The sequence below is a fragment of the Furipterus horrens genome, unplaced genomic scaffold (genome assembly GCF_987537825.1).
Source record: "Furipterus horrens unplaced genomic scaffold, mFurHor1.1.pri manual_scaffold_5, whole genome shotgun sequence".
NCBI lineage: Eukaryota > Metazoa > Chordata > Mammalia > Chiroptera > Furipteridae > Furipterus > Furipterus horrens.
Genome location: NW_028327175.1, coordinates 96,040,733 through 96,162,628, shown reverse-complemented (window position 1 = coordinate 96,162,628; position 121,896 = coordinate 96,040,733). Strand labels below are relative to the sequence as shown.

Below are 121,896 nucleotides of genomic sequence, written 5' to 3'. Positions count from 1 at the left end.
CCAGGGAAGGTAAAGATGGAGGACACGGGGCTCATAAGAGGATCCGAGGGCAGTGTGGGTGTTGTGGGAAAGACTGGGCAGCTTACCTGCTGATGGGAACACACAACTGTGGGGTGGGTGGTAGGGGCAAGGCAGAGCTGACAGGGGCGTGGAGGGCAGCCTGGGAGAGGGGTGTGCAGCACAGGGGAGGCACCCAGGCTGCCCTGCCAGGGAGTCAGGCTCCAGCCCTGAGACGTGTCAGAAAACCCTGGGGTGTACAAGTGCAGGAAGACTGACTGGCTCCAAGGTTTCCAATTAACTCTCTTGAAACAGCTCCCCACAGAAGGGAGCTGGTTTCAAGGGAACCCAAATCCAAATGTACAAGCATTTTATTATTAGGTAAATACAAAAAGAATTACTCTGGCTCTAGAAAGCCACCCAGTAACCCCTCTTGCTTATCCAACTGGTCTTAATGAATAGCTGTCCCTCACTCTACCTCCTGACTTTACAAGTTTATTTGAATTCACACAATTAAATTTATACTGGATCTTGCAAGGACAAGGAAGTATTTTATTTATTTAAAACAAAAACATTTGTAACACAATTCTACCTCTTCAAAACAGAGAACCCTATAAAATACACACAGCAATCTCTATTTGTATTTACCCAGGGTCATTAAGCAGCTGGAAGGAGGGTTGGGACTGGGAGAAAAGCCAAGGACTAATTCCATTAAAAAAATAAAAAGAAAAGAAACTGCTTTAAAAGGAATAGCATTTTTCTACTTGTCAGTAGTGACACTTTCCCCTACTACATGTATGAAAATGTGAAACAGAAAACAGCACCTGTGAAAACACATTCAGCAGCGTCAGAGATGAGGCAATGAGGCTCTGAAATTCCAGCCCCTCTTCCAAGCAGGCCACTGTGACACAGTGTGCTCTGGGGAGTTCTTTCTCCCAGCAACTCCCACCAATACCAATGGAGAATGCCAGCAGACTCACTTCTCTTACTTGTAGTTAGCTGAAGAATCTAGGAATCAAACATGGCAGTTAGAAACACAATGAGACTCAGTCATCCCAAAGTGGAGCAAGTGCAATCTGAATGGGCTGCCTGCGACCATAGCCATGCGTTAGAGGGAGCCAAAGCCAGTCCTGGGTCTGTAGTGAGAACACTAGAAGGGAACCTGGGACAGATGCCATCATTGTACAGCCCTTGCTGGATGGGTTTTGGGAAATTGTTACCAATTAATATGGTGGCTTTGAAATGTCAACTCAAGAACATAGGACACAGCTGCAGAAAGTCACAACAGAAAGGACCCTAAAATCATCCCATTCAATTTCATTTTTCAGATGAGGCCCTGAAATAAGCGACTAATTTCTGAATACAGATAGAGCTTTCTTTATCAGTCTTTCTCAAATGTTCCACAAGGCATGACTTTCTTAACCATTTAAAGATGTAAAAAACACCCCCAAGGAGCCAAACATGTAAGCAGCTGCTTTTCAATGGGCTACTACAAACACCTGTAACAAACACTGGGGTAGCACAAGCCACTCAGGATGTAACCAGGTGAGAAGCCTGGAAAACCTTTCATGGGCAGCTCCATATACAGCTGGCATCTTACCACACAGACAGACAATACATCCATGTTGATGGCAGAGACAGTGTAGTAATTTATCTAGAACTAAAGACCTGGATCTCCCAGGCCCCACTATGTCCTGTTGTGTGATGTTGGCTGAGTCACACATCCTTTGTTTCTCCATCTATAAAATGTGCATGACGGGTACTTCACAAAGCTGTTACAAGACCAGTGTGACAGTTATCTGAAGAAGGGTACATAATGAAAGCTATTATAACAACCTGCTAATAGTTCTGCAGTTATTGTCTGCTTAGCACCCCTCCTGCCCAATTCCTCTGGAGCCCTGTGCTGGCCACAGAGCCATGTAAGATACCGGCACACCAAGGGTGCTGGCTGATGAGCCTTCCCGGCACTGGGGGGCCGGTGTGGGCAGCTGTCTGAGCCATCCTGGGGGCTGCGTGTCTAAGTAAGAATACTTCCTTCATTCCCTTCAGGAAGAATAGCAGTTTCAAGGTAAGGAGAGAATCTTGCCCTGTGAGACTCCCCTTTCTACACCCCTTGGGCAGCAGCAGCAGGAGGGCACGGGCACAGTGCAGGGCAGGAGGCGTAGGCCAGTGCTGCCTTCTCAGTTGTCCATTGTGCTTCTTATTAAAATCTAGTGTGAAGAGTGCTTTTCTTTTTTCTATTTTCCTTTTCTTTTTTTGTGCCTATCAATACACTGGCATTCTGCTGATGAAGCTTTTTTGGCTGGCCTTTATAACAAGTTATAGAAAAACATGGTATTAGTGAAATTCAACTTACAAATCTCAAAGTCACCACCCTTATGGAACTCTTTTTAGTGGGATAAAGAGATGAATAAACAATAAAAATACACATGCTATAAAGAAAAATAAGGAGGTTACGGGGACACATAATGACATTTTTCTGTTTCACATAAAGTGACTGGAAAGACCTCTCTGAGGAGACATTTAAGTAGATTGAGCTCTGTGAATAATCAGAAGGGCTTCCCAGGCTGTAGAAATACTGAGGCAAAGGCCAAGAGTCAGGAACACAATCAGAGTGTGTGAGAAACAACCAGGAAGCCCAGGTGGCTGAAATGGGCTGGGAAGAAAGGTAGGAAATGACACTGGAGCAACAGCAAGAGGTCAAGTCACACAGGGCCAGAGAGGCATCAAGAAGGAGTTTAGGTTATACTCAGAGTGCAGTGGAAGCCCCTGGAGGTTCTGAACAGAGAGATGACTTTTTTTAAAAAATATGCTTTATTGTTTATGCTATTATAGTTCTCCCAATTTCTTTTCCCTTTGTTTCCCTCCACTCAGTGATCCCCCTCCCTCTAGTTGTCCCCCCCCTTAGTCCATGCCCATTGGTTGTGCATATATTCTCAACATCTTCCTATCCACTCCCTCCTATTATGCTTCTTAATTCCTGCACCATCTCCCTCCATTTTCCCCCTTCCCCCTCCCCACTGACCTCTCCCTAATATGTTCCCCATACCTATAATTCTCTTCCCACTCTTTAGTCTGTCTTTGTTTCAATTCCCTAGCTTCTGTTGTTGGTTGTTGTGATACAGTTTTCATTTTAATGTTCATAGTTTTGATCCTCCTTCTCCTAAACAAGTCCTTTTAACATTTCATGTAACAGTGGTTTGGATCTGATGAACTCCTTCAGTTTTACTTTGTCCTGGAAGCACTTTCTCTGCCCTTCTATTCTGAATGATAGCTTTGCTGGATAGAGTAATTGTGGTTGTAGGTTTTTGCTTTTCATTACTTTGAATATTTCTTGCCAGTCCCTTCTTGCCTACAGAGTTTCTTTTGAGAAATCAGCTGATAGTCTTATTGGGACCCCTTTGTATGTAATTCTCTTCTGCTCTCTTGCTGCTTTTAAGATTCTCTCTTTATCCTTAATTTTTGACATTTTGATTATAATGTGTCTTGGTGTGGTTCTCCCTCAGTCCAGTTTATTTGGAAAACTCTGTGCTTCCTGGACCTGTAAGTCTATTTCCTTCCCCAAGTTAGTGAAGTTCTGCTTCATTATTTTTTCACATAATTTTTCAATTTCTAGTTCTTCTTCTTCACCTTCTGGCAGCCCTATGATTCGGATGTTGGCCTGCTTATAGCTGTCCAATAAGTTTCTGAGCCTCTCCTCATTTTCCTCACTTCTCATTTCCTCTTTCTCCACTGGTTGACTGTTTGTTCCTTCCGTATGTTCGATTTGTTGATTTGATCCCTGGTCTTCTTGCCCTCACCACTAGTTTCATATGTGTTTTTGTTCATTTCAGCAGGACTAGCCTTCATTCCTTCCCTGTCTTGTTTAAGATCTGCTGTTAGGTCTGTAAGCATTTTTATAACCAAAGCTCTGAACTGAGCCTCAGAAAGATTTCCTATCTGCTGCTTTGTTAGATTAGATATTTGCTGTCTGGTCAGCTGTGTCACCGGGATCTCTATCATGATCTGTGCCATCCTGACAATTTTGTGTTTACTTTTGCTTCTTGGGCGGGACTGTCACACCTCCTACACTATAGGGGGCAGAGCCCTGTGTACTCGTCACAACCAGGTGTCCCACCTCACCACGCTGTGGCGTTTTCTGTCTGGACGAGCACCACTTCTTTATAACTTCATATGTTGGACTTCCATTTATTTTCTGGAACTTCTGGTTATTTCTGGTTTTACGGTAGTTGTATTCCTTCTTAGTTGTGGAGGGAGACGGTGCATGTCAGCCTAGGCCATCATCTTGGCTGGAAGTCTCCTGTGTTTGCTTGTTTCCATGTCCCAGGGAGAGCTGTTGCTCCTACTACGTTATAAGGGGCAGAGCCTTAGGGATTCGTCTGTAACAGGCGACCTGTTTCACCACATTGTGGTGCTGTATGCGGGGGAGGGGTCTGAGAAGGAACAATGCCGCTTGCCCAGCACTCGCCCCTTTTCCAGGCTCTTCCCCCACTTCCACACTGGACTGGCGCCATTCTAGCTGCTGCCCTGTCGTTTCCAGAGGGGTGGGTCTGCGGGTGTTCTAGGACCATGGGGGCCCTTTAAACAAGCGGACTCTGCTTAGAGACCAGCAGTTTCTGCCTCCGTCCCAACCCCCACTGGTTTGCACAGTCAGAAGCAATGAGGATTGATTTTCCCCGGTGCTGGGACAGTGAGCTGTTCGGTCTGGTGAGGTACGCTCCCCAGGTGTCCCCTCCTGACTTTCTAAATGTGTAACTGCGCTTTCACTGACCTGCCACTGCCGCCGCTGCCGCCGCCACCACACCGCATCCTCTCTGCCCCAGCTCCGCCCATCCTACCTGTCTGGATGAGTATTTCTTCTTTATATCTTTGTTCGCTGGACTTCCACGCACTTTGATTTTCTGGAACTTCTGGTTGTCTCTAGTTTTGAGGCAGTTGTATTCCTCCTTAGTTGTGGAGGGAGATGCAGCATGTCTGTCTACGCCTCCATCTTGGCCAGAAGTCGAGAAATGACTTTTTAAAACAAGATTTTTTCTGACTGCTTTGTGAAGAAGAGACTGCAGGAGCATAAGAACAGCAGCAGCAAAAGCAGCCCTTTAACCTGGGCAGATCCATAGACTGCTCTGCTCCAAACACTAAGTCGTGATGCTGTGCCAGCTTCCAGGTCCAGGCTTTCAGACACTGGCTCCTCCCTTTTCATTTTGTAGCACCTCACTTCCATTGTCTACAAACCCAAGATGCCATGCAAGTTCAACTATTCTAAGACCTTCACACTGGAGAGGCCATCTGTGGGTCCCAGTAGATAGTCCATTCACATGCCTGACTAGAATGAGGGCCACCCAGTCACTGAAGTGGGAAGCATTTGCTGTCCTCTGTTGGGCATACAGAAGAGAAGGGGACAAGGGCATGACCACACAGACTGCATGAGGGTAGAAATGTCAGAAACACCTTCCTGCCCAACCCCAAGCAAACTCATGGAGAAACAATGTGCTGGCAATAATCTCATGATGATATGTGATGCAATCATACTGAGAAATGTCCAGCCTTGGGGTCATAGCCGACTGGACATTCCCTCTGAGCCCTGAAACTGCTGTCCAGCAAGAGTTCCAGCAGGACTTGCAGTGTTCATGCCCAAGACGTACTGGTGAACCAAGACAGTGCTCAAGCCACAGAGTCGGTAATGGGAGGAGGGGGTGTGGGATAATCATGCTATTACTGATGGGACTCAATTATTCCACTACTCAGGCCAACTTTTTGTTACACAAACATGCAATGCTCATTCTGTCATTGAAGTGAAGAATGAATTAATTTACCCTATATAATTTGAACCCTTTGTTCAGGATATTATATGTGTTAACTCAGTAAACAGAAGGTTTGGGTACAACTGTTTAGACATTTGAATGAAAGTTAGATCCCTACTTCAAATTAAAAATGTAATAAACTGCTGATAGCTTAAAAATCTAAACATAAAAGAATAAAACTATGAAAGTATTAGAAGGAAACAAGGCATTATTTTCAGTTGAGAAGGAGAAATGCAAATCGCTGGGAGGTCCTTCCCACCAGCATGATGCTTGTAGTCTGGCCCTCCTGCCCCTCCTCATGGAGCTCTTGGGCTCTCTTCCTTTGCTCTCCTCCCAAGTCGAAAAGTCCCCCCAAACTCTTCCCTCTCAAGCATCAAGCAGCCTGAGGAAAATAAAAAAATTCCTGTTAACCTATGATGAAGAACAAATTTGGTTCCCTTTTGCCTCAAATTTTCCTACTCAGTTTAAAGGTCTTTCATTACAAAATGTGCCATCAACACATTTCCTCAGGGAAGGAACTGTTCTTTTGTGTAAGAGGAACTCTGCTGCTCTCCCAAAGCAACCAATTAAAGATGCACACTATTTCTATCCCTGCCACATCAAAGAGTGGATATTATCAACCATAATGATGGGTCAAGGGTTAAAAATAAAAGTTTGTCTTTGTGACAGGTAACCATCTGGTAACAATCATTCCTGATAAAAGGCTTCAGTAAAAAAATTTCCTTAACATGATAAAAAAGAATATATCTCAATCAAAAGCCAGCATCATGCTTAACAGTGTAACAGTGGCAGTTCCATTACAGTCATGAAAAGTGCAGGTGCTCGGTCATCATCACTGTTCTGGGAGCACAAGCCCACATGATTAGATGCGCTCTGAGTAAAGTAAGAGATGTTAAACGGTGAAAAGAAGATAAATTTACCATTACTTGTGTATTATAACCATGCGTCTAGACTATCCAGGAAAGCAACTAACATCACTAATGTAACCTCACTGACATAACTATCAAAAACTAAAGCATTCAGAAAGGTGTTTTGTTAGAGAGAAGCAAACAGGCAATTTACAGAAAGAACACCTGACTCTGTCAGGGTGTGAAAAGATGACTGATCAGGAACTTGGTAATTCTAATAATGAGATTCCATTTCAGAAACACCAAACGGGCAAAGACTAGAAGTCTAACAGTACAATGATGGCAGAGCATGGAACAAAATCTCTGACACTGCCAAAGGAGACATAAATCAGTATAGCCACTTGTGAGATCAACTTAGCAATACCTAGTTCAGTTGAAGATATATACGTATCACTGCCCAGTGATACATTTAAATAAACACCACAGAAAATTTATGTGTTGCAATAATAACTATATTACCTCCTAGCTATAAATGACTGTTAAGAATGCACATTATAATGCCCGCCTAGGATGGACTGCTACTCAATCATTTTTTTAAAATGAGGTAGTTCTCTGTATACTGACTTAGAAAATACCCCAAATGCATTAAAAACGTTATTATAGTACAAAATGTATAATTTCATTTATGGTTAAGATTACATATATACTCACATTCTCAAATATTCACCAAAAAAAAAAAAAAAAAAGAAAAAGAAAAACCCTTCAGGAAGGGCACATATGAAATGTCAACAGTGGCTGTTACCTCAGGAAGTGGGCTTAGGACTGGGAGCATTTACTTTTAACTTTCTTGTTTAAATTATAAGTGTGTAGCATTTTGCTTTTTAAGAAACTTTGTACATAGCAATTTTATAGTTTAAATTTAAATACTGACAAAAGGTTGCAGGGTGGGGAAGAGGAAACAGCAGCAGAATGCTGATAATTGTCAAAGATGGGTAATGAGTACAATGGCAGATCGTCATGCCTTTAAATAGGTTTAAAAATGCCCATATTAAAAAGTTTAATAATAGCCAGTGAGAAAAGAAAAACTTTCAATCTAGTCTGTGTCCTATGAAATGACTTCAGAAATAAACCCTGTAATCAATACTCATTCAGCTTGAACATGTTGCCAGGAAGGCAGATGGGCAGAGATACCCTCCAAGATCAGACAATTAAATTTTATGAGGGTCAGTTAGTTGAATTTTCAAATTGAAACCAGTAAAAAGAAATACATTAGCATAAGTGAAAATGTATCAAAACAGAAAAGGTTTACACTTCATTTTGAAAATCCAACAATCTTAGCACATTGAAGTGCAAAGTCAGAAAAAAAAAAGCTGTCATGTATCCACAGCTCAAGGAAAGAAAAGCCCGAAGACCTACAAAGACAAAAGCAGTCAGACTTAGGAGGGAATACAGACAAAGGTCCAGCAGGGCAGATGCCAGCTGAATATATTAATACTAAACAAGCTGCTTCCAATGAGAGCAAACCCCAGGCCTGGGGAAAAGGCACAGTCAATGTGAAATAGAAACTCAAGCAATGATATGATCAATGTCCACAATAATGAGCAGTAATCAAAGAAGAGTGTGAAAATGTAACAGAGAAAACAGAGAAGTGATGTAATCCTGGAACCATGAGCCGGAGGCAGCAGAGCCCAGGATGTTTATGTTGGAAACCCGAGGACAAAGAACTGAGAATCAGGGCAGGGTAGGCAGAGTTCCCACGGCGTCGTGTACCAGCCCTGCCCTGTCTTGCAGCCCTGTCCTACAGCCCTTTTCTCCAGTCCTACCAAAGTGAACCACAGTGAACTCTCAGATCTGCTCCAGGAACAGTGGGTATTAATCTTTTATGGTCATACAGCCCTTTGAAAAAACTGATGAAACCTATGGATCCCTCTTCCAAATCCCAGAAAATGCACAAACATTGTACATTAAGGCAAAGATTCATTGATCCTCCTCAAAGCATTTAACTGGTTCCCTTTCCCAAAATGCATTATTCATTCAGAAGAACCTACTCTGAGTATTTTGCATAATTCCAACTGAGGGAGAATTCTAGAAGGAGCCCTCACCTATTTGCACTCTATGATGTGATGCTCTGGCCACCCCACCAGTCAGCTGCATCCTCTGGCTGATCTGGTCCTCCATCCTGTTCCTCCCACTCCTGCCAGGCCGCTGTTCAAAGCTGACTCTTACTGGCAAGTCTCTTCCTTCACCTGCTTCTCTTCATCTAGGCCCTGGTTCTCTGGTGGCCTGCTCCACACTGACCCAGCCTCCCTGCAACCTGTTCCTCCCCTGGCTTCATCCCTCTACCTCTTCCCACTGTTGGCATGGGTCAGGCATCACACGGTGGTGTTCCCTACCTGCCAGGAACATACATCAAGCTGAGTGGTCTCCTGAAACTACCTCTTTCTAGGCTGAAAGTGGACAAGAGAGCACTCCAGGCCTCTATCCCTACTAGGGGGTAGGGATGACTCACAGCACAGTGTGTCTGCACTTCCTCTGATGACAACTGTCAACTTATGATCATCAGCTGCCACAGTACCACAGTCAAGGCACCAGGAAATGTATATGGTCAATGAGGGGTTAAAAGTGCCCCCCACCAGACACCCTATGTCAAAACAAGGTTTACATTACTTAATATATTTCTAGTTATATCCAACTATGTCTCTTCTTCTCATGAAAACATCCTGATAAAGTAGCCTACATTATTTTGGCCCACAGATTAGCTATGTCTGTATCATCTGAGAGCTTATTAGAAATATAAATTCTTGGGCTCCTGCTGAATCTGAATCTCTGGGGACAGCCCCCTAGAACCTGTGTCCTGACAAACCCTCCAGGAGGTTCTGATGAGGCTAAGAGCCCAGCAGCACTGCCTTCCCCTTCCTACTTTGTTACTTCCTGCTCACTACTCACCTAGGACACTCTTGTCTTTGTCCCCACCGCTCTACTGCTGCCACAGGTCACCATGAAAGGCACATTGGCAAGTCCAATGAATACTATTCAGACCTTATCTTTCAAATCCTTGGTGCTGCTGGATTTGACACTACTGGTTATCTTTGCGATCCAACCCTCTAGAGGTTCTTTACCTCTTCTGGTGTCAGAGACCCCACTTGGGAAGTTGATAGCAGCCATGGAATCTATTCAGGGGTTCATGGATATCTGACACCCACCATGGACCACAAAGGGGTTTGTTTACATTTATACCTATTAATTCAACTCACCAATATATCATGATGTCAAAAAGAACTACAAAGGCCTGCATCAATATCTCACAGCCTTTTCTGTGTGAACTATGACAATGACCATTGTAGATGCTGTCACAATAACAGGGTTGACCAGTCATCCTTGTAAATATACAGTTGTCCTCTGTGCCAGAGACAACTTTTGTTCACACCTATTTGCTCTCTTTGCCTAAGAAATTGAAAACCCTTCTCTGGGTTCTTGAAACTCTTGGGCTTGTCACAGTTCATTTCAGCTTCATCCTAGGTCTGTGCATTCTCTGGCAGAACCATACTAAGTGTAGCCAGGAAAACCAGGCTAAGACTCCTTCTCTTTTCCCTCATGTGTCAAGGCTCTAACGCACTCACCTGACGTTAATTACTCATTGCTTAGGCTCACTTCCTTCACCATTTGCCTGGTCCCTGTTTACCTAACTCATTGTCTGGGATTATATATGCTTGGAGGCAGGGTTTATGCACCTAATTATGAACTCAAGAAATTAAAAACAGACTAAAAGAACATGTGATGGAACCTAAGGAAGTGCACAGCAACCTTAAAGATTTGATCACTTCATTCTTCAGATGATGAAATGGAAGCCCAAAGGGGTCAAATGACTTGGCTAAAGTCACAGCTAGAGAGCTCAGACTGGGAAGACAGGTTTCCCATATTTCAACCTTGTAATAAACGGTAAAAGGCACTTCAATAATCACTGATTTTGAAATTTAGGAAAAGGAACCTAGTTATCTCCTGAAATTTAATTAAGTAACCCTCACTGATAGCTCACCCACAAAGAACACAGAATCCACTAACGTAAAACTTAGTAGGAAGCAAGTTGGAGGCTCATTATGGCTATCAAGTGAGAATCCAGAGAGAGGTGAAGGGGCCAAAGAAACTCTACCAGGGGAAATGATTCCCCAGGAAGGGGTATAATGAAAAAGTGCCAACCTAAAGTACAGTTATTTATAGTCACACAACAAAGGGATGACTTCAATGACACCTCCTGAGCTGGGAGAAAAGGCATTTCACAGATATCCAGATCAAGAGACTGTGTTAAAAGTTTCCCTGGAAAACAACATGGCCCTCATCTCATCTGACAACAAGAGAATGCCTGCCTGGCCTACTTACCCTTGAGAAAATACAACTCCTTTTTGAGTAAGAAAAAAAAGTGAAGACACAGGGGGAAAAATCAGAAGAATTAATAATATATAAAATTTAAAAAATACAGTTAAACAAGTTGTTATTTGTTCAGGACTCAGATGAGTGTAACTAGAGGCATAAAATATCTTTATAGACTCAATAGTCAATCTAAGAGTTTCTTCTTTATGTCTTTGTGAAGGAGAAGATCAAATAGATTCTACATCTAGATCCAGTCATACACAATAAGAGGTGATGATCTGCTTCCCTAGAGTTTCCTGGCAACTGACCAGTTGGGCCCAGAAACAGGAAGGCTGTTTTGGAACACAGGAACTCCTGACCCCAGAGGACATCTCCAGCCTTAGCACTGGCACCAGCCTCTGTGGGGCCTGCTGCTCCAGTGTTCACTTCGTGCCAACTCTCTGAACCAAGACTAAACCCCAGAATCTCAACTATAGGAGTGCACTCTCCACAGCCTGGCCTTTATTTCCCCCTAAGCCTCCTGGGAGCTGCTTTGACTTCCCAGAAAACAGTTTTTAAAAGTCTGTTAAGATACTCTTTCCCTGAGGCTGGCCAAGCAATATGGCTCAATCCTCTTAATTTTATAGTCCAAAGGCTTCAGCTTCTCTTAGTTTGGAAAGCAGAGAAGAGGGAGTAAATTCCAAGATATCTAAGAGAGGGATAAAAACCCATGGCCACCCAAGGGGTAACACTCTGACTGAAGAAAGAAGCTGTATATATTTAAAGCTTCAGATATCATCTGGGGTTTACATTTCAAACCAAATGAAAATGATTAGTTGTTTATACAAAGGTATAAGTACCTCCACAGTAAAAGGGTCTAATTCTCTGAGCTTTCTATTCCTTCCCCCAATCTGTAAAAAATTCTCCTTCAAAGGAATATTAGGGAGATTAAACAGCTTTATGGACATCACGAAGCATTCACTACGGACATGGAATGATGCTGAGACTCTAAAAGAACTGTTAAGAAACCCTGTACCCTTGAGCACTCCTGTGCACGCATTAGAGACCACCTGTTTACTCCCATAGATAGGTCAAATGTAATCATAACGTGAATTCCAGAAACCATACACAAAAGAGTGACATGTGTAACTATATAAATACTCAAAACAAAACAACTGGAAGAAAAAATTTAAGCTTACATAACAGACATTTAATTTACCTTCACATAGAAAAGGGTTCTTACAAATCAAAAAAAAAAACCCAATACAAGAGTGAGCAACGGATATCAATAGGCAATTTGCATAAAGAATATAGATGGGCAACAAATATATGAAAAGATGCTCAACTTCACTACAAATTGGGGAAGTACAGATTGAAATGATATAGCACTTGTTTCCACTATTTTAGAGAAAAGGAATCCACCTAAGGAAAATTTTGAAAGCTGGTGTAAGAGTTGGTACTCAATGCAAAGCCCTTTCTTTCCGGAATGTAAGGATCCCCAAGTACTTTGGATAGTCGCCACTTGCTCAACCCTTTTAGTCTTAAATGTGAATAGGCAACCAAGAAACACCAACCACTGTGGAAGTCTGCAACATGTAAAAGAGAAAGGTCAAAGCAAATAAAGCAAAAAATACACATTTCAGGGAATGAATGCAAATGTGTAAGAATGGTCCTTTCTTTTAGAGATATATAGGGAAATACTTGTAGATGAAATGTTATACTAACTGGGATTTGCTTCGAATTAATCCAGCAGTGCTGGGGGTGGGGAGGAAATGGTGGGATCACAGATGAAAACACTAGTTTTATGTTGCTAATTGTTAAAGCTAAAAATTGAGTACACAAGGGAATCATTACACTATCCTCTATTTGTATAAGTGTGAGATTTTAAAAAAATTATACAAAGAGGGGGAAAGAGTAGGATATTATGAAAAAGGGAGCACTCATCGATTCAAATATTTGATTGCTGCAATGAAATACGCCAATGGAAGAGTTAAAAAATAAGTACATTTCCAGGGATTGGGGTTGGGGGAGAGAAAATTTTCAAGAGACATAAAGAATATACAAGATCCCTGCAGGAGGTCCAACATCTAACCAATAGGAGGTCCCAGAACAAGAGGACAGGGAAAAAAGAAAGGGAAAGTGTCATTAAAGGAATATTACAGAAGAATTTGTTAGCTCTTAAGAACCTGAGCCTCTAGAATTGAGGTGCCTATCTAAAGGACTTGAGTATCTGGGGGTACCCTGATATGTTACTACAAAATTTCAGATGAATCAAGAATAAAGATATATCAGCCCTGGCTGGTGTGGCTCAGTGCATTGAGCGCCAGCCTGTGAACCGAAAGGTCACCTGGTTCAATCCCTCGTCTGGGCACATGCCTGGGTTGCAGGCCATGTTCCCAGTTGGGGGCGTGCGAGAGGCAACCTATAGTTGTTTCTCTCACATATCGAGGTTTCTCTTCCTCTCTTACTCCTTCTCTTTCCCTCTTCTAAAAAATAAATAAAGATATATTAAAAAACTCCAGACAGAAAGGAAAAAAAAAAGATTTCTCAGAAGTGACCATCCAAGAAACAGTTTGTCCTCAGACCTTTAACTAGCATCTGGAGTTGACAATGATAAGTTCTAAAAGGGGCAGAAGTACTGATGGGAGAGGGGAGTTCTGATGGGGGAGCAGAGTGTGAGCAGGGAGGTAAAAGGTCTAAAGGGGAAGCAAGATCTGAATGGGGTAAAGATCTTTTAAGAGTGGGGGACAGGTCCTAACAGGTGGACAGCTTTTAACTAGGGGATAGGTTCTAAGAAGGGAGAAGGTTCTTTTCATTCATATATTTATATATGTGTGTATATATATATAAATAAAACCTATATATTCTTAATCAAATGTGACTTGAACATATAAGGAGTTGGAAATAAACCAATAAAAGGGATCCAGGAAATAGTGGATTCAACACAGAAGATAAAAGAAAAGAAGACCCAGAATGGCAGCTGTACATCGGGCCTGTAGGACAATCTGTGCAGACTGTTACACAAATATGAGAAGTTCCAAGAGGGAGGACCCAAGAAGAAAGATTCAGACTATACAGAACCATAGCATTTTTAAAAGGATAAAGGTGAAAAGGTAAAGAAAAAAGAAATGCAATTAGAAATTAAAGGAAAAAAATAAAAGCACAAAATAATGAAAAAAAAAGCATAGCATTGGCTTTTCAGTTAGTAATATTCTCATTACATTGTACAAAGTGGAGTATAGAAAATACTGTTTATAGCTTATGAAATCAGAAACATTAATATGAGTGTAACTTCATTACAATAATCTAATAGAGGGTCTAAAAGTAGTAATAGAACTTTATAAAGGGAGGAAAGAGATAGTACTGGATCATATCACAGCAGGAAGTCAGTAGATACATGTCCAAAACTGATAAAAACCAAGTAATGACAATACAACAGAATATTTGGCTATATGGAATATGAGATATCTAGCTACATGGAAGAATCCCCAAAAGATGCAGAAGTTAAAACTGATTTCTTCTGATGATTCCTTTTGTACTGATTGTTTTTCCAACTCAGTGGCTCTGGGCCAGACTGCCAGGGTTGGAATCCCTGGCTCTCTCACTTACTAGCTTTGTAACCTTGGCAAGTTACTTAGCTTCTTCATGTCTAATTCATCATCAATAAAGTGGAGATAATATCTATATCATAGAGATATTATATTAAAAACGATCCACATAAAACATGTAAAAGACTGCCTGGCATATATTAATAAAATAAGTTTAATAAATATTTGGATCAAAATTAATAAAAAATACATTAAAAATTAAATGAATAAATGGTAAGCAATGCTATCAAATAACCTAAAAGAACATAAAATATGACAAACCAAGAGCAAAATCATTAAAACTCTGCCTAGGGAAGATGACCATATGTGGGTGAGTCCCTTACCATTTAGCTTTGTGAATTCACTCAAGTTCTGCCTTCTCCTCCAGGAAGATTTCCCTATCACTCCTGGTGCACAGTAATCATCCCTGACTCCTTATTCTGTATAGTTTCCACTCCAAGCCACTTCTTTTCATTAGCACAGGACTAATACACACCACTTAATTAAAGCTTCTCTTCTCCAGAATAAATAGCTTCAGTTCCTTCCCCCATTGCCCAAGGGTCACCTTGTACACCCATGGGCATTATGGTCAGCCTCTATCAGCTAAGTTCTTCTCATGTGCCACTTGAATTATTTGACTGAAAGCACCCTTCATCCATTCCAGATGGCAGGTCTCACGCTCCTGTCTCCTTTCTGTTTCTGCTGGTGTGTTTACCTTCAGGCTGTCATAACCTCTCAGACACCTTCTACCTGCCAGGCTTGGCACTCCAATGTGCCCTCCACCATGCCCCTTGGCCCCTTCTTGCACGAGCCAGCAGATTACCTCTGCTCCAATCACATCTTTCCCCTCCTCTGATGCCTACAGAACACAGCCCACACTCCAAAGACTGAAAGGCCAGGGCAACACCTGGTCCACAACTGACCTCAGTGCTGAATTCATTGTCTTCTCTGTTCACCCCCCTCCCCACTCCTCCCTCCCTGTGCCCAGTGCTGCCCTTTGAAGCTTCAGAACTACCTCAGCAAAGCTTTTCTCTGATCAGGATGTTTTCCTCATGGCACTCTTCTGTGTCCTCCGTGATTCAGCTGATTGTCCCGTCCTCCCTATTAGAGCACCACCCCTGCAGACCAGCACTGCAGCAGCAGGATGGGATTTCTCTTCACGTGCCACACAGCACCTACCACAGCACCTAAAACCATCAGCTCTCAAAAGGTGCTTGGGGAAGGGGTGAGTACTGCAGAGGGGCTGTAGGTGGGAGTGTGGTGGAACCCTCCTCCCCCTCATTCAGAGTGCTGCTTTCTTTGGCAGCCATGCCTAATGTTTGGTACATTTTGAACCAGTAGGCAACAACATTTTTGCTCTTGAACAGAACCAGGTCTCTCCCACTTCCTGTTTTTGTGTGGTTTTTTGATACTGAGTGCAGGAGTTCGTACTCCACCTCCACTGGAAATGCTTTAAAGATGGAAGCTGTCAGCTTCTGCAAGTTTGCAAGCGCCTGATAGTAAAACGTTAGAACTAGAAGGCCCGGAAAGGTCATCGAATTCCACGAGTCTCTTTTTCACCTCCAAGGGGCCCTCTGGGTCTGCACAGACAGACCCTAACGGGAAATGCACCAGCTCCCAAGACAAATCACACCGTAGAAAAGCTCGGCCTGGGAGTAGACGCTCCCCACAAGGCCATTTTCAAAGAGCAGTCAAAAGTGACACTTTTCTGTGTGCTGTCCCCATGTTGGAAGAGCTTAATGTCACTTATGGTAGGACAATTAGTAAATCTTTCATTTCAAGCCAAGTTTTATCTTCCTATTATGTTCACTTGCTGGTCCTGCTCTTTGGAAACCACAGAATAAATTCACCTATCGTATGTTAACCATTTAAATAGTTATGGCAAGGGCCTCAAATACTAGTGTGTTAGGATAAGAAGGACATAACTCAAACTAACCAAAGAATACAATGAGTAGTACAGAAACAGAAATAGGAAAAATGTTAGAACACTATTTTAAATGTTTCCAACCATGATGGCATCTGTTATAAAAGCCCTTTGGTACCCCAGGTAAAATCGCTACTACTGTGGATGGAGCTATGTGAGAGCTTAACCAAGCAGGTAGTTAGAAAATGTCCGTTTATGGAAGTTTGAATGTAGTATACGCAAACACAGAAATACTGCTTCTACGGCATTGCAAACCACAGGGAAAGCAGTTTCAAAGCAGCTTGTCAAATACTAGCTTGGGGTTTGCTATAAGCCTTTAGGTCTTCTGATGTACATGAGTGAAAACACTCACCTCCATTTTGACTTTTCAGGTTGTCCCCAAGAATACGCTCATCCAGAGGTATGTGTTCCTGCCATGCCCTCTGAAAATCCAGACTAAAGAAAAAGATGGTGGGGCAGAACTATGGGTGTATCTGCTTTTTCCACCTTTGAGCTTCCCAGCAGCAGGAGCTGCAAGAGATTCCTAATTCACCAAATTAGCAAATGAACCACTGCTTTGTTATAACAAGACTAAAGGTCACAACTCAGCAGAACAGCTAGTGGTAGCAACAGCTAATAATCTTGGATAGGCCTCTTCCCGTTTGCCCATTGTCTCCATTCTCTTGCTTTTGAGGAACAACATCCTTCTTACTTCGCACAGTCACTACTCCTCTTGTTCCTGATATGTGGTGCTGGGCAGGGGTGCCGCTCATGGGATTCCACACACCCCAAATCAGGCCAGAGTCCTGTCTTAGAATTTTTCCAACAGGAGCTATGGTTGGTGCAGGAAGAGGGAGATGTGGGCTAAGAAAGAGCCCTCTCTCAAATAGAAAGGCTGTGCACATGGGTGCCTGGGCCCTCCTTACAGTGGGAGAGTTACAAAGCAGAGGTGAGACCGAGACCCCCAGGCCGTCAAGAGCTGCAGGTACCTGAGTAGTGGTTGTTCAGCTTCTCCTTGGATTCAGTGAGCTGCCCCAGGATCCCTCCTGTAAATCTCTATTTTAGCTGATGTTAGATAAAGATGGGTTTCTGTCACTGGCACTAACAACAGTCCTGACAGCCAATACAAGAGCCAGCCCAGAGAGTATGGTTTCAAAGAGACTGGTCTAGCATTTCGGCTATTTTACACTTGATCCAACCAACATTTACTGAGCGCTAATCATGTGCCAGGCATGGTTCCAGATGCCAGAAAATACAAAGATGAAAAAGGCATGGACTTTGATCTCAAAGAATTCAATCTCCTACAGTCAGAGGCTTAGAACACTCATCCCACCAGAAGTAAGTGTCTAACATCTTAGAAGGCAAGAAGAAGACAAGTCAGGAGTATCTAACATCTGAAAAGAATACATTTTAAATGGTCCTACTTAGTCAAAACTAGGTTGTCAAAAGAATCTAAAAACCTGGACATTTTAAGTGAGTAAGTCAGCACAAGTACAACAGAAGAAAAGGGGAGCAGTGAGAACACCAAGGATACAAAAGTCAAAATATGTTACAACCACAACAGCACAGGAGTATGACAATCATGGCCACTTCAGACCCCAATAGAGTCATTGCTGTTCATAAGACAAACATCAAGATTTAGAAATGATGGGAAACCATCTAAAACTCATTAGGCTCCAAAAAATCTGATAGATTGAAAAAGCTGAGAGGTAAAGATGATGGAAAAAGAACTTCTTGTCCTGCTGGGTTTTCAAAGATCTGTTTCTAGGGCAGACTCTGGAAGAACTGAATATTCATTAAATGGCAGGATTTACCAGGTCACAGTCTAAAATGTCTGGCAAAAAGCCACCAGGCCTCCAATTGTACTGGACATTAACAGCGGCCAAGTAAGTCCTCTGGCTTACATATTAGTTCAAATACTCCAATGTCCCTGGAAGACCTGAAGGCCAGGGTCACAGGGTCAGAGTCAGTGATGAAGGCAACATTTACTTTGGATACTGACAGGCTGTTTCTGACAGGGCAGACAGCAGCAGTTTGGAGGTCACCTGTGAAAATGTCTGGGATGAATAGGCCTTTTCACTGCCTTCTTCTCTCAAGCGTCTTTTGTAGAGGGATGTAGGTAGCAACAAAGGAGAGATTTATCACCAGGAGCCCGTTGGGCAGCTGTTTTCTTGTTGTCCCTTGTTTAACTTCCCTCAAGAGAGCAGAGTTATCTACCCAGCTAAGCAGGTGTTTAAGGCAGGTGATTTTGTTTCCATTAATTTTCTTAAGTAATAGTAAACCAGACTAGAGGGTTATCTCATGTACTCATGGGAAACCTTAACCCTGTGCCTGCTAAATCACAAGGTGTATGTTGTGGTAGGAATGTTAGCTTCTGCTCTCTGTTGGTTCTAAAGTCTTCAAATTTATAATTCTAATAGTAAGCAAAACTTGAGAGTCACTGCCCATCTGTACCCCTTGACATCTGAATTTTGTCTTCTTTAATAACATGTTAAGTATAAAGTGAATTTGGAGGCCTTCAGGAAAAACCAGGTATGAGAAGCATCACTAATCATTTCAAAGCTCAGCTAAACCATCACACTGATGATAACCACAGCTTCATGTTCCAAGCCACTGTAAGGGAGAGGTTAATATGAAATACAAAAAAAATGTGCTTTCATTTTAAAGCCTAAGGCTTTGTGAACCTATAAATTTATCCAGCAGCTCTGGATGGACTTTCCAACCTTTTCTATGACCTTCTTTATGAGAAGGCCCACAGAGTGCATTCTGCACTAGGCTTGTGGCATTAGCTTCAATATGGATTTCCCTACTCTGCCCCTCCATCCTCAGCTGTAGAGAGGTGCTACCCACTGGTGGTCCAAGGAGAACCCCCACATTTTTATATATGCTTGACAAAGTCCTGAAGCCTTTTATGCTTTAGTTCTTTGATTACCTTTAATTTTCTCCTACTGTAGAGTCATTATCATAAGGAGCAAACATTCGGTGGCACATTTCTTTCTCTTTATCCGTGTAGTCCCTGTAATAGCGATAAAGGGAAATACACAGTAGTTAGAGAAGGTCTGTCTTTGTAGGAGGTGACATTTAGTGGCTGGAATTCTCTACTCAGGTCCAGAAACACTGGATCAGGAGGGGGTGGAAGCAATGCTGGAGAAGTAGGGGACATGGTGGAGGTTCCCAAGAGCTGCAGAGGAAGCCCTTGGACAAAAAGCCCGTTTCTGAAGAGATGGCTGCCTGAAGGTTAGGGGCCACTGTCAGTGACGCTGCCAGGCGGAGTCTTGCCAAATGACTCCTCACACTCAGTAGTCACTATCTTATCTTGAGATTTTCTTGCTAAAGAATGGTTAGATGCCAAAATTTCTACATCTAACCTGACAGGATACTTATAAATAAAAGGCCCAATATGCAACAATTGGATCCATAAATAAGTGGTGCACCTACCCCAGACTTTTTTTAATGTCAAGAAAGCTTTGACTAAGCAATTTGGATTAAATGTTTAATGTTAACAGGAGTAGAGAAATTCACCAACACAGCATAAAATAAAAAAAAAAAACTCCCTAAAACAGTGAATGTATTATGAAATGATGAAATTATGGGTGGTTTCTATTTACATGTTGATATTTTGAAAGTTTTCTACAATGAACATGAAACTTCTATAATCATAAAAAGTTATATTTCTGAAAGACTGGTATAAATATGTATATCACTTGGGTAATGATAAAGTCACCCTATGGGTATGAATCAGACCTCAAAGATCAATTTCAGATCAAACCGGGGTCTATAAGGCACCTTTCTGAGGTTAGTTGAGAACAGTGGTTCTTTATTGGTAGCAAGTAGAAACAGTATCTGAAGGACAATTCCTTTTAAAAAATTATATTAGCCCTTGCTTATTTTCAGGGGGGTGGTGAAATAGGGAGGCAGGAAATGATTCAGACAGATATACTTTGAAGGTTTGGGCTACTTCCCCATGGGAACTGCTGGTTTAGGGTACTGAGTCCTTCACAAAATTAGCTCTAGGGGGCGCTGCCTCATAACACATGCTGGAAAAACATACCCAGGTGGAGAGACCAGACTGGCCAGTTTCTTCAGCTCGTTATTGATGTTGTGATTGAAGGGCTGTTGCTTCTGGGCTCGGACTAGGAAATCCCGGGCCTTCTGATACTCAGTCATAAGGAGACAGGCCTGTCAAAGGACAAAATTTTAAAAGCATACTTAGAAAAGAGCAGTTTTGCAGTGCCCAAGTTCAACACCACTGCCATGTTTTCTTAGGTGTTTCTTCCCAAGTCACTGTCCACCAACTCACCTGTCCACACCGGAAGAGGGCTTTGGCATTCTTTTGATCAATAATCAGAGCCTGCTCTCCATAGTGCAGGGCCCTGGTAGGTTTTTCCAGCTTCAGGTACGTAAAGGAGAGGTTAAGGAGAACAAGAAGCTTGGCAGCTTCCACCAGGTGCTGCTCTTCAGCGGGTGCTGAGCGCTGGCAGAGAAGCAACAAGGCCTGTGGAGAAGAAAAACAGGTGGTCAAGAGGAGTGACATTATCTTATATACAGAAAACCCTAAGAATACACACACACCCCTAGAGCTAAAATATTAGTTCAGCAAAGTTTCAGTTCACGAGATCAATATACGAGTTAGCTATATTTCTATATTCTAGCAATAAACAATCCAAAAGTGAAATGAAGATAACTCCACTTATAGTATGTATCATCAAGAAATAAAATAAGTAGCAATAACTTAAAAGTATAAGTCTTGTACAATGGAAACTACAAATCATTGTTGGAAGAAATTAAAGACTTAAAGAAATAAAAAGGCAACTCATATTCATGGATCAGAAGACTTAATGTTGGTTAGATGGCAATATTCCCAAATTGATCTGCAGATTTAATGCAACCATACCAAAATTTCAGCAGGGGTTTTTTTTTTGTTTGTTTTTTGCAGCAATGGCCAAGCTGATCTAAAAATTCACGTAACAATTAGAGGGACCCTGAATAGCAAAACAATATTAAAAAGAGAAAGTAGGAGACTCATATTTTTTTAAATTTCAAAATGTATTACAAAGCTATAGAAACCGAGCCAGTGTGGTACTAGCATAAGACATAGAGATCAATGGAATAAAACTGACAGTGCAGACTGAAAGTCAAAAAAAACAAACCTATACATCTATAATCAACTGACTTTCAACAAGGTGCCAGCACCATTCAATGGAGAAAAGAGTAGCCTTTTCAATAAATGGTGCTGAGATGACTGGATAACATATAAAAGAATGAAGGTGGAGTCCTACTTCACTTGTACAAAAATTAACTCAAAATGGATCACAGACCTAAATGTAGGAACTATACTGTAAGACTCTTAGAAGAAAATATAGATGTAAATCTTTATAACCTTAGATTAGAAAATGGTTTCTTAGATATGACACCAAAAGAATAACCAAAGAACATATAAATTGGACTTAATCAAAATTAAAAACTTTTGTGCTTCCAAGGACACGATCAAAAAAGTGAATGAGGAAAATGAAGAGGCTGGCTGATATTTAAGAAAAATCACTATAATCATCAGTTACTGGTTTAAGCTGACAACATATAATGGTGGAATGCTGTTATTATTTATGCCTGCAAGTAATTTATTTTGTATTTTTGAATAAAAAGACAGTTATACATTTCCAAAAAGATAAAGAGTAAAATAACCCACAGATTTGGAGAAAATATCTGCAAATCATATTTGATAAAATATTAGTATCCAAGATATATCAAGAATTTTTACAACTCAACAATAAAAAGCCAACCCAAATAAAAAATGGGCAAAGGACTGAATAAACATTTCTCCAAAGAAGATATACAAATGGCCAATAAGCACATGAAAGATGTTCAACACCATTAGTCATCAGGGAAATGCAAAATCAAAATCACAATGAGATGCTTCTTCACACCCTCTAGGAAAGATATATATATATATATATATTTAATAATGAAAAGTCACAATTTTGCTATTTAGTGTCACACATTATGCTTTGAGTCATATTTCTTCCAAGCTAATCAAAGAGTGTGAGGAGACCCACTAGGGCACTGCACAAATATGGAATGCTTCATGAATTTATGGGTCATCCTTGTGCAGGGGCCATGCTAATCTTCTGTGTATTGTTCCAATTTTAGTATATGTACTGCTGCAACGAGCACAGGAGGGCTATAATTTAAAAAATGTAAAGTAAGTGTTGATGAGAAATCCTTGTATTGCTGGTCAGAATGTGAAATGTAGCCACTAATGAAACTAGTATGGCAGTTTTTCAAAAAGTTAAACACAGAATTGCCATATGACCCAGCAACTGTACTCCTAGGTAAATATCCAAGAAAAATGAAACCATAAATCTACACAAAAACCTGTAGGCAAATGTTCATAGCAACATTATTCGTAAAAACCAAAAAGTGGGAACAACCCAAATGTCTACCAACTAATGAATGGATAAACAAAAGGTGGTAGTGTTTATGCAATAGAATATTCAGCCTTAAAAAGAAATGAAGTTTGTCATATATGCTACAACATCAACGAACCTTGAAAATATGTTAAGGAAAAGAAGCCAGTCACAAAAGAACAAATATTGTATGATTCTACTTATGAGTATCTATAATAGGTAAATTCAATAGAGACCTAAAGTAGAATAGAGGTTACCAGGGGCTTAGGCAAATGGGGAATGGGAGTTATTACTTAATGGGTAGAGAATTTCCATTTGGGATGATGAAAAAGTTTCAGAAATGGATAGTGTAGATGGTTGTATAACTTTGTGAATGAACTTAATGTCCTTGGATTGTACACCTAAAAATGATTAAATTGGTAAATGCATTAAAATGGTAAAGTATGCACATTTTTACTAAAACCTACTTCTCAAATTAAAAAGTGAAATTATTTTTAAAAGGAATAAAGTACTCATACATGGTACAACACAGTCGAATCTTTTTTTAATCATTTTTTATTGTCGTTCTATTACAGTTGTCCCATCACAGATGAATCTTGAAAACATTTTGCTAAGTGAAAAAAGCCAGACACAAAGGACAATATATTTAATGGTTCTATTTATATGTAATATATAGAATAGGCAAATCCATAGATACAGAAAGTAAAATGAGGTTACCAAGGGGTGTGGGGAGAATGGTTAACTGCTAATGGGTATGGGGTTTCTTTTTGGGGTGATGGCACATTCTAGAATTAGTGGTGATAGTTGTACAACCTTGTGAATATATTTAAAATCAATGAACTATACAGTTTACAAGTGTAAAGTGAATGGTATGTGAATTATATCACAACAACAGTAAAGAAAAAGTGATGAAGGCAAAACCTGAGCAGTGTCAGTGTGACTAACCAAGAAATTCCAGTGGCACATGCTAGCAGAATGAAGAACTGGATTATATGTCATAGAAGATGGTATTTTAGGTAGAAAGCCACAAGCCTTCCTTTGCCTTCTATTTTCTAAGTCCTGGTCATTTATTACACAAGTTTTTGTCCACTGCCCTCATACCTTCTAAATTGATTCAGGTTTTATATCACCAACTTGGATCTCTCCTCTGAACTCTGGTCCCATACTGACATTTGTCACCTGAAAACAGTTTCCTACAGGCCATCTTTACCTGGCTGTTCTCATTAGTAATCAAAACTGAAGTTAACAAATCTCTTCTTCCCCAGTTGTTCTTGTTTTAAATATTTCTCGGATCAGAAAGCTAGAAGTAATAACACTCTTCATTTCCTTCATCATTTCAATATAAAACTTCAAGTTTAATAATTCATTTTGTGAAAGTACAATATTTCCAGAACTTTATCTTTATTTGTACAACTTGCACCTCATTAAACATATTCTTGGGTCCCTGTTCCAGGATTAAGCTGCAAAATGTATAGTACAGTGCCTAACATGGAACAGACAGATATTCATTAATGGAAGTCTATCCCTTCAATATGTGCTTCATAGAGTAAGTGGTGTGCTGGGAAGTGTTTAACAACCAGTTCATGCGGCAGGAGAAGCCCTCTAGTGTTTACCTATTCCTGTGGTATAATTATTCCCACCATGGCTGATTCAAGCTTGCAAAAATTCCTGAAAATTTTATAATTGGCTCTTGTGAGCTCCAGCACACCACCACCTGCGTACCATTAACCATTATTTCTTCCCCAAATATCACTTTTATCAACTCACTCTTCCCCAGCGGGTCCCTTCCATTCTCCTCTTTGTCTATACACATCTATATATATTTAAACATTTTCCTGAATCTGACTGCCTTGTCTCTATTTCCCCACTATTTTTCAAATGTAGTCTGTGTTTTGGACTAGGTGTCCGCCAAATGACTCTGAACAGTCTCTATTCACTTCTGTATCTTTGCTCATTCTTTTCTCTTGTCCATAATCTCTTCCCCTCTATTTTCTCTACATTTCACCCCTCTAGACTCAGCTAAAGTGCCATTTCCTCCAAGAAACCAATACCAGATGTTCTAGCCTACAAAAATATTCCTCTTCTCTGAAAAGCTACAGTACTAGGTACCAGAGCTAGATAAAATGCTTTGAGAGCAAGGACCCTGCCTGATACTTCTGTGTGTCCCACACAAGTCTGAGCAAAAGGCTGAAAACAGTGGTGCTCAATAAATTTCGATCTGCTGTTCTAAAGACAAGAGATTTCTAAGAGAACCAGGCATGCCAAGCTTCTGGCTGAGCGAGGATGACTTCACACATCATTTACTCTCCTGCCCTAAGAAGCAGAAAGGCATAGTCCAACAAGAACAAAGAACAGGAAGAGGATCAGTGACAAACCCAATGTGTCAGGAATGGATAACAGTGCTGTGACTGACTTGGCAGAGAGGAGTACCAATATACAAGGGGCTGGTCTGCAGCTCAGAGCCCTGAGAACCCTGGGAACTAGCAGCACTAGGAATCAGAGCCATCAGAGGGTAGAAGTGGGGCTGGATGAAGGAGGACACACTGGCCATTTCCTCCCACTCCCTGTCCCTATGGATCCAGATGCCCACTCCTTCCCTCTACCTCAGGAATCAGGAGTGTCTATTTTCTAGATAAATGGAACCAAAAAGGCTCTCGATTCAGAGACAGCATACAGAGCAGAGGGCAGGAAGAGGATATACTGATAACAGGAGTACTGTATTAGAGGATAGTCTCAATAACAGCCAGTGAGACCTTACTGCCCTGCTTCTCTGTTCAGCTCTCAGGACACTGGTAGCTAGGCATTTACACTGGGCAGGAGGTAGAGAACTGAATGTCCCCAGAGAAAACACCTGCACACTGATATGTGGGAGTCTATCGGACCACAATGCAATCTGCCCTGCCAATGAGTTGGAGTATCAAATCAGCTTCCAATGCCTCTTTCAAATCCTAACAGACAGCCAAAGATCACCAAATATTTTAGGGAAAGCCTCTGAGGGAGGTGGGGGGCCTCTTGTCTCCCAGGAGCTGTTCCCCCTTCTTCCATGGTAATAGGAATTTTTGTCAGGAACATGTACAACCAAAATATAGATATTTGCTAGCCTTCCTTATATCTGGTTATGGCCTGGAGAATAGGTCCTGGAAAACATAATTCAGTACAAATGTCATAGGTTACGTGCCCTCGGTCCTCTTTTCCCTCCTACTGCCTAGAACTTAGAGATCACCATCCTGGGCCACAAGGCCCAGAGCCCCACCCTAGAAATGGGCACACAGCAAGACGGAAGAAGCCTGGGAACCTGAGAACACTGTGGAGCACAGCTGCTAAGAAGCCCTCCTTTCACACAAGACATATCTATCTTTTGGTCACTTATTATGAGTCTCTGTGACTTGCAGCTAAACCTAATACAGATGGACATTCTCCGATGGACAGAAAACCCAACAAACAGAAAAAGAACTGAGATTTTAAGAAAAATTCAGATGCAACAGAAAATGAAAAAAGAAAACTTGAAAATTACAATCAATAGTCTAAAGAGATGAGAAGATAATGTATGCATGAAATAAGAACAAATGCTGGAAAAATGAAAGCAGAACAAAGAGCTCTTGAAAGTTAAAAAAATGAAGAACTTACTAGAAGAAATGGCAAATAAAGTCAAGAAAAGCTCCCAGATAGTGGAATCAAAAGAGAAAAGTCAGAAATTGAGAGAAAGAAAATAAAAAAGAAAATTTAGAAGCTCAATCTAGGAGTCTGATAGTCAATTAATGAGAAGTTCCAGGAAAAGGGAGAAGATAGAAACAAGAGTAAATTATTAAAGCAAGAGCTCGAAGGTTTCCCAGAGCTGAGGACAAATTTCCTGAGTAAAATGATACATCAAAAGCTTAATATAACAAATTTAAAAATACAAACACAGGAACATCACTGTAAAATTTTAAAATAACACAGGAAAAAAGATACTTAAGTCTCTACAAGAAAAACAAATTAGTTGCATAAAAGGAATAGGAACTTAACTGATATCAGACAATTCTAAAAGGTTGGAATGATATTCTTCAAAATCTGAGGAATGGTGACTTGAATTCTGCATCCTAGAATTCTGTACTCAGTTACACTGCCTGTTATGTATGAAGTATAAAGTATACAAGGTCTGTCTAGAAGAAGTCCAGCTATTGTTAATGTAATGAGAATGGTTTGCATGACATCAATGTAACCTGGCAGCCAAGGAGAGTGGACTGGAATGCACATGCGTGAACAATGACCACTTCACTGTACTAGTCAGTGGGGGTGGTAGACACCTGTGAGTGAGCATGTGTACTGTGTGGCTGTCGCATTCAAAGCAACTGAGTACAGCAATGACTCTGCATCACATTTTGTGTTAGGCTTAAACATTCCCCCGCAGAAACTATTGGGATGACTCAGAAGGCCGCAGCTACGGGCAACTGGTGATGGGTAGCTTCATCACAACAACGTGCCTGCTCACGCATCACGTCTTGTGCAGAGTATTTTGGCAAAACACCAAATCACCCAGGTGACTCAGCTCCCCTACAGCCCAGATTTGACGCCCTGCAACTTCTGGCTTTTCCCAAAACTAAAATCACCTTTGAAAGGGAAGAGATTTCTGGCTGTTGAAGAGATTCAGGAAAATATGATGGGGCAGCTGATGGTGATGGGGAGAACTGTGTGAGATCCCAAGGTGCCTTCTTTGAAGGCAACTGAGATGTCACTGACCTATGTACAATGTTTCTTGTATCTTATATCTTCTTCAATAAATGTCTCTATTTTTCATAGTACATGGCTGATGCCTTCTGGACAGACCTGGTAAGAATATTTTTAGACATGCAAAGATGTACTCTATTGAAACAAGGGAGTAAACTGAGAAAAACAACAGGAGATCCACCAATCACAGGGCAGCCCTGGGACGTGAGCTGTGCAGCAGGCCCAAAGAGCTTCCGTTTGATTTGGAGTTCCAGTGGGGACGTCCTGAGAAAATATGGAACTGCTGGAGAGTGAGAGGCATGATCACATGGAAAGTAGTGTTGGAAGAGGCTTTCTGTTGCTGTGAGAATGTTTAGGAAAAAAGTGATAGGTGTAGAGAAACCTAGGTAAAAAAGAGGTAATTTAGGGGAAGAAGGGGGCTGCTGCACAAGTAAGCATGGTGAAGAGCATGGCTCAGCAGGTATAATATTATATAACCTCAATTATGTTAGACTGAATACTGATTTTTAAAATTATGACAATACTGGGAAAGCAGAAGTGAGAACTAAAACCTCACCTGCTGTAATAAGAAATCAAAAATGTCAAAAAGAGCAACTAAAGCATGCCATTTATAAATTGAGAATACCAGAAAGACAGCAGATATAATTAAAAAGTGACACCTCAGGGAATTAGACCTGGGAAATAAGTGATGGAAGAAGTAGTCTGTTTTTTATGAGGAAAATTGTTTTCAAGTGAGCAGGTTCTCAAGAAACTTTACAAATAGCATCCATGATTCAGCCTAATTGTGAGCCAAATCTGTACTATCCAAGTTTAAGAACCTGATTTTATCAGCATGCTCTCCTCTTTTCTCTGAAACATATTCACATAAGCCAAATGTGGTAGATACTGTTAGCTTCTAACCCAATATCTATTCCCCTCCTAACCACTTCCATTCCATTCAAAGAAGCAATGTACTAATTTAAAAAGTGCATTTCCCAGCTTCCTATACAGTTAAGGGTGTATATTTAATACCATCAATGAAATATAAAGGGAAGTAATAAACACACCAAACTCTTCTCCCCTCTCTTCTTTCTGCCCATATGATCATGTGATTCTACAAGTTGAATGACCATCCATCATGGAGAGAGAAAAACAGGGACATGTTCAAGAGCAGAAAGAAGGAACCTGGATCCCTGGTGGCTTCACGGAACTGCTATACAGCCTTGGACTGCCTCCCTTTTATTATGAGGACAAATTAAATATCTAGTTTACTTAAAGACCAGTTTTTCAGGATTCTGCTGCTTGCAGCTCAGTACAAATCATAAATAATTTAGGCTCAGTATGCAAATGAGATGTAAAATCAGACTACCCCAAGACTCTAAACTCTGTCCTGTTTATGTCTAGAACTTACAGCACGGGGTCTGGCACATAAAGTGCTCAAAATATTTATTGAGTTACAGAGCACAGTGAATTCCTGTCAGCATAGCCTACACAAAAAGCCAAATCACAATTAAAAGCTTGGTGAGAAGGGAGTCATCTCTGAGAGTTAGATGACTCTCTACTGTCAGACAGGAAATGAAGATGGCAAACTTCAGTTAGTAGAGGAGCTAATGCTAAGATGAGAATTTTAAACACCTTTTTAAAATACATAAGTACAAAAATAAGTGTACAGCTCAGTGAATTTTTACAACCTGAACACACCCATGTAATTAGCATCAAGTACCAGACACAGAACACCAGGCTCCCCGCAATTACCTGTCCCCTCTCCCAGCTATCTAGCATGAGGCTTAATGAGATTTTTCTTCATGGCTGCATATAAAGAGTAGGGAAAGAGAAAAGGTCTTTCAAACAAGGAGTATTTCAGGGTCTACACATACTTCTAAAGCATTCTTACCTGTTTATATCTCACTCTGGCAACATAGAAACGATTTTGGCGGAAAAGGTAGTTGCCAAACTCTCGTTCAGTAGCTGCAACTTTTAAAACCTTCTGCAGTGGAAATTGATTTTGTTGCTCCTAAGGATCAAAGACAAAGACACTCAGCAAGAAAACTGAAAGCTACAATACCACAATGCAAGTGTAGTTACACCTGTTCTTTCCCCTGAACTTTTGTTTATTGATGTATGTGTGCCAAGCACTGGGCTACATGCCTCTGCAGAGGTAATCTCTGTGAATTCCAACACAAGCCATGGCAGTTGGATGTTATCAGTGCCCCCACTTTATAGCCAAGAGCCAAAGGGAGATTTACGTCTACAGTTCCCTCAGAGATGCTTGCTAAAGCAGCAGTTTCCATGGAATTAGAAACTGATGAAACATGTCAAGCACAGAAATCAGGACCATTTATTCACCAGAATTTAAGAAGTCTTGGTCCGCCCAGGGCCCTACTGGTCTTTATAGCCACAATGAGCTACCTTGGATACATATCAAAATCACCCATAGAACCTGGCTGGTATGGCTCAATTGACTGGGCATCATCCTGCAAACTGGAAGGTCACAGGTTCAATTCCCACTCAGGGCACATGCCTGGGTTGTGGGTTCAGTCCCCAGTCAGGGCGCCTGCAAGACGTAACCAATTGATGTTTTTCTCCCTCTCTCTCCTCCTCCCTTCCCCTCTCTCTAGAATTAAGAAGAAAAAAGAAAAACAAAAAGAAAACACTCAAAAAGCCTCTTTCTAAACACATATGCCCTGTCCTCCACCCCTCCCTGATCTCAGAGATTCTAAATCAGTACATTGGACGTGGGACCCAGGTATCTGCAAGAACCTCTGTTTAATGTAAAGATGAAAAAAGGTAAGATTCTTCTCTTAGGGTGCTGACAGTTTAGCTGGGTAAACATCATACACAGATGTAAACCTGGGGTATACTTCAAAGGTCACATATACAGTCAGAGAGAGAGAGAATGACAGAGTGCATACTAATGAGATTAGGAGCCCTACCACTATAGGAAGGGTTAAGTAAAGGCAACAAAGAAATGGCAACACTTAAATTATGAGAAGAGAGGTCATAAGTCCCACTTTGCCTGGGATTATCCCAGTTTACACCTGATGTCCTGGTATCCTATCCAGTTAATAGTTCCTTTCACTCAAATGTGTCTTGGGTTGGACAACAAATTATACGGTCACCCTCATTATGACTTGCTGGAAACCAAACTTAACATTGAGAAGGAAATGTTCACTGTCTTGCAGAGAAGTAGGCAAAGGATGACTAAAAGCTTAGCTCAGACTGCTGGTGTCCACAATAAACCCATGGCCTGACTTTGGCCTTGCACAGTTACCCACACACAAGAGCCAATAAGAAGACAGACACTACTGGGAAGTGGGGCACCACCACCACCATCACACAAGAGTCTCGGGGGTGGAACCTGGGCCAGAGAACCAGCAGCAAAGCATGATAATGACCAAAAAACACAAACCCAACACTCTTTCTGTGAAGTGTTGACATTTGTGCTCCAGAACTTACAGCTGACAGGGCACAAAATTTATCTGATTCAGCAGAATCCAGGAAGTCAAGTAGCTCAATCTCAAACAAGACGGTGCTGTTTGGGGGGATCAAGGGTGGGCAGCCCAGTGTCCCATAGGCATAGGTTGGTTTGAACAGAAACCTGGCCAGCTCTCCCCTCCGCATGCTCAGAATGCCCAGCTCCATGCCCCGAAGTGTAATATCTGGAAGAAGGGGCAAAAAACTTGGTTAAGCTTTTAGGCACTGTTCCAATGCCACCAATTTCTTCTCTCTTTATGTCCAAATATCTCCACATATTCTAAGCCTTCTGCATTGTGGTCATAACTCACTTTTCAGTGTTGTTTCCCACTACCACCACCATTCCAACTCTAACTGCTCTGGGTTTTGCAGCATTCTAGCCTCTGCATTTTTGTTCACACAGTTCTTTCTTCCGGCAACATCTTCCTCCCCCACCCCCACGCCCAGCTTCTGCCCTGATTCAAATCTTATTCGAACATCAGGGCTCATTTCAAATGCATCCTCTTCCATGAAGCCTTCCCTCATCTTCCCAACTGGAATTAACAGTGCCTTCAGTAAGTACTCCTACAACACTGCTTATGCTTCCCAGTAATGTTTCTGGTTCTACCAGGTTGGTTATCTGAACGTCAATCTTCCCCACCACACTGGCAGAGATGTTCTAATCATCTGGGTACAACCTCTCTTTTCATCAAGCATTGTGGGTAGTAAGCATTCAATAGATGTTTACTCAACAAACAAAAACACAATGCCTGATGGTTAAGTAGGGATGCAGAGACAACCATCCACCTCTCAAATACCTAGTTGTCAAGGAGGGAACTGGCTGGTTTAGCACAACCCAGCCTCAGAAAAACCAACTCAAAGAATCTATTCCCTCGACAGGTTTCCAGTCCTAAGGCATTGTCCCTCATTGATTTCCCTGAACAGCCCCTTCTTTTCCAGCTTTTAACATGAACTTACCTTCTCCAAGCTTCTTGAGCCGAGGAGTCTTCCTAAAGCAATTAGAATCAAAAGGCTTGTCCATGTGCTCCAGGTATCCAGAATATTTCACTAGGACAGAGGAAACAGACACAGAAAAATGGACCAATACCCTCACCTCTATAACGTCACATCTCTTTAATTATCACACAAAAACAACAGAATTCGATGCCCTTCAACTGCCCCACACCCTGATAGGAACAAATCTTTGCTTAACGTTTGGATGCCTGCCCTTTGGCTCTAAGGTTCAGAAAATTGGCTGGTGAGCCTCGGAATGTCCTTTGTTCACAGTGGGAGACATGTGGTCCCCTCACTGTCCTTTAAATATTCAAATTCAAACAAAGTATGTTCTACTGGATAAAATGCTAACATTTTTGAAAAACGTGCCCCCCCCCCCCCAAAGTGTCATGAAGCCACCATTCCTCTTGTATTGCCAGCTTCTTGAAGCCAGAGGGCACCGGGACCCCAGGCCATACCTAGCACTGAAGCATCCTGTGTCACCAGCTCGCCAGCACCCTCTCGGATGATGTCCTTCAGCACACCCCGGTCCCCGGAAATGTCCAGCATCCACTGACTTAATCTCTGGTAAGGAGACTTGTGGGGAACAAAACACAGACTTCAGAGCGCTCAGACTGCACCCCAACTCCAGTGCCCTGGCCCCTGCCTTGCCTGTGCCGGGGCCCTCGCCTGACTCCTGGAGTCCGGGCCTTCCCCCACCATGGCCACGCGGACGAGCCCAGCCACCCGCCCTGTGCTGGTGACTCCAGGACATTCCCGAGCGCTGCAACCCAGCGGTCCCTGTATACCTGATCTTCTGCTCGGGACCCCGACATTCCGTTCGGCGGCCGTGAGGAGGAGCTCATGGCTTCTCCCCAACTGCGGCAAACGGCCCTCGGGCCAGAGAGGGCGTGGCAGGGCACGTGATAGGTGCGCGCAAAGCACGATGGGCCACGCGCGTGGGTGGTGGCCCGAAGCCTTATGGGGCGCAGGGTGGGGGCTTGCAGGACGCTGTCCCTCACATGGTGAGGGCGAGTGATGGGGGAGGGGACACTCAGCGGGTCACGTGGCTGGAGCGCCTGGTGCGCGCGAGGCCCCAGAAATGGCCTACGGTAGTGGGTTATTTCCGTCTTCCTTCTCATTTTTTTTGTTCACCCCTCTTAAGTGTAGCCACTTTCCGCTGCTCCATGCCACGGAGACTGCTCTTGTTGCCAAATTCGTCAGACACCTTTTGTCCTCAGATCCCTGGACTCTTGTCAGCCTTTGATGAAGTTGACTTCTCTGACCTTTACACACCCTTTTCTCTTGCTGTCTGCATTTGTTTTCTACCACTGTCCTAACAAATTGCCACAAACCTAGCTGTTTAAAGCAACATGTATACATTTTCTCATAGTTCTGTGGGTTAGAAGTCTGACATCAGTCTCTATGGACTCAAATCAAGGCATTAGCCTGCCTGGAGGCTTTGGGGAAGAATCCACTTCAAAACTCATTCAAGTTGTTGGCAAATCCAGATCCTTAAAGCTCTAATCCTGAGGACCCCTGTCCTTTCTGGCGTCAGCAGCAAGCTACCCTTAGCTCTTAGAGGCTTCTCTCCCATCCTTGCATAGGAGCCCCAATGTCAGAGTCAGCAATAGTGCTGAATGCTTTTCATGCACGGAATCCTCTTGCTTCCTCTTCTGTAGCATCTGTCTCTGACTCCAGCCAGAGCAAGTTCTCTGATGTGAAGGGGACATATGATTAAATTGGGCCCACCTGGATAATTCAGGACTGTGACTGTAATTACATCTTCGAAGTCCCTTCTGCCATGTAAGAAGCCTATTCACGGAGTCCCCGAATTAGGGCTGCCTCCCACAGCTTCCTATCACCATACTCCCCTGATGTTCCTCTTACCTCACTGATTGTCCCTTCTCAGTCATCTTCCACTTCCTGACCTCTGAATGTTAGCTGCCTAGGGCTATCCTTGGACCTCTGCTCTTCTCTGTTTTCAATCCCTGAGAAACCCCAACCATTCCCACAGATTTAAATATGTTATATAAACAGGCGCCAGAGCTCCAGGTGACTGCGTCCAATTGCCTTTTTCAGTGGTTCTCAAAGGGTAGTCAGCCCCTAGACCAGCAGCATCGGTGCTTGTTACAAATGCAAATTCTTGAGCCCATCCATGTACTCCTGAATCAGAAACTCTGGGACCAGGGCCTAGAGATTTGTGTTTTAACAAGGCGCCTGGGTGATTCTGTTGTTTGCTGATGTCTGCAGACCAGCTGGGCTACTCAGTTCCTCCACCTGGATGTCCTCGGGATTCTGACTCTGGATCCCCCTTTTACTTTGTTGACATCCTTCTCTGTATCAGTCATTTGGCTCCACCACCCATCCACTCAAGTGCTCACACTACTGTGATCCATTATCTCCACAGCAGCCAGAATGATAGTTAAAAAATATGAATGAAATGATATTCCCTTGCTTTAAGACCCTCCAATAGCTCCTACTGCCTTTGAAATGAAATCCAAACCTTTGCCCTCATCTATACAGCTCTCCTTGCCAAGCTCTTTGGCCTTGTCTTCTGATGTTTCCTCTCCTTTACTACATTCCAACTACCCAGGTCTCCTCTCTAGTGCTTTCCAGCCCCAGGGCCTTTGCACTCACTGACCCAATGTCTGGTCAACCCTCCTGAATCCTTTCAGATGGCTGGCTCCTGTGTATCCTTCATATCTCAGGTCAGCCATCCCTCCTCAAAGACATTGCCCTGCTCCTTGCTAAAGTGTACCTCATACGACCTGTCATCCCATTCTCCTTTCTCACCACACTGTTTACTTCCTGCATAGCATTTAACACTATTATAATAACTTGTTTATTTATGACCTTACACCACTCCTACCCCCATACTCCAAAAGCACAGAAACCTTGTCTGTCTTGTTCTTTAATATCTTCCTAATGCCCAGCTTAATGTTTGACACATAGCAGGTTCTCAAATATTTTTTGAATTAACAAATAAAATTAGCTTTCTATCTGTCTATACCAGACCTTGGTCTTGCTGGTCACTGGGGTGGAGACCTCCCCTGCTGGCAGACATGGGTGCTTATGTTACAGAACCCCTGGGCTGCTCCAATTGAAAACAAACCCACAGGCTCTTTAGTTAGGGGCCCGATTGCCCGCCGCCAAAATTATAACTCTCAATACCAGAGTTTAGTGAAAAGAAAAAGAATTGTTTATTTAACAGTTATATAGATTTAGTTATTTGTGGATTTCTGTTGTTAAGTCTTATGTTCTTTAAAACACCCATAAACACATATCCTTGCCTCCCCCCTACCAAACCAGGCTAGTTTTAGAAAAGTCAGAGAAACCCTTTCCCTACTTTCCAAACACAGTTCAGCTTTACCAGTAGCTGCCAATCATTCAATTCTGATTGGGGAGACCTCGCCTGTGTTATCGGGTCCACCAGCTTTTAATCCGGAACCTCATGGATTCTCAGCCTCCTTGTAAACTGCATAGTTAGTCCTTTTGTAATCCACATGGTCAGACTGTTTCCAGTCAAATCCGCACAGTCAGCCTCAGCCTCAGTCAAATCCACATAGTCAGCCTGGCTAAAATGTCTGCCGCTTAGTTTTAAATCCCTGACTACGTCCTCTGATGCAGTGGGTGCGGTAACCAGTTCTGACCATTCACAGAACCTCACACAGGCTCTGTGTGCTTTCTCCATACCATCCCCTGGTCCAAGTCCCCTCCCATCTATCTGAGGCTTTGGATGCATTAAAGCCATTTTGCATAAAAAAGACACTAGCCACCAGTCTCAGGCAAGTGGAGGCATTCTAAAAGCTGCTTCCTTCTCCCCATCCCCCAGCTGCAAACTCTGGGGTTTTTTGGAACACCCCTGTTTCTGTAACACTTAGACCTGTGGGAGTTAGGACCTGCTGTTCTAGAGCTTACCCTTCCTTCCTCCCTCCCTGCCTCCTTCCCTGCCTTTCTTTCTTCCTTCCTTCCTTTTCAGATGAGTTGGTTTAATTCCAGGCAGTACAGAATTCAGGACAGAACAAAGACTGAAGAATAAAGGCCTCTAGGTGATTCTGTTGTTTGGCAGGATTCTGGGCTCGGTTTACTCTGACCTCACAACTAAGATTGAAATGGCTGAGTGAGAAGAAATAAGAAATGAGCCACTGCATGATGATGATGATGATGATGATGATGATGGTGATGATAATGATGATGGTGATGATGATTTACAAAAGTTAATTCTTAAATGTACCAACAGGCTCCAAGACAACACTTCATTCTAGCTATAGATGGCAACAGATGGTATGACAGGGAATCCAGATCTTAAAACAAGAATGGAATTAAGGATCATGATTGCCCCAGACACAAGGAACAACTTACTTTTTGCCAGATTTGTTAATTCCTCCTGTGGCCAGGGGGTCATCCTTACCCACAGCCTTCATTTTTAGTTCCTTGAGTTTCTTTTGCTCCTCTTTTTGCTTTTTCTTGATGCCTTATCTTCCTTGTACATCTCCTTCACCTGCTTCTTGAGCCTTTGCCACCCTCTTGCCACCTTTGAAGTGGGACATGGCGCCTGCTGCCCCTTCCTCACACCCTGCCACCAGAAGCTCTAGAACTCCTTATTTCTTAACACTCCCAGAGAGCCTCTCCATCCTGTCCTTTCCAATCAATAATTTCCCACCACACCCCTGGGATAGGTATAGTACCTTATGACCTGTGTATTACATATCCACATATATAATAATTATTAACTGTATAATAAAATGTCAATGGACTTCTAAATCTTTGAAAGACTTCATGTAAAAAGTTTTTAATGCAATACTATTAAATAAAGAAGTTAGACAAAAAAGAGTACACATTACATGACTCTGTTCATTTGAAAGTCAAAACCAGACATCATTAACCTACAATGATATGAGTCATGAGAGTGGCTATTCTTGTTAGTTCTGACTGGAGGCAGCATGAGGGAGGCTTCTAGGTACTGGAAATGTTCTGTACATTGATCTTGAGAGTGATTGTAAATAAAGTACAGTAAGTGCATGTTTAAGATTTGTGCACTTTTTAGAAGATATACCCCAATTTAAAAATCTAAATAAGTAAATAAAAATATCTTTTTTTTTTTCATTCTTGGGCTCTTCTTTTTTAATTACTGTTTATTCTATTACAGTTTTCCCAATTTTTCTCCTTTTGCCCTCCTCTGCCCAGCCCAGCCCTTACTCCCACAGTCAATGCCACATCATTGTTCATGTCCATGGGTCATTCATACATGTTCTCAAAGATATCTTTAAAAAAGAGAGATTCAGAAAGGTTGTGTCGCAGTACAAATCCGTTCTGTTTGGGATCTGTAAGGTGTGAATGGGTACCCAGTTTCTCTGTCTCCACCCCTTCCCCTTGCCTGGCCAAAGCAAGCACCTGAATGTTACAGTTATCAGAGCTCACCCAGTAGAGGCTGCCTCCTCAGTCCCATGACGTGGCCCAGTTTCCACCTGATTCTAGGTGACCTTGGGGATATGGGGTGTTGCGGAGAAGGGGGAGGAGGAAAAGGGCAGAGACTAGGTGCTGGAGCAGGCATCCAGCTGCAATCCCCCGGTCTCCACTCCTGATATTCCATCCTAGGGAGAAGAGGCCAAACCAATCAGGTCAGTAATGTTGTTTTGAGGCCCCGGTGGGAGGCTCAGTGGATTGTGAGAAGCCAGATAGCTCCATATGGGGGTCCTTCCTGGGTCTGCTGCCAACTTCCAGCTCTGTGCTTTTCCTCTCTTGGAGCCAATCAGTTTTCGAAGGGGAATGGGTGGGAAATTAAGATACAGCTCTTCTAAGTCCCAGGCTCTTCAGAACTATTTTGTTCTAAGACAACTCTGCTTTAGAATGATCTGCAAGTGTCGATGGTAAATGTAGATTTCTGAGTCTCACTGGAGATGTGTGAAGGGATGACTCAGGAACCTCTGTTGTAACTATGACTCCAACAGTTCCTCGTCAGTCTGAACACTTACCTAGAAGGTGGGCCGGGCCTTTGCTTGTTTTTGCTGTCCAGTTCTAGGTCGGGACACCTGCTGAGGCTGGAGCTTGCATTATTTGTGTTACAACAAATGACTCTGCAGAGGGTCCCCTTCATGTTTACCCTCAAATCCGAATTAAAAAACACAAATGTAGAATCATATATCTCAAAGTGACCTTTTGTTTTTTTCTTTTCCTTCAATTTAAGCCCTTTGTTTTAAAGGTGGAAAAGAGACCCAAAATCTTAGGGGGTCAGGTCTGGAATCCAGGACTGGAGTCTGTAAGGCCCTCTAATTTTCAGAGGCCCTTTCCAGGGGGTTGTGGCCAGAGGGTGTGGCGGAAGCAGGTTCAGGAAGGCGCCTTGTGTTACAGCCTGCAACGTGCATGGCGGCTGGGCAGGTGAGCATGGCCGAGCTGGAGGACCGCCTTCAGTGCCCCATCTGCCTTGAGGTCTTCAAGGAACCCCTAATGCTGCAGTGCGGCCACTCCTACTGCAAAGGTTGTCTGGTGTCCCTGTCCTGTCACTTGGACTCTGAGCTGCGTTGCCCAGTGTGCCGGCAGAAGGTGGATGGCAGCAGCTCCCCGCCCAACGTCTCCCTGGCGCGGGTGATCGAAGCCCTGCGGCTTCCCCGGGACTCGGAGCCTAATATCTGCGCGCACCACCGGAACCCGCTCAGCCTCTTCTGCGAAAAGGACCAGGAGCTCATCTGCGGCCTCTGCGGCCTCCTGGGCTCCCACCAGCAGCACCGGGTCACTCCCGTCTCCACGGTCTACAGCCGCATGAAGGTGGGCAGCGAGGCTGCTGCGGGGCAGGGAGCCAGGCCGCCAGCGTCGAAGCTGGGGGGGCGGGGGAGCACGCAGCCCAGCCCCTGCGCTCTCTGGCGCCATCACCTGGCAAATAAGAGTCGACTAGGGTTCTCTCCAGCCTTGTCCTGGAGCGAAACGGAGGAGCATTCATTCACCCCTGAAGTTGTGAGCAGGTGCTGGGGATTACTGCACTAGGCGAGCTGGAGGGCGCCCTGCGTCACGTGCTAGCCCTTCCCCGGCCTTTTCTTTGAACACTCCTGGGACTGCACTCTCAGGCACGTTAGGGCAGGGACTTTGCTTTGTTCCCAGGGGTATTTTTGTGTCTGGAGCTGTGCCTGGAATACTAATTACTCAAAATATATTTGTGGAACCAATGGATTCCTGGACCTTTGCCTCAGTTCTAGCAAATCATCATTTAAGATAAATAATAATAAAAATACCATCTCAGGTTAATATGTTGATCTAAGGTTTAAGAAGGGTGGGGTATTTATTGTATTTTACAAGTGAGGAAACTGAGGCTTAGATAAGTGTCTTACCCAAGGCCACACAGCTTGTCAGTGTCAGAGCTAGGACTCAAACCAAAGCCAGTTTTCTTTCCATGGCCAACAGATCGAGAAAGGGCAGGAAGGGCTCTTAAAAGTGAATTATTATAGTGTATGTGGCCTAATATTTGAGGGAAAGGCGGCATAGAGGTGAGGAATGAAAAAATACAAGCGAGGCAGCCAGGAAGAGAAAGAACATGGAGATCTGCAGGCTGTTACAGAAACTTCCTGGCTGAGTGCTCTGGGCAGCATTTCTTTGTTCCTTCCTTCAGCCCTGGAAGACAAGTAGGAAACAAGTATGGAGCCAGCAAGGTCATCCACCTGCCTATCCTCCCCACAGACATTTATTGGGCGTCTAAGCTGTGCTAGGTGCTGTGCTAGTGCCATAGTTTAGTAGTGAGCAAGAGGTCACCCTGTCCTGGGGGAGCTTACAGTCTGGTGGTCTAACAGAGAGTCCCATGTGTTGGGTGCTGCTGTCAAAGTTAAATAGTCTCCAGGTGAGACTACCTGGAACATGGCTCCTGCATGGTCTCAGGTGGTCAGAGAAGGCTTCCTGTAGGAAGTAGACTGCTAAGCCAAGACTTGAACCACAAGGAGAACTTGATAGGAAAAAAAGGGGAGAAAAGGCATTCCAAGTGTAAAGACAGTACGTGCAAAAGACCAGGAGGCAAACAGCATGGCACATTTGAGGAATTATAAGTTATTCCATTAAGCTCAAGGGATAGTGAGGTGGGAGCCAGATGGGGCAGGTGAGGGAAGCAGGGGCCGGGTCATGAAGAGATCTATGTGACATGTTTTGAGATTTGTAGTTTGTTCAGAGAGCCATGGTGGCACAGGGGTGGGCTCTGGAGGTTTTTAAGCAGAGTTGTGATGTACATAGTCCTATCCCTCTGCTGAAGGGGTAGATTGGAGAGTGAAGCTGAGGATAAGAGATTGAGAGTAAGAGTCTGCAGAGTGGTAAGAGAAGACCCTGACAATGCCCCAAGGAGCACCAGGGTTTAAGGTTTGGGTAGAGAGAGAATCCCAAAAACAGGATGGAAAGAATGAACAAGAGCAGGAATATGGCCTCCTGGACGTCAGAGGAAGAGAACATTTTACCAAGAACAACATCACTTGTGTGAAATGTCTGCTGAGGATTGAAAAGAGTCTGCTTTAGCAGTAAGAATTGATTACCTTTGCAAGAGCAGTTTTAGGGGAGTGTGGAAGGAGGAAGCCCAACTTCAGTGCAATGAAATTGAGCCCACCTTTTATTAGCAGACAGTTGCCCAGGGGAGAAGGAAACACTTGGGAGCTTGCTCATCATTTCTGGCAAGGAGCCAGGGCCCAGCTTCGGCCTGGTTTTGGATGTGTTTTTTTGTGATCCCAAGGCTCTTCTGTGTGACATGACTAATTTATGTTTCTTTACCAAATCCCTGTCATGCATTGCTGTTTTCTCCTGTTGATTGAGAACTTGAGACACGTTATTTTCATAATTGAGTTTCCTCTCACTGTGGCCCAGTGCTGAGAAAGAACTAGTCCCAGCTCTCTCTGCCTCCCAGCTCTCTCTGCCTCACAAGGGTTACCATTGGAATGCCCTTTCTTGAGCTGCTGTGAGATCTGATGCCTCCTTATCCAGAGCAAGGACTCTATGTCCATTTATTCTTTACCCAGCTCCCTTTCTGAAAGGCTCTTGCATGTGACTTCTCCTTAGGAACTTTGTAAGCCAGAGTCTACACTTCACGGGCATAAACCTGCAGGGCCCCAGGCAAGGAATGCAGCCAGATGGTGGTCTAGGTGGTCCTGCTTGGACCCCTAAGGATAGGTCAGATTTGGGGCTAGGGCAACCCAGAAGTGAGTTTACTTCATCCTTGGGAACCCCTAAATCTAGGCTGGACCTAAGCCTGCCGGAGGTGGACTCAGGTCTTTATAGGGTGTGGGGACTTACCAAGTGTATCCTGGGCCACCACATACACTACTGGCCTCGCTTGGGGACAGCCCTTTTGTAACAACCCGGTCCAATGCCCACTAATTCTGGACCTCCTGGTGCCTGGAGTTTACCTGGCAGGTATCCTCCAGGCAGCATTCCATGCAGTGAGTACTGGCTTCAGACTGGCAATCACCTATCTCGGGTGCTGTAAGGTGAAACAACGTTTAGCAACCCCCTCCATGTCTTGGAAGAGGGATGACTTGGAGTTTCTCTTCTGCCTGGGCAGTTCCTACCATCCCTGTGGAAGATTCTTGAATAATCTTAACTGTTTTGAGGTCAAGGGCACCTGGGTAGCTCTGGTGCCTATCCTGCTTCCACTGGGAGTCCCAGTGACCATTGGGATGCTCCCTAGAAGGGTGAGGCCCTACGAGCTAAGATGGTAAAGGGGTCAGCCACTCATGGGGCCATGGCACATTGCCTCCAGGAGGAGCTTGCGACCCTCATCTCTGACCTGAAGCAGGAACAGAAGAAGGTGGATGAGTATATTGCCAAGCTGGTGAACAACAGGACCCGGATTGTCGTGAGTGCCTTTTCCCTCTGCCCCTCTGCTGGGTGGGACCAGCCACCTTCCCTTTCCTGCAGAGCCCAGGGCTAATTTGTCCTACACAGGAATCCGTGCCTTCCATATAAAGCCAGCATTCAAAGCATTCCAGGGCAGGGTGGGGAAGGTGCAAATCTTCTCAGGGGAATTCAACCCAGTTGTCAGGACTGTCTCTAAGTTGGCTTGTGTCCCCCATGTCCTTGAGACTGAGATAACCCAGAACCTAAGCCCCAGAAGTAAACAGCCCAAAGTGTGGGCATGACTCGCCAGCCCTCGTCTCATGTGTCTGCTTGACCTTGACAGTCTGTGTGGTGGCTACTCAGTGCCTTGTCACACAGGCATGGAAAGGCTGACGCTCCCCTTGGCTGTCTGCTTTTCCTCAGTGAGGGGCACACGGGGGCTAGGAGGGTGTGGATCTTAGGCCCTGCAGGTGATTGTGAAATGGCAGCAATAGCCCCTGAGTCCCCCTCACCCTTGAGAGGGAGTGTGCATTACCCAACTCAGTGGAGACAGAACTCGAGGCCACATGGGAATCCTGGTTCTATCAATTTCAAGTCTGTTCTCCTGGGGTCTTTCAGAGTTTTTTCAGTTGTGGAACCTTGTGATAAGGCAAAGTCTTACTTGCATACTTAATAGTTAAGACAAGTAAAAGCAGAGCCACTGCTTTGAAGTGGGAACTGGGGGCCCAGCCTCTGCCCTGCCACTGTTGCCTACTCCCAAGGTACCCCGTGGGACCTCGAGGCACAGTGTGAACACCTGGACAGGAGTCAACCCTGGGACTCAGGTACCAGGACCAGCCCAGTCAACTGCCAGGCTCTGGAGACTTGGAGGTCAGTCATCACTACTCCAATGCGGCTCTGGCCAAAACAGGCCCTCTCTGTCCTAGAATGAGTCTGATGTCTTCAGCTGGGTGATCCGCCATGAGTTCCAGGAGCTGCACCACCTTGTGGATGAGGAGAAGGCCCGCTGCTTGGAAGGGGTGGAAGGTCACACCCGTGGCCTTGTAGCCTCCCTGGACATGCAGCTGGAGCAGGCCCAAGGCACACGAGAGCGGCTGGTCCAAGCTAAGTGTGCGCTGGAGCAGTTTGGTAATGAGAATCACAATGAGTTCATCCGGGTGAGTGGACAAGGGAGTGTCCCGTGGGGGCCTCAGGAGCCTCCTCCTCCTAAAGGCTTTTGCATAGTCTCTGCTGTGCCCTAACCTACCTCTCTTTTGTCTTCCAGAAGTACCACTCCATGGCCTCAAGGTAATACCTTGGGAGGGAGCCCTCAGCATGGGTCTGGTGGCTATGGGCACAGGCATCTCTTCTCTACTAGTTCCTCCTTTCGGTTTCACCAGTGCCTCAGGAGCAGCTGCCCACATCTGGCTCTGTACTGAGGCCAGGAAAAAGAGAGATGTGCCTGCCTTCAGGGGTCTTGCAGACTGGTGGGAAGCAGAGAGAGAACTATGGCTACATCACTGTGGGTACCTAGAACAATAGAAGCTGCAGAAGTAACAGAGAGGAGGAGGTGACTGGGGGGAGATTGGCAAAGACGGCGTATGGGTGGGATAATTGAGAAAGGAGAGAACAGGAGTCTGCCAGGCAAGCAGAGTAATGTGAAAGGGCAAAGTAGTATGTGGGCTTGGGAGTATTATGAGAAGTTCAGTGTGGCTGGGCTTTGAAGTATGACACAGGAAATAAGGGGGAAGAGGTGGGTAATGGCTAGAATGAGAGGCCTTGATACCTGCACCTTTGGAAAGAGATTGGACCCATGTTCTAATCCCAAGAAATGAATAATCCAAGAGGCAGTTCCTGAGCCTTCCTCAGACCCATTTATTAGTCTCCTTATTTTCTCAAATTTTCTTTTACTTTTTAAAATTCATTGATTTTTTTAGAGAGAGTAAGGGAGAGAAAGAAACATCTGTTGTTTCACTTATTTATGCACTCATTGGTTGATTCTTGTATGTTTCCTGACTGGGGATCCAACTTATAACCTTGGCGTATTAGGATGATGATCTAACCAACTGAGCTACCTGGGCAGGGCCTCATATTTTCTTTAGTCTCAGGGACAATTTGATCAGGATCATTGGTTTAAATAAATGGACAGAGAATCTGATTGCCTCTGTACCAGGGTCACCCAGTACAAAGAAGTGGTCCTGAAATGTTGGCGTGCATCAGAATCACCTGGGGGGCTCATTGACACACATCACTGGGTCCCAGTGATCAGTTTCTGATTCCACAGGTTTGGAATGGGACCTGAGAAAATTTGCATTTCTAGCAAGTTTCCAGGGAATGCTATTGGTCTAGGACCTGCGCTTGGAGGACCACTAATGTAGACTATTTCCCCTCCCAGGAAGGAGGCAGGTCCTCTGAGAGGTGGGTGGAGGGGAGGAAATGATGGGCATTTTTAGTGCAGCCTTCTGAGCTGTGATTGTCTGACTGGACTTGCCATGGGTAAGGCAGCTCCACCACCAGTGCAAACTGTTGTCTCCAGAGCAGAGCTCCAGCAGGCCCGACCTTTGGAAAGCATGTTCAGCCCCATCTCTTTCAAGCCAGGCCTCCACCAGGCCGACATCAAGCTGACTGTGTGGAAAAGGCTCTTCCGCAAGGTTCTGCCAGGTGAGACCCTAACCCTACCCTTCCTAGTTCTCAAGGGTTGCCGGTGTAAGGTACAGAGAACTGGGAGGGAGGCTTGCAGAGGCTAGTGGTGAGAGCACAAGAATGGGGTTCCATCAAACAGCTTGAGTCAAGCTCAGCTCCAGGGCAAGTTGTGTAATTTCTGAGCCTTTGTTTCCTCATCTGTAGACAGGGGCTATTAATGCCCACCTTGCTAGGCTGCATATATGTGTGTGTGTGTGCACACATACACACACACACACACATGTTCCTGAGCCTTCCTCAGACCCTGTTTATGAGTCTTTATTTTCCCCAATTTTTTTTTAAAATTTATTGATTTATTTAGAGTAAGGGAGAGAGACATCTGTTGTTTCACTTATTTATGCACTCATTGGTTGATTCTTATATGTGCCCTGACTGGGGATGCAACCTACAACTATATATATAGTTTAGTGATTAATAAATGTGGCTGTTACTCTGTTGAAGAATACTCAAAGGCATCTAATTAACTCCATTATTGGTATATAAGGGAGATCAATCAATAGGCTGATTTCATCCAGCAAAGACAAAAACAGGGTTTATATAATAGAAAAAGGGGGAGAGAAAAACCATATTCTGTGCACTGTGTTGTTTGCACATTTTTGGTGTAAACTGATCAGGTGGCAGCTAGCAAAGAGGTCAGCTGGGAGTTTGTCCTTGAATAGGCTGCTACCCTAGCAAAGAAAACAACTGAAATTGTTACAGATTCTCCAGAAAACCTGGGGAGTTTAGCTGTGGAGCACATGTGGCAGGCTGCCTGCGAGGTCCTTATGTCAGCACCTCTGCCTTAGGCAGGCCTGCACCATGTCCCTTACCAGAAGGCCTCAGCTCACAGATGTTTATCTTTTCCACCCTTCAGGCATCATTCATTCATCCAGCAAATATCCTTAGGGGTGCCTACTCTGTGCCTGGTCCCTTCTAAGCCCCGAGCATACAGAGATAAGCAGTTCCTCTTCTGAGGAGCTCAGGGCCGCCAATCAGCAGGGTCTGCTGCCTTCTGTGTGGCTTGAAAACATGCCTTCTCTGATCTCTCCTAGTCCTGGAGTCTCTCAAGCTGGATCCTGCCACAGCCCATCCTCTCCTGGAGCTCTCTAAGGGCAACACAGTGGTGCAGTGTGGACTCCTGCCCCAGCGGCATGCCAGCCAGCCTGAGCGCTTCGACTATAGTACTTGTGTCCTGGCCAGCCGGGGCTTCTCCTGTGGCCGCCACTACTGGGAGGTGGTGGTGGGCAGCAAGAGCGACTGGTGCCTGGGGGTCATCAAAGGCACAGCCAGTCGCAAGGGCAAGCTGAGCAAGTCCCCAGAGCACGGCATGTGGCTCATTGGCTTGAAGGAGGGCCGGGTGTATGAGGCCTTTGGCTGCCCAAGGGTGCCCCTGCCCGTGGCTGGACACCCCCACCGCATCGGCATCTACTTGCACTATGAGCAGGGAGAGCTCACCTTCTTCGATGCTGACCGCCCGGATGACCTGCGGCCACTCTACACATTCCAGGCTGACTTCCAGGGCAAGCTGTACCCCATCCTGGACACATGCTGGCATGAGAGGGGCAGCAACTCACTGCCCATGGTGTTGCCCCCGCCCAGTGGGCCCAGCCACCTCACCCCTCCACAGCCCACTAAGCTGTAGGGGGTGCTCATGGGGCTGCCTGCTCATAGGCTCTTCCCACCTGGGCATGGGGGCTTGAGGGGTTCTGCTGGGTCCAGCAGGCAGAGGTTATGTTTTTCCTGTTTGGGAAGGTCTTCATGCCTGTATTTCCCTATAAATATTTAGTGGTAAGGAGAAAAGGATCACAGTCTCTTCCCCATCAGCAAAGGGCATGTTTGTTAATCTATTGTCAGGTTATTAACCTGCTTCTTAACCAGCAGAACTAGACCTTGGTCCCTCCTAACCATGCTCATGGTTTACTCTTCCAACTGGGGTGGAAACATTCCCATACATAATTTTCCATTATCATTGTGAACTTAAAATAACTTCAGGACAATAAATTTGATTCTTTCTCTTTAAATGATTTGCAAATATTAATTTCTGTACAGAACCACTTTATGCTCTGGTCTCCAACCTCTGGTGGGGCTTGAGCTTGCTTCCACCCACTGCCCATTGGTCTGCGGTTAGTCACATAAACCACTCCATCACTGCTCTGTCCTTACAGACCTCTCTTGACTCCCCTCTCCCTGAGATGAGATGGAAGTGACACTGCTTTAAAGCAGAAGCAAGTAGGGGCCAGACAGGGGTGCAGCCCATCCCTGAAAGCTGCCATGCACATGGAGGGGGGCCCATGTCTGTTCATGGTGAGCCTGCCCCTGGCCACAGATGATGGTGTCCATCCCGACCAAGGCTGAGACAGCTGAATTCTGTCTGAAGAATCTGAAAACTGGAAGACAGAGAATGGTAGCGGCCCAATTACCTGAGACCTGGGGCTTTAGAGAGCTCCCCAGCCTTGAGCAACTGAAGTCTGTGAAGCCCCCTGAGAGCCTTCCATGGGGAAGAGCTCCAGTATGGTGCCCTTGCATGCATCAACATAAGCCACGTGGGCAAAGGCCTGACCAACAGCTTGAGTGATCCTCCAGCAAAAGGAGAAGATAGGAGATGGGGGAGGTCCTACCTCAAGGCCATGTCCACCTACCTCCTTATCTCACGGGAGACTGTCAGGAGACATCACCTCCCAGGCTCTGATGAAGAATGAGCCTTTCTGCTTCACCCCCCTCCAAGCAGAGCTGCAGGCTATAAAACAGCTTAGCTGAGTCTAGAATTGGCTCCTCAGGAACAGGACATCCCACAACTCATGTTGCAGTCATCAGCCCTTTGATTTCCACACCATCCTTTTCTGACTTGTGCAACAAGGACCACCTTTGGCTGATCTTCCATCTGCTGTCTATGTAAGTAGTAAACCGTCTTAGTCAAATGGTGCTTGTGATATCTTTACTGACTGAATTTGTCAGGCTTTGGCCTTGGTTGCTGTGTGCTTGACACCTTTCAGCTCTGATTTTTGGTTATGCAGCAATTCCTTAAATCCCAGGGCTGGGCTGAAGAGTGTTGCTTCTTTATATCCACTCTCCACCCTCTTCATCCTGCTCTGTGCCCTGGGCAGCTGGCCCCGATGGAACGCAAAACTGGCTTCCTGTTGGCAGGAGATCCAAGGGCAGGAGAGGGAGTTTGAGGTATTTATTTTCCTGGTTTCCTGCCTGCTGGGGCTATGGTTGGCAGCTTCCTTCTACTTAAGACTCCTGGCAGGTGGCCCTCTCTTTCTGTTACTCCTCCCTTGTTCCTCAGGCCGGATGGTGAGTAGTGCTGCTGCTAGCCCTGGGTACTGATTCCACCATCCCTGTAAGTTTCCCTTAACTCTGATCAGTCCATTCTTTAAAATGTCATTAACTACTCTTTTGTGTGCACATTTCTGCCTCCAGCCAGACCCTGACAGACACAATGGTATACTTCTGCACTGACTTAATAAATTGTTTGGCTAGCCAGAGTTTGTGTTTGCAACCAGAAGATTTTTTTTTTTTTTTGAAAAATTGAAAGAAATTAAAAAAAATAAAAAACATTCTCTTATATAACAATGCAAATGTGTCAAAATCAGGAAATGCACATTGATAAAACACTGCTCTCCAACCCCTAGACAGTATTCACATCTCACCCTTTGTCCTACTTGTCCTCTGTAGTCAGAATATTTTGGGTTCAGGATCCAAGATCACCTGTTGCATTTCAGTTGTCATGTCTCTTCAGCCTTCCTTCATCTGGATCAGTCCTAGTCTTTCTTTGTCCTCTCAACTTTGACATTTTGAGGAGATGAAGCCAGTTATTTTGCAGACTGTCCCTCGATTTGGGCTTGTCCGATGCTTCATTAGCTTCAGGTTGTGCAGAGATGGTAGGATACCCCAGGTGCTATGTTCTCATTGATCCTATCAGGTGGCAGGAGATTGTGACCTTTCCCATACTGGTGATGTTAACTTTGATCACCAAGTCTTGGACATGCTCTCCAAGTTTCTCTACTATAAAGTTACTATTTTTCCCTTTGTTTTAAATAACTAACCTGTGGGGAGATTATTTGAAGTTATGTGAATATCCTGTACCTTAGAGTAATAGATAGCTCTTGACTGAATCAAATTACTATAATGGTTGTCAGATAGTGATTTTTAAACTATCATTCCTTTTGCATTTATTACTAAACATCTTACTGTAAGGGTCTTTCCTCCTCCCTTATTTACTTCTGTCTATACAGATCCATGGATTCTGGTTTTATTCAATTGGTTATAATCCATTACTATCATGACATATTTTGATGCTCAGATTGTCTCAGATTTGGCCACTGGGAGCGCTTTCAAGCCGACTTCTGTGCCTGTCATTCTTTGAGCACATTCTTAATTCTGGCACAAGACAGTCCAGGCTTACTTTCCCAGCCCCAGCCTAGGACTCAGCTAAGGACCTCCTGGTTCTTTTTAGTGGGGAGAACCCAGAGGTGGATTAAGGTCAGTTGAGGCCCCAGGTGCAGAAGAAAATATTGGGCCCCTTAAAAGAAAGAGAGACAGGGAAAATAAAAATACATGTTAACCATATTTTTAAATAAATACAAAATATTATGTACTATTAAGGTTTTATTTCCAATAAAATTTGAATATATGTATAATATAATTAATAATAGCATAATAATAATCACAAAGTTTTGATGTTTCATTTTTCTAGCTACCAATGAAAAGAAAAATATAAAATTTAATAGTCTGAATGATTAGAATACTAGAGAAGATTTTTCGTTATAGTGCAAAAAATTAATGATTAAAATTCAAAAATTATTCAAAAACTATGAAAATCCAGGTGCTGATGTAACAACAGGAATTAATTTTATCTTAATATAATTTCAACAATAGGAATTTGATTTTAATATAACTTCAACTTACCTTAATATTTATTTATACACACAGAAAACTATTTTTAAAACCGTAAGTGAAACAAGTTCATATCCACAAACTAATTTACATCCCTGCGTATTTGCATATATTGTAAGTCTGCACCACAGGAGAACCTCTGTAAGTACAAAGTATTATAGCAAATATGGTTTTATTGCTCCAATGAGTGGTAGCGCAGCCACGTGAGTCCTATGCAGCGTAGTATGTGTATAGTATGCAGTGTAGTAATTAAATAATGAAAATAAGCGAATATAAACATACTATCAGGTTTTACCGCCAACTGTAAACTTGCACGTAATTAAAATTGCACATATGAAGCTAAACTTGGTGTCATTAGAAAAAAGTGTAAAGCTGGGGTTTTGCGGAGCCCTTCAAAAGTTGGGGCCTAGGGCGCGTGCCCAGTGCACCTGCCATTAAATTAGTCTCTGGGAGAATCCCAGATCTGTAAGCTAGGTGTACTTACTGCCACTGAGGTGTCATTGCTCATGTCCTTTCAGTGGATACACTGAGGAAAGTTGCCATTTCATATCATTTTTACCTTTCACCAATTTATATTTGTAGCTTCTTGCTCTCACCCAAGAAGACTGGCTTCCAACAAAATCAATATGTTTACTCCTTTACTCAATTCTACAATACATATACATAAACTTGTTTCAGAATCATGATGCCCACACCACTATTAATAAACCTACTAACATATTAAGTCAAATTTAAGTTTTCTTTGCAGTTCTTCTGGTCCTTTTATCTTCAGACTAGGAGAAGTGGAAATACTGTAGCTAAGTTACTTGGATTCTCTTTTCCACTTTTCTTTAATATATTTGTTACCCATTTGATATATAGTTAAGTCTGTTTCTGTTTGTTTCCAACTTTGAAGTAAAAAAAAAACCCTTGTTAATTTAACTTTAGGCATTTCAATTATGATGTGTCTTGCTGTGGATCTCTTTGGGTTCATCTTGTGTGGGACACTCTGTGCTTGCTGGACCTGGACATCTGTTTCCTTCTCTAGGTTGGGGAATTTTCAGCCATTATTTCTTTAAATAGGTTTTTTATCTCTTTCTCTCTCTCTCTTCTCCTTATTGGCCCCTTATGATTTCAATGTTGTTGTTACTCTTGATATTGTTCCAGAGGTCCCTTAAACTATTCTGATTTTTTTAAAATTCCTTTTTACTTTTTGCTGTTCCAGTTGGGTATTTTCTGCTACCTTCCAAAATCATTGATTGGATCCTCTGCTTCATCTAGTCTGCTGTTGAGTCCAGCTAATATATTCTTCATTTCAGTTATTATATTATTCATTTATGACTGGTTCTTTTTTATGTTTCCTATCTCTTTGTTCTCTCTGAGATCATTGAGCATACTTGTAACCAGTGTTTTGAACTATTTATCTGATAGATTGCTTGTCTCTGTTTCATTTAGTTCTTTTTATGGGTTTTTTTTCCTGGTCTTCTGTTTGGAACATATTTTTTCTGTCTGGTCATTTTGGCTGTTCCTCTGTGTTTGTTACTATGAATTAGGTGAAACAGCAACCTCTCCTTGTCTTGAAGGAGTTACCTTGTGTAGGAACTACCTCTTTGCAGACTATTTGTGCCAGGTGTCTTTGGCAGGCCAGCTGGAGTGTGCATGGGCCACAAGGAGTCGTGGGGCAGAGGATAGGAGAGAGGACAGCCAAGGCTTACCACGGCCTGGAGCTATAGCTGGTATGGGCCCAGGCCTCAGGTAGTCCCAGGTGCAAGCCACACTGGGACCAAAAGCAGAAGCTGGAGCAGGTGCAAGCTGTAGTGATTCCCAGACGTAAGCTGCTAGGGGTATAGCTGAAAAGGAGATTTGGTCTGCAGGAAGTCCAGGCGACAACCCACACCTGGGTGGGAGCTGTAGCTAGGGTGGTGTGAGCTGAGGGGAATCCTGGGGGCAAGTCACTCAGCTGGAAGCTAGAGCTGAAGCAGACTTTAGGGAGACCTGATTCTGTGTTGTTTCTCTCTCTTGTTTGTTATGCAGAAGCTTTTAAGTCAGCCCTCAGTTCTGCTTCAGGGGTAATTGCTCTGTCTGTATGTGTAAATTCAATGTGTTCCTGGGAGGAAGTGAGTTCAGGGTCTTCTTATGCCATCTTGGATTGGAAGCCTGCAACCAAAAGATCTTAACTGATACACATCCAATTTGGGGAAGGCAGAAGAAAAGGCAGTTAATTCTTCATGTGGAGTTAGCATTTGAGCAGAAAGAAGTGGAATGTAATCAGAGAGGAAGAGCCTTTAGGGTTTCAGTGCCCAGAGGTATGCTGGAGCTGGAGCTAGACCCGGTGGGTAGGGGCTGGACCAGGGAGAGCTATCAGTGCTACTTCAGTGTATATTAACTTTGTTCTGTAGTAGTGACAGTGCTGGGGTTGGTGAATCTGCCCAGGGAGGATATGTCAGAATGATGGAAAGGAGGTAAGAAGATCGAATACCAGAATCTAAGGAGCAGCTTAGAGAAGGCTTCCAAGGAGACTTTGAAATGGTCAGAGAAATGGAAGGGTATGCCAGGAGGAGAGGTCATGGAAGCCAAAGCTTTACAACAAAGACAGTGTGTGCAGCAGTGCCATGAAACCTCAGATTCGGTGGCAAAGACCTGAGGAATATTGGGAAATTCTTGGTGGCCTTGGAGAGGGTCACCTCAGTGTAGTGGGGTGGAAGACATATTGCAGGGAGTTAAGTAACAGCATGTGATGAGGAATTAAAGGCAATGACTGCTGATTCTCCTTTTTAAAAGTTTGATGGTGAAGGAAGGGACTGGGTCATGAGTCTGAGAGAAGGTGGGATTAAGAGAAGGTATTTTTAGGTTAGAGGAGATGCTAAAACAGTGCTACCAACAGCAATATATGAAGCACACATGTTAGTTTGAGTTTTCTAATTGTCACAATTAAAAACATTAAAAGAAACAGGTCACCTTATGCCCAGATCCTGGTTTCTAATACTATTCTCTAAAAGGAACTAAGGCTTCTTGGGGAAATGGTTGATTCTAGGACTAGATCAGGGAATACACAAGATGAGCTTTATTTTATTTTATTTTTTAAAATGAGCTTTGAGTATCTTGTAGTGCCAGAAGGCAAGAAGTTCTCAAAAACAAATAAACATACAAAAAATCTTACAATAATAGGAGCCTATCAGTGGGACATAGGAGCCAACTGAAAGCACTCCAGGTGGCCAAAATGGGAACAATTTGAGCAACAAAATAAAGTGGTATTCGATTAGAACTCAAAGTATAAAATAAATATCCATGAATCCATACTGATATAAAAATGAGTGATTAATTAAATAAATGAGGCAGAAGAGACAAATCTGTGCAGAATTCCAAAGAGTTTATGTAGCTACTCCATCCTGAAGGAGTGGGAGCATGACCCCCCACCACCCCACCCCACTCCTTAAGTGTGGGCTGTGCACAGTGACTTCTTTCCAGGGAGGACAAAGGTATAAGTAGCTTCACAGTGGAGAAACCTGACAAACACTACCCAGCCAGATGATCAAGGTCAACATCAACAATAATGTCACATTGATACTATGTGCCCTTGATATGATGTGATAAGAATGGCACTTTTACATGTGGTCTTTCTCCCAAAAACTCATAACCCTTGTCTAATCATGAGAAAAACATCAAATTCCATTAGAGGGATAGTCTACAAAACACTGACCAGGATTCCTCAGAACAATCATGGTCATCAATAACAAGGTCTGAGAAACTGTCACAGCCAAGAGGAGCCTAAGGAGATATGACAACTGAATGTAATGTAGTATCTTAGATGAGATTCTGGGACAGAAAAAAGACATTGGACCCTGGCCTGTGTGGCTTAGTTGCTTGGAGCTTTGTCACGTAGCCGAAAAGTTGAAGGTTCAATCCCTGGTCAGGGCTCATACCTAGCTTGCAGGTTTGATCCCCTGTAGGGGTGTGCACAGGAGGCAACCAGTCAACGTTCCTCTCTCACATTGATGTCTCTCTCTCCCTTCCCCTTCCTCTCTCTCTCAAAGCAATGAAAAAAATGTCCTCATCTTGATAAATTATGGATTTGTATCTATATTAATGCACCTGTTACCATTCACCTGAAGGAAGGGGGATTGTTTTAGGATGGGTCAACTGCAGCACAACTGGCTAGCTCTACATTAATTTATGCCCCATTCATTCATTCCTTCACTCACTCAGCATATATTTATTAGGTCCTTATTGTGACAAACATTGGTCTAGGAGGTAAAGATAGATGAGTGCTCAGACAGACAAGGGTTTGTCCTTATGGAGCTAGCTGGGGAGAGAGAATAAATCACAATCATATATGTAATAGGTGCTATGAAGAAAATAAAAAATAGATGACGTGATTTCAATGTGAAGAGGTGAGGAGGGGTTCCACTAAAAGAGCACATATGGCCTTGGCTGGCTGTCTCTATTAATTGGAGTGTTGTCCTGTGCACCAAAATGGGGTGAGTTTGATTCCCGGTCAGGGCACATACCTAGGTTACGGATTCGATCACTGGTTGGGGTGCCTACAGGAGGCAACCCATCAATGTTTCTCTCTCACATTGATGTTTGCCTCTCTTTCTCTCTCTAAAAAAAAAAAAAAAAAAAATTAATAAACATATCCTTGGGTGAGGTTTAAGAAAAAATAAAGGATCACTTATGAACTAATCTATAGCTATAGGAGTTGGTTAAATCTTAAAACAAGTCAGCAATTTTTTAAAAGATTTTATTTTTAGAGAGAGGAAGGGAGGGAGAAAGAGAGGGAGAGAAAGATCAATGCGGGTTGCCTCTCGAGCGCCCCCAACCGGGTACCTGGCCCACAACCCAGGCATGCATCCCAACTGAACAGATGTCTGTTCCTTTGGTTTGAAGGCCGGAACTCAATTCACTGAGCCACAACAGCCAGGGCCAAACAAGTCAGTAATTTTAAGGTAGACTGGAGTCAACCCTCTTATAAAATGCTGACAATATGCTGTTAGCATTAAACTATACGGACTGAAATACTCCATTGCACAGAGGCCTGTCTGCTTGAATTCTTGAGATACATATGGGTTTATTCAATCAACCTATTATGTACCAGCAATCACATGGGTGCTGCTGACACCGAGACAAATACTATACTACCTCTGTTCTCCCAGGAATCAGGTTGGAGAAATGCTCCTATAAATGAGTCATTACCATGAATACAAGAAAGGCTCGTCATTGGAAACAAAGTTAGAGCCTTCCTCACATCATGTGCCAAAATGAACTATAAACAGATTATAAAGATTTAAGTGTGAAAAAAAGAAGTCATAGTGATTTCTATATTGTAGAAGTGTGAAGGGGTTTCCAAACATGACTCCAAAAGCAGAAATCATTAAAGATTAAAAAATGAAAACACCATGCTCTCCAATGCAACTATTAACCACATTAAAAAGCAACAATAAGCACTGGCTGCTGTGGTTCAGTGGATTGAGCATTGGCCTGTGAGCCAAGTGTCGCTGGTTTGATTCCCAGTCAGGGCTCATGACTAGGTTGCAGGTCAGGTCCCCAGTTGGGGGCACGAGGCAACCACACAGTGATGTTTCTCTCCCTCTCTTTCTCCTTTCCCCCTCTATAAAAATAAATAAACAATAATTAAAAAAAAGCAACAATAAATGGGGGAAGATGGCAATACTTACGACAAGAGTATATAATGTTAGTATGTAAAGAATACTAAGAGAAAGATGGTAAAGAGTGAGAGAAAAACATTAACATGTTATAACAGAAATACAGATTACCAGTAAACATATGAAGATACTCAATCTCAATAACATACGAAATTAAAACAGCATTAAAATCCCATTGTTTGCCTCTCAGGTGGGCAAAAATTGAAAGAAAAAAGCTAAGACTTACCAAGAAGTGGAGAAATGTATTCCTAGCCCCTCCCTCCGCCTTAGTGTGAATTGACACGTGCCTTGGGAGACTCGGATGGGCACCGGGACTTCCGGGTTCCGCACCTCCGTGCCTTTTGACCCCGGAAGTCTGGGCAGGCGGCGGCGCAAAGCAGGGCGCGCGTCGCGACAGAGCCGAGAAGAGGCGCGGGTGCGGGGAATGGCGCTGTACGCGGCGGCAGCGGCCGTGCTGGCAGGCGTTGAGAGCCGCCAGGGCTCCATCAAGGGGCTGGTGTACGGCAGCAGTTTCCAGGTAGCAGGGCTCGGGGTTCGGGACGGGTGTGGGGCTAGTCTGGGCCGGGCCCCCGCCTCAGCTTGTGTCCCTTTGGCCGCGCGCAGAACGTGAAGCAGCTGTACGCGCTGGTGTGCGAGGCGCAGCGCTACTCCGCCGTGCTGGACACCGTGATCGCCAGCGCCGGCCTCCTCCGCGCCGAAAAGAAGCTGCGGCCGCACCTAGCCAAGGTGACCCGTGGGGTGGGGTTGCGCGGGGCCCGGCAGTGAGCCCCAGCTAATCTGGTCCCTGCTACGTACTACAGTGTAACTTAAGTCGCTCCTTTGAAATGAGGATGCTCAGCTCCTTTCTGAGTTATGAATTGAGGTGGGATGAAAATGCTTTAATTTCGAGCCGTTTGTGAAAGATTAAATAAGAACAAAAGTAGCAATGGCAGGGAGCCGTTAGGTAAGACAAAAGGGTGATGTTGACGAGGAGGAGGGTTGGGACCTTGAACTCTGCTGGTGGGGAGGGTTCGGGACTGGGGAAGCGAGACATTGGGTTCAAATCCTGTATCTGCCCTTAACTTTGTGTGCTCTTGGACAAGATACCGCACTTTTATCTGTTACTCTCTGGACAGGTGGTCTGTTGATCTGTTTATCCCTTGCAGTTCCAACACTATAGAGTTTGAAGGCATTTATGCTTATTTTTTTTTAAGTTTAGTTTCTTTTTTTCCCTCTTTGTCTCTCCATCTCCAGGTGCTAGTGTATGAGTTGTTGCTGGGAAGAGGCTTTAGAGGGCAGGGCGGCAGATGGAAACCTCTGCTGGACCGTCACCAGGCAAGGCTGAAGGCTGAATTGGCCCGGCTGAAGGTTCGTCGAGGTGTGAGCCGGAATGAGGATTTGTTGGAAGTGGGAAGTGGACCTGGCCCAGGTGAGCTGAGTTGTAGGGAGTGGGGCGGGGGGGAAATAGCCATCAGGCCCTCAAGGGAGAGGGCCGTGTTCCCGCCCACTCACAGCTGATTGCTTCCTAGCCTCCCAGGTGCCTCGATTTGTGCGGGTGAACACTCTCAAGACCTGCTCTGATGATGCAATTGATTATTTCAAGAGACAAGGTTTCTCTTACCAGGGTCGGGCTTCCAGGTGAGCGGAGAGCTCTGCCCAGGTGCCCTAATCTAGGGATGTGCTTGGGGGCTGGGGAAATGGATAGGAAGAGATGTGAGGCGGGGTGGTTGTGACTGCACTCTGCCCTGATACTTCCCCCACCTCTACCCTGGACTCACTCCTTCCTCCTGTTCTGTCCTTTGACAGCTCTGGGAAGCCACCTCTGCCTTCTTCCCCCGCCGCTATCTGTTTTCGATGTTTCCCCTTTGGCCTCTAGCATGTTGCTTAGAGACCAGGGTGGTAGAGAATGGCTGTTAGGGGTTTGAATTCCACCTCTGCTACTTGATAGCTTTCTGAACTGAGACATTATTCTCTAGGCCTGTTTCTATGTGGGTCAGGTAGAGTGGACAGTGCTCCTTTACAGTTTAGTGAATGTAGTTTTCATCCCAGCTCCTATGTTACTAACTCATCTATCAGGAGTCAGCTCATCTCCCCTGCACTGCCCCTTCACTGGCCAGTTCCCCCCAAAGTAACCTCTCCTTGAGGTTGTTTTAGCAGTAATGGCTAACATTCATTGAGTTCCTAATTTGTACTATATAGTTTTCTGAGTATTGTGCATGTATTAACTCATTTAATCCACACGGGTACCATTTTCTAGAAGTGCAAACAGGCTGAGCTAAAGGTACTTGCTCATGCTTCCACTGCTGGTAAATGGCTGAGGTGGGATCCTGAAACCAGAGTCTGATCTGAGAACCCAGACTTTTTTTTTCTGCCTCTAAAGTTTTTTTTTAAGTATCGGTCGGTCGGTCGGTCGGTCGGCAGCCGTCCGTCTCGAGAGACGATGGTGTAGCTTCTTAAGAGTCTATCTGCACCGCCGAGAATGGCTGTGCAGTCCAACTCGGGAGTGACACGGTATCTGTCTCCTCCCGTGTTGAATCGACATCTTGTGATGACGCTGGAGTGTCCTCTCCAGTGAAGCTGAAGCTACAGAGCCTGGGCAGGGTGATATGGAGGGTCTGATGTTGCCCATGCAGCAGACCCCCCCTCTCTTCGCAGCTAAAGGGTCCAAGGGAAAGACGGAGTCAATACAGCTTGGCTTCAGGTGCGCTGCAGGAGTTGCCGGTGTTGACTACAACGTCAAACCGCCTTAGGGACTCCGGCTCCGGATTTTCTGTCGGGGTTTACTCCCTTAGCCTTTCCCCTGAAGAGGTATGCCGCAAGGCAGCGGAGGTTTTTTGGAGTCAGAGTTTTCCTTCTCTGATGTGCCCTGACTGGAAGATCGAACCAGCGACACTTAGCTCGCAGGCCGACGCTCAATCCACTGAGCCAAACCAGCCAGGGACTTTTTAAGTATATTTTATTGATTATGCTGTTACAGTTGTTCCCATTTCTTTTCCCTTTGCTCCCCTCTGCCCAGTACCCTCCTCCCCTCCAGCAATCCCACCCCCCTCTTAGTTCATGTACATGGGTCATGCATATAAGTTCTTTGCCTTCACCCTTTCTTATATTATTCTTAACTTCTCACTGTCTATTTTGTACCTACTGGTAATGCTTCTTAATCCCTGCACCATCTCCCTATTCTTCCTCCTACCCTTCCAAGATGATAATCCTCCAAATGAGCACCGTACCTATGACTCTGTTCCAATTCTGGTTGTTTGCTTAATTTATTTGTTTCTGTTGTTGATAGTTTTGAGTTTGTTGTCATTTTAATGTTCATAGTTTTGATCATCTTTTTCTTAAATAATTCCTTTAACATGTCATAAGTAAGGGCTTGGTGATGATGAACTCCTTTAGCTTTACCTTGTCTGGGAAGCATTTTAACTGCCCTTCCATTCTAAATGATAGCTTTGCTGGATAGAGTAATCTTGGTTGTAGGTCTTTGCTTTTCATCACTTTGAATACGTCTTGCCAGCCTTTCTTGCCTGCAAAGTTTCTTTTGAAAATCAGCCGATAGTCTTACAGGAATCCCTTTGTAGGTAACTCTCTTTTTCGCTCTTGCTGCTTTTAAGATTTCTCTCTATCTTTAACCTTTGGCATTTTAATTATGTCTTGGTATGGTCCTTTTTGGGTCTAGCTTGTTTGGGACTCTATGCTTCCTGGACTTGTATGTCTATTTCCTTCACCAAATTTGGGAAGTTTTTCTTCATTATTTTTTCACATAGGTTTTTAATTTCTTGCTCTTCCTCTTCTCCTTCTGGCACCCCTATGATTCAGATGTTGGCATGTTTAAAGTTGTCCCAGAGGTTCCTAAGCCCTTTTTTTCCTTCAATTCTTGTTTCCTCATTCTGTACTGGTTGACTGTTTATTTCTTCCTTATGTTCCAAATCATTGACTTGAATCTCTTTCCTTCCCTTCACCACTGGTTTCATGTGGATTTCCCGTTTCACTTAGCATAGCTTTCACTTCTTCACTTCTGCATTTGCCATACTCAAACATATCTGTCAAGTCTGTGAGCATCTTTATCACCAGTGTTTTGAACTCTGCATCTGTTAGATTCGCTATCTCCTTGTAACTTAATTCTCCCAGTGGAACCTTGATCTGTTCCTTCTTTTGGGCCAAACTTCTCTTGTCTCCTCAATTCGACAGGCTCTTGTGTTTGTTTGTCTCTGTGTCTTAGGTAGAGCTGTCGCACCTGTTATGTTGTGAGGGGTATTCGTCAGTACAGGGTGACCCATTTCACCAGTTGTGGGGGTGGGGTCTGAGAGGGAACAGTGCTGCTTGCTCAGCCCTCGCCACTTTTCCAGGCACTTCTCCCACTTCCGTATGGGACTGGTGCCTCTCTAGCTGTTGCCCTGGTTGTGGTTTCAGGAGTGGTGGGTCGGCAGACATTCTGGGACGTGAGGGTCCTCTAAACAAGTGGACTCTGCTGAGACCAGCAATTTCTTCCTCTACCCCAGCCCCAGCTGGTTTTCACAGTCAGAAGCAATGAGATTTTATTTTCCCTGGCGCTGGAACCATGAACTGTGAAGTCTGGTCTGTCTGGTGCTAGTGTTCCCCAGGTGTCCCTCCCTACTATTTTTAATGTGTGACTGCGCTTTCCCTTGGCTGGCCACAGCTGCTGTCGCCACTGCTGCCACCACTGCCTCCACACTGTACCCTCTCCTCCCCGGCCTCACCCCTCCTACCTGTCTGGATGAGTATTTCTTCTTTATATCTTTGTTTGCTGGACTTCCATGCAGCTTGATTTTCTGTAACTTCTGGTTGTCTCTAGTTTTGAGGTAGTTGTATTCCTCCTTAGTGGTGGAGGGAGAGGCAGCATGTCTACCTATGCCTCCATCTTGGCCAGAACTCCCAGACTGTCTTACCACTGTTTATTTCTTCATAGCAGTCTTAAACATTTGTTGCATGAATGAATAGTTAACATGTGAGGTAATATGTAAAATGCTAGCCTGGCATGAAAAAATTCAGAAAATGTTGAATGAATGATTCTTATTCCCTGGCAGCTTGGAGGACCTAAGGGCTCTCAAAGGGAGGTGTTTTCTTCTGGATCCCTTGTTGCCAGAGCTGCTTGTGTTTCCTGCCCAGACAGATCTGCATGAACATCCTCTATACCATGCTGGTCACCTCATCTTACAAGACAAGGTAAGTAAGGTGGGTGAAGAAGGGAAGAATGGGTGGGAGTGACCAACTTGGGGAGTCTGTTCACCCAACTGCTGTGCTCTGCCCTGCCAGGCTAGCTGTCTCCCAGCCATGCTGCTGGCTCCGCCCCCGGGTTCCCATGTCATTGATGCATGTGCTGCTCCAGGCAATAAGACGAGTCACCTGGCTGCTATTCTTAAGAACCAAGGGTGAGTGCCATGGTTAGAGGAAGGGAATGGGGTCCAGTCCTATAGCTGGTGAAAAGAAATAAGGAATTTGTTTTTATGTTAGGAGGTCTCAAGGCTGAAAGGAAGATTTTGATTTAAATATTTCCTTCTGGACCTAGGACAGTTCCTCATAAAACCCCAAGCTAAGCTTCCCAGTGGGTTGCAGGTGTGAGATGTGCATTCCTTAGTCCTTGCAGGCCGTTTAAACATTACCTTCTGCATAGTCAATTAACCTCAACTCTGACCCTAGGAAGATCTTTGCCTTCGACCTGGATGCCAAGCGGTTGGCGTCTATGGCTACTCTGCTGGCCCGGGCTGGAGTCTCTTGCTGCCAGCTAGCTGAGGAGGACTTCCTGGCAGTGTCACCCTCAGACCAGCGTTATCGTCAGGTCCAGTACATTTTACTGGATCCTTCTTGTAGTGGCTCTGGTGAGATGGGGAGAAATAGTGGCCTAGACAGCTATAGATTCAGAGCAGCCTTAAGAGTGTAAGGGGTAGTTCATTTGGGTCTTGGGTTTAGTTCTGATTCAAATTGTCTTTGTGACCCTGGGCAAATACTTATAAAGTGATTTCAGTATGAAATAAAGCAGTTTGTAATTAAGTCTTTTCCTAGGTATGTTGACCAGACAGCTGGAGGAACCTGGGACAGGTACACCTAGCAAGGAACGCTTACGTGCTCTGGCAGCATTCCAGCAGCGAGCTTTGTGCCATGCACTCACTTTCCCCTCCCTGCAGCGCTTGGTCTACTCCACGTGTTCCCTTTGTCAAGAGGAGAATGAAGATGTGGTACAGGATGCTCTGCAGCAGAGCTCAGGAACCTTCAGGTAGTTGGTTTCCACCAGGGTCTTGGAGTGGGGGCAGGGGGGAGGGGTGGCGCTGTTCTTTTATCTAGAAGTCTGCTATTTATTCTCTGCAGGCTAGCTCCTGTCCTACCCTCCTGGCCCCACCGAGGCCTTAACACTTTTCCAGGGGCTGAACACTGCCTCCGGGCCTCCCCTGAGACCACGCTCACTGGTGGCTTCTTCATTGCTGTACTTGAACGGGTAGAAGTGCCAAGGTGAGCAGGAGGCCTGCTGGGAAGATGCTGGAAGGTTGGGACACATCTTACTTGTACTTTTCTTCTAGCTCAGTCTCACAGGCCAAAGTGTCAGCACCAGAACTTATAACCAGCTCTGCTCCAAAGAGAAGGAAGAGGCGGCGAAAAGCGGGAGCTGCTCCTAGCGTGCTACCTGACACATAGGAGGTGCTCAGAGCTTTTGACTTCTTGGGAGGAACAAAAAGAAGACACTGGTTCTCCTCTCAGCCCTAGGCAGCAGTTTTATTTTTGAAAGGTTTTTGTTTCTATTGCTACAGGAAGGAAACGGATAGCCCTCTTTCTCCAGCTGGAAAGGAGTAGACTTCCTTTTCCTTTGAGTCCCTTCCCTGGGCCATGTTCTTGCTGGTGAGAGAAGAGTGACTCACAAAAATAAAAGGCAGGACATGGTCTACGATAGATCACAGTTTATTTTTCATGACACAAGCAAGGGGAAAAACCTCACATTCATACTAAAAATTCCAACTAGACTCACAGGAGTTAAAGTCTTTATTTGTAATGGAAAGTCCCAGTGCACATACATGTACATACACACACTCACACTCACACTCAGGCTGTGCCAGGACACCCTCTTCAGGGGGTTCCTGGACCAACTGCCCTGCCTGTGGAACTGAGGTAAACTAGCTTCGAGTACTAAAACTAAGAGGGTCTACCTTACATAAGGTATAGGTAGAAGCTTGATTTCTAGGCCTGTGCCCCACCCCACCCTTCCAATTCTAGTAGGTACTTGGAACTTGAGGTTCAGGCTCCCTCCTCAGCTCCACAGACAGTTAAATGGTAACAGAGCTCTTCTTGGGGGTGGGAGGAACAGTCAGTCCCCTGCCACAAAACATTCAAAACTCACTCACAAAGGGGGAGGGGGACTAGTTACATCTAAGTCACATTATTTATAAAATAAGAATTACATTTTACATAATGTGTCCAGAAAGAGCTCTAGTCCCTCAGGAAAGATGCCTGGGACAGCACTGGAGCCTCTTCTTCACACAGGCATAACTTAACTATACAGCTAATTCCTAGTCAACAGCATTTATACTTAACCACCTCAATGAACCAAGCTTGAAGGAATTTAAAAGGCAATTTAGCTTAAATACAAAAATAAATTTTTATTTTGTTAAAAAATGTTTAAATATTTTTTTCTTTTAATTTAGACACACACATTCATACTTCTCCCAAAGAGGATGGGCATGGCAGCAAGGCTCTTAGGCCTGGGGTATGTGGTTTTGAAACAAAGGAAGAAAAGGTTGTTTGAAGGCCCTGTTTGGGTTGGGGAGGACTAAGAATTTAAAATGTGGCTCATTCATTTAGGTTTTTCTAACATACACTGGGTGATGTAACCTCTGCGGTCAGGTGGGTAGGAGAGAGAAACAGCAGAAGGACGAGGTCTTTTCTCCCCTTTGGCCCTATCCTCTTGGGCTGCCAGCCCATAAAGTCAAAACACCATCTGAAAATCCAGGAGTTGGCACTTGTAGCCATAAAGTGGTGCTACTTTTCACACTCAATTAGCTAAGTCCCAGAAACTTTTAAACAGTTAAGTCCGGCACTACCAACATGCCGCCACTCATACAATTCAATTCTTCCTCCAAACTCGATTCAAAGAGCAATAGACATGAGCATCAGACAAAGTAACACAGGACAAGGCTTTAAACATACAATCCCGGAGAGGCAGACGTGCCCAATGAGGTCAGCGGGGATGGTGAGCGAGGAGGCAGCTGAAAGCAGCGGTGGGCATCCTGCCTGCTCCAAGAGCTTCCCTCCCTGGAGGGATCACCCCTGGATCTGCCAGGCTAACAGTCTTGAGCCACCAAGCTTTTAGGGGCCAAACTGGCAGATAGGGCTGGGACAAAACACTGACTCAGACTTGGCAGGAGGAAGTGAAACAGCAGGAGCAGCATCCACTGGGGTCTTCAAGGCAAAGCTTGATTCAAGATCATTTAAAAAGCAATAGATCCTGCAAGGAACCAGTCAAAAGGACAAAGCAGCAAGAAATAGGGAAACAGTCCCCTAAAGGGAGAACCATATTTTATAGCCAAGCCAAGCAAGGTAAAGCTTTAGGGATAGTCCATTTCCCCCAATCCCATCAAATGCATACCAGAGAGGCAGGTGGGCAGCCTACCTGCTACCCTTCAGCAAAGACTGCTCTCTGGGGAAAAGGCGGGAAGGGAGGCCGCCTGACTACGCTTATACACTAAATGAGTCAGGGAAGTAAGTGAACAATATGTACAGATGTTTCTTTAGTTCTCTCCAGCCTCACCAGTGGAATTGTTCAAGTAAAGGTATCTGGCTTCTGCCCTGCCACCCCTCCCCCAAGAGGTCTGAGGCTTCTGCCTCCTCTAAGAGAGGGAAATGGCCCCCAGGGCTGCTACTACCTCCCTGGTAGCTGAAGCCAGATGTCTGGGGTAGGTTTGCTTTATGGAACTATGGGTTAGAGGCTCTTCCTAGCAAGGTGCCAAGGTCCAGATCTGGGTAAGGGGTCAGGGGAATGGAGGCAAGGGACAAAGTCTATTTCTTGCGGGTGTGCTGCCTTCGGGCCTGCAGTCGCTGTCGAGCCCCTGGTGTCTTGGATCCTGCACCAATTGAAAATGAAGGGGCCGCCGATCCTGGAAAGATTCAACAAAATCTGATCAGGGCAGCTGCTACCTGAGAACACTCCTTTGGGTGCCCTAATCTCTGGAAGGTTAGGCCAACAAACTCTGGGTATTTAAATAGGGCATCCCAAGCTGTATCAACTCCTTTGAGGAAGGGGTCTACTAAAAAGGCAAAACCCCAGAATCACAGATAAGTCTGGGAGAGGTCCAAGGAGGCATTTTTACCCAGCTTTCCAGTGATCTGCAACATTCTGCCCCAAAAGGCTCCTCTGCTCCCTGCTGCCAACTCCAAACCTGGGCTGTGCTAGACTCAGCCTGGCCACACTTTTCTGATGCTAATGAGCATGATCTTCCCAAGAAGGCCTCAAGAGAGTCAGGAGCCGCCCAGCCCAGCCCTCTTTCAGAGACAAATAAGCATGTCATGCTGGCAACAAATTTGCCACGCTTACCAAAAGGTCCAACTCCAACAAAGCCTTGGGTAGGTGTTGAGGATGCCCCAAAGGAGAGGCTGGTGCCTGATGTGCCCACTACAGGGGCAGGGGTGTTCTGACCAAAGGTGGGCGTGGAGGTGCCTAGAGAGAAGAGAGAACTGTAGAGACTAAGACAGCAGAGGGCATCAAAGCAGATAGTAGTGAACCTTGCAAGGAGAGATCTGGTCTCTGAAGGGACACTCCCCAGAGGCCACCTTAGCCTTGAACCACTGTTCTTGTTCATCCACCAAAAGGCATTGCACAGGATTAGTCTTAACACATTACGTACGGGTGGCAAGAATTCTCGTTATTTCTAAAAGGCATTTAAATCCCTCAGTACACAATGTGTTAACACCTGATGAGGCTGCCTGTCTCCCAGCCACCTAACCAGTCCTGCAGCAGAGAAAGTCCCTCAGTGTTGCCTTCTGGCCACTAATTAGTAGAGCCTCTGCCCTCACCAAAGCATAGCAGAGGGGACACTCAGTGGACTCCCATCCATTTTCTAGCTTGACTCATCTTTACCAGGATTAATCATGTTACGCCTCTTCTCCCTGTTTACCTGTTCCCCCCCCTCCAGAAACCCAAGTCTTCCGCCAAATTCACTACTCCAATCTATCCTCTACATCCCCTAATGTGCCCGTGGGGGCCCATGAGAACTCAGCCATCAACAAACTCTCACCGAATCCTGATACCCAATACTGATGATGCTTTCTCTATAGCCCCTCTCGGAAAGCTGCATTCTCTCACATGTGCACTTGTCTCAGCCTGATGAGGTATAGGTATCATTCCTGTCCTCCTGAGGCCCTGCCCATGCCACCGCAATTTATTCCTCTACCCAGCCTCCACAACACACTTCTATGGTCACACCTTGTCATCACCAGGAACTGCTCTAGCTCCCAAATCTGAACTACAACTACTGCATTCTTTCTTCCAGCTCACTATTTTAGTAGGTCTGCATTTCCTTAATCTCACCAAGACCTCCAAATCCACTGCCCCTCCTGCTGTACTTGCTTGAGTTTCAATAGGTTGGATTTTACCAGTTTTCCACTTATTTTAGATCTATACCTCAACAACTGAATGTTGCTGGGGAAAAACGACAGGGCTACCTGGCCTTACTTTAATAACCACAATTTTCCAGCCCTCAAAACTGTCTTGCACTCCTATTACACTTATTATGTTCTGTTTCCACGCTCCAAAATGACTATTAAAAGGCCCTCCTCTGTACACAGTTCACCCTAATCCATTCCCCAAAAGTTCTCATTTAATGAAGAAAATAGAAGCTATCAAGATCAAAACTTCTTCTAATTCATCTTTTTCACATGGCAAGTAAGATCACTTTAATTGTCTGCTTGAAATTCTCCAGTGATCTCCCTTAGTACTTAAAATCCAAACATTTAACCCTGGCCATGAATGATCTTCAAGTCCACCTGCCTCTCAACCTTTTTATACCATTTACATTTTTAAACTTCTACCCACACCTTACTTTTCACACCAGCTTGTTTCTGCCTATAAGCCTTTGTGCTAGCCATCTCCTGTGCTCTCTCACATGCACCCACCTGTCTTCAAAACCTTTTTGTCACAAATACAGCCTTGGCTTAAATTTATTTCCCTCAGAAAGGTCTTCCTTGATTATCTAAGTAGCTGCTGCATGGTTATTAATTACACTTTTCATTTTATCAAGACGTTTCTTGCTACCTGACATAGTATATATATTTAATGCCTGTCTGTCTCTTCACAATAACATAAAACTTTTTAAGAGTGGAGACTATGCTGGCACTTAAAACAGTGCCTGGCACAGCAGACCAAACCAATTCCCAATCTCACCTCCAAACACAGGCTTGCTCTCAGGTGTGCTGGCCACATTGAAGGCAAAAGGTGTGCTCTGGCTGGGTGCGCCCAATGTATTCTGACTCAGGCCTCCCCCAAAGGGGGCTGTGTTGCCAGTGGTCCCACTTTGTCCTCCTCCAAAGCTGAATGCTCCAGAGGTAGAGCTGGTGCCTGGGGTAGCCACATTGATCCCAAAACCTCCGCTACCAGCCGGGGCTGCCAAGCTCCCAAACGTGAAGGGTGACGGTGCTGTGCTGCCAAACATTGAGCTACTGGTCCCACTGCTGGTGGTCTGGGTTGTAGCTCCAAAGCCAGAACTGGTGGCTGCACCAAAGGAGAAAACAGCTGTGCTGCTGCCAAAGGCTGGTTGGGTGCTGGCAGGGGTGCCAAAGACAGAGGCTGTGGGTTTCAAACCACCAAAAGCTGATTGCGCAGTATTGCCAAAGGCTGTCTGGGTAGGAGTTGGTGCTGGAGTTGCAGCTGGAGCTGGTGCTGCAGAGTTTCCAAAAGTGAAAGAGTTGCCAAAGCTGGGGGCGAGGGCTGGCTTGGTAGCCCCCTGTTGCTGAGTATCAGTGGCCCCAAATGCAGGCTGGGGGTTGGCTCCTGGATATGACGGGAGAGGGGCCCTGGTGCTTGAGACAAAGGGAATGTTGAATGCTGGGGTGGTAGTGTTACTGAATGTCAGGGTAGGCTGGCTGGTGGTAGCTGGGGCAGAGGTTGTAAGGGTGCTGCCAAAACCACTAAAACTGGAGGTGCTGCTGCTGGCAGCTGTCTGCGCAACACTGGACAGGGACTGGCTAAAGGTTGTCGTGGTGGTGGTGGATGTCATCGTTGTTGTTGTTGAAATAGGAAGCTTGTTAAATTGGAAGATGGAGCCCATGGCTGGGGTAAAGCTGGCACCTGAGGCAGGGGGATTCCCAAAGAGGAAAGGCTGGGAGGTGGAAGCGGTGGTGCTAGTCATGCTGCTCATGCTGCTGGTCACATTGCTCACACCAAAGCCAAAGGCAGGTTTCGAAGCAGAGTCTGCGGAGGTGCTGGCTGTGGTCACACAAGCCACCGCTGAGGGGGCACCAGCCTGGCCAGTGAAGAGAGGGGTGCTTGTGGTTGTGGCTGGAGTAGTTGCTTGAGTGAAGAAGGGAGTTGACAAGGGCACAGCTGTAGATGGCCCTGGGCTCCTAAAAATAGGCTTGAAAGAGAGAGGTGAGGTGCTGGTAGACGTGGGGAGGGCAGAGCTGGAAGATGCTGTGGTTGTGACCTTGGAAGAGCTAGATGGCAAGGGGCCCTCATTCTCGCTTTTAGGTGAGACCTCAAAAATGGGTTTGAACATGGGAGATGCTGAAGACACAGCAGGAGCTGCAGAGGCAGACAGATTAGCAGGTGGAGTGCTCGGCATTCCAAACAGCATACTTTGCTTAGGGGTTGGGGATGGGGCAGACAGGGCTTGGGATGTGGCAGATGTCTCAGTCTGAGGGGACAGAGGTGACTTGGTGTCAGTGACTGGCATCGTGGAAGAAGTAGGGGTCATCTCCAAGAAAGTAACCGTTGGTTTGGAGTCTGAGGTGGGGCTTGGAAAGGGTGCTGACTGTGAAGAGCCAAGAGGACCAAGAAGGCTGGGTGTCTTCGGAGGCGAATGGGCCATAGTGGTTGCCACTCCAGCTGAATCATCTGAAAAGAGTAGAGAAAGTGAATTCTGAATACCTCAAACATGATGATATTCAGTGGTTTTGTATCCTCCCTGTGCCCAGCACAACGCTGGGGATTTATGAGTCAGTCAACCAATAGGACTAAATTTACACCTCTAGTCCTTAATGGATTCATTCTTTAAAATCAACAAGTGTTCATTATTTCTACCATTCACAGATCATAAGGAAAATAAAAGGGAATAAAACTTGGCCTAATTTGGGGCCCTGGCTGCTGTGGCTCAGTGGATTGAGCGTCAGCCTGCAAACCAAGTGTCACTGGTTTGATTCCCAGTCAGGGCACATGACTAGGTTGCACGTCAGGTCCCCAGTTGGGGGCGCGAGTGAGAAGCAACCACACAGTGATGTTTCTCTCCCTCTCTTTCTCCTTTCCCCTCTCTCTGAAAATAAATGAATAAACAAATAAATAATTTAAAAAAATAAAAATAAAAAGAACCTTGGCCTAATTGGAATTAAATGTGTAAAAACTAAGGAAAACCCAACCACCTGAAATCAAGTCCAGTTAATAACCTAGGTACACCTTACTCACCTAATAATGTTACTATAGTTGCCTACCATGTGCTAAGTGCAGAGCATATAACCATTAATGAGACAGTCTCTGCCCTTGAACCCTGGGACAGGCTAATAGTTAACATATACCATTACACGATAAAGTGCAGTAATAGGTGCGTGTATGTATGCAGTGCCATGAAGGTAAGGGGTTGGAACAATTAACAGACCCTTGGAATTCTAGAGGGAAAAGTAACTAATATTATCTTTGCCTGTAGTCTAATAAGCAGGTGACAGCTTAACCATGTAATCATTTTCACTTCAGCGATACTTCATGAAGTAAGCATTATTCTCATTTTGTAGATGACAGCAAGGCTCACTCACAGTAGCTAAGGAACTGGGTTTCAAATCAAGAGCCACCTGACTACCAAAACTAAGCTTCTTTTCCCAGCTTTAAGTGTTCCAGCTGCCCACTTCCTTGAAATTTCCTGATTACAGAATCCTGAAGCTCTTAAACTTGCACTAGCTCAGGTCTGGTGAGCCAGAACAGGTTCAATCCTTACAATTCCTAGCGACCAACAGGCATGATGTTTCTACCTCAACAAAGGCTGATGTCATTATATGCTCTAAGGCACCTGTTCTCAACCTGTGGGTTGCGACCCCTTTGGGGGTTGAATGACCCTTTCACAGGGGTCGCCTAAGACCATTGGAAAACACATATGTAATTACATATTGTTTTTGTGATTAATCACTATGCTTTATGTTCAATTTGTAACAATGAAAATACATCCTGCATATCAGATATTTACATTATGATTCATAACAGTAGCAAAATTACAGTTATGAAATAACAACAAAAATAATTTTATGGTTGAGGGTCACAACATGAGGAACTGTATTAAAGGGTCGCAGCATTATGAAGGCTGAGAACCACTGCTCTAAGGGAAGCTCTCCCACTCACCTGGGAAGGATGGTAGGCCCGGGGAATTCTGCATCTTATTTAAGCTCTCCAACAGTGGGTTAGTGCTTGAGGCTGGGAGAGAGGTTGGGGAGGGAGTAGTCCCGGCAGCAGACAGAGTAAAAGTAAAAGAAGCCTGAGTGGTAGGTGGGTTCTCAGTGACAGAGCTCGAGGCAGCATCTAAGGAAGGAAGAGAAGATTCAATTGTCCTCCTTGGTTTGGGAATTCTTTCTAGTGGTGTATCATAGAGAATGGGGATGCTCAGAGTCTCAGTATAACTCATTTAGAAATGCTTCCCCTCAACCTCAGTGGCTCACTGTTCTCCAGATTCTACTGAGGACCCAAAGGATTTCTCAGATAAGAAAATAAACCAAGAAACAAAAAACAAACAACAACAAAAAAATAACAAGTCCTCTCTGTAGTGTGAAAGATCTCTATTCCTTACCAGTCTTATCTTCCAAGACCTTGTTAAACCATCGCAATGAAGCCTTTTTTTCCAAGTCTAGGTCCTCAGCAGTAATTGAATAACCAAGCTGGGGAGGTGGAGGCTACCCAAAAGAAAAAGGAGAAGTCAAGTCAATCAGAAGAAACTGGAAGAAACCTGTGTATAGCCTTATTAAGACTCAGAAGAGCAAAGCCAGGGTGGAAAGGGGTAGATGGACAAGACCATACCAAGGTCAACTGGTCCCCTCGCCTGGAGGGCAGCAGCTGAATCTTCCGTTTACGCTGCCCAGAGCTGCCAGGTGTAGATGGGGAATTCTCCAAGTTCTGTTTCTTCCATGCAGTTGTATCTATTACTAAAAAAGGAAATAGTCTTTTTTCAGAAATAGACTTTATTTATTTTTAGAGAGAGGGGAAGGGAGAGAGACAGGAAGGAAGAGAAACATTGATGTGTGAGAGAAACATCAACTGGTTGCCTCTCGCATGCAGCCAACTGAGGACCTGGCCCGCAACCCAGGCACGTGCCCTGACTGGGAATCGAACCAGCTGCCTTTTGGTTTGTGTGATGACACCCAACCCACTGAGCCATGCTGGTCAGGGCAGAAATACAGTCTTGTTTTCTTCCTCCCCTCTTCCAGAAATTGATAGGTGTATTTATCCACCTAGTTTTTAATACTGAATTTTCACTGGGTAGCTCTGAAAGACTTTATCCTTCATGGTCTAGGCTCTTAGATAGTGTTTTTACAAGATTACTTCTAATAGTCAAGGGGCTATATAAAAAGAGAATTAATCCAGATGCATGCATACAATTGGTGGACAATAATTCCTGGATGGTCCACAGATAATTCAATCTAAGCTTACCTCTGTCCCACAGTTACCCTGGGTCATACTGTATTTGTTTATGTCACTTTTCTCCTTTACCAGACTACAAACCTCTGAAAGACAGGAACTTCTGTCTCTGTATATACCAGGCCCTCTACACAGCAATGCTGAAAGCGTGTTTGGAATAGGTAGTAGTCTATACATCCTTCATAAACACTTCTACCACCACAAGTCACTCCTGCATGTTTATAAACTTACCCTTTTCTCCCTGGGACTCCTTGTCAATTACTAATGGAGTTGAAGAACTAGAATGATGAGAAATTTCTTCTTCTCTGTAGGAGAAAAACATGATATTAAGTTTAGAAAGTCTTCTTGACAATAAATACTGAGTAACTTATGCCCTAACTACCAAATGGCCAAAGCCTAGAACAACTGTGATTTGAGATCTCAGTATTTCGGAGGGTGGGGTGGGGCGGGACTCAAAAGAGAATTCCCACAGAAACAAAGGGAGTTAGCTAATGGAAACCACAGAGAAGCCACTGAGAAGCACAAAACAATTACTATCTTCAAAACCTAACTATAATCTGCCATGTTACTGAGAGTTCTAGTCACAGATCTAACCCCTAAGAGTGGCATTCTGGTTGAGAGTAGGTAGACCTGGAGGGTCACTTGGAGTCAAGAACAAGAAGTCTACGGCCCGCTGACATTATTCACTCTATTCTACTCTTACACCCAGTCACTCATGCAGAAGAGAACCAGTGGCCCCTACAGTCAATGTGTAAAGAACTGTAAAAAAGAGCAATTCTAGTGGGTACTTCACTGTCCTTCTAAATGTTAATTTTTATGATTCTCCAAATAAGAGTTACAGAAAGCCTAAATACTAAGAAAATTTCTCTCTTTTCCTGACCAATAATCCACACAGCAACTAATAACTGATTACCTTATTTTCTTTGCTGGTCTCTCTGGTGTCTGGGAGCGGGATGAGGCTGGGCTGGAAAAGGGTGATGAACTGGCACCACTTCTCTTCCACAGCTAAAAATCAAACAAACATAACATGACTGACACTAGTTGGTAGTTCAGCACCCGATCTTCAATACAATTTTGTGATCCTATTCATACTGTATACAAAGTCTCCTTGTTAAGTGACTAAAAAATATTTCAGTGAAGAAGGGCTCCTGAAAAGTAAGTCAATTTCCAATATTAACCATGGGATTAAAAAATGTGAAAAGTAATGAAATGCTAACTAATAAACGCAGAAGGAATAAATGTATTTTTTGCATATATTAAAAAGTGGAGCCCTGGCTGGTGTGGCTCAGTGGATTGAGCACCGGCCTGTGAGCCAGGGGGTCACTGGATCGATTTCCAGCTGGGGCTCATGCCTGGGTTGTGGGCCGGGTCCCCAGTCTGGGGCACATAAGAGGTAACCACACATTAGTGTTTCTCTCCCTCTCTTTCTCCCTCCCTTCTACTCTTTATAAAAATAAATAAATAATCTTAAGTTATTAAAAGAAAGTGGAACGTTACATTCAATAATGGTTTAGAGCTATATTTACTGTATTACTATGGAAATGATCAAAGTAAATTAAGACACTGTTCCAGTGAAGATAAGCCCGTAAACTAATTTAGCCTTGCTTTCATTAAATTTTGTTTTACTTTACCAACTTCATATTTAAAAATATGCTGTCATAACATTTATAAATTTTACAACACCTGTGGTATTTATCGTAATATAATTATCCATACATCTCTCTTCTACCAGGCAGAGTCCCTTGATAATAAAGATGGTCTGTTTTCATCTCTGCCTCCTTCAAAGGGGCCTAACAGCAAAGTAACTAACAGCAAGCATTCTGCAAATAAGTGTCTTTAGCCTAATTACAAAGATACTAAATCACCACAAAGCTTCTAGTGATTTCTTACTCTTTAACAGTTGCATGATATAAGCATAAATAGCGGGACAACAGTGCTCAGTAAAGGGAAGAAAAGAAGAATTTAAAAATCAAAGGTGGTAAAACGGCACAACAGTTCTGTAAGACTAATATTAGGGAACCCAAGGCTCAGAATGAGCTTGAAAAAAATGCTAAAATCAATGTTTTCTTTAGTATTACTTTCAGGTAAAGAACAAGAAAGGACAGTCATTTAAAACAGAACAAAACAAAAAAACCTTGGGTCTCTCACACCTTTTAACAAAGTGCCAAAGGTGATTCTAACATTTTGGCAGGACTGACGAAAACCTGGTTCAACACTTCGGGGAAAATTTTGTATCTCTTATCTCACAAACTGTACATAAACACATAATCCAGCTGTAATAACGATTTACATGTAAAAAGTGTAACAAAAAAAACCTTAAAAAATAGATGAGTTGTTAAATAATATGGGGTAGAAAAACACTTTCTATGCCAAAAACAAAAGAAAGAAAACTGAGGCTTCCGGTCAAGATGCGAAGGCATGGCTTGCAACTTCGCACAACATCAAAATTATGACTATAATATAGAACCACCATCACTCAGAACCGTCAGGAATTGAGTTGAATGGAAGTCTGACAACTATGGAATTAAAGAAACTATATCCATCCAGACTGGTAGGAGGGGCTCAGACATGTAACGAGCTGGTCCCACATCCACGTGTGGTGGATAAAAATTAGGGAGGGATATCTTAGCAGCAAGGAGTCCCAGCCCCACACTGGGCCTCCCAGCCTAGGGTTCTAGTGCCGGGAACATAAGTCCCAACAACTCCTGGCTGCAAAAACCAGCAGGAATTGAGTTGATGAAAGAAACTGCTGGAGCCCCAAGCAGTTCCTCTTAAAGAGCCCACACACAAACTTACTCAGGCTCACACCCTGAGCTCCAGCACTGGGGTAGCAGCTCGAAAGGCACCGATAGCATACAGGGAGAAATTGAAGTGTCTGGCATCAAGGTGAGCAGAGGCCACTGTCCCTTTTCTAAACCCTCCACCAACAGAGCCAGCAAGCAGGAGCTATATCTGAGACTCCAACAACCTTGAAGTTTGACCCACCTTGGAGATCCCCAGAGACTCCACCCTACCCAAACTGCTTTTCCATATGAATGGCTGGTCATGGCTCCTGCTTCACAACTTCCTAAATACTATCAGAGTGACAGATGGCCTTAGTGAGCCCCAGGCCTGGCACTAGCAGCAGCCAACCTAGATTCACAGCTTGGCTTTGCCTAGGAATCTCCAACCCCAACTCAAGTAGCAGCCATCTCAGATTGCTTTATACCTCAGGCAGGGTGGCCCTGGGCAAAATACAGGTGGGGGCTGACCTTGGCCTGCACCACCCAGAAAACCCCAGGGCCAGTGCACCCAGTGGACCAATACAGACTACGTTAGAGCACCACCACCCTGCCCCTGCACAGCTGATCCTCCAAGGAGGATAGAGGTTGGTGGACAGTGTCCACAGCCAGTCCTTGCAGCTGACTGGCCTGGGTCAATTCCTCCCAGAGAACTGCCAAGAGCAACCACGGCTCCACTATAACAGGAGGGTGTAGAAGGGCGCACTTCAATTACTCAGCTTGGGTGACAGGGGAGGCTGTGCCACTGGACCCTACAGGACACCTACTACATCAGGCCACACTACCAAGACAGGGAGTCATAGCAGCTCTACCTAATATGTAGAAACAAAAACAGGGAGGCTGCCAAAACGAGGAGACAAAGAAACATGGCTCAAATGAAAAGACAGAACAAAACTCCAGAAAAAAAGCTAAACAAAATGGAGAAAAGCAATTTATCAGATGCAGAGTTCTAAACATGGTTATAAGGATGCTCAAGGAACTTAGAACCTCAACAGCATAAAAAAGATCCAGTCAGAAATGAAGGATACACTAATTGAAATAAAGAACAATTTACAGGGAAACAATAGAAGAGTGCACGAAGCCAAGAATGAAATCAATGATATGGAACATAAGGAAGCAAAGAACAACCAATCAGAACAAGAAGAAAAAAGAATTAAAAAAACGAGGATAGTATAGCAGCCTCTGGGACAACTTCAAGAGGTTCAACATTTACATCAGAGGGCTGACAGAAGGAGAAGAGAAAGAGCAAGAAATCAGAACTCTATTTGAAAAAATGAAAGAAAACTTCAGCACTGAGTCCCAAACAAGATGTAGGCAGGAAACAACAAAAAATTCCAAATAAAACAAAAACAAACCATAAACAAAACTAAAAAGCAAATATTTTCAATTAAAGTGATGAGTTAATATCCTTAACATACTGAAATGGAAAGTTTGCATTCCATATAAAGATAATGAACATATAAAATAACTGTGCAAAAGGTATAAAAAGGCAAGTCACAAAGAGAAATAGTTGACTTTGAAACTGAATTTTTTACTAAGTTCCTATTTCATAAAGGTACTATAACTTTCTATTTTACAAATAATGCAAAGATAAGCAAGACCATGCCAATCAAGAAATTTACAATGAGGGAAAGAGATAGGATCGTACATAAATTGACTATAAAGAAGTCTCTAAAAATTAGAGCCCAAGAAGAGATAATGCTGAGTCTGGTTAGAACAATCAGTAAGAAAAGAAGGTGACATTTGAGATGATTCATAATTTGATAAAAAAATACTTATTTCAGATGGAGAACAGAACAAGGAAAAGGAAGGAAGCAGGAAAGCTCTTAGAAGATAATAAATGTTTTAGTGTGGCTTAAATATAGGGTATAAACAAAGAAATAATATAGGACAGGGTCAGAAATGCAAGATACAAGTATAAAATTTTGGAATCTAGGGTAAATATGCCTACTTTGAAAAATGAGAAGTCTTGTAAGACACATGGAAGTATCAATACCACGCACAAAGAGGAAGGAGAACAGTTGACTTTCTCCTATTGGTACAGGTTAAATTCGTTAATGATTTGATACTACCAAAGCTCTAACTTCTAGTTTGGATAGCTATAGATTTAGGTATTTACTAGTGTTCCTCTGGAAAAATATAATTAAGTCAAATATCTATACTACCGCTTGCACTAAATCTATATTGAGTACTGGGGATATTTACTACTTCAGTACACATTATTTTTCAAAGTCAAGCTTCAACATAAAGAACTTTCATATTACTTTAAACTCCCCCTCTTAAGACCTGCTTCTGAGAGCTTATATATATTCAAATATCACACATCAACAGGGGACTGACTGGTAATACCTAAGAACTATTAGTGTCAGTGAACACTAATAGTTGCAGGATCCACCAGGAGTTAAGGGTGCTTTAAAACAAAATCTGACTATGTTTAAACAATGACTGACTATGTTGTTTTAGACAAAACCTCCTGCTGAGGACAAGAAGAAAATGCTGAATATGAAATACACCTGTATGAAGGTATGGCAATAAGAAGAGCTACCAAGGCAGTGAGACATTGCAGAGATAAGACAGAGAAGAGGTGCCAAGAGGTGAGACCCACACCTGGGTCTAAGTTTTCCCCATGACTGCCAATTCTAAAGTAAAAGCTGCCGCTGGAGAGGCTGAGAAAAACTTCTGGCAGTCTCTTAGTCCTGGAAAGACAAAAACTGGAATTCAGGACTTTCCAATTTAGAGGGGCCCTTAATAAACACCTCAGGATTTTGAATGGTATCCCAAAGGCTACATACTGGGATACAGGACAAATCAGAAAAAGAAATCCCCAGTCCTCATAAGAACTGATAGCCAACTCTGAATCATGTTAATTCCAACTTGAGAGAGGTAATCTGCCTCTATCCTAGCTGCCGCCAAAGGCAAAAGTAAAACCTCTCTGGAGGAAGATACCATCATGTAGAGTGTCAAGTCACAGTTACATCCTCCCACCTCAATCTCTGACAGAGAAATAAACAAACAAACAAATCAAGTACATAAGAAGATAAATTTACCTAAAAAGAAAAAAAGCAGACATCAGAAACAGAACACAGGATTCAAATACTGGCGTTAAAGAACAAGACTTTAAGGAACTATTATAAGAATTTAAATGACAATATAAAGAACCTTGGCAGACAAATAGTCACTATAAAAAAAATTCAATAACTAAAATTAATCCAATGGATGGATCCTCTGCTAGTGATGTCAGCATCATGGCAGAGTAAGAAGACCTCTTGGTTTCTCCTCTTCAAGTTAAAAGTCAGAAACTATGTAATTCAGCAAAGGATTCTCTGCTCAATATACAAACATGTCTGAGAGATCCATGCACTGAGACATATGAGGGTAGGTGTACTGGAATGAGGAGGGGAGCAGAGGCAGGGTGCGGGGAAGGACAGAGACAGGAATGCAGATGCAGTCCGACACTCGCCATGGCCCCAGCTGACTTGGTAGTCAGGGAATGAGTAGTGTAGCGGCCCTCACAGGGCAGCACACAGGGCTAGTGGGGCAAGCAATATTCTGGCCTGAGTGGCTGGTGCCCACTGTTGCTAAACACAGTGAAAGAGGTGAAGACGGGGCACAGACGTATGGCAGCTTCCAGTAACAGGAAGAGAGCAAAGGCCCAGGGCCAGAAACCCACCTCCTCCCACATACCCCTCCCACACCCATCCTGGCAATACCCAGTTGTGGCAGCTGGACCCTGAGTACAGAGCAGCTGACAACCTCTGGTTACAAGGAGGCAGTGCCAGGAACTCACAGGCCCAGAGCCCCTCCTCAGGGGTGGTACCCTGAAACTGAGGGTCACCAAGGGCATGTACACCTCCTGGGGAATACGGGGCATTTTCCACAGCTAAGGCAAAACAAACAAACAAACAAACAAAAAACAAACAAAAAAACAAAAACAAAAAGACAAAGACAGAAGTAGGAAATTGTAATCTTGGTCAGAACAGGGTATTAAACACTTAATTAGAATATAAAGATTAAAGGAGGGAAAACCATTTAAAAAAAACTATTTTCTGCAATTTAGAAATGAACACACAGAATAAAAAGGGATAATTTTTGACAACAAAAACACAAAAAGGGAGGGGAAAAGGAATGAATAAAGATAAGATGCAATCAGAATAAAAAGGACTATTGTATGTTTGAAACTTTTACATAAACCTAATGGAAACCACAAAACAAAAATCTACAGGTAAGACATGTAACAACAAAAGAGTAAACAAGAGAAAAAAATCACAGAAAACCACGAAACTAAAACAGCAGACATACACAAGGGAAAAGAAACAACGGAGATACAGAGCAACCAAGAAAACAAAAGATAAAATGACTGTAGTCAGTCCTCATATAAGGGCTATCATCCTAAATGTAAATGGCTCAACTCACCAACCAAAGGCCCAGAGTAGCAGAATGGATTAAAGACAAAACCCAACTACATGTTGCCTTCAGGAGACCCACCTCAGCTACACAAAAAAAAATATAGGCTCAAAGTAAAGAGGTGGAAGATGATACTCCAAGTAAATGGCATTCAGAGAAAAGCAGGTGTGGCCATACTTACATCAGACAAAACAGATTTCAAGATAGAAAAAGGTAACAAGAGACAAAGATGAATATTTTATAATGAAAAATGAAAAAGGTGACAATTCATCAAGAAGACATAATACTTATCAATATGTATGCACCCAACCTGGGAGCACCAAAATAGGTAAAGCAATTACTAATGAACCTAAAAGGGAGAAACTGACAAAAATACAATTATAGTAGAGAACCTGAATACCCCATTGACAGCAATAGACAGATCATCCTAACAGAAAGTCATTAAGGAAATATTGGTCTTAAATGGCACATCAGACCAAAAAAACATAATATTCACAGAGCTTTCTATCCCAAAACAAAATATACATTCGTCTCAACTATATACATAACATTCTCAAGGAGACCATATTTTGGGGCACAAAAGTACGCTCAATAAATTTAAGAAGACTGAAATCAGCCCTGACCTTGTGACTCAGTAGGTATCTTGCTATTACTTTGTGTCTTCTTCAGCTTCAACAATGTTTTGTAGTTTTCAGTATATAAAAGCTTTCATTTCCTTTGTTAAATTTATTCTAGGTATTTTAATCTTTTTTTTTTTTTGTAACTATAAATGAGATTGTTTTGTTCACGTATAGGAAAATTTAACTTTGTAAATGACCATATTACCTAAAGGAATATATTGATTTAATGCAATTAATATCATAATCCCAATGGCATTTTCCACAGAGATAGAACAAAAAATCCTCAAATGTGTACAAAACTGGAGAAGGCCCCAAACGGCCAAAGCAATCCTGAGGACAAAACAAAGTCGGAGGTATCACATTCACTGACTTCAAACTTCAAACTACAATAATCAAAACAACATGGTATTGGCAGAAAAAAAGAGACACAGACCAGTGGGACAGAACTGAGATCCTAGAAATAAACCCACACATATATGGGCAACTAATTTTCGACAAAGGAGCCAAAAAATACAAACGTACAACAAAAAAGGAAAGTCTCTTCAATAAATGGTGTTGGGGAAATTGGAAAGTCACATGCGAAAGAATGAAACTAGATTGTTGTATGACACCATACACAAAAATTAACTCAAAATATGTATTAAAGACTTGAAAATAAGACCTGAAACAAAATACACAGAAGAAACCATAGGTACTAAACTTATTGACCTTGGTCTCAAAGAGGTTTTTCTGAACTTGATTCCGAAGGCAAGGGAAGTAAAATAAAAAATAAATGAATGGGGCTGTACCAAGCTAAAAAGCTTCTGCACAGTAAAAGAAAATATTGACAAAACAAAAACAAAAAGGCAACCCACTGAATGGGAGAAGATATTTGCAAACGATACCTGCTGTAGGGGTTGATACCCAAAATACATAAAAAAAAAAATAAAGCTCAACAACAACAACAAAAAAATTCAATTTTAAAAATGGGCAGAGGACCTGAACAGACATTTTTCGCCAAGAAGACACAGATGAATAAAAAGATGTTCAATTTCACTAGCTAAAAAGGAAATGCAAGTCGATACCACCTCACCTCTGTTAGAATGGCCATTATCAATAAGACAAGCAGTAAAAAGTGCTGGAGGAGATGTGGAGGAAAGGGAACTCTTGTACACTGCTGGTGGGAATAACTATTGGTGAAGTCTCTATGGAAAACAGGATGGAGGTTCCTCAAAAGTTAACAGAGCTACCATATAACCCAGCAATCCCACTTCAAATATGAAAACATTTATTTGTAACAATATATGTACCCCTATGTTCCCTGCAGCATTATTCACAATAGCAAAATTGTGGAAACAATCTAGATAAAGATGTGGCACATGGGTATAAAAAAAAAATACTACTATTGAGCCATGAAAAGGATGAAATATTGCCATTTGAGACAATATAGATGGATCTGGAGTATCATGTGAATGAATCAGACAAAAGAGGACAAGAATCACACGATTTCACTCACAAGTGGGATGTAAAACAAAAAGCAACAAAAGAACAAAACAAACTCATAAGTCACAGACAACAGTATGGTGGTTACCTAAATGGAAAGGGAGTAGGGGGCAGAATGAAGAGGGTGAAAAAAGGAAACGACTTCGGATGGTGAGTACAGAATGGAATATACAGATGTATTATGAAGTGGTACACCTGAAACTTACAGAATGCTATTAACCAATGTTACCCCAATAAATTTAATTAAAAAAACAATGCAATGGATGGGGTAAACAGCTGAAGGAAATGAGTAAACTAGAAAACAGAAGAACTGAAGTTTGGGGAGACAAGATGATGAAAAGCACAAGACTAGCTACATGTGGGACACAACGAAAAGGTCTAACATGTCCAGGAATACTAGAGAGGTGAAAAAATAGGGCAGAACAGTATCTAAATTTATAATGTCTGAGTTTTTCAAAACCATCAAAAAGACATCAAGCCACACAACAAACTCCAAGGAAGATAAACTACAACTGAGTATTTCATAATAAAAATTCTTTTCAATTGAAGATGAAACACTTATCAAAACTAAACATGTGCTGGGCCATAGAGCAAATTTCAAAACATTTCAGAGGTTGATATGAGTGTATGATCCTGTGACCGAGTAATTAAACTAAAAACCAGCAACAAAAAGATAACTTGAGCATTCCCAGCTGTTTAGAAATTAAGCAATGCACCTCTAAAGAACCTATGAGTCAAAGAACTCACAATGGAAATTAGAAAATATTATGAATCAAACACACCTATTACAAAAGCTGTGGGATGCAACTAAAGTTGAATTTACAGGAAATGTATAACTTTAAAAAGCATATATTAAAAAAGAGAAAAGGCTGGGAAAAAAAAGACTCCAGTGATCTAAGAATCTATATGTAAAGTCAGAAAGAAACCCTAGCAAATCAAACACGAAGAAAGAAGGAAATAATATCTATGGCACAAATTAAAGAAAAAACAGAACAGATACTGGAGTGGCTCCCAAAATTGGTTCAACGATATAACCTTACAAAAGAAACTTCCTTAATCCAATAAAGAAAAGCTACAAAAAACCTATATTGAATGTCATATGTAACATGAAACATGAAATTAGGGAAAATAAGATGAGGATGTTTGCTATCACTTCTATTCAACATTATACTGGATGTAAGGACTTGGGGGAGAAGGGGGGACTGTAATTATTGTAGACATCATGATGTCCATACAAAAATCCTGAAGACTAGAGATGAATATTCAGAATTAAGCAAATTTTCTGAAAAAATACCAGTTATATTTCTATATATTGGCAATGAAAGTTTTAATATACTCTTTAAAATAGCATTAAAAACATACACCTAGAAATTAATTTAAAAGGGATATGTAAAACCACTACATAGAGAAGTTAAAGATGATGTAAATAAATGAAGGATATACCAAGTTCATGGATTGAAAGATCCAATATTGTAAAAATGCAATTCTCTCCAAAATAATTGGTACATTAAACGTATTCCCAATTAAAAAATAGCAAGTTTTTTTTTTTTTGGTGGAAATTGACAAGTTGATTCTAAAATTATACAGAAATGCAGAGGGCCAAGATCCAATTCTGAAGAAGAATGAGAGAAATGACAAAGTTGGATGACTCATTTTAGTAGATATCAAAACTTAAGAGACTGTGTAGAACTGGGGGTAAAAAACAGGCAGAGTAGAAAAACAGACCAATGGAACAGAATGGAATCTAGAAATGGGCCCATGGATACAAATTATGACGAAGGTGGTGCTGCAGAGCAACAGGGAAAGGATGGCCCTTTCAGTAAATGTTGCCAAGTCAAATGGGTATTTATGGAAAAATATTAACTTTAACACCAAGTTCATACTGTACACAAAAATTAATTTCAAGTGGATTACAGATACAAGTGTGAAAGGAAAAATAATAAAGCTTCTAGAAGGTAGCCTAAGAGAATATCATCATGACCTCAGGTAGGCAAAAATTTCCTAAATAGTACATAAAATATACTAACCAGTAAGTGAAAAAAGGCTGTAAGAAAGTGAATGGGTCACCATAGGACACTTATTTGTTGTAACATATAGAATTCACAGACAGCTTATATCTAGAAAACATAAAAAACTTATTATATAAATAAGAAAAAAAACAACCAAATGGGAGAGAGCCAAGAAACTTGAACAGGCACTTCATAAAAAAAGATGTACAAATGGCCAATGAATAGTTCATACCTCTATCTCATTAGTAACCAGGGAAACAAAATTAAATTCATAATGAAAAACCTTCACACCCCCCAGAATGAGTAACTAAAAAGCAACACCAAGTGTTAGTGAGGATGTATAACTACAGAAACAAAATCCCATACTGCACTGGTAGAAATAGCAACTGAAACACCACTTTAAAAAACTGTTCAACAACACGTACTGCAACTGAACATACATATACTTCACATATATATACCAAAAGACACAATAGTGTCCACAGCAGCATTATAGTGCCAAACTAGAAACCAATGGTAAAATGGATAAAATAATTGTGGTATATACATTTAATGGGACAATATACAGCAATGAAAACAAAAGACCTATTGTGACATGCAACATGGATGAATCTCACAAAATATTGAAAGACTAACCAAAAAAAGCATATTCTATATTTATATAATAAAGTTCAAAAACAGAAAAGATACAAATAGTACTAATATTCAGGAAGAAAGGAGGGAAGGAGTAATGACTGGGAATAGGTATGCGAGGGGCTTCTGGGTATAGAAAATCATTTATTACTTGATGTGGATGGTGGTTGCATGGAGCTGTACATATTTATTTTCCAGCACATTATACTCTAATAAAAAAATCCATTAAAAAAGTGAAATAGATTACATGGCATGAAGTTTATGTAATATATAATTATTTTAAAAGATGTAAAAAAGCACATATTCTATGACCCCATTTGTGTAAAACAGTCCCAAAGTTCTGTGTATTACCTATGTTTGCACACACAGGAGGAATGTTAATAATGGGCATGGGGATGGGATAAAGACCAGAATAGCCAGGACAGGGGAATTTTACTTTTTACCTAACAGTTATCTATACCTAAAACATTTTTTGAAAACAGGAAAGGTAATACCTGTAGAACATGTTACAAACTCCAACAAATAATAGTACACAGCAAAAGGTAATTTTTCCTTCTATCTCAGTTAAGTTATTAATACAAGTGGTGACCCTCAGAAAAAACAAATTATCTTCTGGAGGGTGGGCCCTGGCTTCCCCTGCTCGGTAAGTATTCTAGGAACCCATCTGTATCAGTGTACCAGTTGGTGGTGGTGTTGTGAGAGGCTGAGTTTGGCTTAAGTGAATTTTATTTGAAGACTTTTGCTTTTGTGCCCATTTCATGATGGGGGTTTATGAGCACACCTGCCCCCACTGCACTGAGTGTTCAACAGTTTTGGAACAAAAACGGCATGACCCCCACCCCCCATGTCCCACCCTCCCTATTCAACTGATCTCGCTCTGATGAAAAAAGTCCTCAAAGGGAAACAACCTTTTGCTGATGTGGAAGAGGTGAAACAAACGGTAGAAGCGCTAAAAGGCATCAAAACTGATGAGTTCAAAAACTGTTTCAAGCAGCAGAAAAAAACATCTCGATAGGTGTATTGTATCAAATGGAGTATACTCTGAAGGTGACTGAAGTTTAAACATGTAAAAATATACATTTTTTTAATAAACTCCATTTTTTGGGGGGGTCTCCCTTCATATATCCTGTCAGATTATTCTACGGATGTTAAAAAGACTAAAGAAACAGCAGCAGAAATGATAGAGGACACTATTACACAGAGCTCTGCATCTTGCTTTTTTAAAAAAAATATATTTTTAGATGATTTACATCAGTGCCTATTAGGCTGTCTTATTCTTTTAAATAGTTACACGGTACTAAAACTTATGGAAATACTGTAAATTATTCAACCAGCAGCCTGAAACGGTACACATACATTGTTTCCAAGCTTCTGGTATTAAAACAATGCTAAAATCAACATCCTTGTCTTTGAGTAGGATTAATTCCTAAAAGTAAACCTGCTGGATCAAAGGGCATGTGCTTCTCTAATGTTGATAATTACAGCTACACTGCCCTCTAGAGAACTACCAACTGACACTCCCACCAGCAATGTGTGAGAAGCCTGGTTTTGCAAATACTTTTACAGTTTCTATTTACATTTATATCTTTAGTTTACTTAGAATATGTTTCTCTAATATATGAAAACCTGCTCAAACTTACTCACCAGAGACACAAATCTTAAATAATATTCCTCACCTGGAGAAAAGAAAATCCCTAAAATATGAAAACACAACAAACAAATGAACTTACTACAGCTGACCCTTGAACAGCACTAAAGTTTGAATTGTGCAGATCCACTCATGTTTTTTTTTCTTCGTCAATAAATGTAGATACAGTCAGCCCTCCATATCTGAGGGTTTGCATCTGCAGATTCAACCAACCACAGATTGAAGATAGTATATTTTCTGCAGATGTGGAGGGCTGACTGAAGTTATATGTACATTTGCCTGTGTAGGGGTCTGCATTCCTAACCCTTGAATCATTATATTTTTAAAATTATTTATTTATTTATTTTATTTTTAGAGAGAGGGGAAAGGCGAAAGAGAGGGAGAGAAGCATCACTGTGTGGTTGCCTCTCACTCGCGCCCCAACTGGGGACCTGCCGTGCAACCTAGTCATGTGCCCTGACTGGGAATCGAACCAGCGACACTTGGCTCACAGGACAACGCTCAATCACTGAGCTACAGCAGCCAGGGCTTAAACCTTGTATTGTTTAAGGGTCAACTCTCTCTCTCTCTCTCTCTCTCTATGTATATATATATATATAGTTGGTGGTGTAACAGAATAATTACAGTAGTTCATGTTACTTCAAAACACATTATTTTAACTGTAAATTGCCAGTTTCCATTGAGTGGTATATACTAATGATAAAATGAACCACAAATTAATTCTTAAGCTGATTACATACATCTTACTGTTAATAATGACATTGGCCCTGACCAGTGTGGCTCAACTGGTTGGGTGTCATCCCTCAAAGTGAAAGGTTGCTGGTTCAATTCCCAGTTAGGGCACTCCCTGGGTTGTGGGTTTGGTCCTGGGGTGAAAGGCAACCAATCGATGTTTCTTTCTCACATTGATGTTTCTTTTCCTCTTTCTCCCTCTCCTCCCCTCTCTCTAAATCAATAAAACCTTTAAAAATAACACTGATAGTTATTTTGAAATTGAGAGTATGAGGATTAATCAATTATAAACCAATTTTTTTGTGTAAAAATACAAAACCCAAAAAATTATGTAATCCTAAATGTGAATTTGAAGTATTAAAACCAAGAGTACTTGAAGAATAGCCAACTTCAAGCTGGGCTGGACATGTACAAGATGGATTTGTTTTTGTCAAAAAGAGTGAAGCTATGTATCAAAGACTACTGGGGTCAAAATAAAAGTATACAAAACCAGTTTGAAAGGGTTCCCACTGGTCAAAGTTGGAAAATTTTGTGCGCCAAAAGGAGTAACTACAATGTGTTAAGGATCATAAAATCCTTATAAAAATTCAGAAGTTCATAAAGACAATCGACAACAGCAAAAACATCACTCGTCGACATTGGGGTTACTACAGCATCAAATGTCTTATTATCCTGTCATTCCTATAGTTAGGACATGTTCTTCTACACAGATTCTCAGTTAGTAAATGTAGAGGGAAAGATAAAATATCACCATTTTACAACATAAAATGAACCTAGGCAAAACAATGAATGGCTGCTAAAATTTTCAGATGAAAAGCTCACACAAAAATTAAAATGAAGTATCACACTTAACAACATTTGAACCCAGTGATCAATATTAACATCACAAAAGCGAGGCAATCAGACACCATGTGCTTCTGAAATGATGCAACAGGCAGTCACAGCATCATCTATGCAATATTCTGCCAAAACTGATCTTGAATATAACCAAGCCTCAGGACCCAACTAACTACTCATTTACAAGGAAAACAGGGGAAAGAGCATGTTAAAATAAACTGACACAGTGACAATGCAAACTAATTACAGAATGTGGGAAATTCTATATAACAGAATGATCTAGTTTTTTCAAAAGCATTAAAAAAAAGAAAAAGAAAAAGTGGTAGCAGCATTATAAATTAAAAGAGCCTAAGAGACATATGAACCAAATGTAATGAATTGATTTTGGTCCCTGATACAAAGTAATAAAGACAGTTTGGGGTAATAAGGGCAATTTGAACATGAAGTGAAAATAACTAATATTAAACAATTATTTTTTAAGAGGAATAATGGTATCATGGTTATTAATGTTAAAACAATTTAAAAACACACTGAGGTATTCTACAGGTGAAATGACGTGTTTACAATTTACTTTTAAAACACAGAGCAAAATACTGTTAACTACTGAAGCTAAATGGAGGCTTACCATATTTTCTGTGTGTGTACATTTGAAATTTAACATAAAAAGATTTTTAAAATAGGGGTAAGGGCTATGTACTTAATGGGCACATTTTGATGATTAAAATGAAGAAATGCACATAAAATGCTTAGGATAGGGTCTAGCCTAGAATAAATAATCAAAGTAAAGGTTATTATGATTATTCTCCTCTTTGCATTCCCACAACTGCTCTGGCTTAGGCCTTCATCTTGCATTCATGTTACTATAGGAGCCTTTTTGATTAACTTATCTCAATTTTTTCCCCCTTGAAAATCTTCCTCCGCACATACTTTATTATTATTTTTTCTAGTACTATGTAATTGGGTGCCCACTTATTGATAGCAACTGTAATGAATACTTTTCAAACATTACCTTCCATCTTTACAACAATCCTTCAGAGATGAGAAAAAGAATTTAAATGATTTAACAACCCAAGGGCCTAGAGCCACTAAGTGTCAGAGCCAAAATGAACCCAAGTCTATCTGGTAGCAAAGTCTGCTCTGTTCACTTTTATACAACATCTACTTTCTAAAAAAAGAATTACAACCACTTCTCATTTTTAAAACTCTACTAAATCCGCAACCTAGGACAATTTCTTTTATGACCCAATACAATCCAGACTCAATCTACCTTCTCAATTCAATTAACACCATTTATCGAATTATTCATCCTTTGTCCATCTATGTGCAATAATTGCTCTGTTTTGTATCAGGTTTACAAATATACACTGGTTTACTTTCTTGGCTTTCTATCCTGTTCCATTGGTCTATATTTATTATTCAAGGATTTGGATGTTCTGTTAACTCAGAGGTAATCCCAATATCTGACTGATAGAAGGTGATTAGTAAACACTGACCAATCAATTAAAGCTGGGAACCCATTTTGCCCATGCCACCCACAAGAAAATGTACCTGAGAGAAACCTCGAGTAGAACTGTAAGAACTGGTAATGGCATTGCGGCTGGAGCTAGGAATGCCACCTGTGTATGTGCTTGTCATGGAGCTCACAGAAGAGGTGCGGGATCTCTTACTCAAGTAGTCATCTGAGCTCTGGGAATTGAGACCTCTTTTCAGAGACCCAGGCCTAATAAAAGAGAAATGATAGTTAGATGTGCCATTGAAGGCAACATTCTTTTAAGGTTTCATCCATGGTCACAAAACCTTTCTTAAATAAACTTTTAAAAGGATAATGCTCTTAATTTTATTGTTAACAATTAATTGTATCTGACAAAGTCAAGAAGGGAAAGCCAAATATTTAGAAAATTAAATTATAATTTCACTTAAATAATATTCTACAAAATGCACACTAATCTCTAACAACAGAAAGCAGATACTGAATGCCTGGGAATGGAGGCAGGACTGGTAGGAGATATTACTAAGGGATACCGGAAAACTTTTGGAGGTTAAGGTTATGTTCATTATCCTGACCATGGTGATAGTTTCACAGATGTATCATGTCAAAATTTATCAAATTGTACATTTTAAACAGATACAGCTTATTACATGTCAATTACCCCTCAATAAAACTATTTAAAAAAATCAGTTAAGAGAAACCCACCATTTTTTCTAAATTTCCAACTGGAACAAAAATTCCCCTGTACAACCTTCCTATAGAACAGTCAGTCATCCAACCTCTGTTACAATGTCCAATGGTCCCAACCTTTTTGGCACCAGGGACCAGTTTTGCGGAAGAAAATTTTTCCACAGACGGGGGATAGAGGTGGTTTCAGGATGATTTAAGAGCATTACATTCAAGCTCACCTCTGCTGTGTGGCCTGGAGGCTGGGGAACCCTGAATACAACTCACAATCTCCTGGAGTGATGAATGTCAAACATGGACCAGTTTATCCATATATTGGATAAAAACATATTTCCTTTAACTTTCACCCATAGATCCTATTTGGTGCCATACTGAGCAAGTTGTTTTCCTTCTTTCATTTTATAGTCCTTCACTTATTTAGAGACCATTATCACTCCCTCCCTCACTTCCTTATTGGTGCTGAGACTTTTCTCCTCTGTGCTAGTACTTATATACCTTCAAAATCTCCTCATGCCCTGCTGGTGTGGCTCAGTGAATTGAGTGCTGGCCTGCAAACCAAAGGGTCACCAGGTCAATTCCCAGTCAGGGCACATGCCTGGGTTGCAGCTAGGTCCCCAGTTGGGGGCGTGCAAGAGGCAACCACACATTGATGCTTCTCTTCCTCCCTTTCCTGCTCTCTAAAAATAAATAAAATCTTAAAAAAAAAAATTCCCTTCACCCAACACCACCCTTTAACATACTAGTTGCTTCACTCGAAATGAATTTGTTTGTGTATATCCTCTTTTACACTATAGCATACCAGAACCACCACAGCACTCCCTGGACTATGTGAGCAGAACAAGGAAAGCAAGACTATCACTCACCTGCCTCTGTTCTGTTGACACAGAATAGGAGCAACTGGCTTTTTTGGCAGCCATATTAAGCATGGAAGTTACCCCAAGCCTTTTCACACATATTTCTGAGCCATTTTCCCTCCCATCCATTTCTTTCTCAAATATATTTAAAATCAAGTGTAGAAAATTATCACTTATCTTAAACTTCAGTGTTGCATTTTATCCACTGTACAAACTTTGTGCTATGTTTGGTTCCATACTTGGTTATTATATATTTATAAACTCTCTAACCCTTAACATATTTTGCCCATATTAATGAAAAATATTAAAAAGAATTATAAGAGTTATTATGGCAAGTTACTCAAATGTTCCTCTCTAATTTCGAAGATTTGAACCTGTAAAATAAAGCAATGCAAAAAGCAAAGAGGAAAATCTATAGGACAATAACTTTGACAATGCCCTTTTCCTAAATAGTGTATATCTCAATCAGATGGATTCTCACATACTTAGGCACAAAAGAAGCAGGGACTCCATTGGCCACCAGGGGTTCAAACGCTGAATGTCCACTCCCACTGCTATCATGGCGCCTGTGACAAATCAAAACAACTCTCAATTAAATGAAATCAATTTTTTCCCCTTAAGGCATATTCTCATATTCCCGGGACCTATACTATTTCTATGAAGCACACATTCCATGCTAGACAAGAAAAACACTGCTTCAAATCCCAGATTCCAAAAGGTAAATTTATTCTAAGTTTGTCTTGGCAACAAGTATAAAAACACAGCAGATTCTGAATAACATCATTTCATTTAATGTTTCACTTATAATGCTGAAGAAATGCCACAGGAACTTAACTGTTGTTTCTAACAATTAGCCTATGGGAAAATTGATTTCATTATATGTTGTCATAGTTTCCAGGAACTTAATGACTTACACAATGGAGTACTACGCAGCAGAAAGAAAGAACTCCTGCCATTTGCGAAAACATGGATGGAACTAGAGAGAATTATGCTTAGCAAAATAAGCCAGGCAACGAAAGAAAAATACCATATATCACCTGATACAGGAGACTAATGATCACCACAAACAAATGAACAAAACTGAACAAGGAAAAGAGTAACAGTTATCAGGGTGGAGGAGAGGAGGGAGAGAAAGAGGGTAAGTAGGGGAAGGGTTTAGTAAAGAAACTAGTATAAGTAACCTATGGACAGATAACGGGTTGGGGAATGACTGTGGGAGGAGTGGGCTGGGTAGGGGGGAGCAATGGGGGAAAAATCGGACAACTGTAATAGAAAAACAATTAAAAGAAAACTTAATGACAATGTTAAGTGATGACTTATTCTACATCAAGACCTTCTGAACTGTTCAGTGTATCAATTATGATAATCACAAATTTAACACCCTACCATCCATAAATTAAAAAAAAAAACCACACACATCCCATAGTGCTCTACAAGTTGATATCACAAGTGTGTTAGGGAAAAATGTTACAGCTCACATATAAGGCCCTATGCATAGTGCACATAATCACTGGCTATTCCAATTATGGGAGAGTAATACAGAATCCTCAACTATAGGCTCACTAGTGTCACGTGAAACTACCACCCTGAAGATCATGAATAATCTACTTTGAACACAAAAATAGTTATTTCCTTTCTCACCTCCACACACCCTGCCTCCTGCCACTCCTACTTAGTTTGCTGACATTAACTCAAATTGCTCATTTGTAAATCAATTTCTAGTCACCATAACCTAACCTCCCTATGCTATATAAAATACACCTGCATTAATACATCCTTAATTTTGTTATCTAAAGTATCAAAGATGGCCAACCTAGAACCTGTAGGATATGAACAATCTGATTTAAATAACAGGGGCAATGATTTTATTTTTCAAGTGTGGGGTTCACTGATTCCTTGGAGAGCACGTCCTTGACCACCTCATATAAAGACACCCCCTTTTCATTACCCTCTATTACTGTTTTTTTTGTTTTTTTTTTTTAATTACTGTATACTTACAATCTAAACCTTGCTTTAACATCCTCCACCTTTTTGTTTCTTTCCCTCCAAGTCCCATGAGGACTCTGTCTTGTTCACTGCTCTATCCCCAGTACCCGGAATACTCCGGCACACTGTGGTTGCTCAATTTGTTGTATTAAAAAAATGAGTGGAATCCTTAAGTCGTCGGCAGCCGTCCGTCTCGAGAGATGATGGTGTAGCTTCTTAAGAGTCTATCTGCACCGCCGAGAATGGCTGTGCAGTCCGACTCGGGAGTGACACGGTATCTGTCTCCTCCCGTGTTGAATCGACATCTTGCGATGACGCTGGAGTGTTCTCTCCAGTGAAGCTGAAGCTACAGAGCCTGGGCAGGGTGATATGGAGGGTCTGCTGTTGCCCATGCAGCAGACCCCCCTCTCTTCGCAGCTGAAGGGTCCAAGGGAAAGACGGAGTCAATACAGCTTGGCTTCAGGTGCGCCGCAGGAGTTGCCGGTGTTGACTACAACGTCAAACCGCCTTAGGGACTCCGGCTCCGGATTTTCTGTCGGGGTTTACTCCCTTAGCCTTTCCCCTGAAGAGGTATGCCGCAAGGCAGCGGAGGTTTTTTGGAGTCAAGAGTTTTCCTTCTCCATGCTGAGGAAATAGACTCCTTACTCCACTTCCATTATTATCGAAAACCAATTAATGGTGTTGGTTTTACTCTCATTACTGATAAATCTACCACACTCTAGTCTACACTTTTCTTTGCCAAGCATTCTCTTCAGCACAATTATGACATTTAAACTAGTGGTTACCCAAATAACCAAACACAAGAATGGGATGGGAAGCCTTTGAATATTCTCTCTCAAGAACAGAATTTAACACATTTGTATCAAAAGTATGAGGCTAACGTAACTAATAGTTGGCTTATCCCAATACTTATGGAAAAGGTAAATTGTAATATTGATCTAACCTGTGCCTAAACCTGAAATGAACAGCATTAAAGTATTTTTTACTAAGCTCTTCCATGAAAGCCAAAGGAGACCCACTAAGGCACACAAACTGGAGCTGGCCTCTATATTTGCGGGGGAATAATTAGTATTTCAACAAATCGTAAGAGTATGTGTGGGAGGCCTTTTTAATGCTATGCTGGGTCTGTTACCTTCTTTTATTTTCCTGACCATCAGTGAGTATTTGTTCTTCCTCTTCCACTGTTCTTTTCTTCCTCTCTTTGAGGGCACTCAGTACAGTCTCCTTTGCACATGGGTCTGGAGTATTACTTGATGTTGAGGACAGTGTTGACCTGATTAACTGCTCCGATCTGCAACAGAAGACAAGATTCTAGCATTAAGATATTTTAATTACTATGTCATACAGCACAGACATCCCTGGAAATCAGAAGCCAACAAACAAAAGTATAATTTATTACACTCACAATTAAAGCTATAATCGAAGGCAAAAAACAAAATAAAAAAGAGTTCAGTGACTAAAATTTGGTATTTCTCATTTAAATAAGCAGGTACTTCCTTTTTTTCCTGCTTTATAGTTGTCTTGTCAGAGAAACAACCATAGAAGAATAAAGTGGACACAAAGAGGAGTCTATTCTTCCAACAATAATACTTACATTGGAGAACGAGTCAATCTGCTATCAGGAGGGGCAATCCTCACTGTCACTGGGCTGCACACCATTTTGGAATTATGAGGAGACAGGACAGCCTTCTTGTGATAACCATTCCAAGACACTGTGGGAAGTACCCCCAGAGAGGAATACTGGGCCTGCTGAATTGGATATCGTCTTCGAGGTGTTATTAAGAACCGATTTGATAAAGTCCCACAATCCCTGTGAAGAGGAATGACATGTTATGGAACCAAAAAAACTTAAAAGAATGTCAGAAAACCTAACTGACTAAAGAACCACGTGGGTTCAGATATTTTCCAGGGAGTTTAAAACTCTGAACAACACAGAACATAGAATTTTTATGGCAACACAGAATTTTTATGGCAACTTCCTGCTATTCCACATAAGGGCAGAAAGTGGCAGCTGCTCAACATCCATCCCTAAAATGGACCTCAACAATTTGAGGGAAACTGAAAACCATGCCTACACAAATAAAACTACAGTGGAAGAAAAGTGCATTAAGACATGCACGGAGAAACTTCAAGAATCCTTCAATCTTTTCAATAAGTCATCAGTAATATACAACCACAGTCAAATATTTTTCAACACCTAAATGTTCATCTTCTCAACTAAATTTACTTATCAAGAACTTAACATTCTCATCAAATATTTGTATTTTCGTGTATCTCTCCACTATTGGAATTAAGTGAAAATGTCTAATTTGATCATCTTTATCAAGTTATATCAATGGAAAAAGTGTTTCCTGGGAACACCTCTGTAAGCTCAGCTACACTGATAGATTTTATCAGTCCAAAGAAAAAATATTAAAAAAAAATACTATATAACTACATTCAAAAGACAGGCACTTTCATCCGAAGTAGGGGTATTTTAGTTTTAACAAATGTTCTGCTAAATCTATACTCTACTAAAATTCAGAGTTTTAAGAACTGTAAGGAACAGTTGTGGCATCACCTCACTCCAAAGGTTGAGAAGGGGGGGGGTGTGGGCAAGAGACGGCAGATATGCGCCAAGATATTTAAAGAGGACAAAGCGACACAGAATCCCCTTTGGACTTAATAAAAAAAAATTGGATTTAAAAGTTCAAGTCCTCAATTCAAAGTCAGGTAAGAGAGAAGAGGGTCTGGAAATGACCAGCGTTATCTTACCTGTGGGGAGAAGGCCTCCTGGAGGGTCGTAGAAGAGAAGTGGGGTGAGAGGGATAAGTGTGGTGGACGCGATGGGCCGAGGGAGCTGGCGGCGCGGTGCGGGTGGGCGGGCGACGGCCAGGCCTCTCCCGCAGGTCCGTGCCCTCCGGAATCCGGGCAGGCTGCGGGGGGCCGGGCTTGCCCTGGTAACTGCCCACAAGGAGCAATTCAGCGGGGTCTGGTCCTTCGAGCAGGGTTCGCGGCTCTACGAGATTTCCGTTTACTGCCAACTTGGCTGGAGGCGAGGCGAGCAGTGTTCGCTGCCGCCGCGCGTTCCGAACGAGCGAGAAGGCGCGCGAACCGCGGGGCTCGCGGCTCAGTCCCCACCAGGCCGCGGTAGCCCCCACGGCCAGCCAGGCCAGCGCAGCCGCCGCCGGCACTAGGTACAGAACAAGGCCGAGCAGCGACAGACCGAAGACCGCAGCCCCACCACAACCCCAGCCTCGGCCCCGACCGTCCCTGACACTCGCTATCGGCGGCCGCCGCCGCTCGCCTCCTCCAAGAGCCGCAGCCGCCGGAGACATCGCGGCTCCGCGCCGCGGAGAAATCTTAAATATCCCAGCGTGCACCTCGCCGCGCGGCGCGTTACCGCGCGCCGGCTGCGTCACCGCGTAAGCGACTCAGACGTGCGACCGCAAGAGGAAACGCTACTGCCCGGCAACCGGCTGGACCTGACCCAATTAGAAAAATGCGGCTTCCCTGGGAACAGAGTTCTGATTCTCCAGGCCTCTTGGGTGTCCGTCCACCCAGACAGCACTCATCCAGAGATGAGCCTGTGAAGACTCGGGCTAAAAATAAAAGCTCCAGAAAGCGACTATTCATGTAATGCTTAATCCATGATACCTTCCTGTAGACTAAAGTCTCCAGAAGAGATTATCAGGCACTTTAAAAAAAATTGCTACCAGAGGGTGTGAGGTTTTCCCAGTTACCCTATTTTCTGCCGAAGTAAAACAGTTTAAGAGGGTTTACTTCAACAGAAACGGTGAAAAGGAAGAAATCCCGATCAAATAATTAATAAACTGCAGATAGAACCTGGAGTTGTGATTAAGTTTGGGTTTCTGCAGTACAAGTTGGTAAAGTGGAATAATTAGCTACCAAATTTCACGCGATGGTCCAGAATTGATTTTGAAGATTTGTGATCAATTTACCTATGTTAAATTTGGTGGTCTGAGAAAGTTGTCTAGGGCAGGGGAGCGCGTTCCCTGTCGTGGAATGTAGAGTGACTTCTAAAAGGTAGTTTTCTTTTGGGGGGGGAGCAAAATATTTTAGAATTAGATTATGCTGATTACTTCACAACTGGTGGTCTGCCAATTCAGACTTTGGTTTAGCTAAGCTTCTTCAAAAATTCATTTAGTTTATACATTGTTATTGATATACATTAATGGAGAAAGGACAGGTTCTCTGATTTCTAGAAGCCCTCAGTTGAGTAGGGAAAAAAAGATGTGTACATAAAAAGTTAATATTCAGACCCTGGCTGGGTGCTCAGTTGGTTAGAGCGTCCTCCTGATACACCAAGGTTGTGGGTTTGATTCCCCAGGTCAGGGTACATACAAGAAACAACCAATGGATATATAAATAAGTGGAACAATTCAGTGTGGTGTCATAATAGAGGCACAAAAAAAGAAATGATAAAGGGGAAGATGGGCTGGGGAGTGCTGATTGAGCTGAGAAAAATAGTTAAAGCAGGTTCAAGGCAGATGAAGGACATTGCCCAGAAGCACAGAGACGGAAAGGAGTATGATACAAAAGTCTCCAATCTCTGTTCTCCAATGTCTCCCATTTTGAACAATTCATTTCTTGACCAGGGTGTTCACAGATAAAAGACTCAGTTGTTGAACAAAACTTCAATTCTTGCCCCGACAACTCTTTCATGCTAATACTATGATCAGTCAAACGTCTCTCAGGCAAAAAATAGAGGAGAGAATGTGCAAGTATGAGTATGATTCAGTACTCGGAAAAATGGCTTCTCAAACAGCCTTCCAGAATGAATTAAGATCGAGAACTGAGGTTCCACTGTAGATAAATATGGCTGGAGATTAGGATGTTTGGGAAAATAGGGAGGTTGTGAAAGATAGACCTCAGTGAAGATGCATCTGGAGCAACTTGGAGAAATGAGAAAAGCAAGAAATTCTCCTGCTCCCCAACCCACTGCCAGGGCAATTCTGCTGCTATCTGTTTAATGTGACTTATTTCACATAAGACTTCTTTAAATATATAGATAGATAGATATATAGATAGATAGATAGATATAGATAGATAGATAGATAGATAGATAGATATTATTAGTTATGCTATTACACTTGTCCCAATTTTTCCCCTTTGCTTCTTCCACCTGGTAACCCCATTCCCTCCAGCAATCCCCACCCCCTTTGTTCATGTCCATGGTTATGCATATAAGTTCTTCTGCTATTCCATTTCCTATACTGTTCTTAACATCCTCATCGATTTTGTACCTACCAATTTGTACTTCTTAATCTCTGCACCTTTTCCTCTTATGTCCCCCTTCTCCCTACCAACTGATAACCCTCCAAATGATCATATCTATGATTCTGTTCTTGTTTGCTTAGTTTGTTTTTTAGATTCAATTGTTGATAGTTGTGAATTTATTGCCATTTCAATGTTCATAGTTTTGATCTTCTTTTTCTTATATAATTCCCTTTAACATTTCATATTTGAATGGCTTAGTTTTACCTTGTCTGAGAAGCACTTTATCTGCCCTTCAATTCTAAAAGATAGCTTTGCTGGATAGAGTAATCAAGGTTGTAGGTCCTTGCTTTTCATCACTTTGACTACTTCTTGCCAGTCCCTTCTTGCCTGCAAGTTTCTTTAGAGAAATCAGCTGACAGTCTATGGGAACTCCTTGGTAGGTAACTATCTGTTGTTCTCTTGCTGCTTTTAAGATTCTCCCTTTATTTTTACCTTTGGCATTTTAGTTATGATGTGTCTCGGTGTGGTCCTCTTTGGGTCTAGCTTGTTTGGGACACTCTGTGCTTCCTGGACTTGTATGTCTATTTCCTTTGCCAAATTAGGGGAGTTTTCTTTCATGATTTTTTCAAATAAGTTTTCAATTTCTTGCTCTTCCTCTTCTCCTCCAGCACCCCTATGATTTGGATGTTGGTACATTTGAAGATGTCCCAGAGGCTCCTTAGCCTATCCTCGTTATTTTTGGATTCTCTTTTCTTCTTGATGCTCTGATTGAATGATTTTTCCTCCCTATGTTCCAAATCATTGATTTGATTCTCAGCTTCATCCCTTCCACTGTTGGTTCCCTAGATTTTTCTTTATTTTAGTTAACATAACCTTCATTTCTGCCTGGGTTTTTTTAATGCTGTTGAAGTACCTAATGAGTTCCTTGAATATCCTGATAACCAGCGTTTCAAATTCTGTGCCTGATATGTTGCTTATCTCCATCTTGTTTAGTTGTTTTTCTGGAGTTTTATTGTTTCATTTGGGCCATATTTCTTTGTCTCCTCAATTTGGCAGCCTTCCTGCATGTGTTTCTGTGTATTAGGTAGAGCTGCTTTGACTCCCTGTCTTAGTAGTGTGTCCTGTTATAGAAAAGCACACCTGTATGTTGTATTGCGTGGAGCATTAGGTAATTGCTAGGACAGAGCAACCTGAGTCACCACTCTGTGGCTCTGTTGGGGAGGGCTCGGAGAGGGGGCAATGTGCTGCCTGGCTTCTGGAGTTTTGCCCAGGAGGAAGCTCTCTCCTGGCACTTGCCCTGATGCCAGCCACTTCAATTTCTCTTCTTATGCCATGGTGCCCTTCCAGCTGTTGCCCTGGTGCTGAATCCCAGAGAGAGTGGGTCTGCGTAAGTCCAAATTCATTGCAGTCCCTTTAAGAGCCGTCTCCTGAGAATCAGGCAGTTTCTTCCACTGCCCCAACTCCCACTAGTTTTTATAGCCAGAAGTTATGAGGCCTTATCTTCCTGGCACAGGAACCCTGGGCTGGGTGGTCTGGTCTGGGGCTGGGACCCCTTGCTCCCGAGGTATCCCTCTGATTTTTATCCACTACACATGGATGTGAGACTGCCTCATTCAGCACCTCTGCATCTCTGACCCTCCCACCCATCTGGGTGATTGTGGCTTCTTTAAATCCTTATTTGTCGGACTTTCATACAGCTTGATTTTTCTGATGTTTCTGAGTGATACTTGTTTTGTAGTCTACTTGTGATTTTCTGTAGTTGTACGAGAAGGTGAGGCATTTCACCTACATTCCATCTTGACCGGAAGTTCACATAAGAGTTTTGAAGATAAAAGGGAATGGGCTCTGTTGCTTAAGAAAAAAATCATTGGTATCAGTGATATAGTGTGACAAAAGCCAAGCTGCAGCAGGTTAAACAGTGAATGGAAGATGAGGAAACGGAGGCAGTGACTACAGACTTCCATTCAATATACTTAGATAATAAGGGAAGAAGAAAGTATCTAGTTCAGCAAGAGTCCTTTAAATATATTACTGGTGTTGAGAGGAGCTAGATGTAAAAGCCGTTAATGTTCAGATGCCACAAGACTAAGTAAGATTACTTGGAAATTAATGTAGATAGAGTTCTGAGGCCTGAGCTCTGGGGCACCTCTGTGTTTTGAGGTCAAAGAAATGGACACAAACACACACATCATTTAGTAATACATAGATAAATATGACTACATTAAATATAACACTTCTGTATGGGAAGACAACATCGGCAGCTAAAAGACTAGCCAAGATTTAGTGCAGGCAGGGCAGGTACCACCTAACCAAAAAAGAATTAGTAAGTAGAATTTATAAGGAATTTCTAAGAATCAATAACAAAAAGATGACCCAATTGTATGTGTGTGTATGTGTGTGTATATGTACATACATACATATAAATATGTTTAACTTTCCCAGTAATCTAGGAAATGTTTATTGATGTAACAAGATACCATTTTGCATTCACTTGCACACATAGAAAAATATAATAGTTCAACAGAGCAAATGTTGGCAAGGATGTGGAACAAATGGAACTCATGTGTTGTGTGTGGATATGTAGAACAGTATAATTTGGAGAGCAATGTGGCAGTATCTAATAAGGTTGAAAAAATACATATCTTATAAGCCTGCAATTCCATTTCTGGGTACCAAGATACTCATTAAAGCATCATTTGTATTAGTGACAATTTGAACATACCCATATCTAATATCTACCAACACAAAAAATAGGGGTATAATTCATATAATAAAATACTATAAAAGCAAATGAAAACTAACAACCTTTCCAGCCATGATTAAGAGATATCAGTCTAGTCCTCCTACCATAAACAACTATAAAAATGGACAAAATTTATGAAGCAACTACTTTCGAAGAGAGGACAACAGCAAGCACAAGACTGATTCCTAATCACCTAGACCCTCTGCTTGGGGACAATATCCCAACTGTAGTGAAGGGAGCTAAAGTCTGACTGGAGTAGAGTGATCCCACTGGTCTGAAGAGGCAGATTTCAGACTAAGGGATAACTGAAATAGCTGGAAACCATTGGGCTGAACAAGGGAAAGGAGGTTGCGCTGCAGATAGTTCCAGAAGTCTATGTGTGAGTCCTCCACAGATATGTGACTGAAGGCTAGTGTGATAGTTAATTTTAGGTCTCAACTTGAGTGGGGTGTGTGGTGCCCAGATATTTGTAGTAGTGTCTATGAGTGTTTCTGGATAAGAATAACAGTAGAATTGGTAGACTCAGTAAAGAAGATGGTCCTTTCCACAGTGGGTGGGTCTCAGACAATCTGTTGAAGGCCTGAATAGAACAAAAAGGCTGAGTAAGAATTCTTTCTGCTTGATTTTCTTTGAACCAGGGACATCAGTCTTCTACTACTTTCAGATATGGATTTGGACTGAAAACCACACTACTGGCTCTTCCACTTTTTAGGCCTTTGGCCTTGGGCTGGAATTACATGATCACCTATCCTGGGTCTCTACTGGCTGACTACAGATCCTGGGACTTCTCAGCCTCTATAATTGCACAAAGCTACAGTAATCAAAACAGGGTGGTTTTTGGCATAAGGGCAAGTATATAGATCAGTGGAAACAAACTGAAGAGTCCAGATATAATTATGCCCATATGTCTATGGCCAATTGATTTTTGACAAGGGTGCCAAGTCCCTTCAATAGAAAAAGAAGAGTCTCTTCAACAAATGATGCTGGGACAACTGTATTTCCACATGAAAAAGAATAAAGTGGAACCCTACTTCACACTATATGTAAAAATTGACTCAAAGTGGATCAATTACCAAAATATAAGAGCTAAGATTATAAAACTTCTAGAAGAAAATAGGTTAATCTTCATGACCTTGGATTTCAAACTAAATGCATTACCAGAAAAATAAAAAATCTGGCTCCAACAAAGTTAAAAACTTTTGTGCATCAAAGGACATTATCAAGAAAGTGCAAAGACAATACAGGGAGGGGGAAAAGAGGGGGGGAGAAGCAGAAGGGTCTAATCAAGGAACTAATATAAATAACCCATGGACATGGACAACTAGGTGGGTATTGACTGTGGGAGAGGGTGGAGGTAGGCAGGGGAGAGCAAAGGGGGAAAAATGGGACAACTGTAATAGAAAAATAATTTTAAAAAAGGCAATCCACAGAATGGGAGAAAATATTTGGAGATCGTATATCTGATAAGTGTTTAATATCCAGAATATATAGCAAATTTCTACAACAACAGAAAGAAACACTCCAATTAAAAATGGGCAAAGGACTCAGACATTTCTCCAAAGACATAGACATGGACAACAAGCACATGAAAAGATGTTCAATGTCCCACTATTCACTAGGGAAATGCAAATCACCACAATGAAGTATCATTTCAGACCCATTAGGATGGCTGTAATTTTTTTTTAAAGGAAATAAATGTTGGTGAGGATATGGAGAAACTGGAACCCTCATATAGTGCTGTGGAAAGCAGTTTGGCAGTTCCTCAAAAGTTAAACATAGAATTTCCACATGACCCACACAATTTCACTCCCAAAAAATGGAAAGCAAGAACTTGAAAAGATTGCCAATTAAAAAATAATTCCATTTAAAAAACAAAGGACTTGACTGGACAGTTCTCCAACAAATATGAAAAGATATTCAACATCAGTAATTATTAGAGAAATGCAAATTAAAACCACAATGAGATATCATCTCATATCCATTAGGATTACTACTATTAAAAAAAAAAAGTTTGTGAGGATATGAGAAATTGGAATCCTTGTGTACTGATGGTGGATTTGTAAAATGTTGCAACTGCTATAGAAAATCATAAGGAGTTGCCTCAAAATATTAAAAATAGAACTACCATATATCCAACCATCTCACTTCTAGGTATATGTCTGAAGGAAATGAAATCACTATCTGGAAGAGAAAGCTGCATCTCAATGTTCATTGCAGCATTATTCACAATAACCAAGGCACAGAAACAACCTTAGTATCTACCAACAGATGAATAGATAAAGAAAATGTGACATGTATACACAATGAAATATTATTCAGCCATAAAAAAGAAGAAAATCCTGCCTTTTGTGACAACATGGGTAGACCTTCAGGGAATCATGCTAAGTGAAATTAAGTCAAACAGAGAAAGACTAATACTGTATGTTATCACTTAAATGTGGAATCTAAAAAAGCCAAAATCATAGTACTGTATTATATACTTGAAAGTTAAGAGAGCATATCTTAAATATTATCACTACACACACACAAAGAAATGGTAATTATGTGAGGAAATGGAGGTGTTAATTAATCTTATTGTGGTAATAATTTCATAATATATACATGTATCTGATCATGTTCTAAATCTTACATGTTATGTATCAATAAGATCTCAATAAAGCTGGGGAAAAGTAACAATGTATTGCAGGGCTTATATCACATGTAAAAGTAAAATACATAACAATAATAACAGAAGGGCCAGGAAATGAAGAGTATAAAGGGTAGGGCAAAAGAAGGTTTACAGTTGTTTGTACAGAAAACAATACAATAGGTAATAATGTTACAGCTGCTCAGTGATTTACAAGCTGAGAGACTCCCGGCCCAGCTCCTTCCCATAGCCCCTACTCCCCCTACTATATTCTAGTAACTTGTTTATAACTCTTATAAAGTTATGTCTTACAGAATATCTAGCCATCTGCAAAGATAATTGCTTTACATTCGACCCTGACTAAAAGCTGCAGCTGCAGACCAGAGATAACCTTATAGCCTTGCAAACCTCTGTTCCTGTTACTGCCAGACAATCCTACAGTGCTACCCAGCCTCCGCTTCCCAAAGCTGCCTCTTCCCGAAGAAGCAGCAAAGCCTTTATAAAACCCTATCCCAACTCCATTCGTGGTTGGTGCCTTGTGAGAGACTCAGGTCTTGGCCTGGTTGCCACCAATAAAACCCCACTTTCTTGCTCTATTCACTGCCTCAGAGTGTTCAGTCTTGCATGTGAAGCTGCAACAATAATACAAGAAGAAACTCTGTGTTTCATATATTCACAACTATAAACCTACTTTTCCTAGCCCTGTAGTTTAAAGTTCTTATGCTACACATGATGTGCCTCCTATTACTTGAACATAGACTCTGATGAGTTACAGATGTATACTATAAACTTTGAAGTAATCACTAATGTAACAGAATGAAAAAATATTGTTAGTCAACAAAGGAGACAATGGAAAAACGAAAAGTACTGAATTAATCCAAAAGAATGCAGAAAAAAGGGAAAGAAGAACAAAGAATAAGTATAAAACAAATAGCAAGATAAAAGCAAACCTAAAATGTCAATAATAACATTAAAAGTTAATGATCTAAACACCTCAATTTATAAACTTTGTAAATTAAAAAACATTTAACCAAATTCAATACCCATTCATGATTAAATAAAAAATCTCCCAGCACGCTAGTGTAAGAAAGGAACTTCTTTAATAAAGGACAAGTTAGAAGCCTATAGCTAACATCACACTTAATGAGGAAAGACTGGGACAAGGTAAGGATGTCCATTCTCATTGGGTCTGTTCAACATTACCAGACATATGAACTGGCATATAAATTGTAAAAGAATGAACTGACATATAAATTGTAAAAGAAGACGTAAAAATGTTATTTGCAGATGACACACTTGTGTTCACAACAAGTCTCAAGCAATCTAGAAAATCAAAAAAATCCTGTTGAATTAATGAGTGAATTAGCAAGATTATAGGAAAAACACAGTCAATATATGAAATCAATCACATTTCTATATGCTAGCAGCAAACAATTGAAATTTTATATTTAAAAATATAATAATTATAATAGCATAAATACATGAAAGATAAATTTAGCAAAATATGTGCAAGACTTCTACATTAAAACATTACACTACATCTGCAAAACATTTCTGACAGAAATTAAAGATGATCTAAATAAATGGAGCGATATGTTCATGGACTGGAACCTTTAATATTGTTAAGGTGGCCATTATCCTCATATTGATCTATATAGATTTGGTGCAATTCTAATGAAATATCCCAGTTTTTTTTGTAGAAATTAACAAGCTGATTTAAAATTTACATGACTATGCAAAGAACCCAAAATAGTCAAAGTAATTCTGACAAAAGAAATGATAACAATAACAAAGTTGGAGGATTTATACTACTAGACTTCCAAACGTCAGTAAAAGTTATTGTAATCAAGACAGTATGTTGTTGGGATAAACAAAGGCATATAACGCAATCAAACAGAATAGAGAGTTCAGAAAAAGACATACATATGGTAAACTGATGTCTATATTGGCAGCATTGTAATACAATGGGGAAGGTGCTGCAACACTGGGTGTATCTATTACTGCATAACAAATTACCCCACAACTTAGTGGCTTAAATCAACACAAATTTCTTATCTTACAATTTTTGTGAAAAATTTGGGAGTGGCTTAGATGGGTAGTTCTGGCTCAGGATTTTCATGAGGTGGCAGTCAAGATATCAGTGAGGGCCCTAGTCACTGATGGAGGCTCAACTAAAGCTGCAGGATCTGCTTCCAAGATAGTTCACTCACATGGTTATTCAGAAGAGGCCTCAGTTCCTTATCATGTGGCTCTCTTCATGTCTGGTTAAATGTGTCCTCACTACATGGCAGCTGGCTTCCCACAGAGTGAGTGATCTAAGAAAGACAAAGCAAGGGGGAACCACAGTGCCTTTTATGCCTTTATCTTGAGTCATAACACCATCATTTCTTCACATTCTATTCATTAAAATCAAGTCATTAAATACAGCCCAAACCTAAGAGAAGAGAAATTAGGCTCTAACTTTTGAAGAGAGGAGTGTCAAAGAATTTATGGACATATTATAAAATGCCCACACTAGGTATTAATATGGCAGAAAATGAATCTCAACTCCTACTTCACATCACACACAAAACATTATTTCAAAATGCGTCAGAGCACTAGATAAAAGATAAAACTATAAAAATTCTAGAAGGAACCATGGGAGATAATCTTCGCAACCTTAGGATAGGCAGATTTCTTAGTACACAAAAGCACCATTGCAAAGTTCAATGTACACATAGCAGTATATACAAATGTCAAAAGCAATGCTGAGTGGACGCAGATTACATTGGGTTGCTGCCAGTGTTGCAGCCATCATGCCCGGTCATCGGGTCTCAACAAGGCCAGGTGATGCTCCAGAATGCAAGACAAGCCAGCTAGGCAGCAGACTGGATCCAGTTTCATTCAACATTACTACCAGTTATTTGATAATGATAGAACCCAACCAGATGCAATTTACATTGATGAGTCATGCCTTACAAGGGAAGGTCAGAAATTCCAGGGGAATTTGTCTAGCCTTCTGTTTCAGAAAACCCAACACAGTATTATGGCACAGGACTATCTGGCTTGGGCCAGTTAGCTGCATCATCAGCATGGTTGTGAGCCAGTGTAAGGCTGAGGAAGGCCCCATCATGGGATTCTACCAGATGTTCCTATTAAAGAACATCAACAATGCCTGGGTCTGCACCAATGACATGTTCAGGCTTGCCCTGTACAACTTTGGCTGATCTCCCAGCCAGGCACTCCTGCTGTTTCCCCCTTCCTCCTTTTCCCAATATTATTCACATTCCTCCAGATACTCCACATATCATACACAAACAAGCATGGCTGCAGTGGGAGTGGGCGCAGTGTGCTGCTGCTACCTAGGTATTGTGCATGATGTTTGGATGCTAGACTAGTTACTGTCAGAATATGGTAGTCTGGTTGGTGCGATCAGCAGGAGGCAGTGCAGCTTCCACCACATCTTCTACTGCAGCTGTGCATACTCCACACACAAAGGCTCCTCCCTCTAGCCTAGTTCCTTTGGGGCATCTGCAGCCTACACTTCCCCTTCGTTCATTGTCAAAACATGGTGGCGGCTGGACTGCCTGCCAGACTTCTGATATATGCAAATTAGCTGTATGCAAATTAACCTAGGTTCCACCTTCCCCCATAAGAAATGAAAATGGACTTTGCTCATTCCCAGAAGAAATGTTGATGGACCCAGCATGACATATTGACTGGGGAAAAGCAGAGAAATGTAAATAACTTGTTAAATGTGTTGATGGGTAAAACTCACCCTAACCAAAATGTATGTTTGGAAAGATGTGGAGACGGCGTCTGCAAGTGCAGAGCAGGGGACTCCTACAGGGCCTTGAGTTGGACTGGGAGTCTCCTCTCTCCCTTCCTTCCCTCTTTCTTCATTCCCCTTTCCCTATTCTCTCTTTCCCCCTCCCCTTGTTCCTATGGACCCTCGAGCTGGACCAGGAGTTTCCCTCTTACCTCTAACCCCTTTCTCTCCCCTCCCACAATAAACCTAGGTGTGAAAATCTAGACTGTTCTCTGGGTGATTTCTCAGAGCAAAGGCAGCCTCGTAGTTTGGTGCCGAAACCCAGGAGGGGATCTGAGAGCAGTCAACAGCAGCTTGCAGCCAGGGGAGCAGTGGGCTGCGGCAGCAAGTCCCAGACTCGCCCTCCTGATCCTGTCTGTTGGGACCCTCTCATCACCTCCTCTTGTGCCTTGCTCGGGAGATCTGCCTCTCTGACCCCCTCCACCCCTCGCTACCTCTCTCTAGGAGAACAGTCACCGGCAGCTTGCAGTCAGCGGAGCAGTGGGCTGTGGCAGCATGGCCCAGGCTTACCCCTTGATTCTGTCTGTCAGGACCCTCTCGCTGCCCCCTCCTCTCTCACCTTGCTGGAGAGATCTGCCAGCCCAACCCCCTTCTCTCCAGGAGTGGTCAACGACAGCTTGCAGGCAGGGGAGCAGGGGGTTGCGGCAGCACGTCTCAGGCTTACCCCAGATCCTATCTGTCCATACCCTCTCGCCCTCCCCTCTTCTCCTACCCCACCGTGCTCAAGAGACCTGTGCATCTGACGACCTCCATCTTCAGACCTTTTGCCGTGGCCTGCCCTCCATTCATACCGGACACCAACTAGTTGAGTTTCGTCTCATTGGGTGAGTTTCTCGGTTGACTGTGGCTCTGCTCAAAAATCCTTGGCCCTGGGGCCTTGTGCCTCGTTGAACTTCTACTGGTGGCTGGGGATGCCCACCCCTTGGACAATTCACTTGGGGACTTTGTGCCTTGGAGCCCTTGCACTCAGTTGGGCTTCCAGAGGTGACTGGGGATGCCCTCCCCTTGAACAATCACTTGGGACCTTTGCGCCTTGTAGAATCAGAGGCTTAAGTGGGGATACCCCTTAACCCTCCTGATTCATTTTGTCTTAGGCTCACCCTCTGGGTCGTTAATCTCAGTGCCATGGACTCCCCGTTGGGTTGTCTCTGTTGGAACCTCCTGACCCTTCGATTAGGGTCCAAGATAAAGCTAAAAAAGCTAATTTCTCTCTCCGCTGTTACCTTGCCTCAATATCCTCTTGGTAACAAATGCCATTGGCCAGAATATGGAACATTTGACTCTCAAATTCTTACTGATCTCCACAACTACCTCAGGTGTAATGGTGGATGGCCCAAAGTTCCATATGCGGAGGTCTTTTTTATTCTTTGCAGCAGACCGTCCCTTTGCTCCTCCTGTTCCCCCCTTCAACTTATTCTCCTTCAACTAACCTCCGCCCACAGTTCCTCTGCATGAACAAACTCCCCTGACCCCACCCCCGTCCTCGTCTTTCACAGAAGCAGACCCCCTCAGATCTTGGACACTCTTCCCCACCCTTCCCCTCCTGGTCAACAGCTCTCCCCATGGTAAATCCTTCTACATCCCACTACCCTCCTGACTTGGCAGCCTAAGATAAGCCATTGCTGCTCCCAGACTCCACTCCTCTCATTTCACCTCCCTGCACCTGTTCTCGAGCTGCTCTTGTGCAGTCTCTCCCCGTTATCCTCAGGCCTGTATCCTCTTCGCGAAGTGGCAGGAGCTGTGGGCACTGTCTGGGTACATGCCCCCTTTTCCCTTATGGATTTAGCCCAAATTGAGTGCTGTCTAGGGTCTTATAGTGCAGATCTTACCCATATTTGCAAGGAGTTCCAATATATAACTCAGACACCCTACATGTCTGGGATCCCAGTAGAAATCCAGCTGGACCCATTGCAGTCTCAACTGTGGATCCTCACTGGAACTATCAGTGAGGGTTCCCCAATTTGGTTAAGATGTCTCCTTTTCTCACATGCCTAGTTGAAGGTATGCGTAGGGCAGTCCTTAAGGCCGTTGATTATGACAAAATCCTAGAAATTACGCAGGAGGCCTCTGAGAACCCAGCCTCGTTCATGAGCCGCCTTACAAAGGCTGTTCTCAGATATGCCAACTTGGACCCCAACTCAGAAGAAGGAAAGCTCTTTCTTAATACCCATTTTATTATACACACTCTGCTCTTGATATTAGAAGAAAGTTACAGAAGCTGGAGGATAGACCCATAACTCCCCAAAGGCACCTAATTCGGATTGCCTTCCTAGTCTTTAATAACAGAGAGGAGGAAAAACAACAAAAATTAAAAAGGGACCAGCAGAAATACCATATATTAGCTACCGCCATTAAGGGTCAACCCATGAAAGGTCAAGGGAACACAGACTTGCCTAAGCCTCTGCTAGGACTGTGCTTCAAATGTAAGCAAACAGGTCATTGGGCACAACAATGCCCCCAACCATGACCCCTGCCAGGTCCCTGTCCATCCTGCAGATAGAAGGGATATTGGAGGGCCAACTGTCCTCTGGCCTCTAACTGGTGGGCCAGTAGACTACTCCAGTCCAGTTCGGATCAACCTCAAAAGGACAAAGACTTCAGCATCCCCAGTCTGTTGGGGTTTGCCACAGACAACTGACGATGACTGGGCTCAGAGCCCCCGTCTCTGATCATCTCGATGGGTGAACCCAGGGTCATGGCGGTGGTAGGTATGTTGATCTCCTTTCTTATAGACATAGGGGTGACCTATTCTGTACTTATTGAATATGTGGGTGTTTTACACCCATCCCTAAGCTCTGTTGTCAGAGTTAACGGGGTCTGTACTAAAACCTTAGTTACCAAATCCCTCACATGTACATTAGGGCCCTTAACCTTCATACATTCTTTCATGATTATGCCTGAATGCCCAGTCTCCCTCTTGGGAAGAGATATCCTGGCCAAACTAGGGGCATCCCTGTCTCTTAATTTGGATGGATGGGCTAAGGCCGAGTCCATTTTCCTTTTGGCTTTAGTGCAAGAAATTTCTTAAGGGGTAGATACCCCTCACCAGCTGTGTCATTATAATGTGAATGTTAACCCCCTTGTTTGGGACACTGAGAACCCAGCAGTAGCCAGACACCACCAGCTGGTATGGGTCACCCTCAAGCCAGGGGCTTCATACCTCAGTCGGTCTCAGTATCCTGTCGGTACACAAGCTATGCGGGGTCTACAGCTGGTCATTCACCACTTGCTCAAAGCCAGACTCCTACAACCAGCAAACACTCTCGCCAACACTCCCTTCCTAGCTGTAAAGAAACCTAATGGGTCCTTTCGCCCAGTCCAAGATCTTTGGGCAGTCAATGGAGTTACTGTCCCAATCACTCCCATTGTCCCCAAATGAAAGAAGGACATGGGAAGTGGAAAAGAAATAAGGAGGAAAAATAAGCATATGGTTAAATCTGAAAGAGTAAAAGGTGTTTAGAAAGTTTGTGAGTGTTGCAGGTCTGTGGAAAGTTTTAAGGCATGGAAATGAAGAAGGTTTGAGATAGAAGTTTCGTTAGATGATTTTAGTAATGGAAAGTATAGGGCACGGAGATGCAATTTTAGTGAGTATTAGGACAAGAATTTTCCTTCCTGATTTTTCTTTCCATGAAACCAATAAGACTCCTGGGACCTAAGGCTCTCACTAATCTGTTGGTACCCACCGTACATGACACTTGACCTGGAGATTCCTATTCTCCTTTTTATGGTGATAAGGGTAAAGTGAGCTCCAGTACTAATCCTCATCCTGGCAGCCCTTGGTTTACTACTGGAGTTGCAACAGGAGCGGCAGGGCTGGGAACTTCTCTCAAATATCATCAGGAGTTATCCCTAGAGCTTAAACAGAGCCTAGAAAATACAGCACAGGCTGTTTCCAAACTTGAATATCAAGTAAATTCCCTAATTGGAGTTGTCCTTCAGAATAGAAGGGCTTTAGACCTCCTTAGTGCCCATAAAGGGGATACCTGTGCTTTTGGGGGGAAGACTGCTGATTTTATGTCAACCATTCTGGAATAGTACAAGACATAGTTAAGAGGCTAACAGATCGAGCTGCCCAATTAAGCGATAAAATAAGTAGCTCATCAGATTAATGGTTTGACTTAAGTGCCCCTCTGAAGTCCATCTTTCTACCCCTTCTTGCACCTTTGCTAACACTACTTTTAGCTCTCATTCTAGGACCTTGCCTCTGATAACTCCTTGTCAACTTCATCAGAAGGACCATCAATACATCTACAGTGCAGACAGCCCACACTCTCATGCTCCTGTCTACTCCTCGGTACCAACCTCTGCCAACACAAGAAATATCAGAGATATAGACACGGAGGGAAATATACACTCTAACTATGCTCCTATGTCAGCAGGAAGTAGCCAGAATGACTACAACGCCCTTTTTCCCTTAAAACCCTCCATCCTTGACACTGGACCTCAGCATCATTCTTTTTATTGCAAACAAAAGACTGGAAATGTCAGAACATGGTGGTCCAGTAGGTGTTATCGGCGGGAGGGAGTATAGCTTCTACCACAGCTTCTACTGCAGCTGTGCATGCTCCGCACACAAAGGCTCCTCCCTCTAGCCCAGTTCTTTCAGGGCATCTGCGGCCTACAGTTCCTGTTCGTTCATTGTCAAAACATGGTGGTGGCTGGACCGTCTGCCAAACTTTTGATATATGCAAATTTGCTTTATGCAAATTAACCTAGGTTCCACCTTCCCCCATAAGAAATGAAAATGGACTTTGCTCATTCCCAGAAGAAATGTTGATGGACCAAGCACAACATATTGACTGGGGAAAAGCAGAGAAATGTAGATAACTTGTTAAATGTGTTGATGGGTAAAACTCACCCTAACCAAAATGTATGTTTGGAAAGATGTGGAGACGGTGTCTGCAAGTGCAGAGCAGGGGACTCCTACAGGGCCTTGAGTTGGACTGGGAGTCTCCTACCTTCCTTCCTTTCCCCTTTCTTCTTTCCCCCTTCCCTTGTTCCTATGGACCCTCAAGCTGGACCAGGAGTTTCCCTCTTACCTCTAATCCCTTTTCTCCTTTCCCTTAATTCTTAGGTTAGGTAAGGGCCTCAAAAACCCTCACCCATTAAGTCGTTTGGCAGGAAGTAAAACCACAACAATGGCAGTTGAGGCGTCCAGTGGGAAGTACCCAAAATCTTGCAAACATCAAGTAGGGGGTAGAAAAATTTTTCTTTCTTCTTCCATTCTTCTCCCCGGCAACATGCTCAACCGATCACCAAGTGCCCCATTGTTCCTGCCATTGTCCCCGCCATTTTCCTACCCCTCTCTTTAAAACCTTGTCAGCCTGTAGGCCAGTTGCTGCTGTTCTCTCTTTCGAGACAGCCCGGCAGTTACTCTTAATAAACCTCACACCTCAGCGTCCTTGGTTGCCTGGATGATCCCCTTCTCCCTTACCTGGCTTACAACCTAGGAAGGAATGGACAGCGGCAGCTCATTCCGGGCTTACTCCCTGATTCTGCTTGGTAGGGAATAAGGGTAGATTGGCCGGCAACCCGACCCCGTCCCGAACCTATCCCCTGCCACAACTGGACTAGAGGATTTTCTCCATCTTCCTGTCTTCCGGTAGGTCTACTCCCTTGCCCAGCCCCTACATACCTCTTCTAACCCCTTTTCCTTTCTCACCAACTGGAGACTGAGAGGCCCTTCAGGATGGCTTGATTTGCCTACTCTACGAAAGTCCAGGTGCCTGGCCAAGTCCGTTCCTCATTCCGGGATCGATTCGGTCAGTGACAATTGTCCCTATCGCTCCCTCCGCCTATGCGGTCTCAGTGTTGGATCTCAGGGACGCCTGACTCCTCACTGAGACTTCTTTACAATAGGTTCCTCTCAGTCCCAGCCTTCCGAGGCCACCCCATTAGGGTGTCTTCTAAAAAATCTCCGTAAACTAGGATTGCCAGACCTAAAGCCCAAAAAACTAATTTTCTTCTGTAATGTGGCCTGGCCACAATACAAACTGGACAATGACTCACACTGGCCAGAGAACGGCACATTTGACTTTAATATCCTTCGGGACTTAGATAATTTTTGCCACCAGACAGGGAAGGCCTCAGAGATTCCCTATGTCCAAGACTTCTATATCCGCTCCTGCCCTTCTCTCTGTACCTCTTACTTGACCTACCAAATCCTCCTAGCCAAATCTACCAAGCCCTCTACTCCTACACCCTCAACCCCTCTATCCCCCATCCTCCTTTCCACTGACCTCTTTGACCCAACGGATCATTCTGCTCCTCCCCTACCAGAACCTCAGCCTTTACCGCCCCACCCTACCTTCCGCCTCCGAGTTCGTCCGAAGCCCTGTCACAACCAACCAATACCTCCCAAGCCCCTCCTCTTTCGCCCCCCTAGCTCAGACCACGACATAGGGATGGCCCCCATCCCACCCAATCTGGCCTCTACCCCCTTCGGGAAGTCGCTGGAGCAGAGGGCATAGTCCAAGTAGCCATCCCCTTCTCACTTTCAGATTTAGCCCAAATCGAGTGCCGGTGTGGCTCCTTTTCCTCTGACCCTGACACGTTCATAAAGGAATTACACTACCTCACCCAATCCTACGACCTCACCTGGCATGATCTTCATATCATTCTCACCTTCCGATAAGGAAAGAGTCTGGACCACTGCCCAACAAATTGCAGATGAGGCTCATGCCTGCAATAATGCCAACCCCATAGGTGTAGGCAAAAGTCACAAGCCCTCTGCCGGAGGGCCTGCAAGCGCCGCCCCCCCCCCCCCCCCGCCCAGGTGTCCTGTGACCTTAGCTTGCAAGAACTTGCAAATGAGTCTTGCCAGTGCCAGCAGCCACACGCAGCTCCTGGTGGCTGAGTAATGGAATCCAGGGAACAAAGAGGGCTGAAGACCTAAGCCTCCTTTCCCATAGTGATAACATCGGATGTGGTGCAGACCCTTGGACCCTTACTCGCACATGATTCTTGGGGGCCGGTTTACAAGTCTCTGAGAACAAAGAAGCTTGAAAATTAGTGTCTCCTCTCCCTTAGTGACTATATCGGATGTGAAACAGATCCTTGGACCTTTGTGATTTACTGCTTTGCTCTGTAGCTCCATAGGTTAATGTTTATCCCTCTTAGTGGGATCATGTAAGCCTTTTGGTTCTGTAGCTATATAGGTTAATGTTTATCCCTTTTAATGGGAAGAATGTTTGTTACCATGTAAGCCTTTTTAGTTTCTATTTAGTTTTACTTTTAAAAAATTTTTTCTGTAACCCAATAAAAGGAATGGTCGGCCTGTTAGCAATCGCTGACAGCCAGAGCGTACTGCAGCCCCCAGTTCGTTTTATCATTCTGCTTGCTGGAATTATCTCTGCATCCCCGACCATATTCAACACTACACATAGGGGTGAGCACGGTACCTACCACAGATCCCAATTGGAACTACCAAGCCGGACATCAAAATCCGGCAGCCCGAGATCTCATGATAGATTACCTACAACAAGCCCTTAACAAATTAGCTAATAAGGCAGTCAATTATGATAAAATCAAGGAGGTAGTAATTCAATGTTCCCAGGAAAACCCAGGGGAGTTCCTAAAATGTCTGTCCCAGGCCTTACAAAAATATTCCTGCATGGACCCCACTACCCCAGCAGGAACCATACTCTTACATTCATACTTCATTTCCCAATCTGCCCCAGACATCCGAAAAAAATTAAAGAAACTCGAAAATGGCCCCGAAAACCCCCAAAGAGAACTTCTTAATCTGGCCTTCAAGGTCTTTCACAATAGGGAGGAACAGGAGAATGAGGACCAGAAAAAATGGGACCAGGAGAATTATCTCATGCTAGCTAAAGCCATACAGGGGGCTCAACACCCAGGCTCGAAAATGAAGAGACTGAAGGGGCCCTGCTCAAAACCACCAGGACCATGTTTCAAATGTAAGCAGGAAGGCCATTGGGCAAAGCAATGTCCCAATCCTCAGCTTCCACTGGGTCCGTGCCCGCACTGCCAACTAGAGGGACACTGGGGAGTTGACTGCCCCAGTCTCCAGAGAAGGACTGGGCCAGGAAATCCCCAAACCTCTATACCAGTGGTGGACTTCCTTGGCCTGGCAACTGAAGACTGAGGAGGCCCTGGGCCGCTAGCCCCGGTACCCATTTCCAACGACGAGCCTAGGGTAGACCTCCAAGCAGCAGGAAAGCGAATTTCTTTCCTGGTAGATACCGGGGCCACGTTCTCCACCCTCCCAGAGTTCTCTGGGCCACGAGTCCCATCCAGCATGACCATTATAGGAGTCTCGGGCATCAGGACTACTCCCCTCACTACCCCTCCGGTCACCTGTATATTACACAACATACCATTCATTGACCAATTTCTCATAACACCTCAGTGCCTAACCCCGTTACTAGGAAGAGACATATTGGCCAAGTTTGGGACAATTCTCCATCTCTTCTCCCTTACCCCGCCCAGCTCTCCCAACATTCTCCTTTTGCTGGCCAGCGATCCAGACTCCACTCCCCATATCCACACTTACCCCATTTCCCCCGCCATCATACACCCATCAGTTTGGGACATCGACCATGCCTCTATAGCCGCCCACCACACCCCAGTCACTATCTCTCTCAAAGATCCCTCACTGTTTCCATCCATACCTCAGTATCCCATTTCCCTCTCCCACCTCTGAGGACTTAAACCTCTTATTCACAAATTCCTCTAGGTGGGCATCCCAATAGCCACCCACTCCCCTTACAACACCCCCATCCTCCCCCTTGTCAAGCCCAATGGCACCTACCGTCTAATACAAGACCTAAGGGCCATTAATTCGGCAGTTCTCCCTATTACCCCAGTGGTCCCAAACCCCTACACTATCCTCTCTAACATTTCGGTCATTATCACTCACTTTACTGTCCTCAACCTCAAGGATGCCTTCTTCATCATTCCCTTACATCCTTCCTGCCGAGACCTGTTTGCTTTTACCTGGACTGATCCTGACTCTATGCATTCCCAACGAACGTGGATGGTCCTTCCCCAAGGATTCAGGGATAGTCCCAATTTCTTCGGACAGGCTCTTGCCTTTGACTTACAATCTCTCGCCCTGTCTGGCAGTATCGTCTTATAGTACATAGATAATCTCCTCCTCTGTAGCCCTTCTCTAGAAACCTCCCAGAAAGACACCATCTCTCTCCTCAACTTTCTCACAAGTAAAGGTTATCGAGTCTCCCTCACTAAGGTCCAACTCTCCTCACCCACGGTCTCCTACCTCGGCATACTCCTATCCCTGGGACTCTAGGCCATTACTTCAGACAGAAAGAAACTTACTTCCTCAATTCCTACCCCTTCCAGCAAGGCGGAAATCCTCCCCTTTCTAGGACTGGCAGGTTTCCTTTGCTCATGGATCCCTAACTACAGTCTCCTAGCAAAACCTCTCTGCGAGGCGGCTAAGGGAGACCCCTTTGAGCCCCTAAACCCCAAATCCCCCATAGCAACCCCATTTACTCAACTCAAACAAGCACTCCTGCCCTACACCTCCCTGATCTATGACTAGAGTTCCTCTTATATGTCCATGAGAACAAAGGTGTAGCCCTCGGGGTTTTAGGACACCAGAAGGGACCCTCCTTTACCCCTGTAGCCTACCTATCCAAACAATTAGATCCCACCTGCAAAGGATGGGCCCCCTGTCTATGGGCTCTGGTGGCTGCGGCAGTATTAGCCTTAGAGAGCAAGAAGCTGTCCTTAAGTCAGAAGGTTATTATTAGGTCTCCACATAGTCTCCAGGACTTAGTATCTAACAAGGCCACACACCACCTCTCCCCTTCCCGTCTCCAACATTTTCACCTCATTTTCCTTGAAAATGCAGAATTTACCTTTCAACCCTGCTCTACCCTTAATCTGGCCACCCTACATCCGGTTTCTTCAGACCTGCGAACCCACTCCTGTCCCAAAATCTTAACGTACTTCCACTCCCCTTTTCCACACCTTACCTCTGCCCCTCTGACAGAGACAGACTTAACCCTGTTTGTTGATGGCAGCTCCACCAAAACTAGGGATGGATTGTCAGCTGCAGGATATGCTATAAACTCTGACTCCCATCACATCCTTGAGGCTCATCCCTTACCCCTTCTACTACCTCACAACAGACAGAACTCATTTCCCTAACAAGGGCGCTAAAACTAGCCTCCAACAAAATAGCCAACATACATACAGACTCAAAATACTGCTATCATATACTCCACTCAGCAGTGGCCATATGGAGGGAAAGGGGGTTCCTCACAACTAAGGGTAGCCCCCTACAAAATCACTCCCTTATCGAACATCTTTTAGAGGCAGCACTCTTACCAAAGCAGGCTGCTATAATCCATTGCAAAGGCTATCAACAAAACAATAATCCCATAAGTATTGGTAACAACCTGGCTGACCAGGTCGCTCGAAAAGTGGCCACCCGCCAACCCACCTCACAAGTATTTTTCCTAACTTCCCTCCACCCTAATTACTCCACTATGGAAGTAGCGGCATATGCCCCCCTACCTAAAGTCAACCAATGGTACACCAAGGATGGCAAGCTTATCCTTCCCAGAGCACAGACACAGGACATCCTATGCACCTTCCATAATGCCTTTCACGTAGGGCATCGCCCCCTCCACCTATATCTCTCTTCTTTCCTCTCCTGCCCCTCTGTCAACAGACCTAAAGCATATCACCTCAGTCTGTCCCATCTGTACCCCCTGCTCACCACAAGGGGGACTCCACCCCAAATCCTTTCCTACTCACCAAGCAAGGGGCAGTATTCCAGGTCAGGATTGGCAAGTTGATTTCACCCATATGCCTCCCTACAAGGGATACAGGTTTGTCCTCATAGACACATTCTCAGGATGGATTGAGGCCTTCCCCACAAGAAAAGAGGACGCCTCTACAGTTGCCTCAATTCTCACGGACCACATCATTCCACGCTTTGGCCTTTCCTCATCCCTTCAATCGGACAATGGCCCAGCCTTTATCTCACATGTTACCCAGGCCCTGGTTAACTATCTAGGAATAAAATGGCATCTCCATATCCCTTACCGACCCCAGTCCTCAGGGAAAGTAGAAAGGGCCAACCAAATACTGAAACACCACCTAAAGAAACTCCTCCTTGAGCTTCATCTCCCTTGGCCCCAGCTCCTTCCTTTCTCCCTCATGCGTATCTGAGCCATGCCCCGCAAACCCCTACATCTCAGTCCCTTCGAAATCATGTATGGACGACCCTTTGTACTTGCTCCTATCCCAGCTCCCAGCAACCCCGCTCTTGGCTCATACTTCCCATCTTTAGCTCATATGAGGGCAAAACTTCAAACAGAAGTTACAAACTACTCCCACCACCTTTCCCTACCTCTACCACACATCTATCAGTACCACCTGGGGACACAATCTACAAACGTGCTAAAGGGAGTGAGCCACTCCAGCCCGTTTGGACAGAGCCTCACACCGTCATCCTCTCTATGCCCACCGCTGTTAAGTTAGAAGGTAACACCCACTGGACCCATCTCTCACATTTCAAACCTTACCCCTCCAAACCCCCTAACTTGTTTATCTCTACCCCCACAGGTCCATTTTCTCTCAAAATCTCCAAATGTCCTCCAATCCAAGAGGAGCCAAACTAACTCTTCTTCACAAGGCCATTCAACATCACACCCTACTAAACTACAGACATGCTCAGTTGGCTTACTTCCATTACCACCACGTTAATTTCTCCACTTCCTCCTCCAGGTATTCAAGGACTTACCCTGGTTTCGCCCACGCACCCTGGAAGTCTCCGACACTCTCCAGTGGATACAGGACTTAGCCTGGCAAGGCTCTCTCTCTGATTTCACTCCAGAAGAGGCAGAAACATTCCAAATCTCCCTCCTCTCCCTCCTCTATACCACTCAATCATGACCTACTGCACTCTTCTCTTTATGCTCAGCATATCCTTACCTCCATCTTACACCGCTCCCTTGTCTTCCCTCCTTGAAGCTAGCTATATACTTCGGTCCCTCAATCTCACGCAGGAACTCTTATGCCGAGCTAACTCCTCTTATGCCAATAACTGCCGGATGTGCATGTCTGTCCTCATCGGCATATTCCGCGTTACCAGTTCCCACTCACATGTCTCATTCTCCCAAAGTACCGCTCCTGTTTAAAGTTGAGAAAGGGGCAACCTTCTTCGAAAAGGCTGATTCCCTAATAAATAATTATCCCACTGCAGCCTCCAACTAAGCCAACCTATTGTACCAAACTTATTTCACCCAATTACAGGCTTTCAAACCATCCACGACTTGGCTACTAACCAATGCAATACAACTATTCCCATCCAATTACCCAACAACCATCTTTCCCAGCATGTTAACTATGAAGTTTCACCCACCACCAATGGACTTTCTCCAACCGGTAAGGTTTACGGAACCTCCTTCTATGGCAGCCATTGGAATAAACTGCTCCTTCCCTACCTCCAGAACTACCCCTGGCTATCTACTTCCTTCATATCCAGATACCAATGTTCCTGCATAGGCACAACCCACATTTCACCCCTGGTAGGTGCAGCTCTATCCTCGACACTTAGTGCCTGGAGCGCCGAGCCAGAGAAAGGAAAAACGGGCCTGATGTATCCTCTTATACATCTCTTTTCCATTCACATATCCTCCTGTATCACTCAGGCAGGGGTATTTTACTTATGTGGGAGCAACACTTATATGTGCCTGCCAACCAATTGAATGGGGACCTGCACCCTGGTCTAACTCACCCCAAATTTAGACATCATTCCCCCGGACACCCCGCTACCTATCCCCAGCACTCTACCACTCCCCCTCAAGGGCAAGAGAGCAAATCAGCTTATTCCCCTTCTTGTAGCTTTAGGTGTGTCAACAGGAATCAGCATGGGAGCGGGAGGCTTAGCAACCACTCTCACCTACTTCCACGCCCTTTCAGAAGATTTACAAAGGTCCGTAGACGAAACTGCCACCTCATTAGTAAACATCCAAGACCAAATAGACTCACTAACAGCAGTTACCCTCCAAAATCACAGGGGCTTAGACCTCCTAACTGCGGAGAAAGGAGGCGTTTGTGTCTTTCTAGGTGAGGAGTGTTGCTTCTACCTCAACCAATCTGGATTAGTCCGAGACGCGGCGGCAAAGCTAAGAGAACGGGCCCAGAAAATCTGGAAACGGCATACGGAATCCTGGGACCAATGGCTATGAACCAACTGAATCTCCTGGCCCCTATCCTTTTTAGGCCCTTTAACCCTCCTGCTTGCTGCTCTAGCCTTTGGGCCCTGTATCCTCCGACTTTTTTCTAGTTTTCTACAAAACCGCATCCAAGCCCTAACCAACCAGAAGGTTGATGAAATTTATCTAGCCCTACAAACCAACTCCACCAAAGCCAAGGAGGAATATGGCCACCCTTAGGACCCGCAGGGACCCCCTTTCAATAACAATGCCCCTACTCAGCAGGAAGCAGCTACGGAGGATGACAGACGACCCCATTCTGGTCTCTGCCCTCCTTATCACCCAGCTCTTAAAAACAACTAAAAGGCAGGAATCTTAGGTTAGGTAAGGGCCTCAAAAACCCTCACCCATTAAGTCGTTTGGCAGGAAGTAAAACCACAACAATGGCAGTTGAGGTGTCCAGTGGGAAGTACCGAAAATCTTGCAAAACACCAAGTAGGGGGTAGAAAAATTTTTCTTTCTTCTTCTATTCTTCTCCCCGGCAACATGTCCAACCAATCACCAAGTGCCCCGTTGTTCCCGCCATTGTTCCCGCCATTTCCCTACCCCTCTCTTTAAAACCTCGTCAGCCTGTAGGCCAGTTGCTGTTCTCTCTTTTGAGACAGCCCGGCAGTTACTCTTAATAAACCTCACACCTCAGCGTCCTTGGTTGCGGTCTTTATTTCTAACATTAGTAATCCTAGGTGTGAGAACCTAGACTGTTCTCTGGGTGATTTCTCAGAGCAAAAGCAGCCTGACAGTTACATCTGACAGAAGTTTGTGTTGTACCAGCACATGTCTTAGAAAGGCTTAAATGCTTTAAAATAGATTTTTTAATCTATTGACAAGTTACTCTAGCAACCCAAAGTGAAGGAGAAAGCAGCTGCCTCCTGCACAGATACTGATTTGTTCAGATGTTTCAAAGCTTCATGATACAATAAAACCACAAAAATTTTCTTAACAACAACAACAAAACCAATGTTGAGTGGAAAGAAGGTGGTATAATAATATATGCAAAGTTAAAGAATACTGTACAATAATATACCTAAAATGAATACCTACACATGTATTAAGAGTATAAATGTGCGCAGGAGAAAACACCAACGTCGTCATTCTGTTTATCTCTGGAGAGCAAGAGAAAGAGGAGAAATGGCATCCAGGTGGGGTACACAAAGGGATTTTAATTGTATCTATAATGTATCATTATTTTTAAAGATCTGAAATGGAGCAAAATATAAACATTTGGTAAAACTGGGTGATAGATACATGGGGTGTTCATTGTAGAATTCACTGTACATTTCTGAGGTTTGAAATACTTCATAATAAAAAAGATTTTTTAAAGGAATGGGGTAAGCTATGACCTGCAAGTGAGCTGCCTATTTCTGTATATAAAGTTTCATTGCACTCATACACGTTACATCTGTAGCTGCTTTCCTACCACAACAGCAGAGTCAGTAGTTGTGACAGAGGCCATATGGCCTCTAAGCCGAAAATATTTTCTACCTGGTCCTGATTTATATCATCTACGATGTTCGGCTTAATGTCTTAAACATAGTAGGCTTTCAAGAAATATGCTAAGTACTCATGAACAGTGCATGTTGTTTTTTTGTTTAATGATTATTAATTGAACTCCTACTAAATGCCAGGATATAGTCAAGATGACTGAGCTGGGGTCCAACACTCAAATGATCTTTGTCCTGGGACCCAGGTTGTTTCACGGTGTAATGTAGTAGGACTTTATTGTGCTACTTCCCACTAGAGGGCAGCCTGAAGCTTGACCATAATGATGTAGTAATGGCTTTTAAACCCAACAATATTACCAGGAAAAAACTGTCCTGAAGGACAAAATACCAAACTATCTAAGGTTTGTATTTTTTCTCTCAAGATTGTTTTTCTTTGTTTTTATTGTTGATACTATTACAGATGTCCTCATCATCCCCCCTTTGCCCCGTCTACCCAGACCCTGCCCCAAAACTCCCCTCTGGCCATCACCACAGTGTTGTCTATGTCTATGGGTTATGCATATATGTTCTTTGGCTAGTCCCTTTCACCTTCTTTCATCCAGGATTGTTGTTAACAAAATTATAAAATGGGTCAAATTTGTCTTTGGAACTCCTAGCTTCCTATTTCTTTACCTTCTCTACCCTTTTCCCTGCAAAAGTAGAGTGAAACATTACAGACACCACCTGTTACTAAAATATGTGGGAGAAACAAGCAGGTGGATCTCTAACCAAAAGATCAATCAGGGTGAGGAGGGAGAGGAGATACCTGAGGAGGGAGGGGTCAACCTGGGAAGCACAGAACTGCAGGCCAGAAGCAACCCTGAAAGGAGAAACAAGTGTGTGCTTGCTTGCGCACAGATACCAAGTTTGGTGTCTACCACACTAAAAGAACAGAAGAAACGTATACCTTCTATTTGTTAGTTCACTATTTATTGTGCACTCACTACCTACTTTGTGCCACACAGGATAGGACAATGAGCACTACAGACACAGTGCCAGCCCTCAAGAAGCATAGTTTACCAGGAAAGTCAGACATTTTTAAAAATTTCTTTTTTTATTGTTGCTCTGTTAACAGTTGTCCCAATTTTCCCCCCACTGCTCTCCACTGCTCCCCCCTCCAACTCCCACAGTCAATCCCCCACCCTGTTGTCCATGTCCATGGGTATTTATACTAGTTCCTTGGGGAAGTCAGACATTAAACAAATAGAAATGTGCTGAAAGTACTGTAGTAGTAAAGACTTTCAGTTACTAATAGCATAAGAAGCTAAGTGTAGTGGCATAAAACATTATTCTCAGGCATTCTGTGATTTCAGTGGACTGACTTGTTTCTGCTTCAGGAAGACTAGAAGGCTAGGGGTGATTGATGGTAGGGGGCTAGGATCACCTAGAGGCATCTTTGCTCATATAGCCAGTGACTGATACTGGCTGTCATCTGGGACCTCTGCTGAACTGTGGGATGGAACATGTATAATTTCTTCTCCATGTTGTCTTTCCATGTGGATTGGTTTGGGCTTCCTCAGAATACAGCAGCTTAGTTCTAAGAGCAAGCATTCACTTCAGAAGGAAGGGTGGAAGTGCATAGCATTTTGATGATCTAGCCTCATAAGTACTATAGCATCACTTCTGCCCTACTTTATTTGGTCAGGCAATCACAAAGATCTGCATAGGTTCAAGGAGAAGAGACAGATACCACCAACCCCCACCACTTGATAGAAGAAGCATTAAAATTATATGGTAAGAAGAGCACATGGGATGGGAGATATTACTGTGACCATATTCAGAAAATACAATCTGCCACCAGCTGTCATGATGTTACAGAAACAAGGGA

The 121,896-nt window shown here is 43.2% G+C and overlaps 4 protein-coding genes, 1 non-coding gene and 1 pseudogene across 5 annotated transcripts; 3 read left to right on the top strand and 3 right to left on the bottom strand.

Annotated features, from left to right (window-relative positions):
- Positions 1 to 561: 561 nt before the first annotated feature.
- FKBP6 (FKBP prolyl isomerase family member 6 (inactive)) lies at positions 562 to 32,888 on the bottom strand. Its single transcript, XM_090279112.1, has 9 exons — positions 32,829 to 32,888; positions 32,499 to 32,616; positions 32,005 to 32,094; positions 31,030 to 31,232; positions 29,468 to 29,587; positions 20,784 to 20,978; positions 20,535 to 20,662; positions 19,416 to 19,499; positions 562 to 1,005 (listed from the first exon to the last, which is right to left on the bottom strand). The coding sequence occupies exons 1-8, from the start codon at positions 32,883 to 32,885 to the stop codon at positions 19,418 to 19,420; spliced, it is 993 nt and encodes a 330-aa protein (XP_090135238.1). The 5' UTR covers positions 32,886 to 32,888; the 3' UTR covers positions 562 to 1,005; positions 19,416 to 19,417.
- LOC150009089 (U6 spliceosomal RNA) lies at positions 22,548 to 22,654 on the bottom strand. Its single transcript, XR_016511446.1, has one exon. It is a non-coding gene; the product is annotated as a U6 spliceosomal RNA (small nuclear RNA).
- Positions 32,889 to 38,378: 5,490 nt separating the features above from the next.
- Positions 38,379 to 46,499, top strand: TRIM50 (tripartite motif containing 50). Its single transcript, XM_090276869.1, has 6 exons — positions 38,379 to 38,787; positions 41,741 to 41,836; positions 42,744 to 42,974; positions 43,082 to 43,104; positions 44,333 to 44,457; positions 45,531 to 46,499. The coding sequence occupies exons 1-6, from the start codon at positions 38,386 to 38,388 to the stop codon at positions 46,118 to 46,120; spliced, it is 1,467 nt and encodes a 488-aa protein (XP_090132995.1). The 5' UTR covers positions 38,379 to 38,385; the 3' UTR covers positions 46,121 to 46,499.
- An 8,878-nt stretch (positions 46,500 to 55,377) lies between these two features.
- Positions 55,378 to 62,612, top strand: NSUN5 (NOP2/Sun RNA methyltransferase 5). Its single transcript, XM_090276868.1, has 10 exons — positions 55,378 to 55,533; positions 55,620 to 55,742; positions 56,250 to 56,424; positions 56,525 to 56,633; positions 60,038 to 60,176; positions 60,267 to 60,382; positions 60,651 to 60,829; positions 61,014 to 61,224; positions 61,317 to 61,457; positions 61,526 to 62,612. The coding sequence occupies exons 1-10, from the start codon at positions 55,441 to 55,443 to the stop codon at positions 61,638 to 61,640; spliced, it is 1,401 nt and encodes a 466-aa protein (XP_090132994.1). The 5' UTR covers positions 55,378 to 55,440; the 3' UTR covers positions 61,641 to 62,612.
- POM121C (POM121 transmembrane nucleoporin C) lies at positions 61,886 to 94,299 on the bottom strand. Its single transcript, XM_090276866.1, has 13 exons — positions 93,728 to 94,299; positions 92,568 to 92,783; positions 92,106 to 92,264; positions 89,473 to 89,553; positions 87,506 to 87,677; positions 71,726 to 71,817; positions 71,044 to 71,117; positions 70,195 to 70,319; positions 69,968 to 70,070; positions 69,526 to 69,702; positions 66,373 to 68,040; positions 64,528 to 64,650; positions 61,886 to 64,090 (listed from the first exon to the last, which is right to left on the bottom strand). Exons 1-13 carry the CDS (start codon positions 94,288 to 94,290, stop codon positions 63,993 to 63,995), a joined length of 3,651 nt encoding a protein of 1,216 aa, XP_090132992.1. The 5' UTR covers positions 94,291 to 94,299; the 3' UTR covers positions 61,886 to 63,992.
- A 10,102-nt stretch (positions 94,300 to 104,401) lies between these two features.
- LOC150009084 (nuclear transport factor 2 pseudogene) lies at positions 104,402 to 104,768 on the top strand (annotated as a pseudogene).
- The last annotated feature ends 17,128 nt before the right edge of the window (positions 104,769 to 121,896 follow it).

Bases quoted from the DNA above. Each gene is read 5' to 3' on its own strand.
- FKBP6 (XM_090279112.1), bottom strand. From the start codon at position 32,885: ATGAGCTCCTCCTCACGGCCGCCGAACGGAATGTCGGGGTCCCGAGCA. The intron at 32,617-32,828 runs GTATACAGGGAC...GTTCCCCACAAG, and splicing joins GGTCCCGAGCAGAAGATCAG to TCTCCTTACCAGAGATTAAG. The intron at 20,979-29,467 runs GTAAGAATGCTT...TCTTCTCCACAG, and splicing joins CCAGAGTGAGATATAAACAG to GCCTTGTTGCTTCTCTGCCA.
- TRIM50 (XM_090276869.1), top strand. From the start codon at position 38,386: ATGGCGGCTGGGCAGGTGAGCATGGCCGAGCTGGAGGACCGCCTTCAG. The intron at 38,788-41,740 runs GTGGGCAGCGAG...CATTGCCTCCAG, and splicing joins CGGTCTACAGCCGCATGAAG to GAGGAGCTTGCGACCCTCAT. The intron at 43,105-44,332 runs GTAATACCTTGG...TGTTGTCTCCAG, and splicing joins TACCACTCCATGGCCTCAAG to AGCAGAGCTCCAGCAGGCCC.
- NSUN5 (XM_090276868.1), top strand. From the start codon at position 55,441: ATGGCGCTGTACGCGGCGGCAGCGGCCGTGCTGGCAGGCGTTGAGAGC. The intron at 56,634-60,037 runs GTGAGCGGAGAG...ATTCCCTGGCAG, and splicing joins TACCAGGGTCGGGCTTCCAG to CTTGGAGGACCTAAGGGCTC. The intron at 60,383-60,650 runs GTGAGTGCCATG...CTCTGACCCTAG, and splicing joins GCTATTCTTAAGAACCAAGG to GAAGATCTTTGCCTTCGACC.
- POM121C (XM_090276866.1), bottom strand. From the start codon at position 94,290: ATGTCTCCGGCGGCTGCGGCTCTTGGAGGAGGCGAGCGGCGGCGGCCG. The intron at 89,554-92,105 runs GTAACAGACCCA...GATTTGTCACAG, and splicing joins GGTCAGGAAAATAAAAGAAG to GCGCCATGATAGCAGTGGGA. The intron at 64,651-66,372 runs GTGAGATTGGGA...TCTTCTCTCTAG, and splicing joins GAGCAAGCCTGTGTTTGGAG to GCACCTCCACGCCCACCTTT.